The 141,745-nt window shown below is 37.9% G+C and overlaps 12 protein-coding genes, 1 long non-coding RNA gene and 2 pseudogenes across 32 annotated transcripts; 4 read left to right on the top strand and 11 right to left on the bottom strand.

Moving 5' to 3' along the window:
• Nucleotides 1–1,219: 1,219 nt before the first annotated feature.
• On the bottom strand, nt 1,220–2,485 carry LOC126600392 (F-box/LRR-repeat/kelch-repeat protein At2g27520-like). The gene has a single exon (XM_050266973.1). The coding sequence runs from the start codon at nt 2,483–2,485 to the stop codon at nt 1,220–1,222; it is 1,266 nt and encodes a 421-aa protein (XP_050122930.1).
• Nucleotides 2,486–18,969: 16,484 nt separating this feature from the next.
• LOC126600522 (putative F-box/FBD/LRR-repeat protein At4g03220) lies at nt 18,970–21,477 on the bottom strand. Its single transcript, XM_050267095.1, has 4 exons — nt 21,282–21,477; nt 19,913–21,026; nt 19,591–19,779; nt 18,970–19,483 (listed from the first exon to the last, which is right to left on the bottom strand). Exons 2-4 carry the CDS (start codon nt 20,951–20,953, stop codon nt 19,145–19,147), a joined length of 1,569 nt encoding a protein of 522 aa, XP_050123052.1. The 5' UTR covers nt 20,954–21,026; nt 21,282–21,477; the 3' UTR covers nt 18,970–19,144.
• A 12,343-nt stretch (nt 21,478–33,820) lies between these two features.
• Nucleotides 33,821–36,556, bottom strand: LOC126598324 (putative F-box/FBD/LRR-repeat protein At1g66300). Of its 2 annotated transcripts, XM_050264681.1 has the most exons (4): nt 36,324–36,556; nt 35,102–36,233; nt 34,505–34,690; nt 33,821–34,340 (listed from the first exon to the last, which is right to left on the bottom strand). In XM_050264681.1, exons 2-4 carry the CDS (start codon nt 36,083–36,085, stop codon nt 34,080–34,082), a joined length of 1,431 nt encoding a protein of 476 aa, XP_050120638.1. In that variant the 5' UTR covers nt 36,086–36,233; nt 36,324–36,556; the 3' UTR covers nt 33,821–34,079. The 2 variants fall into 2 exon arrangements, with proteins under 2 accessions (XP_050120638.1, XP_050120637.1); XM_050264680.1 differs by having other exon boundaries at nt 35,102–36,556.
• Nucleotides 36,557–37,241: 685 nt separating this feature from the next.
• LOC126598323 (pentatricopeptide repeat-containing protein At1g08070, chloroplastic-like) lies at nt 37,242–40,606 on the bottom strand. The gene is made up of 2 exons (XM_050264679.1): nt 40,068–40,606; nt 37,242–39,900 (listed from the first exon to the last, which is right to left on the bottom strand). Exon 2 carries the CDS (start codon nt 39,597–39,599, stop codon nt 37,770–37,772), a length of 1,830 nt encoding a protein of 609 aa, XP_050120636.1. The 5' UTR covers nt 39,600–39,900; nt 40,068–40,606; the 3' UTR covers nt 37,242–37,769.
• A 5,196-nt stretch (nt 40,607–45,802) lies between these two features.
• Nucleotides 45,803–54,386, bottom strand: LOC126599965 (putative F-box/FBD/LRR-repeat protein At5g44950). 8 transcript variants are annotated; one of them, XM_050266456.1, is made up of 5 exons: nt 54,120–54,385; nt 52,557–53,661; nt 52,116–52,292; nt 51,836–52,027; nt 45,803–46,164 (listed from the first exon to the last, which is right to left on the bottom strand). In XM_050266456.1, the coding sequence occupies exons 2-5, from the start codon at nt 53,604–53,606 to the stop codon at nt 46,096–46,098; spliced, it is 1,488 nt and encodes a 495-aa protein (XP_050122413.1). In that variant the 5' UTR covers nt 53,607–53,661; nt 54,120–54,385; the 3' UTR covers nt 45,803–46,095. The 8 variants fall into 8 exon arrangements, with proteins under 8 accessions (XP_050122413.1, XP_050122411.1, XP_050122409.1 ...); XM_050266458.1 differs by lacking the exon at nt 45,803–46,164 and having other exon boundaries at nt 51,613–52,027; nt 52,557–52,816; nt 52,955–53,661; XM_050266454.1 differs by lacking the exons at nt 51,836–52,027; nt 52,116–52,292; nt 52,557–53,661 and adding exons at nt 46,455–46,634; nt 46,853–47,962 and having other exon boundaries at nt 45,803–46,356; nt 54,120–54,386.
• Nucleotides 54,387–78,975: 24,589 nt separating this feature from the next.
• LOC126600389 (uncharacterized) lies at nt 78,976–79,731 on the top strand (annotated as a pseudogene).
• A 1,280-nt stretch (nt 79,732–81,011) lies between these two features.
• On the bottom strand, nt 81,012–83,761 carry LOC126600388 (uncharacterized; annotated as a pseudogene).
• LOC126599326 (putative F-box/FBD/LRR-repeat protein At4g03220) lies at nt 83,584–86,868 on the bottom strand. Of its 2 annotated transcripts, XM_050265688.1 has the most exons (4): nt 86,589–86,867; nt 84,568–85,834; nt 84,263–84,442; nt 83,584–84,143 (listed from the first exon to the last, which is right to left on the bottom strand). In XM_050265688.1, the coding sequence occupies exons 2-4, from the start codon at nt 85,534–85,536 to the stop codon at nt 83,859–83,861; spliced, it is 1,434 nt and encodes a 477-aa protein (XP_050121645.1). In that variant the 5' UTR covers nt 85,537–85,834; nt 86,589–86,867; the 3' UTR covers nt 83,584–83,858. The 2 variants fall into 2 exon arrangements, with proteins under 2 accessions (XP_050121645.1, XP_050121646.1); XM_050265689.1 differs by lacking the exon at nt 84,263–84,442 and having other exon boundaries at nt 86,589–86,868.
• Nucleotides 86,869–87,835: 967 nt separating this feature from the next.
• Nucleotides 87,836–88,423, top strand: LOC126600387 (uncharacterized). The gene has a single exon (XM_050266971.1). The coding sequence runs from the start codon at nt 87,836–87,838 to the stop codon at nt 88,421–88,423; it is 588 nt and encodes a 195-aa protein (XP_050122928.1).
• A 5,298-nt stretch (nt 88,424–93,721) lies between these two features.
• On the top strand, nt 93,722–95,816 carry LOC126599322 (uncharacterized). The gene is made up of 3 exons (XM_050265675.1): nt 93,722–94,814; nt 94,939–95,136; nt 95,249–95,816. Exons 1-3 carry the CDS (start codon nt 93,756–93,758, stop codon nt 95,516–95,518), a joined length of 1,527 nt encoding a protein of 508 aa, XP_050121632.1. The 5' UTR covers nt 93,722–93,755; the 3' UTR covers nt 95,519–95,816.
• A 3,994-nt stretch (nt 95,817–99,810) lies between these two features.
• LOC126599325 (F-box/LRR-repeat protein At4g14103-like) lies at nt 99,811–104,253 on the top strand. 5 transcript variants are annotated; one of them, XM_050265685.1, is made up of 5 exons: nt 99,814–101,210; nt 101,427–101,606; nt 101,778–101,890; nt 103,729–103,774; nt 103,891–104,253. In XM_050265685.1, the coding sequence occupies exons 1-5, from the start codon at nt 100,161–100,163 to the stop codon at nt 103,984–103,986; spliced, it is 1,485 nt and encodes a 494-aa protein (XP_050121642.1). In that variant the 5' UTR covers nt 99,814–100,160; the 3' UTR covers nt 103,987–104,253. The 5 variants fall into 5 exon arrangements, with proteins under 5 accessions (XP_050121644.1, XP_050121642.1, XP_050121640.1 ...); XM_050265683.1 differs by having other exon boundaries at nt 103,708–103,774; XM_050265687.1 differs by lacking the exon at nt 101,427–101,606 and having other exon boundaries at nt 99,811–101,210; nt 103,708–103,774.
• Nucleotides 104,254–104,299: 46 nt separating this feature from the next.
• Nucleotides 104,300–114,735, bottom strand: LOC126599324 (F-box/LRR-repeat protein At4g14103-like). 6 transcript variants are annotated; one of them, XM_050265682.1, is made up of 4 exons: nt 114,612–114,735; nt 105,142–106,537; nt 104,783–104,965; nt 104,300–104,671 (listed from the first exon to the last, which is right to left on the bottom strand). In XM_050265682.1, the coding sequence occupies exons 2-4, from the start codon at nt 106,204–106,206 to the stop codon at nt 104,408–104,410; spliced, it is 1,512 nt and encodes a 503-aa protein (XP_050121639.1). In that variant the 5' UTR covers nt 106,207–106,537; nt 114,612–114,735; the 3' UTR covers nt 104,300–104,407. The 6 variants fall into 6 exon arrangements, with proteins under 6 accessions (XP_050121639.1, XP_050121638.1, XP_050121636.1 ...); XM_050265681.1 differs by having other exon boundaries at nt 105,142–105,925; nt 114,030–114,733; XM_050265679.1 differs by having other exon boundaries at nt 105,142–105,664; nt 113,769–114,726.
• Nucleotides 114,736–115,746: 1,011 nt separating this feature from the next.
• Nucleotides 115,747–118,503, bottom strand: LOC126600384 (F-box/LRR-repeat protein At4g14103-like). The gene is made up of 4 exons (XM_050266969.1): nt 118,492–118,503; nt 117,118–118,185; nt 116,507–116,692; nt 115,747–116,335 (listed from the first exon to the last, which is right to left on the bottom strand). The coding sequence occupies exons 1-4, from the start codon at nt 118,501–118,503 to the stop codon at nt 116,075–116,077; spliced, it is 1,527 nt and encodes a 508-aa protein (XP_050122926.1). The 3' UTR covers nt 115,747–116,074.
• Nucleotides 118,504–119,696: 1,193 nt separating this feature from the next.
• LOC126599890 (F-box/FBD/LRR-repeat protein At3g52680-like) lies at nt 119,697–133,899 on the bottom strand. Of its 2 annotated transcripts, XM_050266351.1 has the most exons (4): nt 132,425–133,899; nt 132,032–132,217; nt 131,486–131,551; nt 119,697–120,225 (listed from the first exon to the last, which is right to left on the bottom strand). In XM_050266351.1, exons 1-4 carry the CDS (start codon nt 133,514–133,516, stop codon nt 120,001–120,003), a joined length of 1,569 nt encoding a protein of 522 aa, XP_050122308.1. In that variant the 5' UTR covers nt 133,517–133,899; the 3' UTR covers nt 119,697–120,000. The 2 variants fall into 2 exon arrangements, with proteins under 2 accessions (XP_050122308.1, XP_050122307.1); XM_050266350.1 differs by lacking the exon at nt 119,697–120,225 and having other exon boundaries at nt 131,070–131,551.
• Nucleotides 129,792–130,708, bottom strand: LOC126599891 (uncharacterized). The gene is made up of 2 exons (XR_007615260.1): nt 130,442–130,708; nt 129,792–130,336 (listed from the first exon to the last, which is right to left on the bottom strand). It is a non-coding gene; the product is annotated as an uncharacterized LOC126599891 (long non-coding RNA).
• Nucleotides 133,900–141,745: the final 7,846 nt, after the last annotated feature.

Raw genomic sequence — 141,745 nt, 5'->3', positions numbered from 1 at the left:
AGTTCCAAAGCACACTTGAATATCCACCAGCAGAAGCTCCATTCTTGCACTTCTAAGATCTTGATTTGTCCGACCTCTTCTCTCTTCAACACCTTTGAAAATGTCTGGCCCCTCCGACCGTCGTTTTGACTTGAACCTTGTTGGAGAGGCAGCCCCGCCTTCTCCAGACAACATATGGCGCCCATCCTTCGTCTCCCCTACTGGTCCTCTTACCGTTGGGGATTCCGTGATGAAGAATGATATGACCGCTGCGGTAGTGGCCAGGAACCTTCTCACTCCCAAAGATAACAGACTACTTTCCAAACGGTCTGATGAGTTGTCTGTTAAGGATTCTCTGGCTCTCAGTGTTCAGTGTGCAGGTTCTGTGTCTAATATGGCCCAACGCCTATTTGCTCGAACCCGCCAAGTTGAATCATTGGCGGCTGAAGTGATGAGTCTCAAACAGGAGATTAGAGGGCTCAAGCATGAGAATAAACAGTTGCACCGGCTCGCACATGACTATGCTACAAACATGAAGAGGAAGCTTGACCAGATGAAGGAATCTGATGGTCAGGTTTTACTTGATCATCAGAGATTTGTGGGTTTGTTCCAAAGGCATTTATTGCCTTCGTCTTCTGGGGCTGTACCGCGTAATGAGGCTCCAAATGATCAATCTCTGATGCCTCCTCCTTCTAGGGTTTTGTCCAGTACTGAGGCTCCGAATGATCCCCCTCCGGTGCCTTCTCTTCCTGGGGCTCTACCGACTGCTGAGACTTCTCCTAAGCAACCTTTGTGAAGGCTCCCTCTTGTTTGTTTATTTTGACTCAAGTATATGTACATATTTGTAACTTATCGGGGATATCAATAAATAAGCTTTCCTTCATTTCAACGTATTGTGTTAAATACACCAAAGCCTTCTTCGCTAAGTTCTTTGAATTTTCTTTTGTTGAAGCTTGTATGTTGAAGCTTTGTGAGTGGAGCATATAGGTTGAGGTAGTGTTCCCTTAATTTCCCGAGTGAGGAAAACTTCTCGGTTATAAGCTAATTGTACATTGCACAAGCATATATAGTACCCATCTATTATTTTAGTAGAAATTCTATTGTTAGATACACCGTTATGTAATGCTACTACATATTTCATTCCATATCTATCTTTACCCAAAGTAAATAAAATATTTCATTCTATATGACCCAAAAATACTTTAGAACAAATCAAATAAAACTAGCAGAAGATACAATTTCATGACAAATTAGTAAGTGGTGTTGGCCAACAGGGGAGCTCGAAAGGGAAGCATTCTATCCAAGGAGGAGCCGCACCCCTTCTTGCTATCTTTAATGTTCTTGTGCGGATGTTGCAGATCACAATTAGTTGTAGCATATGGAGATACACGATTTCTTCATTATTTGGGTCTAAACCTAGCACGTTGACGTACCAATATTTCCAGCTGTTTAGCCATTTAGTAATCGGTGGATCTTCTGAAACCATTTGGTCCGTGGAGACCCTCTCTATCAAACACCATTTCTCTCCCCCGTCAGCGGCCGTCTCTTCTTCTTCTTTCAACTCCCAAATACTCAGAATTAATTTTGTTGGACAACGGGGAACTAGGGGAACAAACACATGGCACATACGCAGACGCCCTTGACACATGCCTAAGCGGTAGTGTTCAGTACTAATGTGATCGTCTACACGCTTATCAAATGCCGTGAAACGAAATTTATCAATAGTGATATCACCAACACCAGTACTAGTAGTACTGTTCTTGTTGAACGGATCCATCCGAGCAACTACGCCAAGATAACCAGGCCAATACAACATTCCATTGTACGCAATTGAGTGTCCACAAAAAACAGACGCTCCATAACCTTTAATTCCTGATGAGTATGATACGACTGACTTTCTCCATTCACCAGTTTCAGAAGAGAATATCTCCACCTCGAATTTTCGGGTACTGCACGGGAGCGTGTGTAAAATTCTCACAACCACATACCTATACTCATAGGCATTAAAGATACTACTGCTGTGTTTTCTTTTATCGTCTTCCTTCTTGTTATAGTCTGCATCACACAAGAATCCTACTTCCACAAAAGCAAACTGGCATTGAGGTGCTGGAGGAAGACCAACCCATCGCTTCGTGTGTGGATTACAGATGTAGTACTCGCGTTGATGGCATCGGGTTGCACAACACAAAACTATGTCATTATGCGTCCCTACCACAACCGGACCACCATCATCGGTTTTTATTGGCTCTTGATAACAGGGGACGAAACTCAAAGAGAAACTGCGTGATTTGACACCCGAATGCTCCACAGACATGGTAAAATTTTCCGTTTCGTGTTGAAATTCGGATTGGAAAAACAAAGTACCTCTTGTCAGATTAACAAAAGAAGGATCAGAAATAAGGGCGAGCCAACGCTTCGACACGGACTTGAATCTAGTAACGGATTCGCAAGGAAGTTGAAATAGGATTTCAGCCAATAGGCTATCGGGTAGATCATCTATACTCATTGTTTTGATTATAAGAGTTGAAAGAGCTTTGCAACAGATCCTACATATGGCATGGACATATAAATACACACACGTCTATACATATATATATAGCCGGCATTAATTTTTAGGTTTTTCAATACATGCAGGTGCAAACAAAGATAAATCATAGAAATAAACTAGGAATCCTAATCCGATAAAGTTGGATAGGAGACTTACTTCTTAGTCACGTCATCTATTGGCAAAAATTTACATCATTGCTTCCTTGACATTCACGGCCACTAATTTATTTATTTTTTTAGGTTTTTATTTATTTATTTATTTATAATTTTATAAAACATGATTGCAGTTTTTATTTATGATTTATTTATGACAAGTGGCCCATCAACTTTACTCTCAGAATGTTGCCTGATATTCCTTGTGAAAAACAATTTGAGATTTATTTTCCCCCCTCCCTAGCTACTTATAACTTCTTCATAATTTACATGTAAACTATATTCTACTCTAAGACCATCTCCAAATCTGGGCTAAAAGCCAAATTACCCCCCCCCCCCAAACACTCTCCAACCCATATTAAAATTTTAGGCTAAATGCCAAATGTTATTTCCGGGCCAAATACCCCCCAGCTTTCCCCCCGGGCTAAATGCCAAATGTTTATCGGAATTTAAATTTTTTTAGATTAAAATGTTCATAAAATAAATTTACAATAATCTACATATTTATTTAAAACAAAAAAATTCATTTAAGAAAAAAATTAGCCTAAGTTCATTCTTTAATAATTCCGGGCTAAAATTTTAGGGCAGAAGGGTTGGAGCAGAAAAGATGTTTCTGGGCTAAAAGCCAAATTTTCGGGCTAAAAAATTTGGCTTTTAGCCCAAGGGTTGGAGATGGTCTAAGAGACTTTATTTTTAGGGACAGTTGCTGAAAACATTGGATAATAGGGACCTGATGATAAATATAAACATGGAAATGGTGGAGGATGCAGCAACTGCAAACGCCGATCAATTGATCAAAAATCTCGCTGAAGGGTACAACACCAACATAGTGTTGGGGCTTAAAAAGACTTCACCACTTTGGAGATATTTATCTCACAAAGAAGAATGTAATGCAGCGGAATTAATAGGCAAGAGAAAGAAATAATACTCAAAGTATTACTCAAGATTTTTATTCACTCACAAACTTAGTACAAGAGGAAACACTCAAACACTCTTAGAAGCTTTGTTGCTTCTTCTCACTTCTCACTTAGCACTCTCACTTCTCACTACTTGCTCTCTTGGTTGTTACATCACATAGCTTAGCACCTCACCTATTTATAGGCAAGGTTTGCCAACTTTGGCATTGCTAGAACTTTCTAGCTAATGCTTAACAACCACACATTGTTACAAGTTTCTAGATTTTTCTATAAAAAGCCTTAGATATTTATGCATGCATTCCACCAACTTGAACTTTGCTAGAACTCTCTAGCATGTGCATCGATCTTTCTTTGTGTATGGGCTGGATCAATTGTCTTGGGCAAAGAAAAGATTACAATTCAACACATAGGACCAAGATGCTCAAGTTTCAGTGGAGGTCAGAAGCTAAGGTGAAGCAACCCTTATCCTAACATCAATATTTAGCATGATTGCTAGGTCCCACCATGGGAAAGCAAAAACTCACGTTGCAAGGATACTCTTTCAAAATTCTTTTATGTTGATTTTAGATGAAGCCACTTCTGCTTTAGATAGCAGGTCTGAGGAATTGGTCAGAGAAGCTGTCCAACGCTTGATGGAATATCCTACGGTAAGGACGAGCACATCCTATCTGCCCAGCATGCCCTCTTGTATTTTTCAAAAATAGAAGAGTGGCAGAGAAACAACATACTGTTTTAACTTACATTAGATTTGCAAGGGTCGAGTAAAGGTAGGCTGGACTTGATATATAGGGTACGCAAATTAGGTATTCCACTAAAAAGAAAGGCCATTGCTGGGACTAGGTTATTAGCAAAGCTCACAATATTCAGACGCGACCAACGAATTTTATCAAATTGAGCTGGCATTGATCCTTCTCCTTATTGATGTGTGAGTCATAAATAAATTAGTATTGGAATATAATTTGGTTTCCTAGTTTAAAGGGATTCCTTCCTAGTTGAGGATAGACTCTTCTATTATATATATATATATATATATATATATATATATATCCTCCGTATTGGAGAGATTAATCTAAGAAAATCAAAGTTATTTTGGTATCAGAGCCGAGAGTTTTCGGTCTGGTATATTTCTCCAATTCTAAACCTATTATCTTATCGTGTGTGCTTTGTGTCCCGAGACAAGGGACTCACTTGTAGAACACACCAAATCAGAAACACAAAAAAAGGCACTCCGCTGCTGTGATAGCTGCAGAAGGAGCATTGGTCGAAGATGATGGAAGTTCACGCGGAAGGATTGAATAAGATGGGTTATCTCAATGGGAAGACTCCAATAGTGGATGAAACAGAACCTAGGTTTATGAAGTGGCACACTGAGGAAGCAATTGTTCGAGGATGGCTGTTAAAAACTATGGAACCACATCTGTTAGGGCTATTCATTGAGTTACCAACGACGCATGATATTTGGGTGAACGTCAGTAAGATATTCTATGACGGGGCAAAGAAGTCCCAATATTATGAACTCTGATGCAACAAGAACAAAGTAGAATGGACGACCAGTGAACATCTATTTTGCAGAACTTAAAATTGTATGGCAAGAGATGGGCAAACGACGTCCCAACAAGATGGTGTGTGCAGCCGACTGGAAAAGTAGGAAGGAAGATCTTCAAAAAGACAGGGTGTACGACTTTCTTGCGGACTCGATGACTCATTGGATGTGGTACGGAGCATGCTTCTTCGACTAAAACCCATCCTTGGAATAGAAGAATGCTTCAACACCATTCAGCGAGAAGCACAACGAAAAACCACTATGCTAGGCGATAAGGATGCTGACAATGATCCATCTGTGGCCATGGTTAGTAAACCATTCCCAGGTCCATCACGCTCACTGCAGGATTTGAAAAATGCTGAAAAAGACAAGCTCCGATGCAGCCATTGCAACGACACTCTTCATACAAAAGATACTTGTTTCAAAATTCATAGATACCCTAAATAGTTCCTGGAAAACAAATCAAAGGAAAATCAGGCAAATGCCCAAATCAAACAAGGAAAGTCGAACTTGATCCTGGCCTTGCTGCAATAGTAGCCCATTATGATGGGCCTGACGAGTCTACAACACAATCTACCGTGGCAGCAGCCCATTATGGGCATGGAATTAAAGATGCAGCAATGGGTCACACCACCGTGGCATAAAACCAGCCCAAGGAATCGGTGCAGGTTATGGATCAGGATGACAATGGGCAGCACCTATCCTTTTTAAATATGATATCCTCAAATGATTCCAAGGACCCAGGTAATAAAATAACTGCCTCAATTGCTTCTGTTGTTTACGATACATGTTGGATTATTGATTCAGGAGCCATCGATCACATGACTTATGATCGAACCCTCTTCAACTCTATGTACCATCACCAAGGAATAGGATTATCACGGGAGACTGGGGTATTGCGCCAGTTATAGGGGCGGGTTCTATTGCATTCACCTCTAATCTCTCTTTACAAAATTGTTTACTTGTACCCTTACTATCCAGTAATTTATTATCTGTGGGCCAAGTCACTGAGCAATTAAATTGTGTCATGCTAATGTTTCCCACTTTTTGTCTACTTTAGGATATTCGGACTTAGGAAATCATTAGGCGTGGTACTAAGAGGAGGGGGTTGAATTATGTGGATGATGTTGCATTAGGACGTGTTCATCAAGTTCAAAGTTATAGCAGTGGAAGGATGAAGATTGTTCAGCTGTGGCATCGTCGACTAGGTCATTCTTCATTTGGATATTTGAGAAAATTACTTCCGTCGTTATTTAATATTATTTCAGACTCTTCCCTGAAGTGTAATACTTGCACCTTAGCCAAAAGTCATCGTGCTTCTTTTTCTCCAAGTTTTAATAAAAGCACCATACCTTTTGAGTTGATTCATTCTGATGTATGGGGGCCATCTCCAGTTACTACTCATCATGGTATACATTGGTTTGTGACATTCATTGATGATTGTACCCGGATGACATGGTTGTATCTTATGAAAAATAAAGGTGATGTGAGTGAAACTTTCAAGACGTTATATTCCATGGTTCGCAACCAATATTCACTTCCTGTGAAGGTTTTGCGATCCGACAATGGTAGTGAATATGTTAATCAAGATCTTTCTCAATTCTTTAAAGAATACGGTATCCTTCATGAAACTACTTGTCCTCAGACTCCACAACAAAATGGAGTTGCAAAAAGAAAGAATCGTCATATCCTTGAGACTAATCGAGCACTTTTAATTGGAACGTGTGTACCTAAGACCTATTGGAACAATGCAATAACTTATGCCGTTTATCTTATGAATCGCATGCCATCTCGAGTTCTCTTTTTTCGAACTCCTTTGGCCATGTTTGCAGACCATGTTACGCTTCCCTCTACTCTTCACCTGGAACCACGAGTTTTTGGGTGTGTCACTTATGTCATTTTCCATAAGAACCAACAGAGCAAACTCAATCCATGTGTAGTTCGGTGTGTGTTTTTTTGGCTTTAATCCATAACAAAAAGGCTATCGGTGTTATCATCCGTTTACTCGGCATATGTACGTCACTATGTATGTCACTTTCTTCGAGGATGAATTGTTTTTTCCTCCCCACCATACTCCTCAGGGGGAGATAGAGACTAGTGAAGACTATGGTTGGTTTGATGTGCCTGCTGTAGCACCACATGAAGAACACCAAATTGGGTTGGTTGAAGTTGATGCACAAAAAGGCTGAGAAAACCCATTGACCAAAGGCAACCATTGACCGAGAGCCTAGAAAAAGAAAACACAATCAGCCCAGTTGAGATAGTTACTGGGCCTATTAATAAGACCACTAATAGGACCACCGAAAACTGTCATGGCCCAGCCACTGCAGCATCACTGCACAACCCAAATGGGCGTAGGCCAGCTATTGATACACTATGCCACACCCTCTCTCCTCTTGTTTCTCAAGTACCTGTCCAAGATCAACCGAATATTCCTGAGGTAAGTACTAACTCAGAAAGCATTAAACCTATTTATGTGTTGCCTTCTAGAGAAAATTGAGGAAAACCCCCTGACATGTACTATTCGGAGGGTAAGGTGCATTCAATTGCACACTATGTTTCTACTCATAGGCTCTCACCGAGTTACTGCGCATTTGTCTAACAAATGGAAGATATAAAAATACCCACAAGAGTTGAAGATGCCTTGAAGAATCCAAAATGGACAAAGGCAATGTAGGTGGAAATTGAGGCTTTACAGAAAAATAATACATGGACATTGGTGCCGCTCCCCAAAGGGAAAAAACCGATAGGGTGTAAATAGGTATTTACCATTAAACACAAGGCTGATGGAACTATTGATAGATACAAGGCAAGATTGGTGGCAAAGGGATACACACAAACTTTTGGTGTTGATTACCAGAAAACTTTTGCTTCAGTTGCGAAGATGAATACCATTAGAGTACTATTGTCTTTAGCTGCTAACTTTGATTGGCCTCTGAGATAATTTGATGTAAAAAATGTTTTCTTAGATGGGGACTTAGAGGAAGAAGTATACATAGAGTTTCCACTAGGGTACAACATTGCAAACTCCAGTGGGAAGGTGTGCAGACTTTGGAATGTGTTATATGGTCTGAAGCAGTCACATAGAGCGTGTTTCGGCAGATTCACTCAGGCAATGAAAAAGTATGGGTACCGACAGGGAAATTCTGATCACACTTTATTCATCAAGTGGAAGGATGGTAAGGTGACCTTGCTCATCATATATATGGATGATATGATTATCACAGGTAATGATACAAGGGAGATTGAAAGACTACAAAGGTACTTGTCTGCTGAATTCGAGATGAAGGACTTATGAGGACTTAAGTATTTCTTAGGAATTGAAGTGGCTCGGTCTCGTGCAGGGATTTACTTGTCACAGTGCAAGTACGTGTTAGATCTATTATCTGAGACAGGGATGTTAGCTTGTAAATCGGCAGATACTCCGATTGTGCAAAATCATCATCTGACAATCTATCAGGATCAAATTCCAACTAATAAAGAAAGGTATCAAAGGTTAGTGGGAGCTCCAGGGAAATGATACGTTTGTAGCTGGAAATCTTATGACTTAAAGTAAAAAGCAAAATGTGGTGGCGAGATCTTCAGCAGAGGCCGAGTACAAAGGAACAGCTCATGGAATTTGTGAGCTTCTATGGCTTCGCATCCTTCTCACTGAGATAGGGATCAAGCCGGAGGGGTCTATGATGTTGTATTGTGATAATCAAGTAGCAAGGGAAATAACGAACAATCCTGTGCAACATGATAAAACCAAGCATGTTGAGGTAGACATACATTTCATCAAAGAAAAGCTAGATGTGAAGCTGATTGATATTCCATACGTGAAGACAGAGGAATAGCTGGCGGATATCTTAACACATGCGGTCTCTGCCAGTAGATTTTGTGACTCACTTGACAAGTTGGGCTTAGGAGATATCTACACACCAACTTGAGAGGGAGTGTTGACATGTGAGTCATAAATAAATTAGTATTGGAATATAATTTGGTTTCCTAGTTTAAAGGGATTCCTTCCTAGTTGAGGATAGACTCTTCTATTATTATTCCTTGCATCGCAAGGTGGTGGTGATGTGTGTGTATTACCTCCTTAATGGAGAGATTAATATAAGAAAATCAAAATTATTTCTCTAAATAGAGCCTGCAATGTTATAAAGGCACCAATTGCTTCTCAATTTACTTTACAATTCAAACAAAATCTAAAAGAGAAAAATGCGAAGGATTTGCTTTACCTTAATGGTCACTTCATTTAGAGAGGGAAATTTTATCTTGCTCCTACTGTTAACATGATCAAATAAATCCTCAAAGTCATATGTTTCAAGATCCAGAAAAATCCCAACTTCTTCTAAACATTCCGGGTTTCTCAAATTTGGGTTGTTTAGAAAGGAACCGGATCCCCCCCTGAGCATAGGGTGGGGATCCTTCTGACTGGATCATCTGAGCCATTGAAATTTGATCCAACAGCTACAACAGGGGGGCCCTCTAAAAGTTATAATTATTGTAGTCGTTGGATCAAATTTCAATGGCTCAGATGATCCGGTCAAGAGGATCCCCACCCTATGCTCAGGAAAGGATCCGGTTCCGTTTAGAAAATCCCCGAACTAGTGGAACTTTTCAAGATTTGGGCCACTAATTTATTTATATTTTAGGTTATTTTATTTATTCACTTATGTTTTAAAAATTAAGATTGCAGTTTTATTTTATTTATGATTTATTTATGCTTAGGGATGGATACTTGGAATTGAAAATTGAAATGATATATAAACCAAATCGGATTGCACCAAATGGTTCAGCTTTTGCAATTTTAAAATAGTTTCGATTTAAAATTGAACCACAGTTAAGAAAAATAGTTTGCTTTCAATTTTGAACATCTAAAACCAAATCAAAATCAACCTGCACCACAAAAATTAAAAAATATTTAATTAAAAAAAATACCAGTATTATGTGTTGGCTTCCAATTGATTATATGGTCAACTCAAGTCTCGGCTCTCAACCACCGTTGCAATCCAATAAGAGTACATCAATGTCTCTTGGAGATCCAGAACAAGGGTAAAAGCATGTTTCTCCATGGGATGCAAATCTCGAGGAAGCTTCTGTGCCTACGGTTCCGTACAAACCCAATATGAGAGTAACGGACTAAGATTGTATCCCCTCCTATTTTCCATCCCTTTCTAACCCCTCTTACTTTTTCAGCTATTGATTTCTTATTAAGTTAATTTAATGTTTTAGATTATGTCACCTCACCAACAGCTCCAAAGCATTTTTAAATCCCAATTTCTTAACTTCTTTTTGCTGCCTTTCCCGCTTATAAAGCATCTTTTCTCCCACCTCTTCCATTTTCCTAAACTTCACCTACTGCCGATTCGATTTTTGGGTCAAAATCACAATAAGTTTGATCTTCTTACCTTTTGCAACTCTATCCTTATGCCATTTTACACCGCTGCATCTTCATTGGGTCTTCCCAGGTCTATTTATGTAATTTTACCTTTTGATTGGGAAGACTTGAGAAGACCTAATGAAGATGTAGCGGTGTAAAATGACATACGAATAGAGTTGCAAAAGGTAAGATCAAACTTATTGCATTTTGACCCAGAAATTGAATCGGAGACAGGTGAAGTTTAGAAAAAGTGGAAGATGAGGGAGAAAAAATGTTTAGAGGCAGGAAAGGCAGCAAAAAGGAGTCAGAAAATTGAGCTTTAAAGATGCTTTGGAGCTGTTAGTGAGGTGGTAGAATCTGGAACATTAAATTAACTTAACGTGAAATCAATGGTTTAAAAAATATGAGGGGATAAAACGGGATAAAAAATAGGAGGAGAGATAATCTTGGTCCGAGAGTAACAAGAATTTGAGTCAAACAACCGTCAGCTCTTCAATCGTCATTCTTGCATCAGTGTAAGCTTCAGCTGCTTTAACAAGCACTAATATATAGTACAAAATGAATCAGCGTACTGTCAGTAATAATATGGGAAATAATTCATTCTGCTGCTAAAAGTCAAGCTCATCAAGTGACAAGTTAAGCCAAAAAAGCTTTGTCAAATTTTATAGCCTAGGAGTGGGCACTAATAGGGATGGGAAAAATACTCATGGGTTTGGATAACTGCGGTTACCCGTCCATTTAAAGTTCACAGTTACGGTTATGGGTAACCGTTTAGACGAACAAACGGTTATGAGTATAACCGTTTATCCATGAAATTTAAATGTGCGATTATGGGTATTACCCGCGGTTATAACGAGTATCCATCGGTTATGAGTATTACACGCGGTTATAATGGGTATTCATTTACCCATTTAATTTAATATATGAAATTAAAAAACATTAAAAACCCTAAATTTTCAATCTCATCGCCAGACTCAAGAGTCTCAAACTCCCCATCCTCCGCTCATCTCTCCCTCCTCGCTGCCCTCTCTCTCATCTTCGTCGCTCATCTATCTCTCATCGCCGCCCTTTCTCTCATCTCTGTCGCGCTCTCTCTCATCTACGCAGCTTATCTCTCTCTCTCTTCGCCGCTCATCTCTCTCTCTCCTCGCCCCTCAAGGTTAAGTCCACCTCTGTTGGATTCATGCTAATTAGTGTCGATGTTCCTAAATGGGATACTAATTCAATTTATACATTTCTTTTGTAGGCCTCTTTTGGTGACAACGAGTCGATGAGACTTTGTGATTGAACGTGCTAAAGCATTAGTGTTCGAAAATGTTTAGTTTCAGAATATTTTGGAGCTTTGAATCAACTAGTATTCAAGATAATGACTACTTTTTGTTTTTAGAAGCTTTACTTTGTAATCATATGGATTATAATTAAAGACTTGCTTGAGTGTAGCAGAAAAAGATCGTTCGTAAAATATTATTTCAATTATTGGAATTGTATGAAGACTTAAATGATTAAAATAGGGAAATGCATGCTAAAATGTTCCTATAAAGGTGTTTAATTGTCAGAAAACGAAAATTATGACAAATTTTGCTTCTGTAATTTTCAAGTTGTTAAAAAGAAAAAAAACATGTGGACAGGTAAAAAAAAGGGTGAATGAGTAAAAAAAGGATAAACGGGTTCAAAAACGGGTAAATGGTTATGGTTAAATGGGTAAACGGTTATGGTTAAATGGGTACACGGTTATGGGTATGGTTAACCATTTATAAACGGTTATGGGTATAGTTAACCCTTTATAAATGGTTATGGATATGGGTATAACCGTTTATGCAATTACCCAACGGGTAAACGGTTATATGGGTATAAACATAAACGATTATGGGTAAATAACCACATTTACTCGCCCGCCATAACCATTGCTCATCCACTAACGAATGTGTTTCATCAATATATTTTTTAAAAATAGATCATCAAAATATACAAACATAATATGGCTCAATAAACAATTCACTTCTTGTGATACAGAGTTGGATCAAAAGATTAATCACTAGTTGTGTGATCTTCTGATCTTGTGATCAAAAGATTAAGTGCATAAAGCACTTTGTAAATAGTTTGAAAATGAAACCAAAACCGTTTGAAACTGAATCAAATCACACCTAAATGATTTGGTTACATTTAGGTTCAAGCTTCGAAATCACATCGAGCCAAACAACAAAAAAATCAAGTTCCAATTTTACCTAAAACCACACCGAACCAAACATGGTCACCCTTGTTTATGACAAGTGACCCATCAACACTACTCCCAGTTGCCCAATATACCTTGTGAAAAACAATTTGAGATGAGTCAACCATAATAATTAGTACCAAATTCATCCTCCAAGACGAACTTGAGATCTCTCACTTTATAAACAAAAGAGAAATACCACTAAAATGTAGTGTTGGTGGCACTTCTAAACAAAATTAAAGAAGGAAAACTATTCGTATCGTGGAATTTTTTTTTTAATCAAGGATACAATGTTCATCAAACTTCAATGATGAACAGTCGACATAACAAGTTCCCAGTTGATTATCAGAGTGTGCGATTAACAAAACTAACAAAATAAGAATATTATTAAATAAACGAGAATGCCGAAACGGCTACAAAACTCCAAGAGGCTACATTGTGAATGACTTAATCTCTCTGAATAACAAAGCTCTCTATTTATAATAAACTAACCATAGTCCCTAATAAGCAAGGAAACGAAAACCTAATTCAAATAGGCTAAGCCCAAATCCAAGCACTAAATAAATAACTATTTTCCAACACCCCCCATCAAACTCATGACAGTACACATCATGAGTTTGTCAACAAGCGGATGCGGATGCAAACTCCGTTAGGCGGACAAGACAAGGCAAGCTCCATTAGGCGGACACGACAAGGCAAGTTCTATTAGGCAGACACGACAATGCAAGCTCCTCAACGCGGACAGATAGACAGGCAGGCTTCGCAACGTGGACAGACAGACATGCAGGCTCCACAATGCGGACAGAGAGGTTCAAATACTCGAGTGGTCACATAACAATCCCAAACAGGCCAACAACTAGTGGGCCTCGGACTTTAAACCAAAAAAGACCAAACAACCCATTTTTTCTTTTGCCCGTGTGGGCTTTTAAAACCTCCAACATTTTCTCTTTCCTTTTCTTATTTTCTTCTATTTCTTCTCTTTTTTAATTCTTTTTTTTCCTCTTTTCTCCTTCTTCCTCTTTTTTTCTTTCTGTGTGTTCTTTTTTTTTTTTTTTTTGGTTTTCTCCGAACAAGTGCAACAATTCTCAGAATGCATAGGAACTCCAATATAATCGTCAAATCAACAACAAAAACAGCAAAGATAAGAATTACCAACATCAGTTGCAAACATTTCGATGGGCACAATGGACAGCATCAGCAAGCTTGGTGACTGGGTGCATGAGCAGCGGCAGTGCGCAGATGGGTTTCTCAGCAATGGTCGATAAATCAAGCGGTTTGGATTTAGTCATATGTGGCGGCAGGTACTGACATGGTGGGTTCATGCAAGCTGGGTTCAACAGGAATGCCTAAGGTAGAGACAAACTTGATCCGAGTTTGTGATTCTCGAGTCATAGCTTCATAAAAGTCGTCGTCATACAAATTCTTTTTCTACACTGTTTTCTTTACTTTTTCTGCAACTTAAGTCAACGACAACTGAGAACAGAACAACAAACAAACGGACGAGACAGACAAATTGATACTGAACAGAAGCAGATTAAATCTCGAATGATCAAACCTGCTAGTTGAATAGCAGAGTGCGTGATTAACAAAACTAACAAAGTAAGAATATTATTAAATAAACGAGAATGCCAAAACGGCTATAAAACTCTAAGAGGTTATATTGTGAATGACTTAATCTCTCTGAATGACAAAGCTCTTTATTTATAATAAACTAACCCTAGTCCCTAATAAGCAAGGAAACGAAAACCTAATTCAAATGGGTTAAGCCCAAATCCAAACACTAAATAAATAACTATTTTCCAACACCTTCAACATTGAGCAATTGACCAAAACAACTGCATCATTTGGAATCGCGAATCGCTCTTTCTTTCATTTAAATACCTTATACCATTGAATTGTTGGGGCGAACGAACAATCTCTATTTTCCCCAAGTAGCGACTCCTGAGCATTCTCGAGGTCTACGATATATCTAAAATCATTTCATCAAACACATAAGCCCTACGATTATCAAACATGTCAAAAGTTGAAAATTATACAACGCAAACAAAACAAGCAAGCAAGTCAAGAAACTCCCAGTATATAATTAGAACAAGAAAAACAAATCAAGGATTACAACGTTCATCAAAATTCAATGTGAATAGATCGAACTAGGGATGGGAAAAATACTCATGGGTTTGGATAACCGCGGTTACCCGTCCATTTAAAATTCACGGTTACTGTTATGGGTAACCGTTTAGACGAACAAATGGTTATGAGTATAACTGTTTATCCATGAAATTTAAATGGGTGGTTATGGGTATTACCCACGGTGATAACGGGTATCCGTCGGTTTTGGGTATTACACGCAATTATAACGGATATCCATTTACCTATTTAATTTAATATATGAAATTAAAAAATTAAAATTAAAAACCTTAAATTTTCAATCTCTCCGTCAGACTCGGAGTCTCAAACGCCCCGTCCCTCGCTCATTTCTTCCTCCTCGTTACCCTTTCTCTCATCTCCGCCACTCATCTATCTCTCCTCGTCGCCCTTTCTCTCATCACCGCCGCACTCTCTGTCATCTACACCGCTTATCTCTCTCTCCTCGCCGCTCATCTCTCTCTCATCGCCCCTCAAGGTTAAGTCTACCTTTGTTGGATTCATGCTAATTGGTATCGATGTTCCTAAATGAGATACTAATTCAATTTATACATTTCTTTTGTAGGCCTCTTTTGGTGACAACGAGTTGATGAGACATTGTGATTGAATGTGCTAAAGCATTAGTGTTCGAAAGTGTTTAGTTTCGGAATATTTTGGAGCTTTGAATCATCTAATATTCAAGATAATGACTACTTTTTGTTTTTAGAAGCTTTACTTTGTAATCATATGGATTATAATTAAAGACTTGCTTGGGTGTAGTAGAAAAATATTGTTCGTAAACTATTATTTCAATTATTGGAATTGTATGAGGACTTAAATGATTAAAATAGGGAAATGCATGCTAAAATGTACTTATAATGGTGTTTAATTGTCAGAAAATGAAAATTATGACAAATTTTGCTTTTGTAATATTCAAGTTGATAAAAAAAAATGTGGACGGGTGAAAAAAGGGTGAATGGGTAAAAAAAGGATAAACGGGTTCAAAAACGGGTAAATGGTTATGGTTAAATAGGTAAACGGTTATGGTTAAATGGGTACACGGTTATGGATATGGTTAACCGTTTATAAACAGTTATGGATATGGGTATAACCGTTTATGCAATTACCAACGAGGAAACGGTTATGTGGGTATGAACATAAACGATTATGGGTAAATAACCGCGGTTACTCGCCCACCATAACTGTTGCCCATCCCTAGATTGAACCACAACCAAGCGGCCAGGTGGGGAGGGGCGATCCTTGTTTTCTTGATCTTCCTGATAGACAATTGCAGCAATGGAAATGCTCTTGATTTTTAGGGGTGTATTTAATTAGGATTTTGAGAGATTTTAATTCTTTTAATGAATCTAGGGATATTAAATCAAGATTTTAAGTAATTCTTTGAAATTTAATGTGTATTCAATTATGATTTTAAATAAGTTTATAACATTCCAGATGTATTCAATTAGAATTTGATTTTAAACAATTTGAAAAAGTTGAGGAATTATAGGGAATTGAAGAGATTTGTAGTGTAATTTAAGCATCCTCAAATCTCACATCTCCCCATGAGATTTTGAGGGAATTGAATCAAAATTTTATATGAAATCTCTACAAATCAATTAAACTCCATGAAAATCCGTAGATTTATAAATTCATTAAAATCTCTCACTCCCAATTGAATACACCCCCCCCCGCTCTTCATTTAGCTTCCTTATAAAATCAGATATTTCCGACAAACAAACAATCACGTTTCTCCAAGTCCTGAGCAGTCACGACCTTTTTCAATTTCCTTATAGCCTTAGATTGCCGAGGATGATAAACTACAACCATTTTCTCCAAATTCTGAGCATACTTCAGCATATACCATGCTAACTCAAATCCATTAGATCCACCATAATGCTCTATGGTCACATCCTTAAGACATTCTCCAAACCTGGGCTATTTGCTAAATTTTCTCCCAAAATTTCCCCCCAAACACTACCCAACCCAAGCTAAGACATTGGGCTAAAAGTCAAATGCTAAAGCTGGGCCAAAATCCCCCCAAACACGTGTGGACTCGTAGCAAATTGGGCCAGTCTTGGCTCGCTCACTCACGGACGCGCCCCATGCAGGCTGCTTGCAATCACGTCCCGACAACGTCGGGGCCCACTGTCAAGGCCATGTCGGCCACTTCCCCGAGCCCAACGGCTCCTTTCTGCATCCAACGGTTCAGATTCAAATTTCATTTTAAAAAAATATGTTATTTTAAAATACATTAAATCCAACGGCTGAGATCGAATATAATTAAATCTAACGGTAAAAAAAAATCTAACTGCCCACGGCTAAAATAATTAAAAAAAAATATTTAACTCAACTAATATTGGACCTGTGTTTATAGAGGATGATTGATGAACGGTTGGTGAAAGTTGAAAGATTGGTGAAAGTTGAAGGCTTGTTTTGTGAAAAATTTAGTGATTTTTCAATTTTTATCGGAATTTAATTTTTTTTTAGATTAAAATGTTCATACAATTAATTTACGATAGTCTACATATTTATTTTTTATTTTTTTAAAATTTGATTTAAGAAAAAAAATTAGCCTAAGTTCATTCTTTAATAATCCCGGGCTAAAATTTTAGATAAAAAGGGTTGGAGCAGAAAAATTGTTTATGGGCTAAAAGCCAAATTTTCCGGGCTAAAAGCCAAATTTTCCGGGCTAAAAAATTTGGCTTTTAGCCCAAGGGTTGGAGATAGTCTAAGATGATCGAAAAAAGCAAGGTTTTGCAACTTCCAGTATCCCATATTAAACCCAGATGTCTGGAAAGGCAAGAACACAAGAAGAAAATCATTTGAAAGTTCGAAAACAAGCACACACAAAGTTTGGGCTTTCATGTGAGATTTTTGAGCCCCAATAATTACTATTTGAAAATTTTAAATTTTAATATTTATGTGGGTAAATCGCCAAAATGGTCCCTGAGATTTGTATAACTCATCACTTTGGTCCCTGAGATTCCAAATCGATAAAAGTGGTCCCTGAGATTGTCTACCATCCATCATTTTGGTCCTTCCGTTAAAAACTCCAATAAGTGTCCCGGAGCTTTTGTTCGGAAGTTTGGACAATTTTCAAAGCTTTGTAACTCAATCGTTTCTTAACCAAATTTGACCCATAATATATCAAAATGAAGATAGGAAAGTGTAGAATAAGATTATACCTATTTCAAAGCCCAATAGTTGCAAGAGATGGCCGGAAAATAGCGTCAAAGTTGACTGGTCCAAGTGAAAACTTGAAAACTCTTTGGAAACTGGGTAAACTTTAAATGTTCATAACTTCTTCAATACTCAATGAAATCAAGTGATTCAAAAATGAAAATCATACTTCTCAATGAGACGAAGATAATGGTACCTTTTTGGATGGCTAAATAACCGTGGTTTGGCCAGAAAATGGCTCGAAAGTAGCTAACTCGAGACCAAGACAGTCACTTTCGAGCTGTTTTCCGGCCAAACCACGTCGATTTAGCCATAAAAAAGGTACCATTCTCTTTTTCTCATCGATAAGTATGATTTTCGTTTTTGAATCACTTGATTTCGTTTAGTATTGAAGAAGTTATGAACGTTTAAAGTTTACCCAGTTTCCGGCGAGTTTTCAAGTTTTCACTCGGACCAGTCAACTTTGAGGCTATTTTCCCGCCATCTCCGGCAACCATTGGGCCTCAAAATAGATATAATCTTATTCTATACTTTCCTATCTTCATTTTGATATATTATGGGTCGAATTTGGTTAAGAAACGATTGAGTTACGAGACTTTGAAAATTGCCCAAACTTCTGGCCAAGAGCTCCGGGACACTTAACGGAGTTTTTAAATGAATTACCAAAATGATGGATGGTGGACAATCTCAGGGATCACTTTTATCGATTTGGATCTCAGGGACCAAAGTGATGAGTTATGCAAATCTCATGGACCATTTTGGCGATTTACCCTATTTATGTTTATCTAATATACAAATCTTGAAATCCAATTTCATCCGTCCGTAGATATACCAATCTTGAAAATTAAATTCATCCGACAATGATAAATAGGTTGATGAGTATCACCATTATTTGAAGGTGGTGAGCAAAAATATTCCCTATTTATTCATTTAGGAAGAGCAAGAATCAAATCTTATAATGCCTCAAATCGTTTTATCAAACGCAAATTATCAAACAACAAAATTAGCCAATGAACACACAACACATTTTACCCAAAACTACTAGTTCAGTTCAGCTAATACACACAGTACACAAGTACACAAAGAAGAAACAGATTAAGGATTACAATGTCCTTCAAAATTCATTGACGAATCGAGTCGATAGAACAAGGCCCCCGCAGCATTTGGGCAAACGACCAGAATGCAGGGGTACCTTGTTTTCTTGTCCCTCTTTGTCGATCTTCCTCAAAGACAAATGCGGCGTTTGAAACCCTCTTGCTTTCGTTTAACTCCCTTATAGCATTAGATTGCTCAGCAGAATGAATGATTTCCAGTTTGTTCAAGTTCTGAGCATGCTCGAGGATATACCTTGCTAGCTCAAATCCATTGGACCCACTGCAAAGCTCAATGGACACCACCTTAACCTGATTAATAAAAGCAAGTTTTTGCGATTTCCAGTATGCCATACCAAACCCAGATGACTGAAAAAGGCAACACAGCGCGTGACAAAAAAATCAGCTAAAAAGTTGCTGAAAATTAAGAAAACACAGATGGAAAAATGCATTGAGAGTGCGGACCTATTACTTACTTTATATTCAGGGGAGAAGGAGAATTGGTCAGTCTTCAGGTACAAAGTGTTCAGTTTAGGCATTCCACTTAAAAGAGAGACCATTGCCGGAACCAGATTATCGAACAAGCACTCTATATGCATTTGCAGATAACTAATCTCGGTACCAAATAGTGCTGCTAGTGCTATGGAACCTTCTTTTAACAGTGCCTGCAATGTTATAAAGGCAAAAACCAAACAGAAAGATGAAGAGAACCCAAAATTATGTAAGAAACAGTTATCTAGTTTTTGCAAAAATAGAAAACAAATAAAATCATAAGTTTGAAGAGTGTTGTGTCTTCACCATGGTGATCTTTTTGTGTAGAATGAGAACTTTAACGCCGCGCATGCTGTGAAGAACCTTATGTATGATGCCGAAATCTATTCCAGATTCAGGCTGTAAAGAAAGCTCAGCTTTCTCTAAACACATCAACTTCCCAAGATTTTGGTGAGAAAACAAAGTCCCCCACCAAGTTAAAGATTTAAGATTTGGAGCAGAAATATTTAGCGACGATTTTTGGTCAAAGAAGAGATTTCCCCAACGGATGTGTAAGCATTCAAGTTTCTGTCCTGATATGTTGAGATTGCAGCCAGCACTCAAACCGGGACACTCAAAAACAAATGATTCCAGAGAAGAGCTTTCGATGGTGATATTTGCTACCCCGTAAATATCTTGAAGACGGAATTCCTTAATGCATTTGCAGCAACATGTGATCCATGTGAAAAACTTCTCGTCCACAATACAGACTTCTCTCAGACTCAGGTATTTCAGGTTAGAGGACGAATCAAGGGGAGGTCCTTTAAGAACACACTTCATGCTCACTGATAGAGACGTCAAAGATTTACAAAGAAACATGAAAGATGATAATGCTAATGGTGTCTCCCTGGGTAGTGAAACATCAAGATCAAGTTCTTCAACATTACACCTTATTGCATTGTAGACCCACGCTATGATACGGAATCTCTCATCACACGCACAGTCTTTAGTGAAGCGGTTGTGAGTAACCCAACGAATATGAAAGCGTTTTATTTTATTATCTCCACGACGAAATAAATACCTGTCCAAGGAATATATCAACTGTAACCGCATATTGCAGGAGCATTTCTTCATCTTCTGGTTAGGGATTTCATTAATATTAATTTCCAACGACGGAGATGACAGATGAAATTTTCTGTATCTTTTGGACATGCATCCGAGTCGTGCCATGTCTTTCAAATCAAGGAAGGAAAAAATGTGCTGGGCAATTTCATCTGGAAGATTACTCAATCTGTCGATCATTTTACTCTCAATCGCACACACTCGTTGACCTCGAGAACTTGCACTAGCCACTAACTTATGCTCCATAGCAAGACCTAGTGTGTTTTTGCGTCTTACTTGTATGAGATCGGAGTTGGTTTCCAATTTATAGTACAAGAGCCTAAAAGGAAAGAGGAATTAAACCAAGCTAAAGCATCAATTATATATATATATATATATATATATATATTCATTTATACACAAATCCAAAGCGTAAGTGAGTTTAATGCAAATCCCTGTTTATTTATGGCCTTTGGATTGAACAAAAATAAAAGGATAATTGAGGAAAAAAATAAATAGGTATGCGCTAAAGGCAAAAATGTGTGCATGCAAATCATTTCTAGACCAGAGTAGTACTCTTGATACTAGAACTTACCACTTTTAGCTACTCATACTCTAGCTAGTAGGGGGGTGTGCAAGCCAAACTCGTTGGATCCTCACCATATTCCTTGGTCTTCCAGATTTTGGATCGAATTTGACTGATTCAAAGAAAAGCACAGAGAACCCTAATTTTTTGTTGGTTTACAGTTCTTGACTGGAGATCGGTGTTTAGATATGTGTGAGAGAAAAGCATCTGCAATCGATTTATGTCACTCCTCTCCCATAACATGTATTAGCACCTGGTTTCAGTGCCTTCTTATTGTTTCTTGATTTCTTGAAGTGTGGGAAAGAAACGTACCTGCAACTAATTTACGTCACCCCTCTCATCAAGTGTATTTTCACTGGCTTTTTGTGCGTGGTTCTCCTTGTTTCCTTTACACTCTGTTTGGATTTCCTTTACACTATGTTTGGATGAGGAAATTTAAGATTACCAATGAATTTTAAAATGATGAAATTTTATTTTCTAGAATTTGTGAATTTTCTTGTTTGATTTGGATGAGGAAATCTTTTTTTCACGCGGAAATTCTAAAATTCTATGTTTATAAATCCAAACAAGGGAATTGATGCATGCCAATTTATAAATTCTTGTCAAAATTTTAAGTTTAATTCCATCATCCAAACATAGTGTAAAAGGACAACATAATTTAATAGAGTATTTGTTATTTTTAAACTCTCACTCATAGAAATTGGAAAATGATACCTCTTTACGTGAAATTTAAACTTGGGAATTGGAGGTCCCAAATCCCAAGTTTTTTTTTTCCACGGGAAAATTTTAAATTATTATGTTTATAAATCCAAACAAGGGAATTAATGCATGTCAATTTATAAATTCTGACTTTCGTCAAAATTCTAAGTTTAACTCCCTCATCCAAACATAGTGTTACTCTTTTCTCGAAGTGTGGGAGTGAAACTTACATGCAACCAATTCACGTCACCCATCTCACATCATGTGTATTTGCACTGCTTTTTGTGTGTGTTTCTCGTTGTTTCCTTCACTATTTTCTCGATTTGTGGGAGTGAAACATACCTAAACTGATTACGCCACCCCTCTCTCATCACGAGAATAGACATTTAGTTTTTGTGTGTGGTTCTCGTTTCCTTTTACTGTTTTCTCGAAGTGTGGGTGTGAAACGTACCTACAACATATTTATGTCATCTCTCTCATCACTTTGGTTTTGATGCATGGTTGTCGTTGTTTCCTTTATTGTTTTCTTGAAGTATGGGCGTGAAACATAAGAAATACGTTGAATACTTCGTGACTTTATTCATCATCTAGAGTTTACAATATATAGGCACACATGCCTATTCTACAAGGAAAGTAATATGCATTACAAGGAAGGTAATCTGCAAAAGATAGGGAAACTAAATCTTAATCCTACCAAATATAAGACTCCTATAATCTTTATAGTAAATTCAACACTCCCTCTCAAGTTGGCTCGTAGATATCGCACATGCCCAACTTGATAAGTGACTCCTGAAACACTTCACTAAATACTCCATGAGTAAGAACATCAGCTAGTTGCTCCCCTGAATTCACAAACAATATAGACATAATATTCCTTTCGAGATTCTCCTTAACAAAGTGTTATCAACCTCCACATGCTTTGTTTTATCATGTTGTACCAGATCATCTATTATTTCCTTTACGGATTTATTGTCACAATATAACTTCAAAGCTTCCTTTGGTTCGAAACCAATACAAATTAAAAGTTTACATAACTAAAGAAGTTTACATATTCCTTGTGTCGTACCCTATACTGAACCTCGACAGAAGACTTTAACACTGACACGTCCCGATCCCGATATTCCTCGAACACCAGGATAGGCACGTGCTAGCCGACACTTGAGGGTGACGAAAGCCATTTATTGAATGCAAATGCTGAGAACAAGGAATAAGTAAGACTTATAAATATAAAAGAATAATGAATATGCATTTAAGGAACATATTCAGAGCACACATCTAATCTAGAACACTAAAAGAATTAATATAAAAATTGAATGAACAAAGGAGTGGGTCATACACCGAGAGAACTCGAAGATGCCAATGCAAAAGTGCTTGGACGCCGGGATTATATGCCTCGATTCTAAGTCCTGAAGGGGGTGCAAAACAAACATGAGTGGACCAAGTTAATATATATATATATATATTGTTGAAAATACTGGTGGGTAGTGAATGCCCACAGTACTTTGGCTGAAGATTTCAATGTCCATGCAAAGTGAAATGGAATTTGGAGATGCAGGATATGGTATTGTCAAAATGGATGATGTAAATTTCAAAGTGCAGTTAATGCATTAGTTCGAAGTTGCTCTATAAATAGAGCACTCCGTAATGCTTTCAAAAATACAGAGAGAATCACGGTAAAGAGAGAGAGGAAAGAAGAGGAGAGGAGATAATAGAGAGAGTTATTTTTGTATTCTTATTTTCAAATTATAATGAAAGCATCAATGCTGCCCCGAGGATGTACTCCAGTCACACTGACTGTAGAGGAACCTCGTAAATTTTGTGTCTTGTTTATTTATTCCACTGCACCCACCATCAATTTTACAACACGTTATCAGCACGAGAAGCTCTCATGTTAGTCGAAAACACAACGCCATAAATCCGGTGAAACATTACCTACCTCCCACCTTTGCTAGCCAAAAATCTCACAGAATAAAAGGTATGTCCATTTTCTGTATCTCCCACCGCGCCAGAAGCGCTCCGCCGAATTTCGGTGAGAATTGAAATTTACAATGACCTGAAGTCGTCACGAGATAAGAAAAATTGTACCTGACAACTGGTTTCCAGAGATCCAGAAGAATCTCATTAGACTTGGAAACCCAGATCGCGTCGTTTTCGACAGATCTCGAGAACTCCCATGAATACTCAGTTGTCTGAGATGGTGATGGCAAGAATGAATCCACACAGGCCTCTCTCTCTTGTGCCTCCATCAACCCCGCTGTCATCTATGTCTTTGTATGGAGGTTCTTGCTTTATAATGCCATGTTCTCTGGGCCATGCAAGAACAACGCCAGTCTCTGGTAGTCTTTTTTTAGATTGAATTGGTTTTGTGTGACCTCCACAACAACCCAGCTGGCCCTGGGTTTCAAGACTGGTAGAGACAGACAAAGAAAGAAAAAAGGGGAAGTTTATGGAATATGCATGGCACCATCTGAAAAAGTCAATAGTGCACAGCACCATTTGAAAAAGAAAGAAACAAAAAGGTTTTGGTGCCTGGTGCATCTGCACCATCTAAATAATAAAATAAAAGAAAAATGATGGTGTGTCAGACACCTTATGGAAACTAAGAAAAAAAAAACCAAAGGGTGAAGACTTTTTGGATGGTGTCGTACCATCTGAAAAGAAAGAAGAGAAAATATATATTTATTTATGTGAATTGGTGTTGGTTTAAAATCCTTTCACAAGATCTATTTACTTTAAAACAATTTATTTATCATGGACGGTTTTACCGCCTACTGCTTTAAGTTTTGATTTATAAAGCCCTTATCACAAGCTTTATTTATTTAAATGCAATTTATTTACTATGGCTGGAATTACCGCTTATTGCTTTAATTTTTTTTTATTGTACTTATCTTTTGTTACGATGAGTATAACAAGGATCCAGAGTTCCTTGATTAGATCAGAACCTGCAGTTTCTTGATCCTCATCACATAAAATGATTGGACCCGAAGTTCCATCATGCAAAAAATCAAACATGAAGTCCCTAGATCGGACATGAAGTTTCTTGATAAGTACCTTAAGTTTGAAGTGCCAAAGTGCCTCAACTTAATTGTAATAAAGGTCATAAAAGTCTCAGTCCATAGACTATTTAATAAGGACCAGAAGTTCCTTATGTCCATACTTAAAATGGTTTAGCAGAAGCATTTATTAAGCGGATGAAATTGATTACCCGTGCTTTGCTCATAAAAACGAAATTACCAGTTTTCTACATGGGGACATGTCATTTTACATGACGCATTATTAAGTTCGGTTGAGACCAGTTTCCAACCATCAATATTTCTCAGTACAACTCGTGTTTGGGAACTAGCCAAACATTATACATTTACGAGTTTTTGGTTGTGTTATCTATGTGCCTATTGCACTGCCACAACGTACTAAAATGGGCATTGATGTTGAACATCATCTATCATTCAATATTTAGAACCCTTGACTGGGGATATGTTTACCACGTGGTTTGCGGACTGTCATTTTGATAAGACAATTTTTCCCGCCGTTATGGGGAGAAAATATTGTTCCAAAAGAACGATGAGAAAATATCATTCCAGAAGAATGACGAGAAATGATCGTTCCAGAAGAATGAAGAGAATTTATCTTACTTTGATTCACGAAGCAATCAAATGAAGTAAGAATAATTGAATGATGCAATGATGTGACAATCAAATGCCAGATGCATTTAATGATGCAAAGAAAGTGATGAAATCACATATACTTGTTGCAAATGTGCTTACAAGAATTGATGTCCCTGTTTGGACAAAATAATGAGGCAGTAAATGAGTTATCTGTTGCATGCCTAAAGCGTGACAAACCCTCAGACTAAAAAAGGTTCAGTCTTTCGAAAGAAGAAGAATATTGCATTACTGAACTATTGAATTCCCGAAGCATAACTGTTGCATGCTAGAAGCATGACAGTTACCGCATGGATACACATCCCAGGAAGGATAATCCGTGGACATGGGAGTGTTGATGTCTCATGCATGAAGCATGATAGACGTATAGGTTCCAATGACTCAACTCCTGGAAGTGGAGATTAAGATCCAAGCTCTATAACGCTCAAGAAGAGGTTATAATCCGCATTCTCTAAATTACGACTATCCTGGAAGAGATAGTGTAATGCCCTTAAAAAGGCAATGGATATCCAAATAAATAAAAAGCTCTTATGCATGCGCATGCACATGAGAATATGGGATCACAAATTGATGATAACCAATGGTAATTTTGGTTTTTACAAGTAGCTACTAAAATCATCAATGAGCTGTGTTGATATTGAGTCTCGTTCTTTTCAACGAAAAACAAAGATGGAGAAAGGCAATTCCATTACAATTTTGTAAGAACATAGGAAAATGGACCTATATATTTGAATGTAATACAAATAGCCAAAAGATGTTGAACCAAGGAGGTTACATTGGGCATTTGTAATACAGTGAATTACACTCACATGATATGACACAAGGTTACTAATTAAAACCTGAAATTATACTCTTGTAAATGAGTTCATATGAATGGAGAATTATATACGAAGAGTTGTGAGTCGCCCACATCATATCTCCATAAGTAAATCCCTCAATTATACATGGGAGCAAATTGCTCTGTATAAATTCCAAAGAAAATGTGTCATGAAGTGTAGAAAATCCCTGAAGGATTCAACTTGCTTGAAGTAAGCCCCCGAAGGGTAAAGCATAAAATATGTACTCAATACCAATGGATGGTATAATTGCCTTAGTGAGTACTATCATTATGATATTGTTGCAACATACTAAAATCTCTTACAAGAATCGATGACATTAGAACTCCTGAAGAGTTGATTATATTAAATTGGGACTCCTGAAGAGTCAAGAAAGATTGTAAAGTGTTGAAGGAAATATTGTTTCGAACTGCAGATCGAACAATATGCCAACACGAATCTTATCCATGATGTTTATAAAGAACCATATGGATTGAAGATTATGAGTTAAATACTCAAATGATGTAGACACTAAGAAAGATCATTTATCTTCGTGAGGGTAAAGATAAATTGATATTTGGTCCAGAAGTACCACATCTTAGTGAAGTATATGCTTTATTGTATTTGACACAATACATTGAATGAAATAAAGCTTATCTATTGATATATCCGAGGAATTACAGACATGTACATACATATGAAAACATGAGGGAGCCTTCATAAAGGTTGTTCATGTGAAGCCTCAGTACTCGGAAGTACCCCAGAAGGGGGAGGCACCAGAGGTTGATTATTTGAAACCTCAGTACTTGGTGAAACTCCAGAAGGTTGAGATAATGGGTGTCTTTGGAATAAAGACTTAAACCCCTGATTGTCATTTTGAGTCCGACCTTCGGATTCCAGTAGCTGGTCGAGCTTTCTTTTCATGTTCGTTGAGTAATTATTTGCGAGCATGTGTAACACTCTATTCTCGTGCTTGAGCCCTCTGATCTCTTGTTTAAGACTTGCCACCTCAGCCATCAATGATTCAACTTGGCGAGTTCGAGCAAGTAGGCGTTGGCCCATGTTAGAAACGGAGCTCGCACATTGAATACCGAGAGCCAAAGAGTCTTGAACGGCAGCCTCATCAGATCGGTTTGAAAGGATTCTGTTATCCTTGGGAGTGAGAAGATTCCTAGCTACCACTGTAGCGGTTAGGTCATTCTTCATCACAGAGTCCCCAACCGTAAGAGGACCATTTGAAGATAAGAAAGACGGGTGCTATATATTATCCTGATGCGGCTCGCCTACATTAGTCCTAAGACTCAAATCTAAGCAAATGTTAGATGGGTAAGCCATTTTCAGAAATTGATGAAAGAAAAAGGTTGGATATAGTGAAATCTCATAAATACAGTAGAGACAATTTTCACAAGTGGGAAATCTTCAAAGTGTGCAAATTTGAATACAATCAATACCTGTATAAAAGAAGAGGCAACAGAGCCACTTGTTCAGAGATCGAAGATGCACAGCTCTCTGAATTTCAAAAGCCAGATTTTCCTGAATAAAAATTTTCAGACGCAATCTCAGCTTTTGGATATCACGTACAACTTTGTCAAAGATCTCTAATAAAGTTGAAAACGCGTGAATTTCACTATTCCAACTACAACACTGTTGCCGACAAGCGTGGATGACAAAGTCACGTCTACACCACTACCTGCTATTGGGGAAATCCCTATATATGTCGACTTTTATCCTCCATTGCAAGGCATACATCCAAAACTCCTAACTCTCTCTCTCATTGCCGAAGATGCATCTGCAACCAAACATATCAACATACTCAGTTTTCTTCCTCTCAGAGAATACCTCTCCAAAACAAGTCATACCAGAGCAAGAGTATCACATATCATCAGGGACGAGAACAAGAGTATCTCATATCATGCAATCTCCCTGTCCTTTCCTTTGTTCTTGTTCTTACCTGTAAAGACAAGGATAAAGAAAGCAATATGTCGGAACCTCCACTCAAACTCCCGGTAAGGAACCGACTGCCTGGAACCTTTCCTGATTGCGTACCTAGCTCTCGAGTAGTCATCTTCAACTGTTGTTGGAGCTGGGTCTCCAGTCACCAAGAAGTGATGAACCATCCAAATGCAAGGGTTGCATTCCACTCCTGCATCAGAGGGCAAATACTGCAGGAGAAGATGCCACACATGCATGGGGGAAAAGCAGGGAAAATACTACTTAAGCAAGGGGAGCAAGTAAGGAAAGTGAAAATGATACATTGAAGCATGTGGAGATAAGCGCAACAAACACGTGCTGATTCATCCCTAACAAAACCGAAGATCACTTGTCACATGAAGCTCTTCATGGTCCAATTTCATTCAAGATCAAGCCTCGAAGGTCCTTGAAGAAATCACAAGTCCGATTCAAGATCAAATGTTCACTACTCTTGAATCAAATTCCGCTTCAGATAAAATGAGTAAATTCAGACCTTTGGATCAAGTTTAGCAGAAGGTCCTCAAGAACAAGCATGTGGAAAGTTAACAACAAGTAAAGCACCTCTTTCGGCAACTCTTCTTACTAATAGACTGAAGTAGAATGATCAACGATCAACTTAAATGATTTGAAAACAGGGGGAGATACTCATCAGGGGGAGCATCCAAAACAAAGCAAGGTTTTAACGAGGCAACTGATGTTGATATGTGGGCATCCAAGGGGGAGTGTTGAAAATGCTGGTGGGTAGTGAATGCCCACAGTACTTTGGCAGAAGTTTTCAATGTCCATGCAAAGTGAAATGGAATTTGGAGATGCAGGATATGGTATTGTCAAAATGGATGATGTAAATTTCAAAGTGCAGTTAATGCATTAGTTCGAAGTTGCTCTATAAATAGAGCACTCCGTAATGCTTTCAAAAATACAGAGAGAATCACAGTAAAGAGAGAGAGGAAAGAAGAGGAGAGGAGATAATAGAGAGAGTTATTTTTGTACTCTTATTTTCAGATTATAATGAAAGCATCAATGCTGCCCCGAGGATGTACTCCAGTCACACTGACTATAGAGGAACCTCGTAAATTTTGTGTCTTGTTTATTTATTCCACTGCACCCACCATCAATTTTACAACATATATATATATATATATATATATATATATATATATATATATATATACTAAAACAGTTATCAACATACTAACCCCCTGGTTTTATGAAAACACCTATATATCATGATAAACATAGGTTTTCTGAAACCTAGCATGTTGTGCAATGTCTCAAATCATAACTTGTATATATAATAATCATTAGTGAATGTCCGATAACTCTCCAGACCCCATGCCAGCTCCCCGTCCTTGTGCTAATAGCCAGAGGAAAAACATTTCAGGCCCTATGCTAACACCATAACCGTCGTCTGAGACGAATCGGAATTTATCCCTTCGTCCCGTAGCGGAATAGAGACCACTAGGTAAGTACAAAACCATTGAACATATATATATTGAAAAACAACTTCATAGTATAAAGTCATCCATCATATATACTATAAAGAGGTGTTCTAAACATGTTCTAAATATCATATCGTCATCCATCAAATATTTTATAAGAACACGGGTTATAGGAAAAATAGTAGTAATTCAATCTAGCCTCAATAAGCATGTTATCTCATAAAACGTTTCATAAAGCATAATCATTAAATCATGCTTTTCATGTATGCATTTCTACTATTAAAACATGCATTTTAGAAGGGCTCCACTCACAGATACTTAGCCGCCAAAGAGCCACGCAAACTAGCGGAGACAAAACGCCATAATAATTGCCCCTAAGCATATAAAGGGTCCAATTAATAAAACTCTATTATAACAATTGAATTTGGGAAAATGGACGTCGGAAACAGATTCAGAACGTCGAATTACCCTAAGAAGGGTCCTGGTTAAATTTCTTAAAAGTCAACACAAAATATTTCCCATAAAAGGTATGGGCCGGTTTAAGGTTTAGGGTTTGAAGGGTTAAAGGGTTTAGTGGTTAAGTCCCTAGATTAAAAGGGTTTAGGCTTAGACTTTTAGATGGGTTAGGTTTAGGGGGTTTAGAGTCACGAGCCTAAGGCCCGACTTCCAAATGGCCTAAGGGCCTTAAGCCAACAGGGTTTTGGGGTTTTAAGAGAAAAGGGCTTAGGGCCGTAACAGACACAGCCCAAGGGCCTTGGTTTTTAAACTAAAATGGTCTAGGGCTTTAACATATAAGACCCAAAGGCCTTTAAAACCAAAAATAAATAAAACAGAAAAATAAAAAGGGTTGGGTTGGGCTCAGCAAGAATGGCCCAAAGGCCTGGGAGGTTTATTGGGCTGGGTTTCACGCTGGAGAGGAAGACCGGAGTTCGGCCGGAAATTAGACAGAATTTAAACGTTCATAACTTTGTCAATACTCAATGAAATCGAGTGATTCAAAAACGAAAATCATAGTTCTTGACGAGACGAAGAGAATGGTGCCTTGCACGATGTCTAACTCGCTGTTGTTTTGGCCAGAAAATGCCTTGAAAGCTACGGAGGTCGCCAGAAACTAGGTAAGATTCAAATGGATATAACTTCTTCAATACTCAACTAAATTGGGTGAAACAAGAAGGAAAGTTGTAGTACTCAGCGAGAGGAAGAGATTGATACCTTGGATGTCTGCCAACTCATCGTGGTTTGGCTAGAAATTGCCTCGAAAGGGGCGGTGCTCCTCGCCGGAAAACATGGAGAAACTTTTTAAGTGTTCTCTGTACCTATCTCCCCTCCAAACCACATAAAAGGGTTAAAGACATGACTAAAACCCCTAAAATGATATCACTGGAATGGTTTCGAGGCTTACTAATTGTCTGAAAGGCGAAGGACTCGCCGGAGTTCCTCTGTGCTCCACTAAGACGAAGAGAGAAAGAGAGTTAATGCGGTGATGATGGTGGTACTGCCGTCGTTGTCGCCAGGTGGGTGTATGTGGGTGCGTGTGATGATTCTCGGGGAGGGAAGAAGAGAGTTGTAGAGATGGAGGGTGAGAGAGTGTGAGGTCTGAGAGGGAGAGAGATAGAAATAAGACAAAGAGAGAGGTCGGGGAGAATGAGAGATGAGAGAGAGTGTCACGTGGCAACTAAGAAGATGGGACCGGGGACAAACAAATCAGGGGTGGGCCCCTTAGGCACACCATTTAAGACCCAAAAACCATTTTTAAAAGGAAAAAAATCCCTAAACTTAGTGAAAATACAAAAATACCCTTTTTGTTCCATAAATCCCGGGACGGGTTGTTACAGACACCACCTTCTATTTCTTACTACGCCATGTAACAAGAGACCTCCAACAAACGTAAACTATCCATGTGTACTTGTCAATAACTTTGCTAGACCAATCTGCGTCTGTAAATTCTCCAATAAACGATTGCATTACAGCATTCATGCGATCCTAATTGTGTGAGTGCATAAATTGGCTCACAACACGTACAACATGTGCAATATCATGACGAGTATGAGCTAAACAAATTAATCTCCTCACCAGTCTTTAATACCTACCCTTATCAACAAGAACATGATCATCATAAGTATCCAAGTGATGTTTCTCTACCATAGAAGTATCACCATTTTTACAGCATAAGTTACCAGCTTCTTTCAACAAATCCACAACATGTTTCCGTTGAGACAAGAAACCTTTAGTTGAATAGGCGATCTCAATTCCAAGGAAAGACTTCAACTCTCCCAAATCTTTTCTCTCAAATTCGGATGCAAGATTTACCTGTAACTTATGGATTTCTTCTGAATCATGTTCGATAATAATCATGTCATCCACATACATAATTAATTAAAGCATCAACTTGCCAAGCCTACACTTCAGGAGCAAAGTTTGATCTAAATTATTGTGGTGATACCTATATTTTCTTCATTGCTTGAGTAATCTATCAAACCAAGCAGGGGTGATTACTTGAGTTCGTATTACCCATAAAGAGACTTACACAATCGGCACACCAAAGTATTACCACTTACACCATATCTTGGTGAAAAGACCATATACACATACTCTTCCAAGTTCCCATGAAGGAATGCATTCTTCAATCAAGTAGTTTAATAGGCCAATCAAAACGTGTACCCCTTAGCCACTATCATTGCTTTGTACCTATCCACAGATTCATCGGCATTGTACTTGATTATAAACAGTCAGCAGCACCCAATCAGTTTATTCCCCATTGGTAGCTGCACTATCTCCCAGCTTTTATTGTTTTTGAAAAGTGGACATCTATTCATCCATAGCTTGTATCCACTTAGGGTCTCTTATGACTTCTTCAACCTAAGTGGAATTCTATTTGATTCAATGTGATTTACCAATGCCCTCTGTTATGGTGAACAGTTCTCACATGATATGTAATTAGCAATTGGATACTTCACATTTCTTTTTAGAAAGAACATGTCAGGTGACACACCGCGATTTTGTCTTGCTGACAATTTATACGTACTCACAACAATATTAGAATTAGTTGTATACTTACCTAATGGATATTCAGAGGAGATGGAACATGCACTACATGATCAGAGACACCAACTAATAAGGAACGATATCAAACTCTTTGTTGGAAGGTCAATATACTTAGTTCACACAAGACCATGTATTGCATATGTTGAAGTGTTATTAGTCATTTTATGCATGCTCCTAGTATTGATCATAGGAATGCTGTGGATCACATATTGAGATCTTTGAAGTCTGCACCGGATATAGGTCCTATGTTTGCCAAGTATAGATCTAAATGTTACTAGGTATATACCAATTTTGATTGAGCCGGATGCATCACTGATAGATGTTCCACTTAGGTTATTTCACCTTCGGTCGGGGTAATCTAGTTACTTGGTGAAGTAAGAAACAAAACATGTCGAAGTGTATAGTTATTTTATCAAAGAAAAATTGGAAAAAAGATTGATCTGATACCTTTTTAAATTCTGAAGATCAATTGGCATATGTTCTCACTAAAGCTATCTCAAGTCGAGTGTTTCACATAGTTCGCTTAGAAAGTTGGGCATGAGTGATATCCATTCACCAACTTGAGGGAAGTGTTGGAGTGACTAAACCTAGTGTACTCTTGTTCTCCACACTTTATGGTGTGTAGAGGCGGACTCCTATAGTGTAGTGGGGAAGCTTCGTGTAATTAATTTCTTAGGTTGTATAGTACACTAGTATGTTCATATAATCCTCCTTACGGAGAAGAAATGTAATCAGAAAATTCATACATATTCTACCAAATGCTTACAATCCTATTAATTATCGTCAAATTAGTGTAAATTTCAAGATTTGTGTAAGAGATAGATTAAGTCAAACTCATCTAACAGTAATCAATTAATTGGGTGGTGAGATTATCACTTTATGTGTTGAGCAAATATATTTCTAACAAGAAGAGCTACTGTACCAAAATAAAAGCCGCTTCAGCAACCACAAGAGCTAGAAAAGCAAAAATAAAAAAGCTATATGCCTCGTGCAAGGAATTTATAGCTCAGTTTGCTAAGATCATAACCATGATTCCCCATCCCCACCACAATATCACTTGTATCAAAACAAACTAAACCTTCATATTTTAACATATTGCATTTGCATATTTAAGCTGGTGCTCTAAAAGTATACACAAAAAACCTCTTGTGACGAGCAGCCTTCTTCCTCTTTGCTTCATCTCCCTCTTGTTAGATCTTTCTGAAAGACAATTGTCGCATTGGAGATCTTCTTGCTTTTCTTTAATGTTCTTCGCACATGCGATTGTTGGGGCGAATGAACAATCACCATTTTCCTCAAGTGCTGAGCATGCTCTAGTATATACCTCGATAACTCGATTCCATTAGACCCACTGGGAAGTTCTATAGTCACCTCCTCAAGTTCAGAAACAAAAGTAGGTTTTTCTAATTTCCAACGCTCTACATCAAACCCGGAGGACTGGAAAGGCAATGAACAACAGGCAGATTAATTGAGAATTTCTCCAAAACTGATATAACGAAAGGAAAACTAATTCATTCTTTAACCATGATCAACAAGACCAGATTCCAGACAAGTCAAATGGAGAGGTGTACGGAGAGATACGCAGATCCTTTACTACTTACTTCAGTTTTCGAATGGAGGAAGATTCTGTCAGTATTTATGTGCAAAGTACTCAAATTTGGCATTGTTTTAAACAGACAGATCATTGCCAGGACTAGGTCATCAAGCAAGCTCCCAATATCAATACGTAAATAACGAACATTATCTAAAGGTCTTGGCATAGAACCTTCCTTGGTACAAGCAAAAACCTAAATGACAAAAAAGGAAGAGAACCCTGTAAGAACAGTAATGAAAACTATATGCGATAGAATACCAAAACTGAGTGATGGAAATCATAAGTTGGCCAAAAGATAAACGCATCAGAACAGTAACAAAAATTGTATGCGAATAATCACCAATACAACATATGCAAAGTATTATCTTTAGACTGACTAGCAGTATTCAGAGAAATACGAATTTTCAATCTGGCTTCTGTGATTAGTAACGCAAAAGCAATTACATCTTTCAACTTTCAACCATTTCTGATAAATTAATCTTGTTTTTCAAACGAGGAAAGATTACAATCTAATAATAGTGGATTGCAAAGTATCTAGTTTTCACCGAAGCAAAGAGAAACAACCCAAATAGATCAATTCAGTTTTACTATAGTGTCTCTTTACCTTGAGGCTCTCTGCATTTAGAATAAGAACTTCGACCCTGCATATACTGCAGAGAAACTCGGACACAATGCCAAAGTCATATGCTCCATTCTTCAGAAAAAAAAGGTCGGCTTTCTCTAAACGAATGAATTCCCCCAGATTTTGCTGGATCAATAATCTCCCTATCCATTTCATACTTGTAAGATTTGGAGCAAGAATATTTATCGATTTTCTGTGTGGAATAGATTTAATGTCAATAACTAGGTCTACAAGTTTCTCAGCTGCAATGCTTAGTTGGCACTGCTCCGTCAAAGAGTGATTGACAAAACTAAATGATAACAAAGACGAGCTTTCGATGGTAATATTTTGCACCCCAGACACTTGTTCGAGACATAATTCCTTGATGCAATTGCAGTAACATGAAAACCACTTGAAAAACCCCTCATCTGCGATTTTAACATTTCTCAACTTCAAGCATTCAAGATTAGAGAAAGAAGCTGAGGAGGGCTCTTTAAAAACCATAAGCTTCATGTCCACCATTAGAGACCTCAAAGATCGACAAAGAAAGACGCAAGATGGAAATGGAGTCAGTGTCATCCTAAATGAACCACACTCAAGATCAAGTACTTCAACGTTACACTTTACCGCATTGTGGATCCACGTAATCACTCGAAATTTCTCCTCTTCATAGGAAAATTCCTTCACCAAAAAGTAATCAATATCCCAAACCAAACGAAACTTTTGTAACTTTTCATCCCCACGACGAACCAAGAACCTATCCAAAGAACTCAACAACATTAACCGCTTACTGGACGTTGACAGATCCCTATGACAAAGTTCATCAAAATTCAACGACGGAGTTGACAGACAGAGTTCTTTGCATCTTTTGGATGCACTGCCAAAACAGGCTAGGTCACTTATACTGAGGAAAGAGAGAATGTGATGAACAACTTCGTCCGAAAGATCGTTAAATCTGTCAACCCTAAGCCACTGTCTCCCATCCATCTTTTTCTATCTTTTTCTTCAGTATGACGCCAACTCGAACCCTAAACCCTAAACCCTAAACTACACGTTCTATCAGAAACCAAGCCCACTTACGTCTTTCTTCTATTCCCACTTTCTAATCAAACTTCCTCTTCACAATCGATCATTCCTGGCACGATGGGATAACAAAACAAAAGATCGATTTTTCTGAACCAAAATAAAGATAAGTAGTAATAGTAGTCTTGATATTAAAACGTACCATTCACGCAACCCAAGAAAATTCGAGCGTACCCTCCTCTTCCTGGCCAAACAAAGAACCCTAATTTTTGTTAATTTGGGGTTTGACCAAAAACATCAGTGCGATTGTATACGAAAGAAAAAACACAAAATTTGTTAATTTGGGGATATTCTACGGGTTTCAATTGGGTCACGTTTGAACCATAAAAAAATTGCCCTTGGGCCAACCCTCAAAGTCTCTCAACTCTTTCGGACCAAACCACCGATTATTGCTAGCCTTTCAATTTTACCGCAGGTCCAACACCAATCATGTTTATGTACCATGTGTAAGCTCGATTCCTCGAAAAAAAAAAAAAAAAAAAAAAAACAACGGACACTGATAATTATTACAGTTGAAACATTTAATTGGAATCATTGATTTTATTTGGTGCATTGATCTATAAATTGCGGTTGCCAAGAGATCAAAATCCTAAAATGAAATGATAACTAAGGATCCGATTGATAACCGTGTTATAACCAAGACCATTCGGAACCAAACCAATCAGGAGAGCTTGACAATGTCCACTTCTTGCAAATAGATATACAATAGACAATAGTGCAATTGCAAATAGTTTTCTGATAAATTATTCTAACGCCCTTAGGAGGTATCAACTCTCCTTAACAAGAGCATTTAACCAACTAATCACGCGATTAATTACATATGTGATATGATACATGGATATAATGTAAACCAGAGGAATTTTCTTTTAGTCTGGAGGTCAGGGAGGGGTTATGTGGCTTTAAGCACGAAAACGTTGATTGGAACTGATAACCTGTACTACACAATTGGAAACATAATTTTCAGGCTACTATCATCCGGCTAGATGAAAAAGACAGTGGATCAAAGATCATCTTTGGTACTAAAACCATAACAGAAGTAACAGAATAAGAAAGCCATGAATTTCAAGAAAAACGGAGTTTTTCCATTAACTTTTGAGAAACAAAAGCAATTACCATATCAATCGCCGTCAGTTGTGTGGAAGAGAGGGTGAGAGAGCAACACATTATGCATTGAAGAATAATATGGATCGGATATAACTGATCTGTGTGACAACATTTTAACTTAAACAAAAGAATTCTGTTGTAACAGCCATTCTTTCACTAGTCTCTAGGCACCCACAGTTTTTCAAAAGAAAAGAAAAACTTTACCCTGAAAATGTTTCGACTTTCGACCCATCTTCCATGAAGCCATGTTTGCCTATACCTTTTCTCTTGCTTTGACTCACGAGGTAGATGTCCTGCAGAATGTGTTTTTCTGATATTATCTTTGAGTTTGAAGTACCCAGGACCCAAAGTACCTCATCACCCTTAGCAGGTTGGGATAGAAATGCTCGGGACTTAATGGAAAACTACTGCTGATTTATCATTCCTTTCTTCTTCCCGTAGCATCAGAATAGATGTGACCATAGTGCAAAAGACCATCATATATTCATAATCCATTGGATACTGCTACCAAGTGTTCATTTAAACTACTTAAAACTCCATACAGTTCCTTTCTTTGCTCATGCCTTGTATCATAGGCTAGAAACTCATGGATCTTGTTACCCAATTGGATTGAGCTACAACCAGGAACTTTCTCTATTCCCTGCTGTCTCATTGCTAACCGATAGGTCAGCACATCTTTCCATTGTCCAATTGATGCACTCAAATTTGATATTAGAGTTAAATAGCTGGGATTCGCAGGCTCCTGCTCCATAATCCGTCTGGTTAGAGACTCTAACAGATCTCCATTTCCATGAATCTTACAGGAACCAAGTAGACTTCCCCAAATGACAGCATTTGGCTTCAAATGCATGCTTTCTAAGAACCTGACTGCTTCTTCCAACTTCCCGGCCCGACCTAAAAGATCAACCATGCAACCATAGTGCTCTATTCGGGGTTTGATATTCAACTCTTGTTCCATCTGGTTAAATATTCTTTTGCCCTCTTCCACCAACCCTCCATGAGTGCAAGCTGACAGAACAGCAATGAAAATGACATCATCTGGTTTTGTTCCTTCTAAACACATAGTATCGAAGAGAAATATGGCTTCTCTACACAACCCATTAATAGCGAGACCTGAAACCATTGTTGTCCATGTAATTATACATCTTTTAGCCATCTTTTTAAAAACTGCTTTTGCACTTTCTACATCTCCACACTTTGCAAACATGTCTATTAGTGCATTGCCCAAGGGGATAGACAAATCCAACATGTTTCTCTCAATATAGGATTCAATCCATTTTCCATGTTCTAGAGAGCCCAAGTGAGTGCATGCAGATAGTATACTGATCATAGTACTCTGATCCGGCCTGCACTTTCCGTCTATCAACATCTGGCGGAACACAAAAAGTGCTTGATCAAACATGTGGTTATGAACATAACCTGCAATCATAGCATTCCATGACACAACATTTTTAAATGGCATCTTATTGAATAAGTTCATCGCTGATTCAAGATCTCCAATAGCGGTGTACCCTGATATCATGGCCGTCCAAGAAACTACTGTTTTCTGGGGCATCTGTTCAAACAAACACTGTGCAGACTTGACATCACCTAACCGTATATACGCAGTTATCAATGAATTCCACGAAACTTCATTTCTTTCTGGCATCCTCTCAAAAACTGAATGAGCTAATTCCATATTTCCAGCTTTGGAAAGACCAGAAACAACAGAGTTCCACGTCACAATGCTCCTCTCTTGCATTGAATGAAACAATCGCATAGCAGGTTCTATCTCACCACGTGCCATGTAAGCAGCAATCATAGTATTCCATGAAATCACATCTCTTTCAGGCATTTCACCAAACACCTGGGAAGCCAAATCCAACCCCACTCCGCATTTAGCATAGAAATCCAAAAGGGTATTCTGAACAAACACACTAGAGCCAAAACCCATTTTGACAATGTCAGCATGAACCATTGTGCCATCTTCAAGGGCCACAAAAGATTCACAGCCCCTAAGAAGAGAAGTGAAAGTGAAACTGTTTGGCGCAATCCTAGACGCCTTCATTTGATTATACACTCGCAACACATCTATACGATTCTTTCCTATACAGCATTTTATCAATGTATTGTACGCGACAACATTGGGACAACAAGAACTTTGAAAAATAGAATAGGCATAATGAAGAGAACCCAGTTCTGAGGAGAGAGTGAGGAGCTTGGGAAGCAAAAAGCTAGTATGTTGGAGTCCATGGACAAAAATCTGAAGATGGGTTTGTTTCAGTTCTTTGAGAGACTTGCAGTCTTGCATGATCTTCAGCAGTATGCGGTCCATTGTGATCGTTCTTCATTCAAAAGACATTTACTCTTGTTATGCAAGCAGGGAAATCAAGAGGGAACATATTTGGTAAAATCTTCCGCTACTGTATAGTAAAGCCCTCCTCTTTTGGAGACACAGGCTTCACCAAAATAAAAAATAAAAAAAATTATCCCAGATTTCTATTTCTTTCTATCAATGATGCTTGGCCGACACCTTACATGGTGCTCAAAAACTTTCTTAATGTCTTTCTCAACCAGCAAGCTCTTGGGTGCACCAACCCCGTATGCAATCACGATCCCGCAAGCTTCAGCATCATCTGCCAAGGGAAATTGAGGTTCAAGTGTTGTGTAGTATGGCGCAAGTAAGAAGTCACATTATAAAATAGTATCAAGCTGCTCCAGAGAAGTTGAAAAAAAAAAAACGGAATTACGGACTAACACCAACATTACTATGAAAGTAAGACACAGAAGTTCTAGTGATTACCTGAAGCGACGCAACATTAGTGACGCGAAACCGTCGTTCCGGCATTTATTCAAACACTTGGTCGGCACTCAGAAACTGACGAAAGAAGGAGCTCAAGACGGTAGGAGAGCAAGTGGGTATCGGTGAAAAGAGCTTGCTGTTCGCATTTCTGAATTTCTCTGCTTTCCTCTTGTACTAGAAATTAAACTCCACTGTATCTGTGTGGATGGTTCCAGTTGAAGACTTTGTATAGCAGACTTTCTTCTGAGTTTCGCGCCTTCAAATTGTCTTATATTTTTTAACGAAAATGTTTGAAAACTTTTGACTATTAACTATAAGGATAAAATAAAGGGTAAAGTGAATAGTATCATGATTGACTTTTTAGTGTAAAAATGTGATTTTTTGTTAAAATAAACAGTACCGGAAGTTTTTCGTTAAAGCTTTTTTTTTTTTAATTCCTTCCTTTTGTTTTACAATAATAACCGTTCTTAATATTTGTAGAGAACTTGATACAAAATTTGCTTGTTGGTCGAAAAAAATTTCAGCGTGTGAATATAGTTTGGTACATTAAATGTATGAAATTTTTGTTTTTTTTCCAGCAATTTGCATAATTATACTTGTGTACGGAACTGTGTGTTCTAGCACATTGAAAATTCCTTTGTTTGGTGGGCTGATAAATAGGTTATAGTCCATTATGAGTTCAAGTTCGTTGTTTGAATGTGTTAAATTGTTTTAAAAATCCTCACCTAGCGCCGTTTAGGTCCCGTCTAAGCGTTAGACAGTTTGTTACTAACACGATTAATCTTTAGAGGTTTAAAAAATAAGAAAATAAGGCTAGACCTGACATGTGAATAACAAGAATATGTGTTATGTTTTTCTTTTCCACATGATGTTGCGTTATTATTATTGTAGACTATGGGTGTACATATTTTCCATATTTTACTTTGCTTGATACATTGAAACATGATTAAAGAGACCATGATTTGGTAATGACATCATCACGTTACAAGCAGACTTTATGTTTTTGTATGTACATATTGTTCATCTTTTATTTGGATCAATGTATCAAAACACACACCAGATTTGATTATGGTAACTTGAAAAAATGTGTCATACGAGGTGTAATTAAACATTAACACATCATTTTCGCCTGAACATTTATTAAACATATATGTATGTATAATCGAGAAGTAATTAATTGTTGGAAAAATTAGTATCCGGTCCCTAGTTTTTACTGTTCATTGACTAAGACCTTATTAGTTCTCAAATTTTGATTCAAGTCCCTAGCATTAATGTGATAATGAATTTACTTGTTTATTATATAATTTTTTAATATAAAAATTAGTAATTAATTTAGGGTTTAATACTCACACCTCTATTAAACTTCTAATTAATTTTCAATTCAAACATTTCCAAAATAATAAAAAATTAAATTAAATTAAGTTTGTACCTATTAGTTTTTTTTTTTTATATATAAAAAGATTCTCAATTTTTTAATCTTAAATGTACCCATTCATATAATTTTTCAATTTTTTTAATCTTAAATGTACCCATTCTCAAATATATCAATTTGTTATATGTAAAATGTACCCTTTTTTTAATATAAAATCCATTCAAATTTTTTAATCCATGTTTTTTTTTTTTTTTTTGGCGAACTGGAATCAATATCAACCGGGCAAAGATGCCAAAGAAACAAAGAAGCCTACCCCGAGGCAAAAGCAAGCAGCAACAACTAAGGAAAAGCAGTACAAAGAGGTAAATACGACATCGCACCAAATGCTAAAAATGTCACTCCTCATGCTGCCTGGAAGAAATTAATGGGGACAAGGGAGACCATCATTACACAGAACATGAACAAGGGATGATGGGGGTCTGTTGACCCAAATATTATCACATACCTCCCTACTTTGCCGCAACGCCAGACGATCCGCAGCCATATTGGCCGGTCTTGGTACCCAAGACCAGCGGCAGTCATAAAAAGCCTCCCCCATTCTTTTGCATCGCGCTAAAATTGGGAAAGCTTCCCAACTGCCCCTCGTATCCGAGTCTCGAATACAGGATATGGATTCCTGAGAGTCAGATTCCACAATGACAAAATTCCATCCCATACTTCTTCCAAGCTCACACCCATGCAGCACTGCCAAAGCTTCAGCCACTGCCACTGAAGAGGCCGTGACCCTCCTCCTGATCGCTGTCACAAACCTGCCCCCATCGTCCCGAGCTACCACCCCCACAAATCCTGAGGCCCCACTCCTTAACCAACTAGCATCCACATTAATTTTGATAAAACCCACACAAGGAGGAGACCACTGGACATCAATAGCCGAACCATTGACAGAAATAGGCAAACTACATACCGGAGCCTGAGTATAATCCTTGAAGGCAGCCACAGACTGGGTGATGGCTGCGATGATCTGTCGAGGAAAGATAGGTTGTTGATTGAAAAGAAAATTGCATCTTGCCTTCCATATAAACCAACAAGTTGTAGCAACATATGAAAGCATGTTGTTCCGCACAACTTATATGGGTACATTCGTTTTCGTTGATTTGAGAATGTATCCATGTTTTGGTACAATAACTTTTTTTGTTAATTTTGGTTAATGTACCCATACATATATGTATATACACACACACAATATAATAGAGAGTATAATTTATATTTTATTATTTTTAATCCCATAAATTATGGGTTTTATTTAAAATCTCATTAATATAAACAATTACAAATTTCAATTTTTAATTTTTAATTAAAAAAATATAGTAACTTACATTATTACATTAATGTCAGGGATTTCAATCAAAAACTAAAAACTAACAAGGTTTCAATCAAAGAATATTGATAGCTAGGGACCACATCTAAAGTGTCCCTTAATTATTTATTCATATATCGTGTTCTTTTTTTTCTTAATTTCCCCAGGAGGTCTCACAATCATATTTACTAAAATATCCGCACTCCCCGTGTCTCCAGTCATCAGGTCCACATCTGGGGTTATTACAATCTAATAGGCACGAACACACCAACCACGAGCACCGCCCCGTGACGTAACCACCACCGCCTCGCCGCTCTCCGTGCATTTTTTTGCATTTTTCTTTGCACAAGCGGTTGTCCTTTTCGGTGTAACAAAGACTCCAGAAAGGATGGGGACCTATACCCGTATGACACATGTCACATAATCTTCCTGCCACCCTATTTGCTGCACTCAAATTCAACCAAAAGAAATTATCAGCATTAACAATTTTAACGACATATCAAACTCATCGTACTCGTATATCATGTGAATGCTGGCGAGATTAGAATTTGAGACCTTCTTGTAACAAGTGGGAACCAAATGATATTTAACATGAAAAAGAACACGCACAAAATAAAAAGGGAGTGCTATCTACACACCTCATTTTACTTCTCACAAACCCCTTGATAATTTATGTTCATTGATCTTCTTCAATTCATCCAATCTGACAGCCGAAAATTAAAAAGGTGTGTGAAAAGTAAAATGGAATGTGTGAATATCACATTCCAAAATAAAATTTATTGATTTGTACGATGGAGTGGGATTTACAAAGATGTCCCATAAGAAACGTTGTTTTCAATTGAAACTCCTTTAAATGGTGAAGAAACTTCTCTTCTTTACCGTAGTAAAAGTTCTTTTGTTTTCATGTTTCATCTTCGCTAGTCTACAGAAACATAAATAAAAAATAAAAAACAAAATAAAAACATTGAAATGAGATAGACTTACGTGAAGTTGAGAAAAGCAACAATAAAAACACGAATCCAAAGAGTCTTGTATTCATGGCTACGTGACTATTTTGCTTCATGTTTTTACCTTCGATCCTTGGCTAGCTCTACATGCTTCTACTCTTTTCCCCCCTTTTTAAAGTAATTCTCCTCTTCAAGTGGAAGAAGTGCGTTAAATTATTATGACAAAGTGCGTTAAATTTAAGTGATTATAGTAAAAAGAGAAAAACATAATAACCATCGGTTAATTTAATGCAAACTCTAATAAAAATAAATTAACTAGCGCATGACAAATTGTAACAACTCAATTGTTAAAAGAAATATAAACTCAAGGATAAATTAATCTCCTAGTAAAAAAAAAAATTCAGTTTCCAAAATTTTTGCTATTAAGTTGTTAATGCCTTAATGGTGAAAAACAAGTGCACTAGTCCTTCCCCGTCACCACCCAAATCCCGCGCATCCACATTAATGCCATGGTGTCCACCTACATACCCATGGTGGAAGACAATGCCCTCGCTACCAAAAAGTTACTATTTGTCCGACAAACGTTTGCTCGACGAATCAAATTTTGTTTCGAAAAGTAACTTTATCCAACGGAAGAAATTAGTCAGGCAACATTGGTCAACATTTAAGGTTTGTTCAGAGTCTTTAGGCGAGGAAACCAATTCGACAGGAAAAATTAATTTCTTCAAGCAAAATTTTGGCACCGAGAAAAAATTTGGAGCGTATTATGTCACCTATTTCTCGATGAAAACTTATGTGACATTGGCCAACACGCCATTTCATTGGCTAAACTATAAGGTTCATCGGACAAAGTGCAATGATGATCTGCCAAGGAACCTACTTACACTTTATCTGCTCAACGATGTTTTTGACGTTGTGTGACAAACCATTTAGTCAGGCAACACCCTGTTCATACAAACAGGACGTGCAACATTCTCTTTCTCTTCTCCTTTCTTTCTTTCTTTCTTTCCCCCAGTGCTGCTCTCCTCTGCCCTTTGCAAAAATATTCTCTCTCTTTTATTTGCTCAACGTTGTTTTTGACATTGTCTGACATACCATTTCGTCAGTCAACATCATGTTCATACAAACAGGCTCGGCACCCTTCTCTTTCTCCTCTCCTTTCTTTCTTTCTTTCCCCCAGTGCTGCTCTCCTCTGCCCTTTGCAAAAACCTCCCTCCCTCCCTCCTCCCTCTCCCAATTACTTTGTTTTTTTATTTGTTAAATATTTTTTAATTGTGTAATTAATTAACTGGTCACCTATCTCTCCCTCTCCCTCTCCCAATTAATTTGTTTTTTTATTTGTTAAATATTTTTTAAATTGTGTAATTAATTAATTTTGTTTGTTGTAAGTTTGTGAATGAATTAGAATAAATTAACGAAAATGTATGTATTTATCTCTTAATTTAATTTTTTAGTAAAATTATTTATTTAATTGTGATATATATATATATATATATATATGTTGAGATTGTGAGTTATGTGAAATTTTGAATGTGTGTGTTATTGAAACAAATGTAGCTTAGGTGAATTTAATTTGTGCAACATTATCTTAGGAAATCTTTGTGTGAAATTTTGAGTTTGTGTGTTATTCAAAACTGTAACCAACCACTTAGCGCTTTGGCGGGGTAGTGTCGCTTGTTGAACACTTGATGCACTTACATGATTTTTTTTTAACAAACAATATTATATATACTAAGGAGGAGGGAGTGGGCTTAGCTTCACAATTGGCTAGCAATAATGTGGTTTTAATTCGTCATTGACAAGAATCAAACCTAAGACATCTCACTTGAAAGTGGAGAGGAATACCACTAGACCATAGTACTAAATGGTTAAATTTTGTTATTTAAACGAAGGCCGTCTCTCCCGATAGAAAAACTTCCGGATGTAAACTCAAGGACTTGGAGTTAACAACTGACCTTGTATATTTTGCAACAAAAGACCTCAAAGGTTCGCAAAGAAAAGACGAAAGACAGAACATCATTAAAACGACTAGATACCAAGCGCTATACGATGGGTGGACTTTGAAAGCAACAAGATGCAATACATTTGAGAGAACTTTCAAACGTCTAGATTCTTCGTCTGGCGAGCTCGCTTAAATTATGATAAACTATTGTCAACCAACCCTTCACTACTGTTCTAAGCTAATCGATAGCTTACAACAAAGTTAAAGTATCTCAGCCTTACACTTGCAAATGTTGGACTGAGTCAACCTACTAGCCGTTACAAATAAATTTAAAAAAAAAACACTGGACGTTACTTTTGTTGAATACGAGACATGTAAGCTGGAAATCAATTTACTCATCAACAATAAACTCATCTGGGTATCCTATATTCCTCAAAGACAACCGTGGCAATATTGGAAGCCATTTTGCTTTTCTTTACCTCTGCTATATCATTACGCCACCAAGGCGAATGAAAGATCTTCACCTTCTTCAAATTCTGAGCATGCTCGAGGATATATTTTGCAAACTGAATTCCGTTAGATGCAGCGCACAGCTCTATCGTCACCTCCTTGAGTTGATGAATAAAAGAAAGGTTTTGCAAACCCCAGTACCCCATGTCAAACCCAGAACCCTGCAGGAAAGGCAACAATCAACTTGCAAATCAATTGAAAACACACACACACACACATACACACACAGGAGAGACAAAGAGGCTACACTTTTACTTACATAAGCTTCAGGGTCCCATGACCAATGATCAGACTTTATCTCCAAAGTATTCAAATTATGTAGTCCTCCAAAAACGGAGACCATTCCTGGAACTAGGATATCATGGAAACGTCCAATATAAATGCACAAATGAAAAACATATCCTAATAGTCTTGCCGTCGAACCCCCATTGAACAGAGCCTACAAGTTATAAACACGATACCCAAATTATCAAAAGGTAAATTTACTTGATCAGGCAAAATAATCTAACAGCGTTCAAGAACAACAATTCAAACCGAAGTAGAAACATAAATATCAGTTTTTTCCTAACAGCCTTTCTAAGAAAGAATACAGGACCAAATTGTAAAATACTAGAATAAAAAAGATATAAAATATTTAAAAGAGAAGTGTCTCGTTACCATGGAGGTCTCATTGTTTAGAGTAAGAACTTTAACCCTGCTTATACTGCAAAGAACCTCAGACAAGAAGTTAAGGTCATCCGCTTCAGGCTTCAAAGAAAGTTCAGCTTTTTCTAAACACATTAGTTCCCCCAAATTCTGGCGCATCATCAAACCCCCAAACCACTTCAGATACTTAAGATTTGGAGCACGGATATTTAGTAATCTGCTGCCTGTAGGACGATCTCCCCAGTCAATACATATTTCTTCAAGTTTCTCACCTGAGATGTTGATGTGGCAGTCACCATCAACCGCGTCATCGAACATCTCAAAACTAAACGATTTCAAAGAGGAGCTTTCAATGGTGACATTGTTCATTCCATCAACATATTCAAGATGTAAATCCTTGATGCACTTACATGAACTTGAGATCCATTTAAAAAAACCCTCATCTTTTATACAAACACATCTCAACTTCAAGTACTCAAGATTAGAGGAAGAAGTAAGTGAGGGTGCTTTAAGAAGTATATGGCCCATGTTCAGGAAAAGAGACTTCAATGATCCACAAAGAAAGACAGACAACGGAAACAAAGGTCGTCTCTCCCGATCAATCAGCATCCGGATATCAACCTCAAGGACTTCGACGTTACAGCTTACAGCATTGTGGATCCATGTCATCAATCGAAAGGTCGCATCTTGAAGAAAATTACGTCGAAGGAAATCGTCATGGCGAAAATCATCCCAATAGATACGAAATCGTTGTATTTTATTAACGCCACGATGCATCCATAAGAACCTATCCAAAGAACTCAACAACGGCTTAAAGCAGGAAACCATATGTGCATCAGAAAATACATCAATATCCAATGAAGGGGTTGACAGATAAAGTTGTTTGCATCTTTTGGACACACAGCCAAAACGAGTGAGGTCTGTGATAGCAAGGAAGGAAAGAATGTGATGAGCAACTCCGTCGGGAAGATCACTAATTCTGTCTGTCATACTCTTAGCAAAAGCTCTAACTCCACGACGTTGATAACTTCCAGCTGCCATTAATTTACGATTTCCATCCATACTGATGCACTTACTGGGTTTTATACTTTTACAAGAAAATTGGGTCTTCCATTTTCTGCACTTTTACAAGGATGGTGGAAGAGTTCAGTTAACCAAATTAAATACAAATACTCAGTAAAGAGAAATCATCGGTTTTTCGCCATGGAAGCCCTTAATAACATCAGACTTTAGAGAAAAACATATGAAAGCTCAATTCTTTACAGAAAAAAAAATAAATAAAAATAAATAAAAAAACCCAATACACTTTGTAACACCAAAGGAAATTTCGCTTTTCTATAAAACTTATAGTTATCAGGGTGCTTTTTCTAATTTACTACTATCTTTCACCCATTAAAAGAAACAATTGATGGGGGTCGACAATTCAATCGAAAGATAATGCAATTTTTGCAGCACCAAAAACCCCGAAAGAGCCAAAAATAGAAACCCACTTTACCAATTCAACAACTAAGACAATTATTAGATTCATAACAGGACGTACCAGCAAGCATCTTCTTCCTTAAATTTGAAGGACCGATTCGGCACATTGGTGCCCATATCGCGCTCCGGAAGCGGGAGCACCTCGGTTCGTTTGAGGTACGGCTCGGAACCGGCTGGATCGGCCTGAAACGGCTTGAGATACGGCTGGATTTGTGAATATATGGTGTTTTGGCTAAAGTTGCAGAGGTCTAGAACCCTCGTTGAAGATAGCCTAATTTCGATGATGAAACAGACGGCAGCATTTGCTTTATGGGTTTAAGTTTGGACTGAAACACCATTTTTACTCTTGGCATAATTTTTTTTTGTTCTTTGATTTTTTTTAATTTATTTGTTACAATATCAGAAATTAAGAAAAATATTTAGAAAGTAAATAGGGGTGAGCGGTACAAATATGGTATCTGTAGCATTATTCTAAATTTAACCTAAGAGTCTAAAAGATTACTTATATATAAAGTCATTATGTTCTATATACATATATTTTTTTTTTGAATAAATGTTATTATTTATAGTAAGATGAATGAGGTGGGCTACCAATAATGTGGTTCAAATTCATCTTTCGCGAGAATCGAACCTAAGATCTCTAACTTACAACTAAAGAAGAATATCACTAGACCGTAGTATTAGGTGACACATATAAAACATCTTAAAATACTATATTTTTAGGAGATTAATGTTTTTAAATAATTGATCTTCTCATTCTTAAATTATCTTAAAAGCTTAAAACCTTTAAAAATAAACCTATCTTTGTTTTTTATAAGATACATGTATCTTTATCATAAAAAAACAAAAGTGAACAATACATTTTGTTCAAAAAAAAAATGAACAATACATAAATGTAGGTCTATTTTATAGAACAATTATGGAGAGGGAGAAGGGCGGCAAGAGAGAAGGAAGAATTAGTGAATTTTGTAGTGTGTTATATCACCCTTAGTGTTTTTATTTGTAGTCATTAGAGCACTTCCACCGGGGGTGGGATAGGCAGGCACACAACCAAAAAAATGGCCCAGCACCTAGGGAAGTCTCTCCAGCCCACGGGATTGCCTGGCACCCAACCCAAGCTGGTCTCCAGGCCAGCCCAAAATTGACAGACCTTGGGACCGGCCCGTATGACGCCATACTGACGTCATGGATGGAAGGAGCCACAGAGGGAGAAGGCAAATGGCCTGAAAGTGATGGCCCGAGTTTGTCGGAAAATCTGGAAAAAAATGCACCGACAGCACGTTTGCATCAACACAAAGGTTTCCAACACGATTTATATGTTAGAAACTATAAGAATAGGATTGAGAACTTACCCAAGTGAAATGCAAGAGATTCCACCGAGATTGGACCTTGAACTCGTCGGAGTTGTCCGTTTTCCTTTGTCGGAATCACATGCAGGGAATTAAGCCCTCAAATTAACCACAAAAATTGCAACACAACAGGATTTAAAGCTCAAGAACATAATACAGTGATAGAAACATCACCTGGGTTAGAGATTGAAAGCTCAAGTTCTCGGCTTCAATGGTAGGACCTCGCACCATGCATCGATGTCACATGCAAGGCCATGGTTGGGTTCCTTGAGCTCCAGGGATTACAAAAATAATATTTTGTGTTTGATTTGTTGAAGCTTTTGAAGAGGAAGGAGAAGGAGAGCTCACAGGAGGGAGCTGGAAGAGAGAGAGAGAGAGAGAGAGAGAGAGAGAGAAGAGAGAAGAGAGAGAACCGGTTGGGGATGTAGAGGGAGAGTATACAGGTTCTAGTGGGAAGGGTTCCTAACTTATCTTTTTTTTTATAATAAAATTATTATTTTTATTATTTTATAATAAATAATAATAATATTTTAATAAAATTGACTAGGTATTTTTTTTAGGGGTGGAGATGTTCTTGGCCTATTACTGTTCATTGGGGTATATCACTGTTCACTGAGTGAATAAATGCGTTGTGTGTTGGCGCAAAGTTTTTAGGGGTGGAATTGCTCTTAAGAAAGGGAGAATCCATAAGGATTTAAGACTGCAACGGTCTCAAAATTATTCATTTATAAAGATTTAACTGTATACGTATAGACGAAAATGCAGCTTTAAGTATTGTTTAGGGACCTTAGTTACAACTTACAATTAAACCTCAATTCGGTTCGCTTCTCTTTTTTACGCACGTAACAAATTCCATGAACTTCTTGAACCAAGTGACCTCTAAATGCAGTTGCAACATCATGAGATGCAGTTGGAAAGAAAAACCCCGTCTTCTAAAAGCAACAACATGCCTCAACTCCAAACATTCGAGTCAGATGTAGATCGAAAACAACGACAATTCCGAAAGCGTTTAAAATATTTTGTAACAAAGACCTCAAAGATCCACAATGAAAGACTAAAGATGGAACATCATTAAAACAACAAGATGCAATACGTTTGAGAGAACTTTCCAACGACTAGATCCTTCGTCTCGCGAGCTCGTTTAAATTCGGATTATCTATTACCAGACAACCCTTCCGCTTTCCCCAGTGCTGCTCTCCTCTGCCCTTTGCAAAAACCTCCCTCCCTCCCCTCTCTCCCAATTAATTTGTTTTTTTATTTGTTAAATATTTTTTAAATTGTGTAATTAATTAATTTTGTTTGTTGTAAGTTGGTGAATGAATTAGAATAAATTAACGAAAATGTATGTATTTATCTCTTAATTTAATTTTAATTTTTAGTAAAATTATTTATTTAATTGTGATATATATATATATATATATATGTTGAGATTGTGAGTTATGTTTAATTTTGAATATGTGTGATTGAAACAAATGTAGCTTAGGTGAATTTAATTTGTGCAACATTATCTTAGGAAATCTCGGTGTGAAATTTTGAGTTTGTGTGTTATTAAAACATAGAATCAAAATCAATGCAAGCTACTTTAGAGAAGTTGCAAAAAAAAACATTGAATATTCTATCACACTCGCAGCTCTGTTACAACAAGCCAATTCTAATCGAAATTGAAAGGGTTAGAATGAAAGCAAGGGCCTCCTAGCGTAGGCGTCTTGCGGGGCCTATGTATGGACGTAGGTAGTCTAGACGGATGCCGGCAGGCTAAGCGGTCACCTAGGTAGGTCTAGGAGCCCTTTTATTTTTTAAACCCCTAGAAATTAATCGTGACCGTAACCAACCACCTAGCGCTTTAGCAGGATAGCGGCGCTTGTCGAACACTGGATGCACTTACATGAATATTTTTTTGTTTTAACAAACGATATTATCTATACTAAGGAGGAGGGAGTGGGCTTAGCCTCACAATGAGTTAGCAATAATGTGATTTAAATTCGTCTTTGGCAAGAATCAAACATAAAACCCCTCACTTACAAGTAGAGATGAATACCACTAAACCCTACTAAGTGGCTGAATTTTGTTATTTATTTGTGATTTTCCATTAAACATAAAACCTGGGTGTCCCATATTCCTCAGAGACAACTGTGGCAATATTGGAAGCCATTTTGCTCTTCTTTACCTCTGCTATATCATTACACTGCCAAGGCGAATGAACGATCTTCACCTTCTTCAAATTCTGAGCATGCTCGAGGATATATTTTGCAAACTGAATTCCGTTAGATCCATCGCACAGCTCTATCGTCACCTCCTTAAGTTGATGAATAAAAGAAAGGTTTTGCAAACCCCAGTATCCCATGTCAAACCCAGAACACTGCAGGAAAGGCAACAATCAACTTGCGAATCAATTGAAAACACACACACACACAGAGGAGAGACAAAGAGGCTAGACTTTTACTTACACATTCAGGGTCACATGACCAGTGATCAGTCTTTATCTCCAAAGTATTCAAATTATGTAGTCCTCCAAAAACAGAGACCATTCCTGGAACTAGGATATCACCGAAGCTTCCAATAGAAATGCACAAATGAAAAACATATCCTAATAGTTTTGCCGTCAAACCCCCATTGAACAGAGCCTACAAGTTATAAACACGATACCCAAATTATCAAAAGGTAAATTTACTTGATCAGGCAAAGTAATCTAACAGCGTTCCAGAACAACAGTTCAAACCGAACTAGAAACATAAATATCAGTTTTTTCTAGCAAGTGTGATTTTAAATTTAGTTTCAAATTGATTTAACCAACTCTAACAGCCTTTCTAAGAAATAAACCAGGACCAAATTGTAAAATACTAGAATAAAAAAGATATAAAATATTTAAAAGAGAAGTGTCTCGCTACCATGGTGGTCTCATGGTTTAGAGTCAGAACTTTAACCCTGCTTATACTGCAAAGAACCTCAGACAAGAAGTTAAGGTCATCCACTTCAGGCATCAAAGAAAGTTCAGCTTTTTCTAAACACATTAGTTCCCCCAAATTTTGGCGCATCATCAAACACCCAAACCACTTCAGATACTTAAGATTTGGAGCACGGATATTTAGTAATCTGCAGCCTGTAGGAGTATGTTCCCAGCTGATACATATTTCTTCAAGTTTCTCACCTGAGATGTTGATGTGGCAGGCACCGTCAGCCGAGTCAGCGACCATCACAAAACTAAACGATTTCAAAGAGGAGCTTTCAATGGTGACATTGTTTATTCCATCAAGATATTCAAGATGTAAATCCTTGATGCACTTACATGAACTTGAGATCCATTTGAAAAAGTCCTCGTCTTTTATACAAACACATCTCAACTCCAAGTACTCGAGATTAGAGGAAGAAGTAAGTGAGGGTGCTTTAAGAAGTATACGGCCCATGTTCAGAAAAAGAGACTTCAATGATCCACAAAGAAAGACAGACAACGGAAACAAAGGTCGTCTCTCCCGACCAATCATCATCCGGATATCAACCTCAAGGACTTCGACGTTACAGCTTACAGCATTGTGGATCCATGTCATCAATCGAAAGGTCGCATCTTCAAGAAAATCAAGTCCAAGGAAATCGTCATGGCGAAAATCATCCCAATAGATACGAAATCGTTGTATTTTATTAACGCCACGATGCATCCATAAGAACCTATCCAAAGAACTCAACAACTGCTTAAAGCAGGAAACCATATGTGCATCAGAAAATACATCAATATCCAGTGAAGGGGTTGACAGATAAAGTTGTTTGCATCTTTTGGACACACAGCCGAAACGAGTGAGGTCTGTGATAGCAAGGAAGGAAAGAATGTGATGAGCAACTCCGTCGGGAAGATCACTAATTCTGTCTGTCATACTCTTAGCAAAAGCTCTAACTCCACGACGTTGATAACTTCCAGCTGCCATTAATTTACGATTTCCATCCATACTGATGCACTTACTGGGTTTTATACTTTTACAAGAAAATTGGGTCTTCCATTTTCTGCACTTTTACAAGGATGGTGGAAGAGTTCAGTTAACCAAATTAAATACAAATACTCAGTTATATTTATACACTGAACTAAAGTAAAGAGAATTCATTCCGGTTTTTCGCCATGGAAGCCCTTAATAACATCATACTTTAGAGAAAAACATATGAAAGCTCAATTCTTTACAGAAAAAAAAAACCCAATACACTTTGTAACACCAAAGGAAATTTCGAAACTAAAAGTCCAATTATGATCTTGAAGTGCTTTTCTATTAAACTTATAGTTGTCAGGGTGCTTTTTCTAGTTTACTACTATCTTTCACCCATTAAAAGAAATAATTGATGGGGTCGACAATTCAATCGAAAGATAATGCAATTTTTGCAGCACCAAAAACCCCGAAAGAGCCAAAAATAGAAACCCACTTTATCAATTCAACAACTAAGACAATTATTAGATTCATAACAGGACGTACCAGCAAGCATCTTCTTCCTTAGATTTGAAGGACCGATTCGGCACATTGGCGCCCATATCGCGCTCCGGAAGCGGGAGCACCTCGGTTCGTTTGAGGTACGGCTAGGAACCGGCTGGATCGGCCGGAAACGGCTTGAGATACGGCTGGATTTGCGAGTATATGGTGTTTTGGCTAAAGTTGCAGAGGTCTAGAACCCTCGTTGAAGATTGCCTAATTTCTTGTGAAGATGATAAAACAGACGACAGCGTTTGCTTTATGGGTTTAAGTTTGGACTGAGTCACTGACACACCATTTTCACTCTTGGCATAATTTTTGTTTTTTTTTTTTGTTTTTTGATTTTCTTTAATTTATTTGTTACAGTGTCAGAAATTAAGAAAAATATTTAGAAAGTAAACAGGGTGAGCGGTACAAATATGGTATGTCTAGTATTATTCTAATTTTAACCTAAGAGTCTAAAAAATTACTTATATATAAAGTCATCATGTTCTATATACATATATTTTTTTTAATAAATGATATTATCTACACTAAGAGGAATGAGATGGGCTAGTAATATTGTGGTTCAAATTTATCTTTAGCGAGAATCAAACCTAAGATCTCTCACTTACAACTAAAAAAGAATACCACTAGTATTAGGTGGCACATATAAAACATCTTAAAATACTGTATTTTTAGGAGATTAATGTTTTTAAATAATTGATCTTCTTATTCTTAAATTATCTTAAAAGCTTAAAACCTTTAAAAATAGGAAATTTTAACGAAAAGCTCCCGATACTATTCACTTTAACGAAAAACCATATTTTTACACTGAAAAGTCAATCATGGTACTATTCACTTTACCCTTTTATTTGTCCTTATCGTTAAAACTCAAAGTTTTCAAGCCATTTTCATTAGTTTTCCTTTAAAAATACACCTATCTTTGTGTTTTTTTTTTTATAAGATACATGTATCTTTATCATAAAAAACAAAAGTGAACAATACATTTTGTTCAAAAAAAAAAAAACGAACAATACATAAATGTAGGTCTATTTTACAGAACAATTATGGAGAGGGAGAGGGAGAACGACGGGAAGAGAGAAGGAAGAATTAGTGAATTTTGTAATGTGTGTTATCTCACCTTTAGTTTTTTTATTTGTAGTCATTAAGAAAGGGAGAATCCATAAGGATTTAGGACTGCAACGGTCTCAAAATTATTCATTTATAAAGATTTTACTATATACGTACAGACGAAAATGCAGCTTTAAGTATAGTTTAGGGACCTTAGTTACAATTAACCTCAATTCGGTTCGCTTCTGTTTTTTAAGCTCGTAACAAATTCCATGAACTTCTTGAACCATGTGACCTCTGAATGCAGTTGCAACATCATGAGATACAGTTGAATAAAAAAATAAAAATAAAAATCATCTTCTGTAGCAACATGCCTCAACTCCAAAATATTTTGCAACAAAGACCTCAAAGATCCACAAAGAAAGACTAAATATGGAGCATCATTAAAACAACAAAATGCAATACGTTTGAGAGAACTTTCAAACGACTAGATCCTTCGTCTCGCGAGCCTGTTTAAATTCGGATTATCTATTACCAGACAACCCTTCCGCTTTTCTTATATTGATATTCCTAAATTGATCAATGAATGAAGCCATATTGATCCACTTTCTTTTTCATTAAAGACAATTGTGGCAATATTGGACGCCATTTTGCTTTTCTTTAACTTGTCTACATCATAAGACTGATGAGGCGGATAAACAATCTTCATCTTCTTCAAATTCTGAGCATGCTCGAGGATATATTTTGCAAACGGAATTCCGTTAGATCCATCGCAAAGCTCTATTGTCACCTCCTTAAGATGAATAAAAGAAGGGTTCTGCAAATGCCAGTATCCCATGTCGAACCCAAAACACTGCAGGAAAGGCAACAACCAACTGCAAATCAATTGAAGAAAAAAACATAAACACACAAAGGGGAGAATGAGAGGCTAGACTTTTACTTACATCAGTTTTGTTGGAAATTCAAATAAAAACAGGTTGTCAATGGTTAAGGCTAGCTGTTAGTGCTTTCCAGGTTGTTCACCTTCAACTACAAACATCATTGCTCCCTCCATTTGTTAGCCGAAAGGTAATTACAAGACAGCAGTGTGCTGCCATGTGATAGCTGAACTTCTTTTGTGTATTGCAAGCAGGAAAGCTGTATGTGTGTGTGCATCCAAAGGCGGTGCATGTGTGAAAGGGTGTAAAGAGCATCTAGCCATGTGTGAAAGTGTTTAGCAGCTAGTGCTTCATAGTTGCCATGTTGTATTGTTTATTCATTTCTGTTTTGTATAAATAGACCATCTGAATCCCACTTCCAAAATTGAATAAGCTTGTAAGCTTTCTTATTCCATCAGTTTGTAAATTGTTTTTTAGATATATCAAAGTGTTTGCTTGTTTGTCATGCAGTTATGTGCAACACAGAAGCTTGCTTCTTCATTTACTTATTTCTTTCTTTGTCCAATTTTATTGAGAGTGCAAGTGAGATGTGTGATAGAGTTTGTAAACTTATCACCCACATATTTTAATGTGTGAAAGGGTGTAAAGATCATCCAGAAGGATGGTAGAGAAGAATACATATCTGATACCTACTACATACCAGGTATAAAGAGCAACATTCTGAGCATTGGTCAACTGCTCCATAAAGGGTACATTATACATATGGAGGATATGTTTCTCACTCTCAGGAACATTCGGTTCTTTGACATTTGAACACGTGCAATAAGCTTTCTCCTTGCATTCCTAAGAATGAGAAACATATCCTCCATATGTATAATGTACCCTTTATGGAGCAGTTGACCAATGCTCAGAATGTTGCTCTTCATACCTGGTATGTAGTAGGTATCAGATATGTATTTTTCTCTACCATCATTCTGGATGATCTTGATCTTCCCTTTGCCTTCAACTGGCAGCTTTGAGGAGTCACCAAGACTCACAGATCCATAAGCCTCATCTTTGAGTTCGGCAAAAAATTCCTTTTTTCCACACATATAGTTACTTGCACCAGAGTCCAAATACCAAACATCTTGTTGGCTACTGATATCATGGTGTGCTAGTAAGACTGTAAATTCCTTACCAGCATTTCCACTTGATTCTGCCATGTTGACATGCTCACCCCTTTTATATGAACATTCATTTACATAATGTTCATACTGCTTGCAACTATGACACTGGATATGCATATTTCCTCGAGCAGATATCCATTCATGAGACTGACCTCGATTTTGTGCATAGCCTCGACCTCTTCCTCGAGCTCGTCCTCGACTACGGTTGGATGAACTCCCACAACGTGAGTTCCACATCTCACAACCTCCATTTGGTTTGTCAATATTCAACTTTGACTCCAAAGCTTGCTCTAGCGTTGTGGGGCTTGCATTCTTCTGAATGCGTTGCTCGTGAACTAGGAAAGATCCTAGCAGCTCCTCTGCGCTCATCGTCTCCAAATCCTTAGATTCCTCAATGGCAGTCACCACATGCTCAAATTTTCATGTAATGGATCGAAGGATTCTCTCCATGACATAAACATCTTCAAGCTTCTCGCCATTCCTTTTCATTTGATTCACAATTACAAGTAGTCGAGAGTAGTAGTCTAAAATGTTTTCTCTTTCTTTCATATGAGCAGCCTCAAAATCTGCTCTTAATGATTGAAGCCAGACCCTTTTTACTCGATCTACTCCTTTGTAAATTATGCTCAGAGTGTCCCATACTTGCTTGCTAGTTGTTGCTTCTGCAACCTTCTCGAACGTTGAATCTTTTAATCCTTGATAGAAAAGATACAACGTCTTCTGGTCATTCTTTCGTAAATTCTTGAGAGTGTTTCTTTGATTTGCAGTATATGTGGCTTCTTGCTCGGCAGTGGGTACAACATGCCCACTACTGACAACTTCTCATAGCTCCTGTGATCCAAACAATGCCTTGAATGAGATGCACCATCTTTTATAATTTTCTTTCGTTAATGTGGGAACCTGAAGCTGCACTAAGTTAGATGCCATAATTGCTGCACCTGCCAGAATGGTATTCCAGCTCTGATACCAATTGTTGGTATTCGAAGTTTACTAACTCAATACCAAAATATGTGGGTGATAAGTTTACAAACTCTATCACACCTCTCACTTGCACTCTCAATAAAATTGGACAAAGAAAGAAATAAGTAAATGAAGAAGCAAGCTTCTGTGTTGCACAAAACTGCACGACAAACAAGCAAACACTTTGATATATCTAAAAAACAGTTCACAAACTGATGGAATAAGAAAGCTTATAAGCTTATTCATTGAATGTTCCCGTTGAAGTTGAACACAAAGATTGGGAGTTGCAACATCGGTGTCAAGTGGAGGATGAGTCATGGAAATGGCATCTTCCGTTTGGCCATCTTCATTTCATTGGCCTAAAATTGCTGTCAAGTGGAAGAATGGTTCATGGTCTACCCCAGATTGAAACCATACGCCAAGTATGTGAAGGTTGTGTGCTTGGCAAACAAGCACGACTATCGTTCCCTGTTGGTGATGCATGGAGAGCAAATGCACCACTACAGTTGGTGCACACGGATATATGTGGTTCATTGGATCCCATGTCTTATGGAGGTAATTGGTATTTTATTACTTTCATTGATGATTTTAGTAGAAAGACTTGGGTTTATTTTCTCAAGGAGAAGTCAGTTGCCCTAATAGTCTTCAAGGAGTTCAAGGCACTCACAGAGGCTGAAAGCAACCATAAGCTTCTAGCTGTGAGATCAGACAGAGGTAGAGAATACACCTCCAATGCTTTCCAAGCATACTGCAAGGAGCAAGGAATTAGGCATCAACTGACTGGTGCCTATACTTCACAGCAAAATGGGATAGCCGAAAAAAAGAATAGAACCATCCTTGACATGGCAAGGTCCATGCTTAAAGAGAAGAATTTGCCAAAAGAATTGTGGGCAGAAGATGTAGCTTGTTCGATTTATTTGTTGAATCGATGTCCAACAAAAAGTGTAAAGAAGATGACACCACAAGAGGCTTGGAGCGGATACAAGTCGAATGTTGCACACCTAAAAGTTTTTGGGTGTGTTGCATATGCTCAGGTTCCATAAGCCAAGAGGAGAAAGCTCGATGATCGAGGTGAGAAGTGTGTGTTTGTGGGCTATAGTGAAGAGTCCAAGGCATACAAGCTCTACAACCTACTAACCAGCAAATTAGTGGTTAGTAGAGATGTCATCTTCAGTGAGGAAGAGGCATGGAAGTGGAACAACAAAGAAGTCAGTAAAGAGAAGATTGTTTCCACTGATTTTGAAGAACCAGAAGTTGTACCACCTATTGAGCAACAATCTGCTCAATCAATCACAACAACTCCATTGCACATAACTGCAAAGAGTGGTCCTACATCCAGTGTGGAAAGCAGTTCATTAACTCTAGTAAGGCTAAGAAGTCTCACCGATATTTATGGACAACAGGAGGAAGAAGAAGAAACCAACATTTTCTGCTTGTATGCAGACAATGAGCCTCTCTCATTCAATGAAGCTCTGGAAGAAGATCGTTGGAGAATAGTCATGAAAGAAGAAATTCATGCCATCGAGAAGAATGACACTTGGGAGTTGACAAAGCTCCCACTAAATCAGAAGGCTGTTGGTGTCAAGTGGGTGTACAAGATCAAACGCACTGCAGATGGGAGTGTGGATCGATACAAATCAAGGCTTGTAGCAAACTATGATGAAGTCTATGCTCCAGTTGCAAGACTTGACACGGTAAGATTGCTAATCTCTCTTGCTACTCATCATAAATGGAAAATTTATCAACTAGATGTCAAATCAGTCTTCCTTAATGGAGTACTTGAGGAAGAAGTATACGTGGAACAACCGGAAGGCTTCCAAGTACAAGGAGAAGAAGATAAGGTGTATCGTTTGAAGAAGGCTTTATATGGCCTCAAGCAAGCACCACGAGCTTGGAATTCAAGGATTGATAACTACCTTCACCAAAATGGATTTCAGAAATGTCCATACGAGCATTCAGTTTACATGAAGAACGGTGAAAAAAGGGAGTCCTTAATTATTTGTCTCTATGTAGATGACTTGTTGTTTACAGGAAACAATGAAGCAATGTTCTGTGAGTTCAAGCAATCCATGTTCAGTGAATTCGAGATGACTGACAATGGATTAATGTCATACTTTCTTGGCATAGAGGTGAAGCAAGAAAGTGATGGTATCTACATCTCTTAACAAAAATACATGAGAGATATATTGGAGAAATTCAATATGGACAAGTGCAATATTGTCAACACTCTAGTTGCAACTGGATTGAAGTTGTCCAAGAAAGGAGAATGTGAGTTTGTAAACTCAACCGTGTACAAAAACTTGGTTGGAAACCTAAGGTACCTTACAATCACAAGACTTGATATAGTTTATGGTGTTGGACTAGTGAGTCGGTACATGGAAACACCAAGGGAGGCTCATTGGCTGGCTGCCAAGAGAATTTTGAGGTACATAAGAGGTACTCTAAACTATGGTTTGTTTTATAATTTTGGTGAAGATGCAAAATTATTTGGTTACTCAGATCGTGATTGGGGATGTGACTAAGATAAAAGGAAAAGCACAACTGGCTATGTGCTTTTTCTAGGATCAACAGCTTTCTCGTGGACTTCAAAGAAGCAATCAATTGTTGCTTTGTCATCATGTGAAGCCGAGTACGTTGCTGTAGCCTCAACCGTGTGTGAGGCAATTTGGTTAAGAAATCTGTTGAAGTTAGTGTGTCATCCACAAGTAGAATCAAATGTGATTCATGTGGATAACATTTCAGCTATCAAGCTTGCTAGGAATCCAGTCCAACATAGAAGAAGCAAGCATATTGATACCAGGTTCCATTTTCTGAGAGACCATGTGAAACAAAAGACAATCGAACTTGTTTATTGTCACACTAAGGAACAAGTGGCTGACATATTCACAAAGCCACTGCCAATTGAATCATTCCAACTGCTATGTGAAATGCTAGGAATGAAGGTGTTTTGATTTGAGAAGGTGTGTTGGAAATTCAAATAAAAACAGGTTGTCAATGGTTAAAGCTAGTTGTTAGTGCTTTCCAGGTTGTTCACCTTCAACTACAAACATCATTGTTCCCTCCATTTGTTAGCCGAAAGGTGATTACAAGACAACAGTGTGTTGTCATGTGATAGCTGAACTTCTTTTGTGTATTGCAAGCAGGAAAGTTGCATGTGTGTGTGCATCCAAAGGTGGTGCATGTGTGAAAGGGTGTAAAGATCATCCAGCCACGTGTGAAAATGTCTAGCAGCTAGTGCTTCATAGCTGCCATGTTGTATTGTCTATTCATTTATGTTTTGTATAAATAGACCATCTGAAACCCACTTCCAAAATTGAATAAGCTTGTAGGCTTTCTTATTCCATCAGTTTGTAAACTGTTTTTTAGATATATCGAAGTGTTTGCTTGTTTGTCGTGCAGTTTTGTGCAACACAGAAGCTTGCTTCTTCATTTACTTATTTCTTTCTTTGTCCAATTTTATTGATAGTGCAAGTGAGAGGTGTGATAAAGTTTGTAAACTTATCACCCACATATTTTGGTATTGAGTTAGTAAACTTTGAATACCAACAAGTTTCGGGGGCACGGAAGTCTGGATCAGACTTTATCTCCAAAGTGTGCATACTATGCAGTCCTCCTAAAAGGGAGACCATTCCTGGAACTAGGATATCAAGGAAGCTTCCGATATGAATGCACAAATAACCAACATATCCGAATAGTCCTGGCGTCAAACCTACCTTGAACAGAGCCTACAAGTTACAAACACGATATATAAATTATCAAAAAGAACCGAGAACAATATCATGTTTGTCAAATTACTTGATTAGTTAAAGTAATATATAACACGAGTTTCAGAACGACAGTTAAAACCGAACTAGAAACATAAATATCAGTTTCTTTCTAGCAAGTGTTACCAATACTAACAGAGAAGTAGTATCCAACTCCTAATTTAAAATTTAATTTCAATTTAAATTAATTAACTCTTACAGCCTCTCCAGGAAAGAATACAGGACCAAATTGTTATTAACCTTTATATATGTATTGCAGAGAAAAGAGAAGATACACTCGGAGAGAATAGAGAAAGTTTTTAGAGAGAGAAGTAAATGGAATTCTTGTATTGTCACTCACTGAATGCCAAATGGCATGTATACAATGGTTATATACCTACCATTCATATTACAACAATGACCACAATACGCTCTAACAGTTTTATTCCTAACTTACTCCATTTCCAACTAACTCCCAATTACAACTAACTCAACCTCTTACAAATTAACCACTGTCACTCTCTTGTTATATCTAATAATTGTAAAACTAGAACAAAAAAGATAAGGAATACTTAAAAGAGAAATGTCTCGTTACCATGGTGGTCTCTTTGTGTAGAATAAGAACTTTAACCCTACTTATACATGATAATACCAGATCTATTAAGTAAAGAACAAAACAAAGGGAGTCGGGCTAGATTTAACCTTGTCAGGCAAGGTTGAATCTTGTACAGCGTCACTTCTTTGTGAATACAAAGGTTTGGGAAAAAAGGGAGTGGATGGTGAGCAGGGTGAGCAAAAAGGAATCGATACTAATGTGGTTGAGAGAGTAGCAGAGCTATTAAACTAGACAAAAGATGGCTTTTGTGAGGGTTGATCCTAAAAAGGATTGAGGTTGATCCTGAAAATGATTGAGGTTGTAGGCTGACTACAGCTTCGTTGATGCAAGTCTGGCTTGAGCAGAGTTTGTATATTTGTTTGTTTGATTGATTAAGTGTCCTTGTTTCTGGGCCCTCTTCCTCTTTTTATAGCCGAATTAGCCTAACTGCTTGCAGCTTGGTTTCTGCCCGAAAACAGCTGAGGGCTAATGACTCATCAACAATTTACGTACTTTGCCATTCAGAAAGTGTTTTTGGGCTGAGTAGGTTGATTTCCATCATGTGTCACTTCTTTGTAGGCCACTTGCTCATTGCATTCATGTGGAACCGACATTTTGCCTTGGGTTGGGTGAATGGGTTCGGTGCTGGGCCTTGGGCAGAATCATGCCTTCTGGGCTTCTCTTCCTTTAGCCCAAAGTTCAAATATTAACCCAAACAGTGCCCCCTTCAATCGTTGTTAAGCCCATAAACCGAGGCGCCAAACAGTGCCCCCTTTGTCGTAATAAATGCAAACTTGAGTCCCTTGCTCTTCCTGCGCATTTTGATCATCACTTAGTTCCTTTATAAAAACCCAGCTCAATTTCCATTTCTGAGCAAGTACTTTTAAGCCGATTGATTCTTCCTCTTCCCAGAATTTCCTCAAGAGAAAAAAAACCTTCAAAGTCTTCGGGCCTCTCCTAACTTGTTCTGTGAACAACCTTAGTTTCTTCCAATCCCATCATGATACCTGAAGCTTCATGAGCCTAACTCATTCTTCCATGTTTAATGAGGGGATCACCATTATGTCTCTCTCTTTTGATAGTCTTCATCATTCTCGGGTAACCTTGCCTTCCAGATTTTCTTCTGGAGATGAGGGATTGTATCCCTCAGGATCTGCATGGGATTTGCTAACCCTCCTTTCTAATGGAAACAAAATGCCCCAGGAACAATCACTACTTTCAACAACTTCCGTCAAGTGCTCTGCTGGCTCTAAACCTGCTGAAATCTTGCAGGCTAGTTGGGTATTCACCATCATCTCTGGTACCTCCATAAGTCAGACTTCACCATCACCTTCGTGGGGATATGCTTCGGGGCCAGGTATCAAGCCCTTATTGGCCGCATAACCCGATCAGGTTTTATGAATGAAGATGCAGAAGTATCACAAGAGTTGGAACGACAATTTGAAGAGATTGAGCACAAATGGAAAAACTCCTTATTCTAGGATTTGTATTAGTATAGAGCCATTGAGCTAGATCAGATGTAACTTTCAATTTTTGCTCAAATGAATAAGATTTTCTCATATTTGCTTAATCTTGTACCTCTCTTGAAGTGTATGTATGATGAATGTAAAAACTGATCTCCTACAACTCAAGCTTTGCTTATTCTTCTTCTATGTAGCAATCTCTAACATCCCATAAGGTCGGATGATATCTTTTTAAGAATTTGACATTGATTGGATGCCTTTGTAATACTCATTCCACATCCACCAAGTAATATCCACCTTTGCCCAATACCTGACTAACAATGAAAGGGCCTTCCCAAGTCGGGCTCCATTTCCTGAAGCCCCCTAACCTGTGCTCCTAAAGGGAGGATTGCTTTCCAGACTAACTCCCCTTCTCTGAAATTCTTCAACTTCACCTTCTTATTGTATGCTCGGGCCATAGCTTCTTTTCCTTCTTGAATTTTGTTTAAAGCTTCAATTCGGGCTACATCAAGATCCTCAATTTCTTAATACATAGCTTGAACATATTTTTCACTGTGTAGCCCGAATTGATTCTGAATTTTGACCAAACTCACATTAATCTCTATGGGAATCACAGCATCTTGCTCGAAGGTCAAATCATAAGGAGTTGTTCCAGTTGCCGCTCTTTTGGACGTCCTATATGCCCACAAAGTTTCTCCCGACCTCTCATGCCACTTTTCTGGGTTCTCGGCTATCGTTCTTTTGATGATGCTCACCAAAATCTTGTTGTTGGCCTCTACTGGCCCGTTTGACTGAGGGTAATAAGGACTAGACTGGACCATCTTTATTCTAAACTTGTCAACAAACTCTTCCACTTCTTTTGAAATAAAAGATGGTCCACGATCTGTGACAATTTCTTCGGGCACCCCAAATCTGTGCAGAATCTTGGTTTCGATGAACTTCTTAATCGTGGCCGAAGTAATATTCTTGACAGCTGAAGCCTCCACCCATTTGGTGAAGTAATCTGTGGCCACAATTATGAATGTGTGTCTTTTACTAGAAGCCGGATGAACCTGCCCAACGAAGTCCATTGCCTATCCTCTAAAGGGTTATGGCTTAACCACCGGGTTCAAAGGCACTGAAGGCACATGCTGGAGTGGCCCATGTCTTTGGCATTCTTCACACCCTCGGGCATAAGCTTTGCAATCTTTTTCCATTTCGGGCTAGAAGTACCCGTATCTTCTGAGCAACCACCTCATTTTGGTTCCAGCTTGATGAGCTTCACAGATTCCCTCATGCACCTCGGCCATGACTTTCATATATTCTTCCTGGCCTAGGCATTTTAACATTAACCCATCTGGAGTCTTCCTTAGCAGATTCTCTTCCCACAAAATGTACTTAGTCCCTTGTTGTCTATCCTTCTTGCTTGCGGGGAAGGAAGGATTTTTTAAATACCGAATGACAGGTGTCATTCAGTCTTCAATCTCCACTTCTTCAATCATTACATCTATACTAAATCCCCTTTCCAAAATGGAAGGGAGATTTCTTCTCTGGACCTCTATGTCTCTTTCAAACTTCCTTTCTTGGATCTGTACTCCCAAGGCTAGTTGTGCCATCTTGTTGGCAATTGCATTTGCTTCTCTAGGGATATAGCTGGCCGATATTTCTGTGCCCCAATAGCTCAATAATTGGGTAACTGCTAAATAATAATTGGCCATAGTGATGTGTCTGCATTTATACTCCCCATTCAGCTGATTAATTACCAATTCCGAGTCACCAAACACTTCAACTTCGGTTGCCCCCAATTCTATCAAGATTTCTAGGCCAATTATCAAGGCTTCGTACTCTGCCCGATTGTTAGTGGTTTCTTGATAATCTAAGAAGAATGAATAATAATAGTGAGTACCTATAAGATCAATAATAACGATTCCTGCTCCAACTGCATTTTGGGTGCAATATCCATCAAAATATAGCTTTCACGGGGTAACCCAAAAGCTGGATATCCTTTTTATCTTCTGCTAAATCCACTTTTCTCTGCCCGAGAGGGCTTTGCTTGGTGGGATCCAAAGGTAAGCCATTTCCAGGGTTCCTGAGACGTTGATTACTTCTCCCTGGGACTCTTGATGCTCTGCTAAAAAGTCTGCAATTGCCTGCCCTTTGACTACCCTTTGGGGTACGTACTGGAAACTGAATTCGGACAATGCCAGAATCCACTTCCCAATTCTTCCTATTAACATAGGTTTTGACAGCATGTATTTGATCACGTCTGTCTTGGCAATGATATGGATGTGACAAGGTAACATGTAATGCCTTAGCTTGCAAGCAGAAAAGTACAAAGCCAAACATAGTTTCTCCACTAGGGTATATCTTGTTTCTACCTCAGTAAGGATTCTACTGAGGTAGTATACGGCTTGTTCCTTTCCACATTCGTTGTTTTGGGCTAGCAAGCTTCTAATTGATCTCTCCGAGGCAGAGATGTAAAGTTTCAATGGCTTTCCCCTTTGAGGTGGCATGAGCACTGGTGGAGAGGCTAAGTAAACTTTTATGTTGTCGAAGGCTTCTTAATGTTGTGGACCCCATTCAAAATCATCGTTGTCCTTCAGTCTCAGTAAAGGAGTTAGTGGATGAATCTTGCCCATTAAATTAGCAATAAATCTCCTTAGGAAGTTGACTTTTCCTAACAACCTTTGCAGTTGTACCATATCGATGGGTGAAGGTGATTCCATTATTGCTCGAGCCTTATTCTTATTAACCTCCACTCCTCGCCGATGAACGAGGAATCCCAAAAAGTTGCCCGACCTTACTCCAAAAACGCACTTCTTTGGATTCATCTTTAACTTGTGGATCCTCATCCTTGTTAAGGCTTATTTGAGATCAACCAAGTGCTGTTTATCGGTCTTGGATTTCACCACAATGTCGTCAATATATACTTTCATGTTATGGCCGATCAGGTCATGGAAAATGGCATTCATTGCTCTCTGATAAGTGGCACCAGCAGTTTTGAGCCCGAATGGCATTACCACATATTCATATGCTCCAACATGACCCGGACATCTAAAAGTCATTTTATGTATATCTTATTTAGCCATGTTTATCTGATTATACCCTGCATTTCCATCCATGAAAGACATAACTTTGTGTTTGGCTACTGCATCTATGGATAGGTCGGCCATTGGCATGGGATATTCATCTTTAGGCGTGGCTCCATTAATGTTTCTATAGTCAACACAACATCTAACTGCTTTTGTTATGGCATTTAATATAGGAACGATGTTGGCCAACCACTTAACATATTTAGCAGGCCTAATAAATCCGCCCTTTACCAGCCTTTCGATCTCTTCTTTAACCTTCTCCTCGATTTCTTTTGACATTCTTCGTGGTGCTTGCTTGACAGGTTTAAACCCTTCCTTAATAGGCATCATGTGTTCTACTAAGGTTGGGTCTAAACCTGGCATCTCGGTGTAATGCCAAGCAAAACAATCTTTGAATTCATGCAAAAGGTTGACCATCATTGCCCGATGTTTGGTTTCCAAGAATCCGCTAATCTGAATAAGTCTTGGATTATCCTCCGTTCCTAGATCAATGGTCTCCAAGGGATCTTGCACCTCTAGGGCCGGTTTGTCATGCTCTGCACACAAAAACTCAACAAGCTCTGAACTTTCGGGAAAATCTTCTGGCCCGTCTAAGTTATATATACACTCAGCCATTTGGATGGCCGTTTCTAGCTCTTTCCCAAAACAATCCTCTTTATTCATCTAGCTGCTTAAGGCTTCTCCGCTCGAGCCTTTTTCTTTTTCGGCTGAGCTTTCCTTTTCCTGCTTTTTCTCTCTCTTATATACCAACAGTCTTTTTATTAAGGACTTGACTACGATCACATGGTCATTCCTTTTATGTTCTGACATTTAAAGATGTTGGGGGTTTGGGACGATATAGGGTCGATCCCATTCTTCCCTTGTAAGAGCTAGCCCCTGTTCTAAAAGCTTTTGGGCCGTCACCTTGGTCAGGCAGCCGTTCTTATCAGCTCCTGAACATTAAAGAATCCCAACACTGGGATTATAGAAGTTGGCTTCTGCAACGTTGGCTGTAGGGAGAAATGGCCGTGATTCGGCCTCTATTATCTCCCAGAATCCTAGTCATGCTTCTCCTTCCTCATGGTAGATAGCCACTTGTTGGTGTAAGGTAGATGGCACAGAGAGACTTTGATGAATCGAATCTCTGCCTAGTAAAGCCCCATAAGTGGAAGTGCTGTCCACAACAAAGAAAGCCAGCATAATCTGTTTTGATCCTAAATCTACTTCCAACTGTAATATCCCATGTGTCCTAATGATAGCTCTGGAGAAACTATAAACTGTAAGATCGGTGGGAATAAGATCCCCTTCACTTCTGCATATCTTTTTCATTTGCTTGTATGGCAGCACATTAACTGCGGCCCCACCGTCGATCAAGACCCTCTTGAAGGGTATTCCCTCCAGTGTACAGTTACATATATGGGTTTGAGATGGTTGGCCATGCTTGAACTTGGGCGAGCAAAAACCATTTTGTCCGAGTATATCCTCTCAGGCTTCTTTATCAATGGTTCGGGCACTCCAGTTTAGTTGGGTTCTCCTTGTCCCGTATCCTCAACTCTAACATGCACCATCATAGGTTCTGTCGCCAGGTAATCACCTTTTATAATGGGGAGGTTGATCATGCTCGACGTGAAACATGGCTGATAAAACATATGTCATGTTTACGTGGAAGTCATTGGGTCCCGGTACCTCTCTTTCCTTGCCCCCTATGCGGTCCATAAACCCATCTAACCAGGCTTGTGCTTCTTCTGATAATATTAATTCGGGCATCACCTCCTCTTGAGTTATACAGAAGTTTTGCGCCTGCCCTATGCTCTCACAGAAAGTATTAACCAACAACGGTGAGGGTATCCCTCTCTCGGGTGAGATTGTTCCGAAACAGCTTGATCTCGGGCTCCACTTGGGTGTTGGCATCATTATTATCTCCTTCTGAGCTCTTCTTAGGATTTGGTACTTTCCTAGGTGAAGGCTTGGTGGTGCATGGTCTCCTTCGCCTTCAGTTTTGCTACCAGCTTTTTCTACCTCCTTATTGGTTCTCCAGTGGATTTGATTCTCTCCTTCATTAGGTACTTTATTTACCTCTCCATTCTTAGAGGTCTCTGAGGTGGTAGGGACTTTCAATGAGTTCATGTGGGCTTTATGTTGCCTTTGGACTCTCCTGATCATGGAAGCCCACATCTCTTTAACAGGTTTTCCATCATTTCTAACTATATAACATCTCCGCCTGAGTCGGGCAACATTCTTTTTAGTGACCGGGTTCATTGTCCTTTCTTTCATTTTGACATTATTGGCATATCTTAGTTGAGGTGGCTTTACGTCTACCCACTTTGGTATCTTGGTCTCCTTGTCCTTTACTTCTTCTAAAGCTTCATAGTTTCTGAATACTTCTGACAAGTTCTTTGGCTGAAAATCTCCTCCCAACCTCTGGAAGACGCTTCGAGAGGTTTCTTTCTTGGCTGCCTGTATGATATCTCTGCGAGATTATTGTTATTCTTTTTCTCTTCTTTTGATTAATTCCTTATCAATGATGGCTCCTGCAGCTGGCACTTCTAGCTCACACTCACATTGACATTTATTGCACAAAACTACCCCTTTGATTATTGATGTCTTAGGCAACTTGATAGCTCCCTCCGTTGGCCTATCAATTTGTCGCCTTTCAGCTCTCACTTCTCCAGTAGCTTTCCCTTTTTCCTTTTTCTGCCCACATTAAATTAATCATGCTTACGGAGGCTTGTAGAAAAGGAATGGCACCAGTTACTGCATTAGTTTGAGATTTTCCCCTCGTTTGCACTATTTCTAGCCCGTATTGCCCCCTGTTATTCAATGAGAATGACAAGGGATCAGACAACTCTGGCTTTGTGACCTTGTTCAAAGCTAACTGGCCAACTTTTGTCTCTTTCTTGTTCTTTTCCTTATTCCCTTCTTCTTCCAGTAAAGGGAACAAGGAAGCAACTGGTTCTTTCGCAGGGTTGGTCTCATTTGTTGCCCTAACATTATCATTTTCTGGAGCAGAGTGCTCCAGATCTGACCTTCTCTGCATATTCATGGGACAATCTATGTTCCTCTCTTCTTTAGTTTCCCCAAAGTTTCTCTCTATATTTAGAGAACTCCTCTCCAAGTTTCTTAAGATAGCCATCATGGCGGCTTGTAGATCTTCTTTTGTGACCTTCCCTTTTGATTTCTCAGAAGAGGTCGGGCTTCCCGACAAGATAAGTCTTTGCAAGTCTTCGGGGAGATTTGCCATGCTAGGTCTTGGTATGTAGTGAGGTGATTTCTGTTTTGATCCCCACTCGAAGGCTTGTTCCTTTTTTTGTCTTCTTAGCATACAAGATTTTGTCCCACTAGGCGTGCCAAAACTATGTTCGGGCAGGAATGTCGTCAGTGGGTGTTCCTGGCTCGAGCACACAGTTCCCCGATGAGTTGTCACTTTGGTTGATTGTCGGTCTCCTACTCGTCACAATGCTGCAAGTGGAGAACAAAGTTAGCTTTGGAAAGGTGCCTTTACAAGGCCTTAGGTGTAGGCCTGCAAGCTCACAATCAAAACTAACTTAAGTGCTTAGGTATGCCACTGCCATCTCTGTATGGCAGACGTAAAACAAGTGTATTTAAGCCGATGACTTGCGCCCCAAGTTATTATGACTTCTTGTTATCAAAGGATTGTCGTAGATGTGTTAAGTCTACATTAAGTTCTTTTTTATGCCTTAAGGTCAAGGACTTTTGTTTATCTTGTATGCTTGAAGAACGAATGTCCAGATCTGGCCGAAATGGTTTTAGCTCAATGATAATGCCCGAATGATAAGCTTTGAACCACTAAAAGACTGGAAATAACTTGAATGTACATTGAAGGATACATGATAATACCAGATCTATTAAGTAAAGAACAAAATAAAGGGAGTCGGGCTAGATTTAACCTTGTCGGGCAAGGTTGAATCTTGTACAGCATCACTTATTTGTGAATACAAAGGTTTGGGAAAGAAGGGAGTGGATGGTGAGCAGGGTGAGCAAAAAGGAATCGATACTACTGTCTATTAAACTAGACAAAAGATGGCTTTTGTGAGGGTTGATCCTAAAAAGGATTGAGGTTGATCCTGAAAAGGATTAAGGTTATAGGCTGACTACAGCTTTGTTGATGCAAGTCTGGCTTGAGCAGAGTTTGTATATTTGTTTGTTTAATTGATTGAGTGTCCTTGTTTTTTGGGCCCTCTTCCTCCTTTTATAGCCAAATTAGCCTAACTGCTTGCAGCTTGGTTTCTGCCCGAAAACAGCAGAGGGGTAGTGACTCATCAGCAATTTACGTACTCTGCCATTCAGAAAGTGCTTTTGGGCAGAGTAGGTTGATTTCCATCAAGTGTCACTTCTTTGTAGGCCACTTGCTCTTTGCACTAATGTGGAACCAGCATTTGGCCTTGGGCTAGGTGAATGGGTTCAGTGCTGGGCCTTGGGCAGAATCATGCCTTTTGGCCTTCTTTTTTGGGCTTCTCTTCCTTTAGTTCAAAGTTCAAATATTAACCCAAACAATGATGCTTTAAGAATTGTACCGCGCATGTTCAGAAGTAGAGACCTCAATGATCGACAAAGAAAGACAGACAATGGAAACAAAGATCGTATCTCCTGATCAAAAAACATCTGGATATCGACCTCAAGGACTTCGACATTACAGCTTACAGCATTGTGGATCCATGTCATCATTCGAAAGGTCGCATCTTCAAGCAAATCATATCCAAGAAAATGGTAAAGGGAATCATCATTCCAAGAAATACAAAATCGTTGTATTCTATTAAATCCACGATGCATCAATAAGAACCTATCCAAAGAACTCAGACACATGATCTGCTTAAAGTAGGAATCCACTTGTGCATCATAAAATAAATCAAAATCCAATGAAGGAGTTGACAGATAAAGTTGTCTGCATCTTTTGGACACACAGCCGAAACGAGTGAGGTATGTTATAGGAAGGAAGGCAAGAATGTGATGAGCAACTCCGTCAGGAAGATCACTAATTCTGTCTGTCATACTCACAAGAGCTCTAACTCCTTGACGTTTGATAACTTCCAGCTGCCACTAACTTACGCTTTCCATCTTTAGTGATCTACGTACTGGTTTGTCCATTTCTGCACTTTTACAAGGGTGGTTAAAGAGTTCAGTTAAACAAAATAAATACACACTGTAGTAACGAGAATTCATTCTTGGTTTTCACATGAACACTGTAGTAACGAGAATTCATTCTTGGTTTTCACATGAAATCATAACATCACACTTCAGAGGAAAAAAAAACACGTAAACTTAATACTTTAGAGAAAATCCAATTAACTCGTAACACTAGAGAAATTTCACACCTAAGACACAATTAGAGCAAAAATAGTGAACTATTTTTCAATAGAACTTACAGTTTTCGACGTGTTTATTCTAGTTTACTTTTTTTTTCTTTTTTTTTTATACAAACAATAGGATAATTTACACTAAACTCATCTAAATTATGGAGAGAGGCGGACATAGAAACTCGGGTGCAAGCAAATGATCTAAACCAAATGAGCTACAAGCCATTTGCATTTTTTTGGTTCAATAAATTCATCAAAAATAAACCAAGTAGAGCATACAAATAACACTACCTTCCACCCGTTGCATCGCAAACTAAAACCCAAAATCAATTACCAAATCAAAGATATTAACCCACAATATCAATAAAGCAACTAAGACAAGTAGCTAGTAATCTTCATAACAGGACGTACCAGCAAGCAAGCGTCTTCTTTCTTGGATTTTAAGAAAGCAGAGCACGCAGAGAGAAGACAGGAACCCTACTTTTATACTTTATTTTCTCTCTTTTTTGGCGGGGGCTTGATTTTCACGTGTCCATTAAAGTTTCTCACACACCCTTATTTATGTAGGGTGCATTCAATTGAGATTTTGAGAGATCTTAATGGATTTACAAAGTCATCGATTGTGATAGAGTTTAATTGATTGTGGAGATTTTGGAGGGTATATCCAATTGTGATTCTTAGATATTTTAATTATGAATGTATTCAATTAAGATATTAAAGAAGTTCGTAACATTTCATATTTATTCAATTAAATCTGATTGAATACGCTAGGAATTCACCTGACAACTTAAAGTTTAGGGGTGTGTTCAATTGAGATTTTGAGAGATTTCAATTCTTTTTACAAATATAGGGATATTCAATTGGGGTTTTTAGTGATTCATCGAAAGTCTAGGGGTATTCAATAAGGATTTCACAAAAAATTATAACATTTCAGGTGTATTTAATAAAAATTGATTTTAAATTTTTTTTGTTGTAGCCTATTTTATCTAACAAAGGAAAGGGGGACGGCGGCAAAGAGAGAGAGTAGGGAGAGATGTATTTGTAGAATGTAGAGGAATGTGTGTTACTTCCCCTATGTAGTGCATTTATTTATAGTAATAAGAGAGAGAATAAATCCTTCATCCCCAAAGATTACAAGTCCATATAGGAAATAATAACTATAATCAAATCTAATCTAGGATTTACACAATCACACTTAAACTAGTAAAGTTTATAACAATTTTAAAAAAGTTAGAGAATTTGATATTTTATGCATTCTCAAACCTCACCTCTCCTGCAAGAATTTGAGGAATTGAATTCACTCAAATATTACATAGAATCTGTAGAAATCATTAAACTTCATCAAAATCTATGAATTTATAAATCAATTAAAATTTCTCAAAATTTCAATTGAATACACTCTCCTCAACCTTTTTAGAACAACTTTGCTTAACCCTTCAAAGTGAGGTTGACTCTCACACCCCATTAATTGCCAATATATTAGTTTATATATTAAATTTCGTGGCTGAACTTATGCCATATCAGTGTTTCTATCTACAATAGTAATCTTTGGTTCATCTTCTTTCTCCAACATCCATCTTCTTCCACAAACCTTTTTTTTTTTTTTTTTTTGATAAAAGACGGCATATATTTTTTTGATAAATAGGCTACTCAGTACTGATGAAATTAGGGTTTTACCATAAAACTAATTGGCAATATAAGGATTAGTCCAAAATCATATAAGCACATAGCAAACATTGTCCCTCATCGATGTGGGACAACTCTCAACAAGTACAGGGATGGAATAATCCTCTTCAAGCACATTACAAATGAAAGAGGGAGTTACATCAATCCAGGTACAATCACCTCCAGAATGGAGGGCAAGACCAGCAAGCCTATGAGCTACGGAGTTGGCTTGGCGGCAAATATGGGACGCGTTAGCTTCAATGATCGATTGCAGCAGTAACTTTGCATCCTCTATGATTGGTCCGATGAGAAACACATCCGTAGAAGAACGATGTAAAGCCACAATGATCTAAAGCGAATCACTTTCCAGACAAATATTTTGAAAACCCCTTTCAATCGCCAAAGCAAGCCCCTTTCTCACTGCCAAAGCTTCAACCTGAATAGGGGAGAAGACATCATTTCGCCTCCTACTCGAAGCAGCTAAGCAACGCCCATTCGAATCTCTGATAATGATTCCCACACCATCCAAATTCAGCTCCTTGGTCCATGCACCATCTACTTTTACCTTGAAGCGACCTGGTTCCTCCACAAACCCTAAATGACACTCACCCACAAAGTCCGAAGAAAATAAAATAAAATTTCCAGTAGTTAGATGAAGATCGGAGATCGTGGGGCTACCCAAATGGTTTGTGGAGAGATTTTGATTGGAGATCGTTACTTCTGTACATTGAGTTTTCACATTGCAAAGTCATCGTTAACAACATATTGTAGTTATAGGTGAAGATTGAGTCTTTTTGGATAAGATGAGCCACTTAGTACTATGGTCTAGTGACATTCATCTCTACTTTTAAGTGAGAGATCTTAGGTTTGATTTTCAACAAAGGCGAATTGGAACCATACTATTACTAGCACATGGTGAGGCTAAGCCCACCCCCTCTTTTTAGTGTAGATAATATCATTTATTAAAATAAATAAAAAAGACCAGATGAAGAAATTAATCAATTCCAAATGATAGGCAAATTAAAAAGAAGAATGATATGACAAACTAGCAAGCACTTGGTAATTTAGTCTAGATTCTAAAGGGTTTAGAAAACGTCGCTCGTAGTGTTGAATCAAAGTAAAACAAGCATAATTAGATTTCAAATCAAAGATTTGTGGGTGTTAAAGTAGAATCATCATCTTCGGATTCTTCTCCTTAATTTATGTTTTCTTATATTTTAGGTCAACTCAATTATATATTGTAGAATCCTTCCATATATGGATTATCTCATACCCTATATATTGTAACCATACACAATTGATTAGAAAAATTAAATTTTTTACGTGGTATCGGCCTAACTAGGTCCTAGGGTTTCTTTTTTTTTTTCTCCCCACAAGTTACCTTCTTTGGTTTTTTTCCTCTTCTTCCTGCGTCTAGGTCTAGGGTTTCTCACCTTGTCCCGTGATGTCTTCGTGTTGGTGTTTTAAGGCCAATTTAGCAACAAATGTTGTGTTTTTAAAAAATTAGATAGAAATTGTGGTGAATTTAGATAGGTGGTGTGTTTAGATAGAAAAACTCTTTATTCATCGTCATTAGACTGACTGAATCAAACTTTTCCCATGTTGATCCTCCTCAAAGACAACTATGGCAATATTGGAAGCCATCTTGCTTTTCTTCAACTCTGCTACATCATTAGACTGCCAAGGTGAATGAACGATCTTCATCTTCTTCAAATTCCGAGAATGCTTGAGGATATATTTTGCAAACTGAATTAGCAGCTCCATCATCACCTCCTTAAGTAGATGAGTGAATGAAAGGTTTCGCAAACCCCAGTATCCCATTTCAAACCCAGAACACAGCAGGAAAGGCAACAATCAACATGCGAATCAATTGAAACGCACACACAGAGGGGAACAAAGAGGATAGACTTTTACTTCCATGCCAATACTTAACAATGCACTTAGAGTATTTACAAAATTTAAATTTGACAGTTTCTGTGGTGATATCTTTTAAAGTTTTGCTCTTCACCCTCTATGTCAGTTAAACTATTATTTTATTACATATTAACAAAGCATTTAGACATGTATGGAAACGAAAGTATTTACTAACTAGGGTTAAATAAATTGATCGTAGATGATATAGTTGAATTTATAGAACTAAAAAAATACATAATTGACTGTATGTACTTTATTTTTTTCAAGTTTTTTTTTGTTTTTGTTTTTTGATATATATTTTTGCCTACAAAGAATCAAATGAGAGCAATTAAGGGATGAAATCCTAGTTCAGGGAACTTAGCTACAATTTAACCTTAATTTGGTTTATATTTTTTACATCTGTAACAAATTCCATGAACTTCTTTAAGGAATTGACCTCTGATTAAAGCATTTGCAGCATCATGAAATACAGTCGAAAAAAAAAATCCCGTCGTGTGTAGCAACATGCCTCAACTCCAAGTATTTGGGACCAGATGGAAAGGGCAAAAGGAGGGCAATTCCAAAATCGAACCAAATATTTGCAACAGAAGATCTCAAAGATTCACAAAGACCAGACGAAAAACCAACGACTAGATACCAAGCGCGATGAGATGGGTGGACTTTGAAAACAACAAGAAGCAATACATTTGAGAGAACTTTCCCTTATCTGGCGAGATCGTTAAAATTATGATTATCTATTATGAAAAAACCCTCCCTCTTCTCTTATATTGATCAATATAGGAATGTCGGAATTTATGATTCGATTAGTTATACCTCCCTTCAAGACCCCCACTGTTCTAAGCTCATCAAACCCTTACACCAAGGCAAAACTATCTCATCCTTACACTTACAAATTTTTTATAAAAAAAAAAAAAAAAAAAAAAAAAATAGACGTTACTTTTGTTGAATTGCAAGAGATGTAAGCTGGAAATCATCAACAACGAAGTCATCTAGAAGACTGTATCTAGATCTACTATTTTCCTAGGTCGATCCTCCTGAAAGACTAACTGTGCAACATTGGAAGCCCTCTTGCTTTTCTTTAACTCTGCTACATCAATAGACTGCCGAGGTGAATGAACGATGTTCATCTTCTTCAAATTCTGAGCATGCTCGAGGATATATTTTGCAAACTGAATCCCGTTAGATCCATCGGATAGCCCTATCATCACCTCCTTAAGTTGATGGATAAAAGGAAGGTTTTGCAAACCCCAGTCTCCAATGTCAACCTGAGAGCACTGCAAAAAAGACAACAATCAAAATGCGAATCAATTGAAAACACACACAAGGGAATAAAGAGGCTAGACTTTTACTTGCATCGGTTTCAGGGCCATGATCAACTGATCCAAAATGGCCTGGATCTTTCAGGAATTGTCCTAACACTTTTTATTTTATTAGTGATCCAAAATGAAGCCCATAATCCATAATTTTGTGTCTATATAACCTTAAGAAGTAAACAAATATCAAACTTCTTCACCTTCAATAGATCATGTAATCAAAGAAAAAAGCTTATGTTTGGCCATATAACTAGAAGGCACGCCAACTGAATCCAAGTATATATGTTGATTTATTCTATGCATTTCATGATCTAGCGACTCTAAATATTTGCTTTAGTTGTCACTTAATACTACGATCTAATGATATTTCTCTTCATTTGTAAGTAAGAGGTCCTAGGTTCGATTCTCACCAAAGGCGAATTTGAACCATATTATTGGTAGCCTATTGTGAGGCTTAGCCCTCCCCCACCCCCTTAGTGTAGATAATGTTGTTTGTTAAAAAAAAAATATTTGCTTTAGCTAACACATTCAATAATCACTTTTTAGTTTCTTATTTGATTTTATGGTTGCAAGGGCAGATTCAAACCATTGAAGATTGAGCTGCATGAGATAGTTTGCACTATGGGCGTTTCTTTGATTTATTTTAGTTAGGTGATAAAGTTATTTTAATAGCTTAAGTGGTTTCTTGGACTTTTGGAGTTTTGATTTCTTTTAGAACATCGGTTGGTATTGACTTTGTTAGACGTAATCCTTTAGTAAGAGAAATATGTAAAGATTTATTATATTGTTGTTTTGTTATACGATGTATGATCGAAAAAGAATCCATTTGACCTAGCCGTTTACAAAAAACCAGTCGAGTTCGAATCCACCAAAAATGGACCCGCGCCCTACCGTGATGATGACTTTTCCATGGGAGGTATATTTAAACACTTTGCTTAGTCTTTGTTGCTCAAGAACCCTTGAGAACAACTCGAGCCTCCTCGAAAACAACTCGAGCCCATATTCTCTTGTATAGTAGAGAGTGTTATATTTGCTTCTTGTCATATTACTCAAGAGTTCCGATGGGAGTTTGATCAATGAACACTAGAGAAAGAGTTTGAATGCAATTAGGGATAGTTAATTCTTTTCACACGTAAAAAGGACAAGATTATAGGAATTTTAAAAGGAAGGGCAAAAGTCTTCTTAAACTCATAAAAATGACGTTTTTCCAAATTTCTCTTGATATAACGTTCATATTTGGCACCAATACGTAATTATACATTTGAAATTTATTCCATTTAGGGAGAGATTTTTCAGTGTACTTAAAACACAAAGCAAAACACTACATGTCTAGAGGAATCATGTGTCAGTTAGAACGCCCACGCGCTAGTAGACTAGAACGTTTGATTGAATCTCGCAACATGGATGATCTGAGCACGTCAAAACTTGAAGGATGTGAAACTAGGGTTTTGTTACCCGATATAGAGCAAAGATCAAGTTAACCGACTCTCTTATGTGATCGACCGACTAATTTCCCTTTCAAATACTACACCGCAATGGAGAGAAACATTCATTCCTAACAAGTATAGGAATAGGATTCGTAACAAGTATAGGAAATTAATAGAGGATTACAAATTCCCCAGTCGCAGTAGCAGAGTATTCGAACACCCAAACGAGAACGACAATATCTCATCCCCCCATTGATCCTTGATCTTCGACTCTCTCCGTTCCTCTCATCGCAGCCAAAACCAACCAACCGCAAAATTCAATGGGATTTCAATCAGTAGTCTCTAAGCCTCCTGCTGCTCCAATGCCTGTCAAATTTTCACATGATATAGCGAGACTCCAACACATTCTTAGCATACGGAAAGCCCCGCTAGGAGCTCAGATCAAGTTTGTTATAGACCTGTTGAGGGAGACGAGGCTTTCGTACACAATGGAGCAAATTAATCAAGCACGTTATGTTGATGTGAATGCTAATTAACAAAGCCGTCTTTGACAGTGTGAGGAATAACCCTAAAGTTTTTTTATGATGGCAAGAGCTTCTCTTATAATCCCAAGCATTATATCGCGGACAAAAGTCAGCTCCGGTCCCTAATAGGGGAGTTTCCAGTGGGAATACCTGTCGTTGATCTGAAGAATGCATACCCGAATGTGATGGACGATTTACAGGCCTTAAAAGCTTCGGGCGACATCTGGCTGCTTTCAAACTTTGATTCACAAGAGAACATAGCATATCCAAACGCGCCCCCCCCCCCCCCCCAAGCGGTCCTTCAAGGTTGATGATGAACTTAAGGCGCACTTTAGGGCGATTGAGTTGCCTCACGATATGATTGAGATTGAGAAAGAGCTCCAGAAGAATGGGATGAAGCCGGCCACGGATACTGCAAAAAGAAGGGCCTTGGCAGAGACTCAAGGAATTCCTAACAAATCCAGCAAACCGAAGGCGAAGAAGACCAGAAAGAGGACCAAGATTACAAACCTCCATCTGCCGGAGCTTTTCCAGGACCTAATAAAGAACTAAGTCAAGCTGTCACGTATCTTTCGATAGTTGGCATGGTGTTACAGCAAGTGCAAAAAGTGGATGATCGATCGCATTACATCACTCATGTGCTATTCATATTTTCTTTCTAACATGCTCGAGGCAACCTTTTTGTAGGAGTAGGACCTTCTAATATGTGATTGCATATATGCAAATTAGAGCTCGTTTGGGAAGAATTTTAAATAACTGAAAGTGCTTTTAGAGAAATATGGTTTTCGAAACAACCCTTATTAAAAATGCAAGTTATCCAGCATTTGAAGTGTGTGCTTCTTGCAGGATGCATTCCACGCTAAAAATAGAGACCATTTGTGGGAGTAGGGCATCAAGCGAGCTTTGAATTTCAATACACAAATGACTGACATTTTCTAACAGTGGTATAAACCTCCCTTCAACAGGGAGTAAGATTCTTTCCCCTTCTATTCTCATCCTCTTCCCTCCCCTCCTCTCACACACTCATTTTTGTCTTATTGTCTCTATATAAAAATTAATATAAGATGTTGACGTGGCTTAATCGTAACCGTTCAAATCGGAAGGGAGGGAAGGGAAGAGAGATTAGGAGGGGAGAGAATCCTCCTCCCTTCAACAGAGCCTGCATGTTATAAATACTCCTAAATAAACTAAAGAAAAAAAAAACCTGGCTTGCTAACTCTCTGCCTTGCAGAGAAAGAATAAAAGAACAAATTGATAAATACTTTTTAAAGAAAAAATATATCTTAAGAGTAGAGTCTCGTTACCATAGTCGGCACTGTGTCTGGCTCAAAGAACTTAAACCTTGCAAAGAACCTCAGACAAGAAGTTAAGGTGGTCTTCAAAATCCAAAAAAAGTTCAGCTTTTTCTAAACACAATAGTTCCCCCAGATTTTGGTAGATCAACGATTTCCCACTCCACTTCATATACTAAGATTTGGAGCAAAATATTCAATGTTTTTGTGTGCGCAGAACCAAGTTCCCAGTCAATTAATATTTCTTCAAGTTTATCACCCGAGGTCGCACTTGGTGCGATGGTAAGTGCCTTCGCCCATAAGCGGTAGGTCTCGGGTTCGAGACTTGGGAGCAGCCTCTCCATAAATGGGGGTAAGGCTAGCCGACATTCACCTCTCCCAGACCCTGCGTAAAGCGGGAGCCTTGTGCACTGGGTACGACCTTTTATCACCCGAGATGCTAAGGCGGAAGTGTGAAAACCTATCGCGTTCCGGTTCTTCAGAGCGCACAAAACTAAACAATTTCAATGGTGACATTCCTTCCACATATACAAGATGCACTTACATGAACATGAAAATAAATTTAAAAATATTCCCCTCGTCTTCTATACAAACAGAAGACAACTTCAAGTACTCGAGATTAGAGGATGAAGTAAGCGAGAGTGCTTTATGAATCTTGCAGTGCTGCATGCAAACGAATAGAGATCTCATAGATCCACAACCAATAGAGGATGAAGTAAGCGAGGGTGCTTTAAGAACCTTGGATCAAGCATCCGGATTTAACCTCAAGAACTTTCATGCTACAGTTGACAGCATTGTGGATCCATGTTATCATTCGAAAGATCACATCTTCACAGAAGCTTGAACTTTCGTCATCAAAGGTATCATCCTCCGAATAGATGCGAAATTGTTGTGTGTTATTGACTCCACACTGCACCAATAAGAACCTATCCAGAGAACTTAACAACTTTAACCGCTTATCACATGTAACCATATATGTTCACAAAAAGGCCATTAAAAATCCAATGAAGGAGTTGACAGATTAAGTAGTTGTCTGCATCTTTTGGGCACACATCCGAAACGAGTGAGGTTTGTTATACCAAGGAAAGAAAGAATGTGATCAGCAACTCCGTCTGGAAGATCACTAATTCTGTCAGACAGTTACATTTCGTTGCATACAAATGATGCATCATAAAGCTCCACGTGGTGTATGACTCATCACAAATTGACAAGTCATCAATGACATGTGTCACAAATCAAACAAAAGAAGCTCAAAAGCATTCCTAAAATTTGGCAAAGGGGAAGAAATCTCCTTAAAATCGGCAAGGGGTCCAAATTGCTCCCCAAACCGGAAATAAAGCTAAAGCATCTTCACAAAACAAGCAAGAATTGAAGATTGCTCACAAAATAGACAAGAAAGCCCTATAATTTGGCCAAGCAAGGAAAATGGTTGAAATTAAGACACAAAACATGCCTAAATTCTCCTATGGACGAATCAAGACACAAATCAAAGCCAAATTCATCCAAATGCAAGATTTGAGAAGTCTATAAATACAAGGTCCTAAGACATCAAAAAGATCTACAATTTCTACATTGAAGGGCTGAAATTTACACATCCAAAAGAACCTCTGCACAAATCTTTCAAGACTAATACGCTGCCAAAGCTCTCTTCGAAGAACGCCCAACAAAAGCAGAAGCTTTCTTTCGACCAAAGCCAAAGCATTCCCTTAAAGAATCAACAAGCACCTGTGTTGATTCCTTCAAGACTTTGTTGCAAGCTCAAAACTTGTAACGACGTTCGATTCAAGATCAAGTCGCCAGGATCCTAGAATCAACGAAATTCTACATCTAGAACATCTTTGACATAGCCCTAAACCTAAGGTGAAGACTATCCACGCATCGTTTCAAGCTCAAAACTTGAAGCAATTGTTCAATCGTTCGTTCAAGATCAAGTCATTGTGATCCTTGGATCAACAACCTACGCATCTACATCAAATTTGAAGACTAAATCAGAGGAAAATTGTAAACAGAGATTGTAACCCTACAAATTCATTAATACAAATTTACTTTGTATACGTATTCTTGTTTCATTCACTACAGAATTTTCATGTTTACAATGTCTTATCACAAGCTCTAACTCCTTGACGTTGATAACTTGTAGGTGCCATTAACTTACGCTTTGCCATTAACTTGCAGCTGCCATTAACTTCTCCCGGATGCACCTTAATTATTAAGAAAAACTAACGAAAAGTCCTCAAAAACTTTAGTTTTAATGAAAAATGACAAATAAAGGTGTAAGTGAATAGTACCATGAAAGGTAAAAATGTGATTTTTCGTTAAAAATGAATAGTACCGGGAGTGTTTCGTTAAAACTCTCTTATTATTAATAATTAAATTCGCATATATTATCTTCTTTTTTTTCGAAAATACTTCCGTTTTCTTTTTTTTTTCGAAAATACTTCTGTATTTTGTACACATTTTTTATAACTCAAAGTACCATACACGTAGGTTCATATTCTTAATATTTAATACACATTATCTTGATAAAATTTTCATTAAGAATAACGCTTTCTATACGTATTTTTAACAAATTATCAATGAAGTAAAAATAAATAAATAATTTTAATAAATAAAATATAAAAATTGCGAATTCTTCATATTATTTTTTAGCAAAGTTACTGAATAACACACATACATAATTTTGCACGCATTATGCCCGTTTCGTAATTTAGTAACTATGCCACACCCTAATTCATGAATGTTTTGCCCAATAAATGAATTTTTAAAGTTAATTGATGGGTCATTTGGAGGCAAAAAGCCCGATTAATCACTAATGAGTTTCGTCAACAACTCAACCTTGATTACGGTGAAATTTAGTTAACCACTGCACCAGTCGCCTTATTTAGCATTGACTTTGGCTTTTTAGCCAAAACAAGCTTTGAAACTAGCATAACTCATCACTTTGATCCCTAAGATTTAAAATCGATAGAACCGATTCCTGAATTTGTCCACTATCAATCATTTTGGTCATTCCGTAAAAATGAGCTAGAGGAATGACCTCAAGCACCAAACCTACTGAAATATATTAGAAAGGAAAAAAGAAGAATACAAACGAGGGAAACATGCAGGCAAATTAAGAGAACTAAAGAAATGAACGACTAACTCCGAATCTGCTTCAATACAAACATTAACCAAGCATGAAACCAAGCCAACTCAACTGATTTGACGATCGCTAAGACTCACCATGATCTAAATTTGATGCTTACATGCGCCACCCCGATCGATTTCGGGACCCTCAATTTCCGACACATCGTTCACTTAATGCTATGTACATCAACCACATTACTCAAACAGATGTACCTCTCAAAATTACTAACATTAATGTTGAATGGATAGAATAAGTGCATATTAAAGGTGGAAAGATCGACGGATGGACATTCTAAATTTATCCTCCTCAAAGACAACCGTGGCAATTTTGGAAGCTCTCTTGCTTTTCTTTAACTTTGCTATTGCCTTAGATTGCTCAAGTGAATAAACAATCTTCATCTCCTTCAAATTCCCAGCATGCTCAAGGATATACTTTGCAAACTGAACTCCATTAGATCCGTTCGACAGCTCTATGGTCACCTCCTTGAGTTGATGAATAAAAGGAAAGTTTTGCAGTCTCCAATATCCCATATTAAACCCACAACACTGCAGGAAGGTCAAAAATCAACAAGCAAATCAAACGAAAAATTCAGCGATCACAAAGATAATAAGTTAGAAAAGAACCGCAAAGAGTGAATACACAAAGAGGCAAGACTAGTACTCACATCAGTTATAGGGTGTAAAAATAGTATGTCAGACATGATGTTCAAACTACTCAAATTATTCATTCTTCCAAAAATAGAGACCATTTGTGGGAGTATAATATCAAGCCAGCTTCCAATATTAATAGACAAATGACTAACATTCTCTAATAGTCCTGGAATGAAACCTCCCTTCAACAGAGCCTGCACAAGAACAACTAAATGAATTCAACCAAACAAAACCAGTATTCATGTAAAAGTTGCATCAGTTTCTGAGAATTAAGAAAAACAAATTTACTTCAAAAACAAAAAAAGTAGTATATTGTTACCATGGTGATCTCTTTGCTTAGAATAAGTGCTTCAGCGCTGTTTATGATGCAAAGAACCTCAGACGAGAGGCTGTAGTCATCTGCTTTAGGCTTCAAAAAAAGCTCAGCTTTTTTCAGACACATTAGTTTCCCAAAATTTTGGTGAAACAACAAATTCCCTAACCACTTCAGATACTTAAGATTTGGAGCATGAATATTCAGTAATTTGCTGCAAGTGGAATCAAATCCCCAGTCGATAAGTATTTCTTCAAGTTTCTCACCTGAGATGCTGAGGTTGCAGTACCTAGATGAGTGGTTGGGATTCAAAAAACTAAACAATCTCAAAGAGGAGCTTTCAATGGTGACACTGCTTCCTGAAACATTTTCAAGATGTAATTCCTTGATGCACTTACATGAACACGAGATCCATTTGAAAATCTCCTCATCTTCTATAGTAACACTACTCAATGTCAAGCACTCGAGATTAGAGGAAGAAGTCAGCGAAGGTGATTTAAGAATATTATAGCACATTGATATCGACAAAGACCTCAAAGATCGACAAAGAAAGACAGACGAAGGTAACAAAGTTCTTGGCGGATCAATTATTATGTGGACAAAAATCTCAAGGACTTCCACGTTACAGCTTACAGCATTATGGATCCATGTCATCATCCGAAAGACCGCATCTTGACGGAAGCTTGAACTTGCATTCAAAAGGAGATCATCCCAATAGATACGAAATCGTTGTATGTTATTAACTCCACGATACATCAATAAGAACCTATCCAATGAACTCAACAACTCTAACCGCTTCTCACAGGAAACAATATGTGCATCAGGAAATCCATCAAAATTCAATGAAGGAGTTGACAGATAAAGTTGTCTGCATCTTTTGGACACACAGCCAAAACGAGTGAGGTCCGTAACAGCAAGGAAGGAAAGAATATGATAAGCAACCCAGTCTGGAAGATCAGTGATTCTGTCAGACATACTCTTAGCACGAACTCTAACTCCCTGACGTATGCTTACTGGATTTCTTCTTCTACTTTATAAGAAGTATTGGCGACTGTTCCATTTCTCCAATATTTATTGCAAGGAATGCGAAGAGTTGAAAGGCAACTCATTAATCAAGGAGACTAGAAATCCTAAATGCAAAGCTAGAGCGGACCATTCATGTTCCCGTGAAAATTCAATTATTTCTCATTTTCCTGTAAAAATGTTGTAGTTCGCTGTATACCAGTTCAATTAAATATTTGTGTGCCTTCTCCTCCAAGTTCGAATCTCTTTCCTGTAAAGGACAGTAAATTACTATATTGGAACATCGCAATCCATAAAGGAGAGTAAATTAGAACATGACAAATCTGCAATGGCGCACATGATTTTTCTGTTAGGCTAACTACATTTTACACCGTTCAAGTTTGAGGTGGTTTTCAAAATTGACTATTAGGTTTCATTTTCTCACATTGCACAATGAGATCTTAAAATTGTATTAATGTATACATTATTTAGTTGAAAATCAGTGTACACAAAACATATGAACAAATAAACGGATTACAAAACGAATAGATTATCCAACAGCTGCAAACAAGAAACATTCCCTGGTCAGCAACCAAGAAAGTCTAGAAAGACCAACATTTTATCAGCATCTCAATCTCTGATCATGCACTGAACTCACAGATATATACAGGAGCATGGAAACAAAATTCATCAACGAGAAAATAAATCAATAATTTGCAAAACTCCTAAAAGATTTCGAAAATTAATATTCCCAGTCCCCCAATCTTTTCCAAAATTAAAACCATATTTTCCTTTCACAAATTCTGAATTAAACAAATTCATCCCCTGCCCACGTAATTTGGAAAGTTGAAAGTTTGAAACCCTGGTTCCCATTCACAAATTCTGAAACCAATGATTTCATTCCCTCCCCACATAGTTTCGAAATTGGAAACCTAATTCCCATTCACAAAATCATAACCAATTCGAAAATCAAAAACCCTAAGTCATAGATTCACAACCACAAATTTCACAACTTGAAAACTTACCTTGATGTAATTGAGGGTGGAAGGAAGTGGAGTTGAGGTGATGTTTCCTCCCAAACCCGGATATTTCGTTTTGGATGTGGAGGAAGATGTTGGAGACTGAAGCTGAATAGAGGTGCGGTGGTGGTCGATTGTATTGAGGGAGTGGACGGACTAGTGGTGGCTGTTCACCGTTTTGGACGTGAGGGGAAGAGCGAGTCGCGACGGAGTGGTGGATGGTGGTGGTCTCTGGTCTGGGGTCTGGTTCGAAATCGAGAAGAGGTGGAAAGAGACTGAACTGAGTCTTCCCATCTTTTCACGCTTTTCAACAACGGTTGAGATTAATCTCAACAAATCTGACGGCTAGAATTATTTAGAATTTGACCAAAAAGTTTTCATCATCCTTGCGGTGAGCTCCCATTTTAAATCGACCCTGTACTGAAAAAATTGTTAACCGTAACCCTGTAATTATCTTATTGTCTTATTCACAATAATTAAATATCAAACTCGTTTTTCAATGCAAGTTGAGACATTGACGAAAATGTTACGGGAAACTTTTCGTTTAGTACCTTAATATATAAGTGTCTATTTTAATAAACTAGTGAAATTAAGAAATTTTCCAATCTAGTTTACTGTCTCCACAACTTTATGAATTTGAGGGACGTTGAAGTAGATTTTGGAGAAATAAGAACATATTTTTGGTTTTTTCCTTATTAAGTCCATAGTAAGACGAATGATGAAATTTTCAAGATACATGTAAATAAGGGCATGAAAAATATCAAGACAAGTTCAAAGTGAGGTTCAAGGCATATGTTTTGTTCGCCTTGCATGTAGACTGACTCTGGCTATTTAAGTAAGTCGAACTCAAAAACTCTTACTTAGAAATGACGAGATACAGACAGTAATACTAGGTACTCTTTTTTTTTTTTTGAAAATAATACTAGTTACTTCATTTTGTAATTTTAAATATATATTTTTGTATATATGTCAAAATATAATTTGTACGTAATTAAAAATAGTTCCTTATTATAATACACTCATTTCGGTTTGATCGAGACAATAATCCTTGCAACTTTAGGAAACCGCCATAAGGAAAAGGATTAATTGGAAACATCATGAAATCCTTGCCACATTTGGAATTATACTCCGATTAGGAAAATGATCTAATTGAAAACCCTATATATACATATTTACACCTTCGAATACTTACTATATTGAACTAAACCCTTGATCATCTCAAGCTTTGTTTGCCATATTCTTGTTCTCAAACCATGACCTCAAATCCTCGCCCTACAATAAATATTCGACGTGTTATGGTCGCCCTCATTGCCGGCATCCTCATCAGTATCGTCGCCGTCTACACAGACAATACGGCCCACGACCGCCGCAACACATTTAACGTAACTCGTGCCTTTCTCACCGGGTTCAAGCTCACCAGTACCACCAATGGCTTCCACGCCCTCCACTACAGTGTTGCCTTTACCGTCGCCGTCCAAAACCCCGACCGCCACTTTCGCCACGAAAACATTCAAGTCGTTGCTTATTACAAACGCCAAAAGTTTGCCACTGCAAAATTGACTTCTTTTCTCCAAGTGCCGAAGAATATAACTCTTGGGACGCTTTCGTTTGAAGGGCAAGTAAGCGGCTTCATTGCCAGCGTTGAAGAAGATGCAGGTGGAGCTTACGAAATTGACGTCGAACTCTCTCTTCGAAACAGTTACTTCTTCATGTCACCTATGGAGTTCGTGTATCCGAATACGGCGTCTAGGGTCACGTGTGACTTGAAGGAGAAACTATGTCGTGCAACCAAGAAGAAGTTATGTCCTTTTGCGAATAGGGAGTCCAACGTCCCTCATTAATATGCATGACCAATGGGATCATGGGATCGATGGAGAGGATGTTCTGTCCTTTTTTTATATAGGGTTTGATTATGTATATTGGATTTTGTTTTCTTAATTCGTAAGCAGAATGTATACATTGGATTTATTAGGAGTGAACTGACGATTAAGTTCTTAAATTATTACTCGAGTGAAAATTAAATTTATGTATTGAATTTTCGGAAAGTAAGTGCATAAACTCATTAAAAACAATCAATTTCATCTTTTGAGATTTCAAGCCTTTTCATCTAATTCTTGTAAACCATTAGAGACACTGCAGGCATAGAACCACATGTATATTACAACATGCATACGTAAAGGAAGTATGCTTACCTGAAGAAGAACTTGCCATTGCTGTAGGAAATGAGAAAGAGTTCTACACTCTTGTCAAAACATCCTTGATATCAGTCCTATTAACTGATGCTCAGGATATTCCATATTAATTAGGGTTTCGATATAATCCTACTTGGTATTGAACTCTTGTCAAAACATGATAAGGTTACTTGAATATAATTGCATGTTATTAGGGTGAATATAATTGCATGTTATTAGGGCTCCTAATCTTAGCCAAATAAAAACGTGATTTTCTCAACGTGATAACTCATAAACTGAATAACAAGTTTGTCAAGAACAAAAAATCATTCTCCTTGTCACTCACAAACTTACAATTCTCTGTGTACTTAAATTACGTGGCTTGCTGATAACATACTTTAAAGGGTAAATTACACTTTACCACTTCAGGTTTGAGATCAATTTCAATTCCTTATAATATCTTTAAAACATTTCATTTTTATTCCTCAAGTACTATTTTATTTCAATATAATACATCTGTTACATTTTCCATCAATTGATCCCTTAAGAGCTGACGTGGCTGCCATATTTGTGCCACGTGGCTGCCAAATGTGTGCCACTTGGTAAAAAAAAAATTAATTTAAAAAAAAAAAAAAAAAAAACTCAAAACACAAAACCCACCCCCCCCCACCTCCCTCGCAACCCCTCCCCACCCCTCTTCTCCCTCCCGAGCCTCCACTCTCTTCACCTCCCCTCCCATCCAAAAACCCACCCCACCCCCTTTCTCCCTTCTCTCATCTGCAACCCCACCCACCCTTAGCAAACCTAACGTCATCCAGACCACCACCAACCAAGCACCAAAAAAATTCAAAATTTGAAGGACAAAATTAAATACATACCTCGTTGTTGGAGCTGACTGACGAGCCCACTTGTTGATGCATCAGGGAGCAAGGTTCGGATGGGGGAGAAAGGTGAGTGCGAGTTGCAGAGGAGAGGAAGAAGGTGGGTGTGAGTTGCAAAGGAGAAAATGGTGGGTGGGGTTGCAGATGAGAGAAGGGAGAAAGGGGGTGGGGTTGAAGAGGAGAAAGGGCTCGGGGAAGGTGGGGGTGGGGTGGGTTTTTGGATGAGAGGGGAGGTGAAGAGAGTGGAGGCTTGGGAGGGAGAAGATGGGTGGGGAGGGGTTGCCGGGGAGGTGGGGGTGGGTTTTGCATTATCAGTTTTTTTTTTTTTTTTTTTTTTTTGTGAAGATTCATGTTTTTTGTTAAATTAAAAAATAATAATAATTGTCACGTGACACATATTTAGCAGCTATTTGGCATAAATGTGGCATCCACGTCATCTATTAATGGATCAATGAATTGAAAATGTTACGGATGTATTATATTGAAATAAAATAGTATTTAAGGTATGATAATTAAATGTTTTAAAGATGTTGTAAGGAATTGAAATCGACTTCAAATTTAAGGTGGTAAAGTGTAATTTATACCACTTTAAAGATAAAATTATCACTTCGAAGACCGTGATCTGACGCTGTTCTTTTGGGTAACTACCCTTTTCGCGAGAAAAAGGAAACACCCCACAATGACTGAAAATTTTGACTCAAAACACAGTTACAAAAACAGGTTTTAAACGCTACTAAAAGGGTTTGATATTTTTTTATGATATGTGCTATCCACACATCCTATTTTATTTCTCACACACTTTTGATAATTTTTGTTCATTGATCATCTTCAATTCAACTGATCCGACGACTGAAAATTAAAAAGACATGTAAGAAGTAAAATATGGTATGTGAATATCACACCTCTTTTTTATTGGTTCTTGACCTTGAGACATGAGTTATGTTATCGGGGATGGTGGGAAGGGGTTTTGCAAATGGGTTTGTTCTTGCTGCAGATTCTTGAAAACATTGGGGCTCAAAAATGTGATAGGGTTACATTACATCATCATTGAAAGCTCGTCTTGGGACTCATTCCGGGTTGAGTGTTCCTCTTTCTTTCAACTTCAACTATTCCATCTTAAGATCTCTAGTGAGAAACATGATGATATAAATATAATCCGGGATATTGATGAGTATCTACCGTTGATGGAAAATTCGTTGGAAATTTCTGCTCCCAACCTCAAGTATTTGGAATGGGATGGTGGTATGATGAATCATCAGCATCTGGCGAAGTTGAAGTTCAATGTGGTTACACACCTACACCATTACTTAAATAATATCTCATATTCTATTCCGTGATGGCGATATTAGCCTTCAAGTTCAAAAGGTGAAATTTTCTGCTTACCTTATTGTCCTTGTTATTTTGGTTATTTGGGCTAGTTCGAAGTAACAATGACACATTTTAGTCATTTTTTAAGTTATTCCGTCAAATTTATGTAGCGTATTCTACTAAATTGAGCTTAAACTCCTCATCTATGCATAGAGCATTTTTACCAAATTGAGCTTAAGTAAGTTCCATAGAACTTTAAAGTTCTTTGTCCAAACAAAGAATTAGAGTTTTGACATATTATATGTAGAATATTTTTTTGTTGAATTGATTGTTTTTTAATTTTGTAGGCATCTTTATTTGATAAAGGAAATTGGGAAAGCCAGAACCTTGATTTAATATCTCAGCTGAAGGGGGTAACGTTGGAACTATCTTACGGGTCAAATGAATCCGAGTTGCAATGTTTTTGCTTGAACATGCTCAGGATTTGAAGAAAATGGTTGTGGAGGAGTTCAGGAGCGAGAGAAAATCATTTGCGCACCACGACTGTCTCGTATTGCAAAGTATCAGAGTTTGTGGTTCCAATAGAGAGATTTTTCTGCTCGTCATACAAGATGATACACTACGTGTTATTACATAAATAATATGATATGTGTGCCTAATAACTTAAAAATATATAATATTTTACTACTTACATAAAAACACGTGATATCATGTACCACATCCGTTCTCGTCATAATTAAAAAATTTCCGTTCCAATGTTGAGATGTCAGGGTTTAGTCACATAATTACGCAAGCAATCGAGTGTAGATCTTGACGAAGATCTCTGCTTCTACTTCCTACTTTAGTCTGTGATGTGACTGACGGGCCTAGTTTTTCTTCTCTCACATTTGGAGAAAGATTATCTTCCCTATTTTTCTCTTATTTTTTTATTTCCCTTCTGTTTGAACATCACGATTAAACTACGCTAACATCTTATATTAATTTTTTATAAAAATAAAAATAACAATAAAAAGCATGAGAGGAAATGATAAAAATGGATGAAAAAAAAAAAGAAAATGAGAGAATCCTAGTCCAATGTAGGAGAAATTTTTAGTTATGACGGAAACACAAGTGATATACCACGTATTTTAACAGAAATGGTGTGAAATTTTATTTTTTAAATTATTAATTTTTTAGCACACATATCATATAATTTGTATATTGATATATGATGTACTATATCGTATACCGATCTCACTGAAAAATCTCTCGCGCATGGGAGATACCAATGGCGGTCCTTGTGCTATTGGGCTTATATTTCCAATGAAAATAGGTAGACCTAGCTGTAATTTGCTGTCAATTGCAACTGATTGACATACTTGTTTTCCATTTTTAAAGAAAGATACGAAGTGACTTAAAAAGTAAAATACACAAGTTGTAATTTTTTCCCATTTTTAATGAAAGTTTATTTTCTGTTTAAAGAAAAAAAAGTAAACTACACAATGGTTCTTGAATTCATACACAATTTTAAATTTGATTTCTGAACTAAATTTTTATTAATTTACATTCTTGGATTTTATTAATTTTTATTAAAAAAAAAGATAAATTAATTGGAATTGAATTCGTGCTAGGTTCACCAAACCTTACCATAATTTATAGATGGGGCATTTTGATCTAGATGCTTGGTTTTTTATTTTCTTAGACCAAATTAATTTCGAACTCACCATATATAATTATATCCTTAAATTGAGAAGGGCTGAAATTCCATAAAATATAGCAATAAATTAATTAATATTATTGATTGCATTTTTGACATAAAAATGAATTTGAAAACACATATATTTAGAATATAATTGGATTGTAGGATTTAATCAAAAGTGAAAACATTTTATTCTGAAATTGAAAGAATAAATATTTAATTTAGAAAAGTCAAAAAATGAAGCATTGATTTGATTCTAATAATTAACTCGAATTTACATCTTAGAGCAAGTCCACCGGAGGTGGAATAGCCCAGCACAAAGTACAAAAATCAGGTTGGGAGCTAGTCAATTCACTTCAGCCCACCCTTTTGCCTGGGACCCAGCCCAAGCTGGTCTCCAGGGCAGCCCAAATTTGACTGAGCAAGGAACCGGGCAATTGGGTTGGCGCGTGCCTTTCACGCGGCCTTCATGGCGAGTAGCCGACAGACGTTCAGAGGTTGGGCCTGCCTTGCAGGCGCACTCACACCCCACCCCGAGTGGGCAACGTGGCGAAATGTATGTCGTTGGATTTCCAACGGCTAGTTTTTGTAGACCGTTGGATTTCCAACGGTAAAAAAAAATTAAATTTGACTTTTAAAATAGACCGTCCGATTACAGATCAACGGTCCACGTTTTTTCCCCCAAAAAATTAAGAATTTCACTTTTAAAAACTACAGAAATTTTTTAATAAATTTAGATATTATTATTATTATTATTATTTTATTTTTTATAAATTCAGAAATTAAAAATAAAATTATTATTTTATAATAAAAAATAATAATACTTTAATAAAATGGACTAGGTTATTTTTTGTTAGGAGGAGATACTTTGGTTTATTACTGTTCACTATAGTCTATCACTGTTCACTTGAATGGATAAATACGTTGAGTGCTGGCACAAAGTCCTTAAAGTGGACTTGCTCTTAGAAAGATGTAAATTTTATTTTTAATTTTTTTCACGTCTCAAATTTATAGATTTTTACTAAAAATGGTTTTTATGAAATTAACCCACGATATAAATAGAGTCCTCGCATTTGACACTAGTTGCCTTTGATACAAACCGTTTCTCTTCCTCTTCCCTGTCGATCAAACTTCCATGGAACCCCTTGCTGAAGGTGCTTCTGCCAATCTAAATGTCACTTTGGACAGGTTCAGTGCTCTTCCACGCGAAGTTGCTCATCACATTTTGTCATTACTTCCCATATCCGACATCACTCGAGTTGGCATGTTATCCCAAAAATGCAGAGCCTTTTATCTGTCGACTCCCACATTGAACTTCACTGAATTCCCCTCGGAGTCCACTCGCACCTTCAACAGCCGTTTGGAGTTGATGGCTTCCTTGGACAAGTTCTTCATGCGTCGCCACCATAACAAGGTACAAAGCTTTTCTCTGGATTGGGTTTCTGAGTTCGAACTTGGGGAAACAGATATTGAAAGTTGCTGCTCTGTTGAAAAATCTAGGGTTTTGGGTTGGATTGAAAATGCACTGACTTGCAACGTTGAAAAGCTTGATTATTTCTTTACAACTGCGATGCCAACCCTAGACGATATTATTAGCGAGACCCAGATAGATTTTCCTTCATCTGTGTTTGTTTCTGGGTCTCTGAGGTCTCTTTCTCTAGATATGAAGTGTGCAACTCTTAAAGCTTCCACATTTTCTGCATCTTCTATCTGTAATCTGGTTTTTCTGAAGCTGAGAAGTGTTACCATGGAAGATGATGAGGGTTTTTGCAAATGGATCTGCTTCTGCTGCAGAAATATTAAGGAGTTGAGGCTCGAGTGTGTGATAGGGTTACGAAAAATCGACATTGAGAGTTCGTCTTTGGAATCATTTGGTGTTGAGTGTCCCTCTTGTTATGATCTTTGCCATGTTAAAATCTCTGGTGAGAAAGTTGAAGATGTGCATATAAATTGGAATTTTAATGCTCCATTGCCTCGGACGAATTCGTTGGAGATTTTCGCTCCAAATCTTAAGCGTTTGAATTGGGTTGGTTATATGATGAATCACCAGAATCTGGGGGAGTTGAATTGTTTGGAAGAAGTTCAGATTTCTCTCATGGCTGATGGAGTAGATGATCCTGAAAGCAAAATACATGAGTTCCTCTCTAGCATTCGCAGTGCTAAAACACTCCGTATTGATCAAGGGACTACAAAGGTAAAGAGTACGAAATTGAGAGGATAAAATCGGCTTACTGATCTAATTCTTTTTGTAGTGTTTAGGGTTTTATTATCTTTTCTATTTGATTTGATAAAATCCTTTGGCTTTAATTTTGTTGTAGAATCTGTTCAAGGATGGTTACACACCCCCAATATTACATGAACTCTGTTACTTGAATGTGACTATTTGGAGCGGTATCGATGACAAGGTTGTCCCGGCGCTGGCCTCACTTTTTAAAGGACTCCCTAATTTGACTACTTTGGAATTGACGGTATCTGATCAGTTACCCTTCTTCTTTCGCACTGCAAATGCGGCTACTGTAAGTGAAAATCTATGTTCTCTCCAACATGCGGAGTAAATTTTACCATTGACAATCTTAGTTATCATTTCTTGGGAACTTTAATTGAAATGCTTGTTTGTTAATTTTCTAGTCATCTGAATTCGATAGGCGATATTGGGAACGCCAGCACCTGGAGTTTGTTTCTCAGTTGAAGTATGCAATCATAGAGCTTACTAACGGGTCTAATGGATTCGTGCTTGCAAAGTATCTGCTTGAACGTGCTCAGAATTTGGAGGAAATGCTTGTGATTTGCCTGCCCAATCAATGGAATTTCGCAAGGAAGTTGAGGAGCAGCCGGATTATTTCTTCCAATGCTGCAGTTGGCTATCTGGAAAAAAGTGGGGGTCGTACAGGGTTCTAATCACCCAACTCTACATCCACATTTTGGGGTTTCAATGTTAAATCTAGTAGGTTTTGTTTTCCAGCTATGTGTTATTAGAACGGAACTGGGCGGTTGATCCTGTATGCTTTGTTTAAGGATATGGAGGATGGGAAGTTCGGAACTGGATGATCGATCGTATGTATTTTGTTCAAGGATATGGAAGATCCATATCTTTTTTATTAGTATTAAGTTCTTATGCAACTTTTATTTCAAAGTCTCCTTCGCTATGAACTTCACAGTGTTTTGCCTCTAAAGGAAGCAGGTCTGTCAGGTTGAATCTCTGAGATTTTTAAGGTCAAAACGGTGTGCCCAATGTGTTATGTGAATTGGTTTTTGGATTATGAAAACTTGGGAATCAAGTAACGCCTGGATCCTGAAAGTTTGTCCAATGTAAAATCTACGATCAGTGTACTACGGTGAAACCTCTCTAACGTAATACTATAAGGTGCGTTTGTTGCATCAGACTATTTCGGAATAGACTAGCTTTAGGGACTAAGCTGGATTGTCTTAGATTAGACTAAGCTGGACTAATTTAATGAAGCGTTTGGTGCAGTGTCGGATTAAAAAACTATATAAAATAACAAATTATAATATTATATTATTTAATATATATCTAATAATATTTTATTATTAATTCAACTTTGTTTTTCCCTAAAAGTTCGAACAAACACTTCTACCTCTCTCCAGAAATTTTTACTTTTGTTCCTCTTTGGTTCCGTCCCCAATTCTTGCTTTCCTCCCATCATTTTCCTGCAAAAGGCTTCAATACCAAGTTTCCTGCAAAATCGTTCCCAAAGGTATCTTCTCCTCCCTCTCTGTCTCTTAATCTCTCTTCGTCCCCAACTCTCTCCCCTTCTCTATCCATTTCTCTCCGGAATTTTCTAGAGAAAAGGGAACCTTTATGGGAATTTTCGAAAATAAGGTAGAATTTTTCTATTGAGATTGTTGATGTTATTGTTTTGTTTCTTCTTTTTTTTTTCGGATTTTGGTGGTTGGATTTTGAGATTTAGGTTGTGAGTGGGTTTGGGCTTCAAATCTGGGCAGATGGAGTTGCCCAGAAGCATAGAGACTTGCAGCTTTCATACGACATGCAGACAATTTTGAGAACAGGACTAGCAATTCCATAGTTTTTGAGGGGTTTCACGAAAACCGGCTAATCCCATGGTTAGTCGGGGCGAGTGAAGGTTAGTGCCATTAAAGTTAGTTCCAGCAGGGACCAAACATGGGACTGGACTAATCCTTAGTCCAGTCCAATCCAGTGAGAGTTAACGAGGGCAAACAAACGCCCCCTAATGGAATAATCTAAAATAATTAAAAAAAATTATGTTAGATTAGTCATCGATATGATTTAAACTTACATCATCCTGCAAAGGTTCAATATTTTTTTATTACTGTGGTAAAGGACCTATTGGCCGGAATTATTATTTTTAAAAAATATTTTGTGGTTTGGAGGAAATATATATAGGCTCAACTTCTTTAGTTTCACATAATTAAAAAAAAAAATTAACAATAACAAAATTGTTACTTAAATAGGTTTTTACCAGGCACCCACGTTGGGCTTTTTGCCTACAAATAGGAGCTTTTTTCTCACTGGGTTTTTGCTACCTAACTAGGTTTTAACGAGGCACCCACATTGGGCTGGTCATATCCTTGATGACGTCATCTAGACTTTTCTTTTGACTTTGCATTTCTCACGCATTTTTCCTTAGGCCATCTCTAACCAATGGCTGGCCAAAGGGCTCTCTCCAAAATATTAATATTTTAATGAACATTACATGACCATATTTGCCTTCATCTCCAACTGAGGGCCAAAGGGCCATAGGGCTTGTTTTAGCCCTGTCATAAAAAACCGTCTCCAACCAAGGGCCAAATGGTCAAACATAATTTTTTATTTAAATTTAAAAACTACAACTTATATTTAAAAAATATAACTTAAATTTAAAAACTACATGAATTGTTTAGGTATTTATAGGAAAAAAATTTAGAATTTTTAAGAATTAAAAAAAAGGGCCCACCAATAAATTAAAAAAAAAAAATTGAATCCAACAGTAATTGGCGTTAGTTAACCGTTGGATTCAAATTTTTGTTTAAGCATTCTTGTTGGATATAACCAACATGAATAAATTTATATTAAATATATTCTTGTTGGTTATATCCGACAGGATTGCTGGAATTTATGGCTAGTCCCGGGCTGGCTGGCTAGCTGCATGCGACTAGCCCTTTGGCCCTTTCAGATTCTGTGGGGCCCACGACCCTCAGTTGGAGACGGTTTTCAGGCTATTTTCGGCCCTCTAGACCCTTCGGTTGGAGATGGCCTTAGACTAAGGATTTTGTTCCTACTCGAGTTTTTGCCATAGCCTTAGGGTTTTTATAGTGAGACTTTCTACTTATGCAAGTTCCTACCTTATTGAGAATAAGCGTTGTTCCTTAAAATTAGTGTCAATAAGTCGACTTCCTCAACTTCTGCATGATGCTAAATTTACCTTGAGTATATACACACACAAGGGAGAGTGTTGTAAACATTCCTAGTTTAAGTGTGATTGTGTAAATCCTAAATTAGATTTGATTCTAGGTATTATTTCCTATTGTATCTTGTATTCCTTGGGGATGAAGGAATATCTTCTCTCCTTATATTACTATGAATAAATGCACAATGTAGGAGGGATAATAACACACATTCTCCTACAATTCTACAAACACATCTCTCTCTTTCTCCTCCTTGCCGCCGACCCTCTCTCTCCTTATCAGATAAAATAGACCACAACAAAAATAAAAGTTTTTATTCTTCCTCTAAACATTGAAAAAAGTAAACCGATCGAAATTCAAATTCCCCTAAAGAATGTGTTTGATTTTGATTTTTCCCCGAAATTTCTTTTAAGAAAGACTTAACATTTTTAGCTTATTTATCGCATATTGTCTATTTTCTCATCTCATTCAAATTTCCATCAAATATAATATACGCGACAACTTGACCATTCCCTATGCACCCCACCGTCTCATACCTCCTATACATGTCATCTTTTATTATTATTATTATTACTAGTAGATGAGCACACACTTTGTGTGTGTGAACAATTTCATTTTATTTTTTGTCTTCCTCTGCTGTAGGTTCGTGTTTGTTGCCACTTTCCCATTTCGCAGGTTCACGCTTGTTGTTGCTGCAGATCTCCAGTGGCCTATGGCTTTCTACTTTGGTTCGAAATCCCCGTGATGGGTGTCTCTTCTTGGTTTATGCACAATAGAGAAACAAAAGCCAAAACCAAGAAAGATAAAAAGAGTTTTAAACCAGAACATGGTATCCTTCATGTTAAGGCAGCTAATTACGATTTTACCTTATAGGCAGCATCAACGTCACTGTACGCAAAGCAAACCTTAATCGGCTGCCTCTCACGGTAGGAGCTTGGGGTCTAGACGGTACCTGTCAAATTATCGGTCTTGCTGATGTAGCGGTGTGAATGCTATCGTCGTTTGCCGGCTTTCTAACTCCCCCCACCTAAATTATTAAATTATTAAATTTCTTCATGATTATTTACAAAACCTTCCTATATGCAGTCAATAGGTACATGACAAACAATTGAAAAGAAAAAAAAATGATGTGAGAAAATAATTTTCCTAAAAACATGTTTGTACATGTTGGAGTCTTCCAAGCGACGAATATCGTAGCCGAAGGCTTTGGAATAGAAGGTTGTGGATTTGGCAACATCCTTCACGTAAATCACTGTGTAGGCAAACACTATGTTTGTCTTCGACGCCATCGCCATTTTTTGTTTTTTGATCAAGTTTTGTTTCTTTGATGTGTTTGAGCTTGTATTCAGGGGCTTTCATCAGATTTTCTTTCCTCCTCGCCATCAACCCTTTTGTGCTCCTCTCCTTTTTTTTGTTTTGTTTTTGCTTTTGCTTTCTTGCCTTGTTGCCTTTTGTTCTTCTCTGTCCCCCCCCCCCCCCCCCCCCATTTTTCGCACTTTGAAAAGGAAGTGGGGGCAGTCAGTTTCACACTTTACCAACTACCGTTAACCTCTCTTTTTAGGGATATGATTGTCTTTTTGTCAAAAGGAACAAAATTATTATTTTGCCCTCTTTATCTCAACATTGTGTATTAAAAAAATGAGAGGCAAAATTGGAAAAAGTTGGCAAAATAGTTGACAAAGAGGATTCTCTTAATAATAGTATATATTATAGTATTACTAGCATATGTTCACACACGGAAAGCCCATAAACCATTTTAGAACCCGTACCCATATTTTGATGGGTTAAAACCAATTTTCCCCTTACTTTAACCGATGCCATAGAAATTAGAAAACCCCTGCAGGAATCACACGAGAAGGACACCCCCAAATGCGCAAAATTAGGTTTAGGTTTTCGAGAGGGGAACTTGCAAATCAATCACATTTCCAGAATCTGCATCGACCCAGTCCGGCTTGCACATCCTCCTAGTCTTCCTAGTAAGCAGAATCTGGGTATGTTCTAGTTTCCGACCAAAAGAACGCATCTTTACTTTTGTTCGTTGTAGAAATGAATCAAATTGATGTTCTAGTTTCTGGATAATTCAATTTTTCTGTGAGTGAATTGAAAGAGGGGTTTTCCAGATAATTTATTTCTGAGTAATTACTGGCGCAAGTCAATGGATACTGGAAGTTGTGAGGGTGAGGGAGTTGATGGTAAGAGGAGGATGATTGACAGATTTAGTAATCTTCCTGACCATGTTGCCCACCACATACTTTCTTTCCTGACTATCTCGCACCTTGCCCGTTTCGGCTGCGTGTCCAGACGATGCAGGGAACTCTATCTGTCAGCTCCATTTTTGAACATTGATGAACTTCCTCGTTTGTCTGATGCCAAGTGTAGTAAGCTGCAAAGGTGGTTGAATTGTATGGATAGGTTCTTCTTTCTTCGTGGTAATAATAAGATACAGCGCCTTCGTGTTTGTTGGATGAGTCACTTTGTAGACGTTAGTGAGAGTGATAGTGATGGTCATGTCGATGACGATGATGAGGATGATGATGAAACACTGTGCTCCTGTGATGAGTATTTTCGAATGATGTCGTGGATACACAATGCAGTCCGGTGTAATGTTGAGGAGCTTGATCTTGATATTGGTCCTGGAGAGGCGATAGCTCCGGTGTTTCCGTCTTCTGTCTTTCTTTGTCGATCTTTGACGTCTCTGTCAGTGGACCTGGGTCCTATAGTGCTTCACGTGCCCTCTTTTGCGTTTTCCTCAAATCTCAAATACTTGAAGTTGAAAAGCGGCATAGTAGAACAGGGGTTTTCCAAATGGATCTCATGTTGGTGCAAATGCATTGAGGAGTTGACTCTTGATGGAATTCATATACGAGATACCACCATTGAAAGCTCGTCTTTGAAAAAATTTTCTTTTGTGGGGGACAATTTAACTGACACAGTTGACATCAGAGGCGATAAACTTGAAGAAATAGTTATCGACTGGCTGCTTCACTCTCCTAGAGAAAAATCGTTAAATATTAATGCCCCAAGTCTTAAATATTTGAGTTGGAAGGGGAATTTGATGGAAAGCCGAAATATCGGAAAATTAGAATTCTTAGAAGAAGCTGCTATTCTTCTGAAGCCTGAAGTAGATGGCTCTAGCGATGTACTTGAAGTTCTTTCCAGTTTATGCCGGGTTAAAGTTCTTAGCATAAATGAAGCGACAATTAAGGTACTGTGAACCAGAACTCTTTAGATCAGACTGATATATTTTTGTGTTGGCAATTTGAACTTAAATCTTTTATTTATTTCTTGTATGGGGTGATAGGGTAAGCTAATATATATTGTTCTCATGTATCAGTAGACTTTTAAGCTTGAAGACGGATATTGCTTTTTATTAGTCTTGTTGAAATGAGTCAAAGAAATTGTGAAACATTATTTATTGTAGGCTTCGTATCAGGAAGGATCCATTCCAACATCGTTTGATAATGTTTCATCTCTCCATATACATATTAAAAGCTTTGGTGATGAGTTGGTCCCAGCAGTAGTCTCTCTTTTCAAAGGAATGCCCAATCTGTGTACTTTATACATGAATTCTAAGCGCCCTCTTTATGGCGATGAATATGATGTAAGTTAAAGTCTGTTGCTACTTGCTTCCTTCTCTCTTTCCTTGTGTAAACTGTATCCTCAGGCTCATATTCATCACGGCCTTAAGATAATGCAGTTGTCCTTTCATTATATTTGGTTTAGACTCGTTAGGAGATCCCCAATTGATTCCATTATCTTTTTTCCCTTGCAGGCATGTGGGTTTAATATGGGATATTGGAAGATGCAAAACTTTGCTTTTATTCATCAGCTTAAGGAGGTTTCCATTGAGCTTTCTCACGGGACTAATGGAGTTGAGCTAATCAGGTATATACTCGAGTATGCCCAGAATTTGGAGACAATGCTCATAATTCATTTACCCCAATATTTGGACGAGCTTTTGACGAAGTTAGACAAAACCAATAACATTTCCAATGCCATGATTTCCTTTAAGGAAAGTCAGAATTGGGGATGAAGAAATCTGTCTTGGTACTTTAGGGAACTTATTTATGCTATAATATCACCACCTTATTGTGAATGTTGACAGATTCGTTATGGCACATCGAACTAAGTTTTGAGAAGTTGACTAGCAATGTTCATGCATGATTCTTTTGTTTGTTCTGTATCTACTCTCAGATCAATGGAATCAGTTTCAGTAAGCATTTCGTTTTGAAGTAAGTTTTCTTGCTGTCCTTGAGCATTACTGTATTGGTTGACTAAACATGACTGCATTTGTAGCGCCATTCACATCTCTGTCTCCTATTTCTCCGCTGTCCTAATTTCTCATCCACGGGCATCCCCAAACACGTCCAAGCCACGAAGAATTTCGTGGGTTACCAGTTGAAAATTTACATAGCTTTCGGTTGGTAACTTCTGACCTTTTAGAATGAATTCAATACTAACCTGCCAAAACACCATCCAATAGATTCTTACCAAAAAATTAAACAGTATTAGTGGAGCTCTACTATTTTAACTTCATGTTTTCGATTGTCTACTACCAAAAATTGCCTTGTGGTCATATTATGCGACTAGCAGTATGAACATCGTTAAAAATGATGCGCAATAAAAAACCCGATGACGATAAGGAATGCTTCTGCGGTGAGGATGCTTCACAGGCCCTTCGTGATCGTTTGATGAGTCGTGGTGCAGATGGTGAAGATGATTTTCTGTTTGTGTCATGCGTCCAGAGTGCATTAAGGTGTAATGTTGAAGAGCTTGATCTCGACATCGGACATGGACGTACCAAGTTTCCGTTTTCTTTATATTCCTATTGTTTTCTTGCCTTCTCCTTTGATTCATGGGAGACTGAGCAGAAAACAGCACGGGCTAATTTTTTATTCCGGCAGCAAATCGAACTAGACATGGTTTCCTGTTCTGCATTGTATTTGAGGTGCATTGGTGAAAACACTTATATCAAAACTCTCCATAAATAAATCACTAGATCGTAATATTAACTGTTACTGGCGGAAAAGTAATTCAGTGGTAGATAGAATTAGCTTGATTCATGGAAGGGGTTGATGCTTATCCTCCTGAGAGCAGAACAATGGTAGACAGAATGAGTGATCTCCCAGACCATGTTGCCCCATCACATCCTTTCCTACCTTACTATCACACACCTGCCCAGTTTCGGATGTGTCTCGAAACAATGCCAAGAGCTGCCCAGTTTCCGTCTTCTGTCTTTCTTTCTGGATCTTTGAAGTCTCTATCTGCGGATCTCAATTGTATGGTTCTTCATGTTCCCTCCTTTGAATTTTCCTCTAATCTCAAATTCTTGGAGTTGCGCGAGGGAAGAATAGAAGAGGGATTTTTCAAATGGATCTCATGTTGCTGTAAATGCATTGAGAAATTAGTACTTAAAGATCTTACTGTGGAAACTATCACCATTGAAAGCTCGTCTTTAAAAACATTGTATATTGATGGTGACGAGTCTCTTCGCATACTTAACATCTCTGGTCAGAAACTTGAAAATATACATATCTGCTGGAGAACTAGAAATCCTGAAGAAAAATCTTTAAATATTTCTGCTCCGAGTCTTAGATCCTCGGCTTGGAAGGGGAGTTTGATGAATCACCCAAGTCTGAGTAATTTGGAACTGTTAGAAGAAGCTGCAGTCTTTCTGAATCCGACTACATGTTCTTGACCAGGTGTTTTGAGTTTTTTTGCAGTTTACGTAAGGCGAAACTGCTGTTTGTCAAGGAACCGACCATTAGGGTAAATTTTCATCTCTCTTTGGCATAGGTTTGTATCACTATTGTTTAAGGCTTGAGGTTTATGCCAAGTTTTGCTGAAACAAGTAAAAGGAAAATGAGAAACATGATTTATTGCAGGTCTGTTATCGACAAGCTCTTCGAAAGGGATCCATGGCAGCAGCACTAGATGACGCTTCGTCTCTGCGTATACATATTGAAAGATTTGTTGATTGAGTTAGTCCCAGCACTGGTCTCTTTTCCAACGACTGCCAAATATTGATTTCTGGTACGGAGGAGTTGAGCTAGCATAGTATATGCTCGAAGGATGATGTCTTCGTAATCTTGTCTTTTGAAGTTAATAGATTAACTAGCCTTTGTTCTGACTAAAGTTGAGAGTACATCACTTTCATGATTTTACTTCTAACCAGTTTCGTAGTTTTGCCACTAGCACTACGATGTAATGGTATTTCTCCCGACTTAAAAGTGGGATTTTAGGTTCAACTTGACGAGTTCAATAATGCTTAAGAAAGAAGACAACAAAAACACATGAGAAAACCAACAAAATCCTGAAATGATGCTTCCCATAATCTCAGCATACAAAGGTTTCAACATTGCAACATAAAGAAATCCTGAAAACGATCGGAAGTACATTCTTCTATCTCTTGATTGGTTTTTCTTGAAAGAAGACAGCTGCGGCGGCATTGGAAATCTTGCTTTTCTCTAACTTCCTTGCAACTTTCTCCAAATCCTGGGGTAAATAAACAATGACCATTTTCTCCAAATTGGGAGCACACTCGAGCACGTACTTCGCGAACTCTATTCCATTAGACCCATTGCAAAGCTCTATGGTAACCTGCCTAAGCTGATAAACAAATGCAAGGTTTTGCAACTTCCAGTATTCGATATCAATCCCAGATGTCTGGAAAGGAAAGATGACAAGACGCAAATCAATTGACAATACCCAGAAAATATCAAGTTGAAATCATGAATATCATGCCAACAAAGAGCGGGGGAGCAGGGTTAAACTTACGTTAGATTCAGGGGCCTCAACAGGTGGATTATACTTCATTAATACTAAATTGAACAGATTCGGCATTCCCCTCAAAAGGAAGACAATTGCTGGGATCAACTCGTCAACGAAGCTTTCGATACCCATACCCAAACAAAAGGTATCATATAATTGAGCTGGCCTGGATCCACCCCTGAAATGGCCCTGCAATGTTATAGATCACGTTTCTCAGTTCAATTCCCTTCTTTTCAGAAAAACCTATAACACGGATTTGTAAAACTAAAAACAACATGAGATAGTAAGAAATATAAACTAATCCTATCATTGACATACCACAAAGAAGTAAAAGAAAAGAAGTCCGAATGACTGGTTCACTTTACCTTAATGGTCACTTCATTCAGAACAAGAACTTTAGCCCTGCAAAAACTGTCAAGAACCTCAAATACATTGTCCTTGTCATCCCCTTGAGAATTCAAGGTAAGTATAGCTTCTGCCAAGCATTCAAATTTTCCCAGATTTGGGTGTTTCACCATGTTCCCAAGCCAGTTCAAATGCTTGAGATTTGGGGCAAAGATACTTAAGGATTTGTTGCTGGCTGAGGCAAAAGACCAGCATATAAATATACCTTCTAGTTTCTCACACGAGATGTTAATATGGCAGAGGTCAACAGAAAAACCAGAAAAGCTCAGTTTTTTCAGAGACGAGCTTTTGATGGTCATAATTTCTATCCCATTAACTTCTTGAAGATTTAACTCCTCGATGCATTTGCAGCAACAGGAGATCCACTTGAAAAATCCCTCATTTTCTATAAAGATTTGTTTCAACTCCAAATACTTGAGATTAGATGGAAAAGTGAACGAGGGAGTCCTAAGAATCGTCCAATTCACATGCAGCACTAGATACCTCAAAGTTTCACATTGAAAGACACAAGACGGAAGTGGTTCATGCTCAGAATCATATAGATCCGTCTCAAGATCCAGCACTTCGACCTTACACCTAACCGCATTTTGGATCCATGTGAACATTCGGGTACTTTCGTAGCAATCACGACCACAGAAGCATGGTGGTTCTTCACCCTCGTATTCCTCAAGCTTGTATTCCTCATGCTTAAACCAACGAACACGAAAGCTCTGTATCCTACTATCCCCGCGATGGAAAAAGAACCTATCCAAATAACTCAACAACTTGAGCCGGCAATAACAAGTGGACGTATTCGCTAACGAAAACCCATCGAAGTTCAACTTAGGGGATGACAGGCAAAGCTCTCTGCATCTTTTAGACACACAACCAAAGCGAGTGAGATCGGTCACAGTAAGAAAGGAGACAATGTGATGGGAAATCTGGTCTGGAAATTTGCTAAATACATCTATTATACTCTCACCCTCACTACAAACTCCTTCGCCTCGGGGACTTGCAGTAGCTTTTAACTCACCCTCGCTTTCCATGAAAGCTAATCAAAATCCGAATTTAGGGTTTTGCAAAAGAAGATGGCTTTTCAGTTTCTACTACTAATCACGGAGAATTTAACAGTAAAGCATCAATCAAGTTATGCCTTTCTCTTTGCACAGTGAACAGAAATGAAGAAATGCCAGCACTCACTTACCCATCACGATCGTACCCACCATAAGTCCATCAGCGAGCCGGAATCGGCGGTGCGCTCCCATCATCCTCCGTCCCGAATCTGCATCTTGAAGAACCCTAAATTTGTTGATTTGGGGCTTTTGGTTGGTGTCGTTTAAGTGTTGGTGGTGTGTGAGAGAATTGAGAGTGGCTAGGCTTTTATAATTTCAGTGTTCTGTCGATTACCTCTAAATTTGTTCCCGCAAATTCGAGTCCCGATTTGCCGCGTGAAATTTTCTTTTGGCGCCGCCAAAACCTTATTTACTTTTTATTTTTTCGACATCACCCGCCGAAACCTATATTATTCAAATTTATTTTAGCTTTTTTTTTAGACAACAATATATTTACACTGAGGAAGAGTTATTTGGTAAACAGAAAAAATTATTTAAAACTTCACTCTTTGAAAATATGTAAATCTTTTTCTAGAAAATAAAAAAAGAAATGTGGCTAACTATAAGAACATATGGCTCGTTTAATACACATGATTAGATTTGTGAAATCCCGACCCCGGAATTTCACTATTCATTACGTATCTCGTTATTTAAATCCGTATTTCACGATTACGTTATTTTTATTAGTTAATTTTAATTATGTTAATTTTGGGAATTAAATCGAATAGTTTTGGGTTTGAACTTTAATAATTAGTCTTTAACTTCGTTGACCTTTCGAGGTCACAAGTAACGTTTTCAAATAGGTCTCGAAGCCAAGAGCGCATAGGCGAAAATCATTTGCAAGTCCGAATTATAATGATATAGTTACGGACGTTTGAAGTTGTGAAACTATAAATAGTAGGAATTATTTAACTTCCACTTGTGGGTAAAAGGCCCCCACACATATTTGGGTTAAGCGACCGATTAATTAGAAGGGGAAAAGGGACCAACGGGAGGTGGAAAAAGATTAGGCAACAACCAATCAAAAAGGGGAAAAAGAAAAGGAGATGGGGGGAGAGGTCTCGGCCAGTGAGGAAGGAAGGAAAAGAAGAGGGACAAATCGGAGAAGGGTGTGGACGAGTGTAGGGGGGCCTGCGGTCTTCAACCCTCTTCCTGTTTACCTACCTAAACTCAACTTCTCAAACCACTATCATTTTCGATTTGCTTTGTTTTGTTCACTCATAGGTGATAGTGATACCCCATCATTTATCAAGTCTCAGCCTTGGGTTTTTGGTTCAAAAAGAAACCAAACGAGTTCTTGATCCAGCTTCAGCAGCATGGTATCTAAAGTTTCTAGCTTTCCGAGTTCAAATTATTGGGATAAGGTATTCCACTTTGGTTTCTTGTCATCTGTTGGATTTGGAATGCTTTGGTTCTATTATTTTGTTTTTTTTTCAATGAGTTTTGTTATTTCAAATTGGCATGCTTCAGTATGGATGAGAGGTAGTTTTTGAATTAAAGAATTAGAATTCCAATAATTAAGTAAAGATTGGAAATCGTATTTCTTGAGATACTATATATCTGCAGAATTAGGATTATTAATTTATTGTGAGAACATACATTTGGTTGAAATGTTTTGGTTGATTATCATGCTATCTTGGGGAGATTAGTGAAGCAATAAGGGAGGTGCTCTCTGTTTAGTTGTCACTAGATTGCAATGTCTTTATAGATTATAGAATTTGTGAGACATGAGCTGCAGTCTTTGCACCATGTTGATGCACATATGGTAGTATTGAATTAACTCTTTTACATTATTGGGAAGTGGTTATTGATATTATCTCCATGGAGTTAGACCTCATCAAACAACTTCTCTACTTTCTTTGCATTGAGCCGTAGTGGCTGTAAATGCTTTTGTTATGTGGTAATCTAATAGTACATTAGTGCATGCTGGAAAGTCCCTTATAGCTTTAGTTTAACTATACTTCTACATTTCCAACCCTCAAAGATGTATATTGGTCTTGATTATGTTTTCCGGATGATTTCAACTATGGTACGTTTGCTAGCTATTCTATAAGTCATGTGGGATTAAAAGTGGGATCAAGTTTTATTCTCATGCTCCTTCCAAGGTTGTCTTGCTTTACTGTAATTGCTATGCAAGAATGTGCTACAAATAATATGGAATTTTTTTATGATCTGGTTGCTATTAATGAAGTCCAAACATTTATGTTTAAGAAAAATGTTGTGTAGTTGGCATGGTTTCACATCTCAGTGATAGCTCTTATGGATCACTACTCATATCATGATAAATATTGTTCCACAAAGGAACAAGATGTGTGATTACCAATAGGTGGCATTTTACCATTTATGAAGACAAACTCCGTGCACAACATTTGATTATTTCTAGTTTTGCAATATTACATAGTAGATGGTTTGATTTGATATAGGTTTATCATTTCTGTGAGTGACTTTAATATAAGTGATATTGGTGATTATCTTATTTTCGCAATTATTATCCTACGTGGATATGATTTGGTTTTATAAATATGGTTTTTAATATTTAGCTATCGATTTATTTTTATGAAATGGGATTTGACGTGTATATTTGAAATGTGGTTTGAATTGCATGATTGGTATGATGTGATAAAATGTGAGGGATAGTAGTGGACCATTAACCCAATGTCATGGGGTTTGTTGCTTCGAGACTTATTTCACATATCGTATCATTGTTCCATTTCTTGTTTCGTTGAGCTTTTGTATCTTAAGTACTTGGTTCTTGTATTGTTTCTTCAAGCCGTTGTTGTATCCCTTGGTCTTCCACTCGATTTCGTTGAGTGAAGGTCCGGAATCCCTTTGATTATGCAATTCCGTTTAGTGATGGTCCGGAATTGTATCTAGCTTGTATTCCATTGGGTGGTTTTATATGCATGGTACTCCGCGATTTCGTTGAGTGATGGTCCGGAATCGTATCCTGAGTTTGATTCTGTGGAGTGGTCCGGAATCCTTTCAGTGACTTGGTTCCTTGGATTTGATTTCAACTTTAGAGATGTAGGCTTCGGCCGAATTATGTCGTTCTAGCCCTGCATGTCAGTGTGTTGTATGGGTTATTATTTGGTGTGATTATTGGATGTAATTGTTATGATGATTAGGGGTGGGCACGGGCCGGGCCCAAATTTGGAGGGACCGGACTGGACCCGTTTAAAAATCTAACGGGACGGGGCTGGGCGGGTATAGCAATTCTGAGTTTTGGAACCGGACCTAACTCGGCCCGTTTAAAACGGCCGATTCGGGATGAATCCACGGGTCCAATTACTTTTTTTTTTCTCTTAATTTTTTTGTTGTTGAATTTTCCTCTGAAATGCAACAAAGAAAACCTTTGATGAAAAACAAATCTGGAAAGTTCTTGCCGTAGAGGAAGGAAACGAACAGGATGAAGGCAAGAAGGGTGAAGCGGTAGGGAGAGAGTCCGAGGATATCTGATTAAAATTAACAAAAAACACAGAGAAATTCATTAAGTTCGAGTCTTTTCCCGAAGAAACTTAAATCCCAAAAAATAAATTTGGAATGTTCGAGATATGATTAGAACTTTAAAAACAGAGAAACTCAAATCCCAGCAAAATACAGAACCTAAGCCAAAACGAAGTCTGTAATCCAATACCAACCATATACTTCATCCCTTGTAATACAAACATTTAACAAACAAAGGGTCAACATTATCACCTCTGCTACAACTCCTAATTCCACTCAAGAAAGGCAAAAAATCGGAGCTAACTTTCAGATCAACCCCACAAAACCAAACGGTTCAAAACACTAAATTTCACATATTTTTCATAAAACCCATTACTATAAACATAGATTTATGCAATCTTTTGCAATTCATTTTAGTAAATTTTCAATTCATAAGTCAACAAACCAAAAATTGGACAGTGAAGATGCCCAAACCGAGAGAAAAATACCACCGACAAGCATGAGGGAGAAGCTGAACTACAATGTGGCCTCCAATGAGCACCATCGATAAGCCCTTGCATAACCGTGTGAATCCAGAGAACACACCTGCGCTCTGCAACATTCGAAGTAAAAAATTCGAATTGAAACTCGCAAATCGAAAGAAAATTGAAGAAAATTTGAAAGCTTGACCCCTGAGAGTGATGGAGTGCTCATGGCGGGTGGGCGAGCGGGTTTGGCTGGTGGATTTGCAGCGGCGATGTGAGATCGGAGAATTAGACTTTGGGTAGAAGGAAGGTATGGATCGTATGGGTTGCGAATGGGCAAGAAACATAAGTGAAGGTTGTTGAAGAGGAGAGAATTGAGCCAGCGGGATGTCGTCGAGAAGGATGGGTGGTGCCGTCGTGTTGATCGCGACTACGGAGGAGAAGACGATTGAGAGTTGGGTTCGAGGGACGGACAGCGTGGAGTAAGAGTGACTGATTCTGGAATTTGGAGTGGACTCGGGAGGAAGGATGACTAGGGTAGAATCTAACGGTTAGGATTGGATGATAGTTTATCATTCAATCTTGTCCGTCCATGGCAATTACAAACGGACCTGTTCGGGTACCTGTTTTTCTATACTTCTAGAACCGGCCCGCCCCTAAAATTTCAAAGCCCCGCCCCGCCCCGTTTCTTTTTTTTTTTAAATTAGGAACCGACCCGTACCCAACCTAACATTGATTACTCGCCCCAACCCACGGTTCCTATACCCGTTTGCCCACCCCTAGTTATGATCGTGATATACCGTTGACCAATATGTCTATAGAATATTATTGCACCTCGTCGATTGTTCCTTAAGATGTTGCACGCTCTGAATTGTGCATTATGTTGAAATATGGCAGTTTATGTGATAAATATTCGAGTGTAGTGAAAAGTTAAACTACGAATGGCTTGATCCCTATTAAGGGTACGTAGGCAGTCTAACAAAGAGGTTAGATGCAGCCATAAAGTATACGCAAAATTAGTATGCATCTGGATCTTGAATTATATTTTGTACATATCCAAAAGGCGGGGTACATTGAGTTACGAGCATTTAGTGACGTCATGTGTCGATCTTGGACTTATGTCAAGATCAGGGCGTGACAAGATTACAACAAAAAACTAAATTTTAAGGTATATTCAAAGTAGAAGTGAATGATTTTTCATTTGGAGGGGAATCGGATGGAGGACATTTAAGGCTATAAGTTTTATTTTATTTTTTTAATAAAAGATATTATCTGAACTATGGGAGATGCGATGTGTTTAACCTCACAATAAGTTAACAATAATGTGGTTTAAATTCACTTTTGACGAGAATTGAACTTAAGACTTATCACTTACAAGTAAAAATGAATACTACTAGACCGTAGTATTACCGAGTCTTCCTCTAAATTTGTAATTGTTAAATCTTCCTTTTTCTTTTTTTTTTTTTTTAAAAATAAATCCCAAATTATGGAGATTTGGTTTCACGCATCAAAACATGATAATTGTTCAGCCCAGTAAGAATATAGACGGTCTACAGAAATATCATGAATCACGAATCATGAATCATGGGCTTGTCAGCTTCCCGCGCAATCTTAACCACCGCACCGGCCACCCCCTCACCACCCGCACCGGTCGCAACCATGTCGGCACACTGATTGTCAAGTGCAAGAAGAGATCATAGAACTGAAAAAAAAAGAAAAAAAAAGAAACCAACAAAACGCAAATGAAAACTAGGCATGTTTACGTGCATTGCGTGATTGCGTGTTTTACAACTTTCACAGACTAAAACGCAAATGCAGAAGCCAAAGAGAGAAGCTCATACAGGAGCAATTCCAAAAAGCCTTCAGAAGACAAACCACAGTATCTAATGCCGCAATTCTTTTCGAGGAATATTAAGGAGAATGGTGAAAACGATCTGGGTATCAGAATGTGTATACGCGCTATTGTGTTCTTCGTACTGTATGTAAAATCTCGAAGGATGATGTCTTCGTAATCTTGTCTTTTGAAGTTAATAGATCAACTAGCCTTTGTTCTAACTGAAGTTTAGAGTACATCACTTTCATGATTTTATTTCTAACCAGTTTCATAGTTTTGACACTAACACTACGATGTAATGGTATTTCTCTCGACATAAAAGTGCGATTTTAGATTCAACTTGACGAGTTCAATAATGCTTAAGAAAGAAGACAACAAAAACACTTGAGAAAACCAACAAAATCCTGAAACGATGTTTCCGATAATCTCAGCATACAAAGGTTTCAACATTGCAACATAAAGAAACCCTGAAAACGATCGGAAGTACATTATCCTATATCTTGATTGGTTTTTCTTGAAAGAAGACAGCTGCGGCGGCATTGGAAATCTTGCTTTTCTCTAACTTCCTTGCAACTTTCTCCAAATCCTGGGGTAAACAAACAATGACCATTTTCTCCAAATTGGGAGCACACTCGAGCACATACTTCGCGAACTCTATTCCATTAGACCCATTGCAAAGCTCTATGGTAACCTGCCTAAGCTGATAAACAAATGCAAGGTTTTGCAACTTCCAGTATTCGATATCAATCCCAGATGTCTGGAAAGGAAAGACGACAAGACGCAAATCAATTGACAATACCCAGAAAATAACAAGTTGAAATCATGAATATCATGCCAACAAAGAGCAGGGGAGTGGGGTTAAACTTACATTAGATTCAGAGGCCTCAACATGTGGATTATACTTCATTAATATTAAATTGAACAGATTAGGCATTCCCCTCAAAAGGAAGACAATTGCTGGGATCAACTCATCAACGAAGCTTTCGAAAGTCATACCCAAATAAAAGGTATCATATAATGGAGCTGGCCTGGATCCACCCCTGAAATGGCCCTGCAACGTTATAGATCACATTTCTCAGTTTAATTCCTTTCTTTTCAGAAAAACCTATAACACGGATTTGTAAAACTAAAAACATGAGATTGTAAGAAATATAAACTAGTTAATCCCATCATTGACATACCACTAAGAAGTAATAGAAAAAAAAGTCCGAATGACTCTGGTTCACTTTACCTTAATGGTCGCTTCATTCAGAACAAGAACTTTAACCCTGCATAAACTGTCAAGAACCTCAAATACATTGTCCTTGTCATCCCCTTGAGAATTCAAGGCAAGTTCAGCGTCCGCCAAACATTCAAATTTTCCCAGATTTGGGTGTTTCACCATGTCCCCAATCCATTTCAAATGCTTGAGATTTGGGGCAAAGATATTTAAGGATTTGTTGCTGGCTGAGTAAAAAGTCCAGCCTATATATATACCTTCAAGGTTCTCACACGAGATGTTAATATGGCAGAGGGCAATAGAAAAACCAGAAAGGTTCAGTTTTTTCAGAGACGAGCTTTTGATGGTCATAGTTTCTATCCCATGAACTTTTTGAAGATTTAATTCCTCGATGCATTTGCAGCAACAGGAGATCCACTTGAAAAATCCCTCATTTTCTATAACGATTTTTTTCAACTCCAAATACTTGAGATTAGATGAAAAAGTGAACAAGGGAGTCCTAAGAATCGTCCAATTCACATGCAGCACTAGATACCTCAAAGTTTCACATTGAAAGACACAAGATGGAAACGGTTCAAGCTCACAATCATATACATCTGTCTCAAGATCCAGCACTTCGACCTTACACCTAACCGCATTTTGGATCCATGTGAACATTCGGGTACCTTCGTAGCAATCACGAGCACAGAAGCACGGTGGTTCTTCACCCTCGTATTCCTCAAGCTTGTATTCCTCATGCTTTAACCAACGAACACGAAAGCTCTGTATCCTACTATCCCCGCGATGGAAAAAGAACCTATCCAAATAACTCAACAACTTGAGCCGGTAATAACAAGTGGACGTATTCGCTAACGAAAACCCATCGAAGTTCAACTTAGGGGATGACAGGCAAAGCTCTCTGCATCTTTTAGACACACAACCGAAGCGAGTGAGATCGGTCACAGTAAGAAAGGAGACAATGTGATGGGAAATCTGGTCTGGAAACTTGCTAAATACATCTATTGTACTCTCACTCTCACTACAAACTCCTTCGCCTCGGGGACTTGCAGTAGCTTTTAACTTACCTTCGCCTTCCATGAAAGCTAATCAAAATCCGAATTTAGGGTTTTGCAAAAGAAGATGGCTTTTCAGTTTCTACTACGAATCACGGAGAATTTAACAGTAAAGCATCAATCAAGTTATGCCTTTCTCTTTGCACAGTGAACAGAAATGAAGAAATGCCAGCACTCACTTACCCATCTCGATCGTACCCACCATCAGTCCATCAGCGAGCCGGAATCGGCGGTGCGCTCCCATCATCCTCCGTCCCGAATCTGGATCTTGAAAAACCCTAAATTTGTTGATTTGGGGCTTTTGGTAGTGGGGTGGGCGTTCTGACGGTTCCTTCCTAGGCTTTTATAAGTTTAGTATTTTTGTCGATTACCTCTAAATTTGTTCCCGCAAATTCGAGTCCCGATTTGCCGCGTGAAATTTTCTTTTGGCCCGCCAAAACCTTATTTACTTTTTACTTTTTATTTTTTCGACATCGCCCGCCGAAACCTATATTATTCAAATTTATTTTAGGTTTTTTTTTTTTTTTGACAATAATATATTTACACTGAGTGGAAGAATTATTTAGTAGGTCGTACCCAGTGCACAAGGTTCCCGCTTTACGCAGGGTCTGTGAGAGGTGAATGTCGGCTAGCCTTACCCCCATTTATGAAGAGGCTGCTCCCAAGTCTCGAACCCGAGACCTACCGCTCATGGGCGAAGACATTTGCCATCACACCAAGTGCGACCTCCAAACTATAAGAAGATATGGCTCGTTGAATACACATAAAAAGGTTAGAACAAAGAATTAAATTTTAAGGTATATTTAAGGTGGAAGTGAATGATTTTTCATTTGGAGGGGAATTAGATGAAGGACTACAAGTTATTTTATTTTTATTTTTTGGAATAAACGATATTATCTAAATTAAGAGATATGAGATGTGAGGTGTGCTTAACCTCACAATGTGTTAGTAATAATGTAGTTCAAATTTAATTTTGACGAGAATTAAACCTAATAACTCTCACTTACAAGTAAAAATGAATACTACTAGACCGTAGTACTACCGAATCTTCCTTTAAATTTGTAATTCTTATGAATCTTCCTTTTTCTTTTTCTTTTTTTAAATAAATACCAAATTATGGAGATTTGGTTTCACGCTTCAAAACATGATTATTGTTCAGCCACAGTAAGAATATAGACAGTCTACAGAAATATATGTAGACATAGTCCATGAATCACGAATCACGGGCTTGTCAGCTTCCCGCACAAGCTTAACCACCGCCGGCCACACACTCAACCCCACCACCCTCCCCCCGGCGGTGGGGCAGCCGCAACCATGTCAGCACACTGATTGTCAAAGTGCAAGAAGAGAGAGAGAACTGACCAAAAAAAAAAACCTAGCCTCTTTGGCAACATTTTTACTTGCGATTTGTACTAGAGCGAAATATATGGTAGTAATGAGAGACGGGAAAAGGGCAGGGGAGACAGAAGAAAGCCATGTATACCGAGCAAAGCATGAAATGAAAACTAGGCATGTTTACGTGCATTGCGTGATTCCGTGTTTTACAACTTTCACAGACTAAAACGCAAATGCAGAAGCCAAAGAGAGAAGCTCATACATGAGCAGTTCCAAAAGGCCTTCAGAAGACAAACCACAATAATTTTGAAAGAAAGCTTTCCTTGCTAATTTTGAAAACAAAAATTCTAGTCTCGGCTATAGCCTAATGTCTGTACACAGGTCCGGCCCTGACTACTAAGGTTTCGACATTGCAACAAAAATAAATTCTGAAAATTATCGAAACAGCTTTCTTCTACCTCTTGATCGATTTTTCCTGGAAGTCAATTGTCGCATTGGGAATCATCTTGCTTTTCTCTAACTCCCTTGTAATTTTTTCCAAGTCCTGGGAAGAATAAACTATTACCATCTTTTGCAAATTCTGAGCATACTCGATAATGTACCTTGCTAACTCCATTCCATTAGACCCGTGGCAAAGCTCTATAGCAACGTGCTTGAGCTGATAAACAAACGCGAGGTTTTGCAACTTCCAGTATTCCATGCTAATCCCCGATGCCTGGAAAGGAAAACAGGCAACATACAAATCAACCCAAATTTAAGAAAGAAATAATTGCGTTATAATATATACCAGGATGAAAAAAAGCAAGAGGAAGAGAGAGAGAGAGAAGGAGAAAGAAGTACAGAGGGGGAGCTTATACTCTTGAAGCAAGCACCGGCAAAAACTTACATTAGAGGTAGGGGCACCAGAAGGCGGATTCAACATTATGCATAAAGTACAAAGCTTAGGCATTGCTCTGAAGAGAGAGACCATTGCTGGGATCAGCTCATCAATAAAGCTTCCAATTTCGATACACAAAGAACTAGTATCACATAGTGGAGCTGGCCTAGATGATAATTCCTTCAACGGAAGAGCCTGCAATGGTATATTGTTTCTCATTTTATTTTTTATTCTTTTCAACAAAATTTAGCATTGGTATGAATTTACACGTAAAACTAATATCATCACATTGGAGCATAAGAAACATAAATTATCTAATCCTAAAGTTTCCAGATAACAAAATGAGTAAAAAAAAAAAAAAAAAAATCAAATTGCAAAAACAAACTTGTTTCGCAATATATTTTTTATTATTTTCCACAAAACTCAGAATAGAAGTGAATTTACATTCTGGTTCATGTAAGATTAATGTCATATCTCAATTTTAAAACAGCGTTGTAGCTTAAGGAACGTAAAGTAACTAATCCTATCATTGCCATATCACAAAGAAGTAAAGGAAAAAAGTTGAAAGAAGTTCAAAAAGAAAATGAAAAATCAGTTTTAGATGTTACAGTTCTGTTTACCTTAATGGTCGCTTCATTTAGCATAAAAAGTTTAGCCCTGCATAAACTGTGAAGAACCTCGACTATATTGTCCAAGATATCCAGTGTTGGCTCCAAGAAAAAAGAAGCTACTTCTAAGCGTTCTAATTTTCCCAAATTTGAGTGATTCATCAAACTCCCGAACCATTTGAAAGACTTCAGATTTGGGGCAAACATATTTAAGGATTTGTTTCTCGGTGAGTCAAATACCCAGCAAATACGTATGTACTCAAGCTTCTCACATGAGATGTTAATATGACATTTATCAATCAGAAAGAAACCAGAACAGTTTAGTATTTTCAGAGACGAGCTTTCAACAGAAATTTCTTGTGTCACACAAACGTGTTCAAGGCTTAATTCCTCAATGAATTTACAGCAACACGAGATCCATTTGAAAAATCCACCACCATCATCTATATCAACATTTTTCAACTCCAAGATCTTGAGATTAGATTGAAAAGCGAACGACGGATTCTTAAGAACTGTACAGTTCAGGTGCAGTCTTAGATGCCTCAAAGTTCCACACAAAAAGACACTAGCAGGAAACAGAAACCGTTCCTCCTCGTCCTGATAATTCATCGCCACATCAAGCACTTCAACATTACACCTTACTGCATTTTCAATCCACGTAAACAGTCTGAAACTCGCACAACAATCACAGACGCATTGTGCTTCTTCATCTTCACCCTCACATACATCATGCCTATACCAACAAAGGCGAAAGCTTTGTATCTTATTATCGCCACGGCGGAATAAGAACCTATCCAAATAGGTAAACAACTCGAGCCGCTTATAACAAGTGGACGTATTCACCGAGGAAAATTCATCCAAATTCAACTTGGGAGATGACAGGCAAAGTTCTCTGCATCTTTTGGACACACAACCGAAACGAGCGAGGTCGGTTACAGCAAGTAGGCAAAGAATGTGATGGGAAATCTGGTCTGGAAGCTTACTAAATACATCTATCATACTCTCACTTTCACGCCGACCACAAATTCCTTCACCTCGACGACTTGCAGAAGCCATTAACTTAAGCTTGCGACTCGTGAACTAATTTCTGTGGTAGGGGTTTGCAATGTAAAGCTGGAATTTCAATTTCTACTACGATGCAAAGAGAATTGAACACCAAATCATCAATGTGAATCAAAATGCAGAAAAGTGGTACTTACCCATTTCGTACCAACAGAATCCGATCATACTGTAGCTAGTAGCAGCACGTTGGAGCCAAAATTGGGGCCGATGCATTGTGCCCTTACCTCGAACTCGAAGAAAGAAGAGTACAAAGAACCCTAAGTTTATAAAATTGGGGGTGTCTTTTTACTGATTTTTGAGAATATATATATAGGAATCCTTAACAAGGGGATCCATTTTTTCTAAAAAAATTGAGACACCCTTTTAACAATTAGATTTGACTTTAATGAAATTGTGTGCCATGTAATTTAGTCTCAACTATACAATTTCATTTAAATCAATCCAACGATCAAAATGGTGTTCCTGTAAAAAAAAATAGGGATCCTTCTTGTTAAAGGGCCTGTATATATGCCCTTTGTGCAAAGAGATTCTCATTTTTTTTTTTCAAAAAATGGGGATTATGTGTGGGCTCACTTCACATCGAACTTCAGCGATCCGAACTGTCTATTTTGTAAGTCTCGTTTTATAGACCAAACAAAAATTCAATTCAATCCGAAACTATTTGCCTATATAATTATTAAGATAAAATTTCATTTTTTTTCTTATATAACAAAGTATTCGTTAATTTCTTTGAATTCAATTAGATGTCTTAAACATTTCTGATTTGGCTAATACTTTGCAAGGATAATCTATAAGGTGCAACTTGAAATATAAACGGTTTAGATCGTTAAAGTTTGATGTTGGTGTGAATTCCACAACTAATCTCCATTTTTATAAAAACAAAAAATGAGAATCCATTTCCTTAAGGTTTCCTATAGGCTTATTATACAAAATGGTCCCTGAGATTTGCATGATCAATATAAATGGTCCCTGAGATTTAAAATCACTAGAAATGGTCTATGAGATTGTTCACCATCCATGATTTTGGTCATTCCGTTAAAAATTATTTGGGCAATTTTCAAAGCTTTGTAACTCAATCGTTTCTTAATCAAATTCGACCCATAATATATTAAAATGAAGATAGAAAAGTGTAGAATAAATTGAGTTACAGAACTTTAAAAATTGCCCAAAGAGTTTTAGGAATGACCAAAATCATGAATGGTTGACAATCTCAAAGACAATTTCTATTGATTTTAATCTCAGGACCATTTTTATTGATTATGCAAATCTCAGAAACTATTTTGTATAATAAGTCTTTCCTATATATATATATATATGAAGCACTCATATGAAAAAGTTGTTTTTGTAAGCGACCATTTACCACACTTGTATTCATATGTAGTTAAATCAATAAAAAAACGACATTAGCTTTGATTAGTAGTGTGTTAACTCTCTCTCTCCCTCTCTCCCCCTAGCGAAATATAGCAAAGCGATGCAAAATCGAGTTTGAAAGTGCAAAGTGACGCAAAATTGAGTTCGAGAGTGCAAGGTGATGCAAACGAAGTTTCAGAAGTCAAACTGAAATTGAAGTAAAATTATAAGGGACATACCAAAAAATAAGCCTTTAACGAACTGATTTAAGATCTGCTTGGTCGTGGATTCTTTTTCTCCTACATTTCGACTTTCCCTAATTCGAGAACTTTTTTCCATTCAACGATAAATTTTAACAACGCTATATCAACATGTGCATTAAGGTTTCGATATGATAGCAAAACACAACTTCTGAAGAACATCAAATTTGCTTTCTTTGTTTATCTCGTTTAGTATTCCTCGAATGCTTCTTCGAAGTTTTCCTTAGTCTTCCTCCCAGTCGAAATCAAACCGTGGCCTACTGCGGTAGCCTGCCTCAAAGATAACTGTGGCCTTGGACATCGTCTTGCTATCATTTAGCTTCAGTATAGCATCATCAGACAGATCCAAAAAATATTGTATGCACATTTGCTCCAGGTTCTTGGCATGCTCGAGTATATACCGTGCAAACTCAATCCCGTTATTAGACCCATCCAGCTCTACGGTAACCTCCTTAATCTGATCAATCAAACCCAGATACCTGCAACAGCAACAAGTCAACAAGCAACCAATTTGAAATTTTCCCCAAAATAAGAAACCAAATGAAATACCCTAAAAAGCAATTCTACTAATATAAGCAGCATTTCAATTTCCAAAATACAGTATCAAATGCCCGAAGTTTCATCACAAGAAGTTATAAGCATGCTTAAGAATTTAGTAACAGCTTGGCTTCACCAACAAGGTGTCCATGTTGATGAGTTATTATGTATTCGCAAGCTCAATGACGTGACAAAAACACTAAAAAATAAATTATTCTCGACAATTTTTACTATGTGTCGACAAGTTTATCTTAAAACGGGACCAAAATAAACATTGGGACACTGCGTACTTTGGAGAATTATTTGATTTCATCTTCAAACTTAAAATGTAACACTTCATATTTTGGTTGTTTTGACAACTTTTACAATGTGGAGACAAGTCTCTTAAAACAGATGTAAAGAAATTATTACGTATTTATGACATGGAGGTTAATAATATTTATAACTAGCTCAAGTTGGGATCATTCTTTCTCATGAGTAGATGGAGGTTTTATGATATTAAGAAAGTAAATCATAGACTTAACTTACGTTGGGTTGAGGGTCCATAGAACTTGGGACAGCAAAACAAGTTCCGTATAAAGTACACAAATTATGCAATCCTCTTAATAGAGAGACCACTGCAGGAAAGATATCATCAGAAAAGCTTCATAGATTCAATTCCAAATAAAAAAGACGATCCAATTGAGCATGCGTGTATCCTTCCCTGAACAAAGCCTGCAATGTCATAAAGGCAAAACCTATATCATGTTTCCCATTTTGTTACAACATGTGAGACCATTTTAATGTAAAAGCATCTTTATCCTGTTTAAACTGAAATGTAAAGAGAAAACAAAATAAATAAATTATTTCGGATGACAAAATATCTAGTTTTTTTCACCGGAGGTTGTGGTTCTCATTACCTGAAAGGTTGCTGCATTTAAAACAAGATGTTCAACCCTGTGTAAACTGTAAAAATGCTTAATCAGTTTGTCAGAGTCGTCTGCTTTAGGCTCCAGGCAAATAACAGCTTTTTCTAAACATTCTAGCTCTCCCAGGTTTGCCTGATTCACCAGGCTCCCCCTCCAACATAAATCTTTGAGTCTCGGAGCAAAAATATTTAACGACTTGTCATCAGGTGAATTAAACCTCCAGGTAATATTTATGACTTCTAGTTTCTCACCTGAGATGTTAAGATGGCTCAGTGTAAAGCTGCCACCGTCCACATATCCAAAATCGCGCTAAAGCTAGGGCGTCACCCGTAAGTGGCGCGCTGTGTGGCCCGAGCACAGTGATAAGTGAGTAAGGGTCGCTGTATCTCCATCGGCACCCGGATGCAGTGTTAAATGAGCAAGGGGGCCATAGAAACTTCTTTTCGAACGACTCCACTCAAAGTTGTTTGGGAGCATATGCTCCTATCAACTTTACCCGGGACACACAAAAGAAGTACTTTGATCCTATTAGACGGGGGAGGGTGAAGAAGCTAGGACAGAAGGGTAGAGTTCAAGAGAGCAAAATGCGTTTAGGAACGTGGAATATAGGAACCTTAACGGGAAAATCTATGGAAGTAGTGGAAGTTATGGTGAGGAGAAGGATAAATATTATGTGCCTACAAGAAACTAAGTGGGTTGGTAGTAAGGCAAAGGATCTAGAAAACTCAGGGTATAAACTTTGGTATTCGGGCACAAATAGAACGAGAAACGGTGTTGGCATCATCGTGGACAAGACCTTGGTACAAGATGTTGTAGATGTCAAGAGGGTAGGAGATAGAATCATGGCAATCAAGATTGTAATAGGACAAGAACTTATCAATGTGATTAGTGCGTACGCACCTCAAGTAGGGTTGGATACGAGTTCGAAGGAGAAATTTTGGGAAGATCTTGGAGACTTAGTGCAAGGAATTGCTCAGACGGAGAAGTTATTTATAGGAGGAGATTTAAATGGACACGTGGGCAGGGAGACAGGCAACTATGGAGGTTTTCATGGTGGCCATGGTTTTGGGGAGAGAAACGAGGATGGGGAAGCTATCTTGGATTTTGCAATGGCATATGATCTCTTCTTAGCCAACACCTTCTTTAAGAAGAGAGAAGAACATGTGATCACCTACAAGAGTGGGTCGTCAAAAACACAAATAGATTTTCTTCTAATGAGGAAAGGGGATCGTATAACTTGTAAGGATTGCAAAGTTATACCAGGAGAGAGCGTGGCTAATCAACATCGTTTGTTGGTGATGGATGTACACATCAAAAGAGTAAGACAAAAGAACAAGACTTGGAAGTGCCCAAAGACTAGATGGTGGAATCTAAAAGAAGAAAAACAAGCCATTTTCAAAGAGAAGGTAATCACCCAATGTGTGTGGGATAAAGAGGGGGAAGCTAGCCAAATGTGGGATTCCATGGCTAGTTGTATCCGAAAAGTAGCAAAAGAGGTATTAGAAGAGTCCAAGGGCTTTGCCCCACACCAAAAGGAATCTTGGTGGTGGAATGAGGAGGTACAAACAAAGGTGAAGGCTAAGAAGGAATGTTGTAAAGCCTTATACAAGGAGAGGACCGATGAAAATGGTGAAAGGTATAGAAAAGCGAAGCAAGAGGCGAAGAAAGCTGTCAGAGAAGCTAAGTTAGCGGCTTACGACGATATGTATAAACGACTAGATACCAAAGAATGAGAGTTGGATATCTATAAACTATCTAGAGCAAGAGAAAAAAAGACAAGGGACCTAAACCAAGTGAGGTGCATCAAGGATGAGGATGGAAAGGTTCTTGCTACAGAGAACGCGGTTAAAGACAGATGGAGAGGTTATTTTCATAATCTTTTCAATGAAGGACATGAAAGGAGTGCTTCTTTAGGGGAGTTGAGTAACTCAGAAGAGTGTAGAAACTACTCTTTTTATCATCGAATCCGGAAGGAAGAAGTGGTTGTAGCTTTGAAGAAGATGAAGCATAAAAAAGCAATAGGCCCAGACGATATACCAATCGAAGTGTGGAAACTTTTGGGAGAGACAGGTATAACATGGCTCACTGACATTTTCAATAGGATTTTGAAAACGAAGAAGATGCCAAATGAGTGGCGAACGAGCACTTTGGTGCCTATCTACAAGAATAAGGGCGACGTACAAAATTGCATGAACTATAGGGGTATTAAGCTAATGAGTCATACAATGAAGCTCTGGGAGAGAGTCATTGAGCATAGATTGAGGCAAGAGACACGGGTTTCAGACAACCAATTCGGGTTCATGCCAGGGCGCTCAACCATGGAGGCAATCTATCTCTTACGAAGATTGATGGAAAGATATAGAGATGGGAAAAAGGATTTACACATGGTCTTTATAGATTTGGAAAAAGCGTATGATAGGGTCCCAAGAGACATTCTTTGGAGGATTTTAGAGAAGAAAGGAGTACGAGTAGCATATATCCAAGCTATAAAGGATATGTATGAAGGAGCAAAGACTGCCGTAAGAACTCATGAAGGACAAACCGAAAGCTTTCCTATAACTGTAGGATTACATCAAGGCTCATCCTTAAGTCCTTACCTTTTTGCGTTGGTAATGGATGAGTTAACAGGACATATTCAAGATGATATTCCTTGGTGTATGCTTTTCGCAGACGATATAGTGTTGATAGATGAAACTCAGGAAGGGGTAAATGCAAAGCTTAACCTTTGGAGAGAAGTGTTGGAATCTAAAGGTCTTCGCCTAAGCCGATCAAAGACAGAATATATGGAGTGCAAGTTCAGTGCAAATGGAGGCCAAAATGAGTTAGGGGTGAGGATCGGAGATCAAGAAATACCAAAGAGCGACCGTTTTCGTTACCTAGGATCTATCTTGCAAAAGAACGGAGAATTAGATGGAGATCTCAACCATAGAATACAAGCTGGATGGATGAAGTGGAAGAGTGCATCCGGCGTGTTGTGTGACCGCCGTATGCCACTGAAGCTCAAGGGAAAATTTTATAGGACGGCAATAAGGCCGGCGATGCTGTATGGCACAGAATGTTGGGCGGTGAAACATCAACACGTACACAAAATGGGTGTAGCGGAGATGAGGATGCTTCGTTGGATGTGTGGGCACACGAGAAATGATAAGATTAGGAATGAGGATATCCGGGGTAAAGTAGGAGTAGCCGAAATTGAAGGAAATATGAGAGAAAATCTGTTACGGTGGTTTGGACATGTGCAAAGAAGGCCTACTGACGCTCCGATTAGAAGATGCGACTATGGGACAGAGGTTCAGGGCCGAAGGGGTAGAGGAAGACCTAAGAAAACTTTGGAAGAGACTCTAAGAAAAGACTTAGAGTACTTGGATCTAACGAAGGACATGACACAGGATCGAGCACAATGGCGTTCTAAGATTCATATAGCCGATCCCACTCAGTGACTTGGATTTTCCAAGTCTCCAACCGAGAAGTTTTCCTCACTCGGGAAATTAAGGGAACACTACCCCAACCTACATGCTCCACTCAGAAAGCTTCAACATACAAGCTTCAACAAAAGAAAATTCAAAGAACTTAGCGAATAAGGCTTTGGTGTATTTAACACAATACATTGAAATGAAAGAAAGCTTATTTATTGATATCCCCGATAAGCTACAAATATGTACATATACATGAGTCAAATAAACACACAAGAGGGAGCCTTCACAAAGGTTGCTTAGGAGAAGTCTCAGCAGTCGGTAGAGCCCCAGAAAGAGAAGGCACCGGAGGGGGATCATTTGGAGCCTCAGTACTGGACAGAACCCTAGAAGGAGGAGGCATCAGAGGTTGATCATTTGGAGCTTCATTACGCGGTACAGCCCCAGAAGACGAAGTCAATAAATGCCTTTGGAACAAACCCACAAATCTCTGATGATCAAGTAAAACCTGACCATCAGTTTCCTTCATCTGGTCAAGCTTCCTCTTCATGTTTGTAGCATAGTCATGTGCGAGCCGGTGCAACTGTTTATTCTCATGCTTGAGCCCCCTAATCTCCTGTTTGAGAGTCATCACTTCAGCCGCCAATGATTCAACTTGGCGGGTTCGAGCAAATAGGCGTTGGGCCATATTAGACACAGAACCTGCACACTGAACACTGAGAGCCAGCGAATCCTTAACAGCTAACTCATCAGACCGTTTGGAAAGTAGTCTGTTATCTTTGGGAGTGAGAAGGTTCCTGGCCACCACCGCAGCGGTCATATCATTCTTCATCACGGAATCCCCAATGGTAAGAGGACCAGTAGGGGATACGAAGGATGGGCGCCATATGTTGTCTGGAGAAGGCGGGGCTGCCTCTTCAACAAGGTTTAAGTCAAAACGACGGTCGGAGGGGCCAGACATTTTCAAAGGTGTTGAAGAGAGAAGAGGTCGGACAAATCAAGATCTTAGAAGTGCAAGAATGAAGCTTCTACTGGTGGAGATTCAAGTGTGCTTTGGAACTTAATGCCAGCCCCTATAAAAATCTGCACTCGACGGAACTTCAGAAATCGAAGAGGCGTTTGCTTTCTCAAAAGCTGGGCTACTTAGAGATCACGAGGGTTGATCTCAGAAATCGAAGAGGCGTTTGCTTTCTCAAAAGTTGGGCTCCTCAAAGACCACGAAGACCGATCTCAGAAATCGAAGAGGCACCTACTTTTCCAGCCTTGTCAGCACCTGTCACACGCACACTCAGCTTTGCGGAAATTATGGGCATTCTGTCAAAGACTTCTGGGGAAGTAGAAAACACATGAATCTTACTGTTCAATCACCCACTTCCCACACGCAACAATAGCTCATGGGTACCACAGATAACTTTGCCAAAGTTCTCTGCCAAAGTTGAGCACGTGAAGCTTGCAGCTCCCACTACATCGCTCTGACCAAGAAGGGTAAAAGAATAGCAAAGAAACAGCACTAACAAAGTTTAGACCCATAAATTTTGAAGGTCTAGCTACCATATTATTACCCACAAGGGTAAAGGAACAGTACCACTGCTGGATAATTGGAAAGTCCCTGTGTGTCAACCTCTGTGCTTCGTGGCAAGGTAGACTAGCAAACATGCCCAACCTTTACTCACATTCGAGAAAACACTCCCAATAAGATTGCTTGCTCCAAAATCGAAGAGGCACCGTCCTCCGAATCTCAAGAGCCAGACTCCCAACATGACTACTTTCTTAAAAATCGAAGAGAGGGTAAAGGAACAGTACCATTGCTGGATAATTGGAAAGTCCCTGTGTGTCAACCTCTGTGATTCGTGGCAAGGTAGACTAGCAAACATGCCCAACCTTTACTCACATTCGAGAAAACACTCCCAACAAGATTGCTTGCTCCAAAATCGAAGAGGCACCGCCCTCCGAATCTCGAGAGCCAGACTCCCAACATGATTACTTTCTCAAAAATCGAAGAGACACTGCTCCCCGAATCTCGAGAGCCAGACCCCCAGCATAATTGCTTTCTCAAAAATCGATGAGGCATCGTTCTCCGAATCAATCGAATAGGCGCTCGCTTTCTCAAAAGTTGGGCTGCTCAGAGACCACGAGGGCCGATCTCAGAATTCGAAGAGGCACCTACTTTTCTAGCCTTGTCAGCACCTGTCACACGCACACTCAGCCTTGCAGAAATTATGGGCATTCTGTCGAAGACTTCTGGTGAAGTAGAAAGCACATGAATCTTACTGTTCAATCACCCACTTCCCACACGTAACAATAGCTCATGGGTACCACAGATAACTTTGCCAAAGTTCTCTGCCAAAGTTGAGCACGTGAAGCTTGCAGCTCTCACTATATCGCTCTGACCAAGAAGGGTAAAAGAATAGCAAAGAAACAGCACTAACAAAGTTTAGACACATAAATTTTGAAGGTCTAACTACCATATTATTACCTACAAGGGTAAAGGAACAGTACCACTGCTGGATAATTGGAAAGTCCCTGTGTGTCAACCTCTGTGCTTCGTGGCAAGGTAGACTAGCAAACATGCCCAACCTTTACTCACATTCGAGAAAACACTCCCAACAAGATTGCTTGCTCCAAAATCGAAGAGGCACCGTCCTCCGAATCTCGAGAGCCAGACTCCCAACATGACTACTTTCTCAAAATCGAAGAGAGGGTAAAGGAACAGTACCATTGCTGGATAATTGGAAAGTCCCTGTGTGTCAACCTTTGTGCTTCGTGGCAAGGTAGACTAGCAAACATGCCCAACCTTTACTCACATTCGAGACAACACTCCCAACAAGATTGCTTGCTCCAAAATCGAAGAGGCACCGCCCTCCGAATCTCGAGAGCCAGACTCCCAACATGATTACTTCCTCAAAAATTGAAGAGACACTGCTCTCCGAATCTCGAGAGTCAGACCCCCAGCATGATTGCTTTCTCAAAAATCGAAGAGGCATCGTTCTCCGAATCTCGAGAGCCAGATACCACAGACCACTTTTTCAAAGTGCTCTGACAGAGTTAAAACATGTGAAACCGGCAGCTCCCACTACCGTGCTATGACCAAGCAGGGTAAAGGAATAGCATTACTACTTGTTGTTAGGGAGACTCCTATATATGTCGACCTCCATCCCCAACGGACAGGCAGACCTGCAAAAATGCTCAACCCTTCATCATATCTGAGAGGGCACTCCGAACGAAGCCTTTCGAAATATTCAGCTTTCTTTCCCCCCGATAATACCTCTGCAAACAAGTTATACTAGAGAAAGAATATCTCATATCATCAGGGTTAAAAGTAAGAGTATCCCATATCATGCTTTTTCCCTGTCTTTTCTTTTGGCCTTGTTTTTACCTGCAAGACAAGGAGAAAGAGAGCAATCAGTCAGCACTTGGAATCAAGCTTCCAGCCAGGAACTGATTGCCTGGAACCCCTTACCTGATTACTTACCTGGCATTGCTCTCGAGTACTCATCTTCAACATCTTATGTTTCCAGGGAAGATTCCGCATCTGCTTGAGGAACAGATAGGGCAAGTGCGAAGGATACAAGGAAGCATGTGGAGACAAGCGTAACAGCACACGTGCCGATACATCCATTACTCTGTCAAAAGCAAAAGTATCCCATATCAGCAGGGTGGAACGTACTCTAGATTTGATGGACTTGTTTTGACCCTCAAATTCTTCAGTCGGCCTTATACTCTGGAGGAAACCAGAAAACCCTCCAGCTCAGTTCAAGAATAAGCCTGTGGAAAGTTACTTCTTCAAAAGCAAAAGTATCTCATATCATCTCTTCTCTTTATCCTTCATGCTGCTGCAAGATGGGGAGAAGGTGAACAATCAGTCGGAGCTCTGATTGCTTACCTTGTCTGTCACCTCTTTCAGCAGACCTCCTAGCTCGGCGACTTGGGGGACTCCTACTACATGGTTTGTATCGCGCTTGACCAAGCCTGAAACTACAAGTAAGCTTCAAGTGAAATTGATACATTACCTTGTGCATCTCCACCAGTTAAAGATACCACCCCTAGATGGAGGAAGAGTACTTCCAGAGAAGATGCCACATCTACCTATGAGACAGATAAGGCAAGTCAAGACGACACCACACTCCGATACTTAGAAGTTTCGTGATTACGAGATCTTTTTCCCACAATATTTCCTAATGTCATTTGTACTAAATCATTCACTTGTACTCACTAAAGGAGAGCTTGAACCTATGTACTTGTGTAAACCCTTCACAATTAATGAGAACTCTTCTATTCGTGGACGTAGCTAATCTGGGTGAACCACGTACATCTTGTGTTTGCTTTCCTATCTCTATCCATTTATATACTTATCCACACTAATGACCGGAGCAATCTAGCGAAGATCACAAAAAGCGACCGTTTTCGCTACCTAGGATCTATCTTGCAAGAGAACGGAGAATTAGATGGAGATCTCAACCATAGAATACGAGCTGGATGGAAAGAGTGCATCCGGCGTGTTGTGTGACCGTCGTAGGCCACTGAAGCTCAAGGGAAAATTTTATAGGACGGCAATAAGGCCAGTGATGTTGTATGGCACAGAATGTTGGGTGGTGAAGCATCAACACGTACACAAAATGGGTGTAGCGGAGATGAGGATGCTTCGTGGGATGTGTGGGCACACGAGAAAGGATAAGATTGGGAATGAGGATATCCGAGGTAAAGTAGGAGTAGCTGAAATTGTAGGAAAGATGAGAGAAAATCGGCTCCGGTGATTTGGACATGTGCAAAGAAGGCCGACTGACGCTCCAGTTCGAAGATGTGACTACGGGACAGAGGTTCAGAGCCGAAGGGGTAGAGGAAGACCTAGGAAAACTTTGGAAGAGACTCTAAGAAAAGACTTAGAGTACTTGGATCTAACGGAGGACATGACACAAAACCGAGCGCAATGGCGTTCTAGGATTCATATAGCTGACCCCACTTAGTGGGAAAAGGCTTTGTTGTTGTTGTTGTTGTTGATGAGATCCATTTGAAAAACCCCTCATCTTCTATTTTAACATTTAATAACTTCAGGTATACAAGATTCGAGGAAAAGGCAACGGAAGGTGTTTTAACCATTGTAAAATCCATGTCAACCGCTAGAGAAGTCAAAGTTGCACAGAGAAAGACACAAGAAGGAAATAATGTGTACAATTCATCCTCAAAATCAACTACACGGTTCTTAACATCAAGAACTTTAACATTACACCTCAGTGCATTGTGAATCCAAGTCATTATTCGAAAATGCTCATTAACACAGAAGCATGGTGCTTCATCATTTTCTTCGTATACAGCGTGACTCTTCCACACAAGACGAAAGTGCCCTATCTTATTATCCCCGCGTTGAAGCAAGAACCTATCCAATGAGTTCACCAACTTCAACCTAACCTCACACGAGGCCTCGCAGAAACAGATAAAGTTCTCTGCATCTTTTGGACACAATGCTGAAACAAGCAACGTCCTTTATGGTAAGAAACGAAAGAATTCGATAAGCAATTCTGTCGGGGAGACCGCTGAATCTGTCTTCCTCACGACTACGACTACTTCCTTCACCCTCCAAACTTGGCTACTTGAACTAGCCAATGTCTCATGCTTCAATTCCATGAAACCTAAATTTTGTGTTTTGGGGTTTTTCAATTGAAGCCGGTTTCGATTAATACTACGGGGATTTGAAAACCAAACCCTGAAAAATCAATTAACACACTGAAGATTGAACCGAAATAAAGAAAATCAGTTGCGAGAGAGTGTACTGTGTACCATTCTTGTACCCAAATGAGTTCGAGCTTACTCTGGCAGTGCAGTTAGTAGGAGCGGGTGCGAACACAGATGGGTGAATGTGCCTCCATCTTCCTTGGCGCTACAGGTTCTGGAGTTCGATGAATTCGAAGAAGGGCGCAGTAAACCCTAGCTTTGTTAATTTGGGGGTGGCGTTGATTGACTGGTGTTTCAGACGGTAAATGGGTTTAACTCTTGAAGTCTTGATTCGGGGTGTCGATTCTCGTTTGGGTCAAAAATATCACTCTTTTCTTTGGTTCCAATGTGAAAAGTTAAATTTGATTCAACGTACATTAATTTTTTTTAACCGATAACATCAATAAGTTAAATAATTATTTATAACAAAAATAAAAAAAGTAGGTATTAAATTGGCATCATAATACATAGACATAATTATTTTTCAACAACGTGATAAAATTCTATATCAATATTGCACTCAAAATTAAGCATGATCTTAAGTTGCTAAAAATTTCAATCACATCTTATGATTCTAAAACTTCATGGTTTTGATTTGAAAGGCTTAAAATTCAAGCGACTTTGATTTCGGTTTAAAGTGATGCAAATTAAGTTTCAAGATGATGCAAAAATTGAGTTTCAAAGTGCAACGTGATGCAAATTAAGTTTCGGAATCCCACATGAGATTGAAGTAATTCTTTTTCTCCTTGATTATGGTTTTCTCTAATTCAAGAGAATTTTTTTCAGACGATAAGAATTAACGACGCTATATCAACATGTATATTAAGGTTTCCATATCATAGCAAAAAACAACCGCAAAACATCAAAACTGCTTTCTTTGTTATCTCGTTTAGTCTTCCTCAATGTCTTCTTCGAAGTTTTCCTCGGAGTCTTCCTCGTAGTCTTCATCGGAGTCTTCCTCGTAGTCTTCCTCAAAATTAACTGCTGCCCTGGACATGTCACTTTCATTTAGCTTCTGTATAGCATCATCAGGCAGATCCAATAAATGTTGTAAGTGAATTTGCTCCAGGTTCTTGGCATTCTCGAGTATATACCGTGCAAACTCAATCCCGTTACTAGACCCATCCAGCACTATGGTAACCTCCTTAATCTGATCAATAAAATCCAGATTCTGCAGCTTCCAGTATTCCTTATCAAACCCAGATAACTGCAACAGCAACAAGTCAACAAGCAACCAATTTGAAATTTTCCACAAAATAAGAAACCAAACGAAGCTAAGAGCAGCTCGGCTTCACCAAAAAGGTGTCCATGTTGACAAGTGATTATGTATTCACAAGCTCAAAGACGTGACAAGAACTCTAAAGAATAAACTATTCTTGACAATTTTTACCATGTGTAGAACAGCTTTATCTTAAACCGGGACCTAAATAAATATTGGGAGACTGCATTCTTAAGAGAATTATTTGATTTCATCTCAAAACTTAAATCGTGACACTTCATCTTTTAGGTTTTTTGACAATTTTTGCAATGTGGAGACAAGTTTTAAAACAGATGTAATGAAATTATTACGTAATACAACATGGAGGTTAATAATACTTATAACTAGCCCAAGTTGGAACCAAATTTTATTTCATAAGTAGATGGACGTTTTACGATATTAAGAAAGGAAATCATAGACTTAACTTACATTGGGTTGAGGGTCCTTAGAACTTGGGACAGCAAAACAACTTATGTATAAAGTACACAAATTATGCAATCCTCTTAATAGAGAGACCACTGCAGGAAAGATATCATCAGAAAAGCTCCTTAGATTCAATTCCAAATAAAAAAGACGATCAAATTGAGCATGCGTGTACCCTTCCCTGAACAAAGCCTGCAATGTCATAAAGGCAAAACCTATATCATGTTTCTCATTTTGTTATAGCAAGTGTGACCATTTTAATGTAAAAGTATTGTTATCCTGTTTAAACTGAAATGTAAAGAGAGAAACAAAATAATTAAATTATTTCGGATAACAAAATATCTAGTTTTTTTCCACCGAAAAGTAATATTCAGTATGAAGGGTTGTGGTTCTCATTACCTTAAAGGTCGCTGCATTTAAAACAAGACGTTCAACCCTGCGTAAACTGTAAAAATGCTTAATCAGTTTGTCAGAGTCATCTGCTTTAGGCTCCAGGCAAATAACAGCCTTTTCTAAACATTCTAGAGGTCCCAGGTTTCCCTGATTTACCCGACTCCCCCTCCAACATAAATCTTTGAGTCTTGGAGCAAAAATATTTAACGACTTGTCACCAGGTAAATTAAGCATCCAGGTAATATTTATGATTTCAAGTTTCTCGCCTGAGATGTTAAAATGGCTCGGTGTAAACCTTCCACCGTCCACATATCCAAACTTTTCCAGAGACGAGCTCTTGATGATGATATTAGCAGTTATACTAATATCACAAAGATATATTTCCTTGATGAATTTGCAGGAACATGAGATCCATTTGAAAAACCCCTCATCTTCTATATCAACATTTAATAACTTCAGGTCTACAAGATTCGAGGAAAAGGCAACAGAAGGTGTTTTAACCATTGTATGATTCATTTCAACTGCTAGAGAAGTCAAAGTTGCACAGAGAAAGACACAAGAAGGAAACAATGCGTACGGCTCAGCCTCAAAATAATCTACATCGCTCTTAACATCAAGAACTTCAACATTACACCTCAGTGCATTATGAATCCAAGTCATTATCCGGAAACGCTCATTAACACAGAAGCATGGTTCTTCATCCCTTAGGTCGTCACTGTCTTCTTCGACTACAGAGTGATTCTCCCACACAAGACGAAAGTACTCTATCTTGTTATCCCCGCGTTGAAGCAAGAACCTATCCAATGAGTTCATCAAATTCAATCTAACTTCACATGTGGCCTCGCGGAAACTCTTATACTCACCCGAGGGTGTTCTTGTAGTCCTGAATTCAAAATCCAATGACGGAGTTGACATATAAAGTTCTCTACATCTTTTGGACACAAAGCTGAAACAAGTGACGTCCTTTATGGTAAGAAACGAAAGAATGCGATATGCAACTCCGTCGGGGAGACCACTGAATCTATCTTCCTTACGACCAAGACTACTTCCTTCATCCTCACAACTTGAACTATCCAATATCTTATGCTTCTGTTCCATGAAACCTAAATTTTGTGTTTTGGGGTTTTTCAATTGAAGCCGGTTTCGATTAATACTACGGGGATTTGGAAATTAAACAGTGAAAACATCAATTAACACACTGAAGATTGAACCCAAATGAAGAAAAGCAGTTGCGAGAGAGTGCGTACCATTCTTGTACCCAAATGAATTCGAGCTTACTCTGGCAGTGTAGTTAGTAGGAGCGGGTGCGAACACAAATGGGTGAATGTGCTTTTGTCTTCCTTGGTGCTACAGATTCTGGAGTTCGATGAATTCGAAGAAGGGCGCAGTAAACCCTAATTTTGTTAATGTGGGGGGTGCCATTGATTGACTAGTGTTTCATGTGTGTGGGGTGTTAAGACGGTAAATGGGTTTAACCTTTTGATTCGAGGGGTATCGTTTCTCGTTTGGGTAAAAAAAAAAATAACTATTCATTATTTCCAATGTGAAAAGTTAAATCTGATTCAATTAAGAAAAAAGGGCTTGTCAACCTTTCATCCCATTTTCTTTTAATTTTGCTCACTTTTGAATACACACATGATGAGGGTAAAATAGTAATTTTGTATCTTTTGAACTTTTTTCCCTTCTCTTTCAATTTTGCCCTTACTTTTGAATACACAAGGTTGACATGAGAAGGGCAAAGTAGTAATTTTGTATTTTTTGAACTTTCTACCCTTTTTTTCTATTTTGCCCTCACTTTTGATAAACAATATTTACATAAGGAGGGCAAAATAGTAATTTTATATCGAAATATTGACATAAGATAAAAAATGTGCACTTATTAAAAGAAATTATCCCACCATCATTTTTTCATACACGTAAGTGAAATCATGATGTTTTTTGGATAGTTTGAATGAACTGAAGCGGTTGTGCTTGAAGAGAACGTGGGAGGAAGTGAGCGGTTGAAGATGCTTTAATTTTGTACCTTTTGACAAAATGACAATCATATCCCTATTTTTTCTATTTTACCCTCATTTTTTTTAGAAAATGACAATCATATATCTATTTTGTTCACACACACAAAGTGTGTGCTCTCTGCTAGTATTTTTTTTAAATAAATGATAAGGTTAGTGAGTTAAATATTCATTAGTTCCAATGTGAAAAGTTAAATCTGATTTAATTATATTTTTTTATATAAATGATAGGGTTAGTGAATTAAATAGGGAGGAGGATTTTCTCCCCTCCTAATCTCTCTCCCTTTCCCTCTCCTTTTATTTAAATTGTTACAGTTTAGCCACGTCAATATCTTATATTGATTTTTTTATAAAAACAATAAGACAAAAAATAATATGTGAGAGAAGGAGAGGGAAAGGGATGAGAAGGAGGGAAGATATCCTACTCCATTAAATAGATAGTTGTTGATATGAAAAAAAATCAGTGAAGATTGAAGTGCACCATGATGCATATGCATTATTTTTTATAGCACTGTTATAAAGTGTCACATGCTGATGTGATTGAATATACATTTGACTCTAATCATTTTTGGACTAGAGTGTATAGCAAATATTTGTGATTAAAGTGGTTTAGAGTAGACTAATTCATAACGGGTTACATTCAAGATCAAGAGTGTTTATTCACATAATCGAGGTCTTATTTTGGCGGGTAAACTGTCGGTTTACCCCTTGAACTTTCACCTCACTTTCGATTTCCCCCCTGAACTTTTCTATTGGAAAATTAAGGACTCAAACTAATTTTTTTAGCCAATTTGCCCCCTACCGTTAGTTTTTCATATATTCCATCCATATTTCCGTTAAGTGAGACCATGTGCATAACATGTGAGGATAGTTAAGTCATTTCAATTTAAAAATGATTAAAAACTGAAAATAAATAATAATAATAATTTTCCCTCTATTTTTTCCCGCTAATTCCTATCCTCAATTTTAATTTTCCCTCTCATTCCTATGCATGAGAAATAACATATGGTGTTATTGTCTTCATAAGTAGCTAAGTTAATCTTTTTTTTGAAGCATGTACCACCATTTTTATTTTCTCTAACAAATTAATAATTTGACAAATGCTCATGGTGTTATTGTCTCCAAAGCAGTGCATTAATATAAGAAACATGTCCATAAAAAAGACTAGGGTTTCTTATATTAATGCACTGCTTTGGAGACAATAGCACCATTAGCATTTGTCAAATTATTAATTTGTTAGAGAAAATAAAAATGGTAGACAATAACACCATATGTCATTTCTCATGCATAGGAATGAGAGGGAAAAATAAAATCGAGGATAGGAATTAGCGGGAAAAAATAGAGGGAAAGTTTTGCTTTTTTTATTATTTTCAGTTTTTTAATCATTTTTAAGAGTGAAATAACTTAACTACCCTCACATGTTGTGCACATGGTCTCACTTAACGGAAATATGGATGGAATATATGAAAAACTAACGGTAGGGGGCAAATTGGCTAAAAAAATTAGTTTGAGTCCTTAATTTTCCAATGGAAAAGTTCAGGGGGGAAATTGAAAGTGAGGTGAAAGTTCAGGGGGTAAACCGACAATTTACTCTATTTTGGCCTTCAACATGCCCAAATGTTAACCAGAAATTGAGTTTTAACGTCTACAGTGCACGTGTGAAAAAAGTAGTTTCGTGTTGTAATAGTTGAAAGTATTTTTCAACAACCAAAAAACACTTTTGATTAAAATTGACAATAAATTAAAGAGCTTCTACATCATAACTGTGTTTTATGAAGAAGCACAAAAATTCTTAATAATTGTTTTTTTTTTCAAAAGCACTTGAATTCTTAATAAAAAAAAATTAGATGAAGCCTATATACTATATGTGTGTGAATATAAAAGTTTAATATATATATATATATATATATATTTGTCACATCCCGGCCCGGGACGGATCACTTCCAGGGTTTGCTTCGCCACCATAGCACGATATTGTCCGCTTTGGGCTTATCATTCCCTCAGGATTTTGTTTTTGGAAACTCACGAGCAACTTCCTAGTGGGTCACCCATCATGGAAGTGCTATGGTCACCTTTTCGTTTAACTTCGGAGTTCCTACGGAAACCGAAGCCAGTGAGCTTCCAAAAGGCCTCATGCTGGGTAGGGATGAGAATATACATTTAAGGATCACTCCCCTGGACGATGTGGGATGTCACAATCCACCCCCCTTAGGGGGCCGACGTCCTCGTCGGCACAATTCCGATCAGGGATTGGCTCTGATACCATTCTGTTCCATCCCGGCCCGGGGCGGATCACTTCCCAGGCTCGCTCCACAACCATAGCAGATATTGTCCGTTTTGGGCTTACCATCCCTTCACGGTTTTGTTTTTGGAAACTCACGAGCAACTTCCCAGTGGGTTACCCATCATGAGAGTGCTCTGGACCCCTTTTCGCTTAACTTCGGAGTTCCTACGGAACCCGAAGCCAGTGAGCTCCCAAAAGGTCTCGTGCTAGGTAGGGATGAGAATATACATTTAAGGATCACTCTCCTGGGCGATGTGGGATGTCACAATATATATATATATATATATATGAAAAAGAAAGAAGTTGGAGAGAGATAATGTGGAATTATTTATTTTTTAAATTAAAGATGCTATAATAATATGTGGATGCTGTTGAAAATAAAACAACAAAATTTAAATTCTTCGAGATCACATCACTACCTAAGATTTTATTTTTGTGATAGAGGACCCAATTGTCTTTTTACCCTCTTTAAATCTACATAGCAATTATTTTCAAAACTAAAGTTGGATATAGTTTCTTCTAGCATAGTTGTCTTAGTTTGGCTCTTTAACTTCATCACTCCATCAAGTTGATTTGGGAAACTCAACAACATCCATGGTACAACTGAACAGTATGGTAACCTCCTTGATTTAATTGGAAGGGGATTTGCTTCGGACCTTAGTGTCCGGAGCCTCCTCATCAAATAATCTGGACAGCATAAATTAAATCCAACGATCTCTATTAATTCATTTTCCTGGTCCACTACACACAACTGACGGCCTTGAGTTGACTTGCACACCAATCAACGACCTAGATTGCTTGATGAGGAGGTTTCGGACACTAAGGTCCGGAGCGGATCCTTTTCCTGAGAGATAGAATAAAAGAAGTTGCAACTTCCAATGCTCCATATTAAACCCTCAAGGGCCTTTGCGAACTCAACAACATTTTCTCACTCAATTTCTCTTTTCTCTTTGCATTTTCCTCACCAACGTAACTATGGTGTGTTCCCATCATACACTTCATCATCTAACACATGTCTTTTCAACTAATTATAGTTAACTTTAATATTAAACGTTTTTTTCTTTCTAATTTTGAATAAAAATAACTATGTTAAGTGAAATGATACGTGTCAAATGACAAAGTACATGATGAGCATATACCATAATTCATTGTGAGGAACATAAATGCACCCAAACGAATCTTCAAACAATCTCAACTTATGAACAGCCCCTGATGTTTTAATAACTTCAATAAAAAGATTCGGGTTTTGATTTAAGTTTTATTTCCAATACTGCATTCGAAATTAGACATGATCTTAAGTTGCTAAATATTTTAATCGCATGTTAGATTCTAAAACTTCATGTTTTTTATTTGGAGGATTTAAAATTCAATTTATTTTTGAAGATGTTACTTTTAAGTAGAATTTATGATTTCAATGCATTAATTATGTTATTTAATTTACTAGTGGAATACACATATCAAGTGGTGAGTGAGGAAGATACATAGAGAGAGGCAAATGGAGAATGTAAGTAGCATTCCTCTTCTTTGTCATATTAAATTTTGTATACTTGGCATAAAACAAATAAAAGAAAATTTGGAGTTATTAGGCATTATAAACAAATCAAAATTTGATAACTAGTCATGCTCCTGTATTTATTTAATATATTTACCATTTAATGAAATTGCACAGAGATTTGGAATTAAAAGAGGAAGTTTTTTTTATCCAAAATTATTTATGAGATTGACATAACTCCTTACTTTCATTCCTGATATTTAAAATTGATATAAATTGTCCTAAGATTGCCCACCGTTCCATGATAAATCTTTGTTAAATTGAGGATATTTTTGTCAAATCAACTCCTCATCTTGAGCTGGTAGTTTCTTTAATTTAACAAATATTTTTTACTAAAATACCAAAATGATTGACGGTAGACAATCTCAAATATCACTTTTATCGATTTTAAATCTCAAAGATTAAAATAAGAAGTTATAATAAGTTCATAGACCATTTTAGCTGAAAAACCAAAGAGGAATAACATGTCATTGACACTAAAAAATGAAATGTCAAAATACACTTCCATAAATAAATCGAATATAGGCTGTTTTTCACTTTTCACCACTATAAGAAAAATTATTAATGTTGGTATGAAAAGACAATGTTTAATATTATTATTCTCCACTTTAAGCACCTAATTATTCCCTCTGCTAAGAAAACAAAAAGTGAATGACAATTAGTCACAAACTTTTGAGCAATGTCAATTATATACGAATACCTTATATGTATCGTGTTTATCGTCGAAGTTATAGTCTAATAACGTATTATCATGTGTAAGTTTTTTATTTATATATCAATAAATTTTTAAACTGAAACGCGACGGTAGCATTGAACTCCTTTCATATAACACCTAACCTCAAATCTAGTTGGATCTTGTTCTCTAGCAAAAATATATTTCCTTTTCCATATTAATGAGGGTGTGTGGAAATTTAAAATTTATAAAAAAAAAAAAAAAAACTGACGAAAACACTAGGAAAGAGCAGCATATTACATTCTTTACACATATCTTCTCCTTGACCTCATATTGATTCCTTGTCAAGTCAGATAGGCACATCCCCGGAAAACAATACTGCCAACACAAAAATATATTTAAATTTAAATTTTTGTTTTTAATTAAACCAGAAAGAGCAAAATGTTGAGGTGAAAAGTAGGGTTGAATAAGCAATCATGGAACCTATCCATTTTTACGAAGTTTTATTTTTTTAATTTTTTTGGTTGTAGATGGCTGGGTACTGAGGTGAGCATACAAGTAAATATATAAGAAGCTGAAGCTTGCTAGGAAATCGATGGGGTCGAAAATTCCAAGTCCTCCACCCATTCTACAAGTTAGCTGCACTCAGGTTGACTAGACTTTGATCTAATTCTCTTTCTCGCATCGTTTTTCACAAATGAACGGTTGAAATTTGACCAAACAAAATTTAATTAAATCTCTACCTTTGCTTTTTGTGTTTTGGGCAATTTTTCTAGTTAATACTAAAATTTCAATCCCTTAAAGACACATTAGTCAATTGAAGAATTTATCAATATACAAATCTACAACTTGGGTAACGGTGTGACGTTATATATGTAAATATGTACATGTTGAGGCATGAAATGAATATTCCATTTTTTATTAGAATTTATGTCTGATTAATAGGTATTTAGGGTCTAACGGTGTGAAGTAATTTTTAGTGGAAATATTAGAAGTTATAACGAGTGATGAGCAAGGTTTTACTGACAAATTCAAGCAGGCAGAACCAATGATGGAGTCAGGATTTTATAATAATGGGGTCATACTAAATAAGCTTTTGATGAGTCTAGAATAAAAAAAAAAATCAACTGATTGAATGAATTAAGATTATAAGTAAAAATATATTTGGTCAGTGGCTACGAATTTTAGAAGAAGAAGATTGCCTTAGTAGAAGCCTAGAAGAATTTCAGAAGGTTAACACTATAGCATTTTCAACACTCAATGCCCAATTACCAGTTCAATCAATTGAAAAGAACACTAAAACTTCATCATTAATGGAGAAACAATTTATGATATTATAAGTTATGATGAAAGTACCAAGACACAAACACATTTTTGATAAAAACTTGATAAGAAGATAGTTGCTTAAAATAATTCATGAGAGACGTAATTAAGTTACGAATTCTAATATATTATATAATTGGGCAAGTGACATATGAACATATTTAATGCCCAAAGTGACCAAACAAAGACCAACCCAAATGAATGAGAAAGTAAAGTTTGTATGAAAATTGATAAAGACAAATTCCAATTGGATGATCTCAAATATGTTCAAAACTATCTGCCACCGCTCCAACCGCACCATCAAATTAAGCGCTCTTTGCATTGGTTATATAGGGGTCAAGAAGGAAAATGCAAAGAGAAATCACTAGGTTATTGGGGTTGTGAACACCTATTGCTCCTAGTGTAGCTCCGCTAATGGGCGGAACTATTTAACTTTGTGAATGGTAACTAGCTAAATTAACAGAGAAAGTTGAACTTCTGATAAACATTGAAACTATAAATTGCATTGTTTATGGGCCCCAAGCGAAGAAAAAGGGTTTGAGTTGTTAAATTTAGAAAATAAATAATTTTAGAATATCTTAATTTAAGCTAAAATAGCTAGCTAGAATTGTCAAAAATGGTGGCTAGCTGAATTAACGTTTGGGTCATTTAGCTAGCTACAAGTAATCCACATAGTTCAAGAATTTGGAGACTACTCTTGTGAAGAATTTGGACACTGAAGTTCTGTCTAGACTGTAAGGAGGCCAGGAAGGTGGTGGAGTGTACCCTCCAAGTGGTGGTGGAGGCCGCATGCAGTGGGCACCCAATGATCTTCGTTGATTTCCGGAAGCCGATTTTGATCCCTATAGGTCAGGCTGGCCATGGCCACCAGGTGCTTGTTAGATGTTTCCTGGGTTTGAGTCTAATCGGATTCTGCCGAGGTTGGGGGAGGCGGGAGGAGTGGGGAGGCACTCATCCAGATCTCCGGTGTTTTGGGAGTGGCTTGGATTTCATTTAGATATATGTTATACAAGACATGTTCCTATGTAAACTTTTTACATTGTAATTTAGGGAGAGGGTTTTTATACAAGTATCCAATATGTTGTTTGTAAATCCACATTTTTGTTTTGTTTGAATAGGTAATTAAGTCCTTGAATGCAACTTTTGCTAGAACATTATTATTTTTATACGCATCGAATTTGAATTTCGAACTTCCGACAAACAATTGAAGTTAAATCTTAATCACAACGGACAACTGAAGTACTTAAAATAGAACACATCGTGTCCAAGTACACATTATAAAGATCGATAGAAAACATCACGCATAATAAGAATACTATATGAGTTCAGTACATTTTTTCGAATCAAATTTTTCTTTGCAACCGGGCCACTTTCATTGGTGGTAAAGCAACATGCATTCGGGATCCAATGATCCTCGTTGGTTTTCGGGAGCCAATTGTATTCCCTATAGGCTAGGCCGGCTATGGCCAACAGGTGTTCCACC

The sequence above is a fragment of the Malus sylvestris genome, chromosome 14 (assembly GCF_916048215.2).
Source record: "Malus sylvestris chromosome 14, drMalSylv7.2, whole genome shotgun sequence".
Classification (NCBI taxonomy): domain Eukaryota; kingdom Viridiplantae; phylum Streptophyta; class Magnoliopsida; order Rosales; family Rosaceae; genus Malus; species Malus sylvestris.
The sequence above is the reverse complement of the archived record's forward strand: the minus strand, read 5'-3'. Positions and strand labels throughout refer to the sequence as shown.

Excerpts from the sequence above, each read along its gene's own strand:
- LOC126600387 (XM_050266971.1), top strand. The coding sequence starts at position 87,836 with ATGACCTCAAATCCTCGCCCTACAATAAATATTCGACGTGTTATGGTC.
- LOC126600392 (XM_050266973.1), bottom strand. The coding sequence starts at position 2,485 with ATGAGTATAGATGATCTACCCGATAGCCTATTGGCTGAAATCCTATTT.
- LOC126599324 (XM_050265682.1), bottom strand. The coding sequence starts at position 106,206 with ATGGAAAGCGAGGGTGAGTTAAAAGCTACTGCAAGTCCCCGAGGCGAA. Across the intron at positions 104,966-105,141 it reads TGAATGAAGTGACCATTAAG|GGCCATTTCAGGGGTGGATC; the intron begins GTAAAGTGAACC and ends ATAACATTGCAG. Across the intron at positions 104,672-104,782 it reads TTGAGGCCCCTGAATCTAAC|ACATCTGGGATTGATATCGA; the intron begins GTAAGTTTAACC and ends TTTCCTTTCCAG.
- LOC126598323 (XM_050264679.1), bottom strand. The coding sequence starts at position 39,599 with ATGGACCGCATACTGCTGAAGATCATGCAAGACTGCAAGTCTCTCAAA.
- LOC126599325 (XM_050265683.1), top strand. The coding sequence starts at position 100,161 with ATGGATACTGGAAGTTGTGAGGGTGAGGGAGTTGATGGTAAGAGGAGG. Across the intron at positions 101,891-103,707 it reads AATGGAGTTGAGCTAATCAG|GTGTTTTGAGTTTTTTTGCA; the intron begins GTATATACTCGA and ends GTTCTTGACCAG. Across the intron at positions 103,775-103,890 it reads TCAAGGAACCGACCATTAGG|GTCTGTTATCGACAAGCTCT; the intron begins GTAAATTTTCAT and ends GATTTATTGCAG.
- LOC126600522 (XM_050267095.1), bottom strand. The coding sequence starts at position 20,953 with ATGGAGCATAAGTTAGTGGCTAGTGCAAGTTCTCGAGGTCAACGAGTG. Across the intron at positions 19,780-19,912 it reads TACACAAAAAGATCACCATG|GCACTGTTAAAAGAAGGTTC; the intron begins GTGAAGACACAA and ends ATAACATTGCAG. Across the intron at positions 19,484-19,590 it reads CCTTCTCCCCTGAATATAAA|TCATCTGGGTTTGGTATGGC; the intron begins GTAAGTAATAGG and ends TGCCTTTTTCAG.
- LOC126599322 (XM_050265675.1), top strand. The coding sequence starts at position 93,756 with ATGGAACCCCTTGCTGAAGGTGCTTCTGCCAATCTAAATGTCACTTTG. Across the intron at positions 94,815-94,938 it reads TTGATCAAGGGACTACAAAG|AATCTGTTCAAGGATGGTTA; the intron begins GTAAAGAGTACG and ends ATTTTGTTGTAG. Across the intron at positions 95,137-95,248 it reads GCACTGCAAATGCGGCTACT|TCATCTGAATTCGATAGGCG; the intron begins GTAAGTGAAAAT and ends TTAATTTTCTAG.
- LOC126599890 (XM_050266350.1), bottom strand. The coding sequence starts at position 133,516 with ATGGAACAGAAGCATAAGATATTGGATAGTTCAAGTTGTGAGGATGAA. Across the intron at positions 132,218-132,424 it reads TAAATGCAGCGACCTTTAAG|GCTTTGTTCAGGGAAGGGTA; the intron begins GTAATGAGAACC and ends ATGACATTGCAG. Across the intron at positions 131,552-132,031 it reads CTAAGGACCCTCAACCCAAT|TTATCTGGGTTTGATAAGGA; the intron begins GTAAGTTAAGTC and ends TTGCTGTTGCAG.
- LOC126598324 (XM_050264680.1), bottom strand. The coding sequence starts at position 36,085 with ATGGATGGGAGACAGTGGCTTAGGGTTGACAGATTTAACGATCTTTCG. Across the intron at positions 34,691-35,101 it reads TAAATGCAGAGAGCCTCAAG|GTTTTTGCTTGTACCAAGGA; the intron begins GTAAAGAGACAC and ends TTTGTCATTTAG. Across the intron at positions 34,341-34,504 it reads TCCTCCATTCGAAAACTGAA|TCCTCCGGGTTTGATGTAGA; the intron begins GTAAGTAGTAAA and ends TTGCCTTTCCAG.
- LOC126600384 (XM_050266969.1), bottom strand. Across the intron at positions 116,693-117,117 it reads TAAATGAAGCGACCATTAAG|GCTCTTCCGTTGAAGGAATT; the intron begins GTAAACAGAACT and ends ATACCATTGCAG. Across the intron at positions 116,336-116,506 it reads CTGGTGCCCCTACCTCTAAT|GCATCGGGGATTAGCATGGA; the intron begins GTAAGTTTTTGC and ends TTTCCTTTCCAG.
- LOC126599326 (XM_050265688.1), bottom strand. The coding sequence starts at position 85,536 with ATGTCTGACAGAATCACTGATCTTCCAGACTGGGTTGCTTATCATATT. Across the intron at positions 84,443-84,567 it reads TAAGCAAAGAGATCACCATG|GCTCTGTTGAAGGGAGGTTT; the intron begins GTAACAATATAC and ends GTTCTTGTGCAG. Across the intron at positions 84,144-84,262 it reads TTTTACACCCTATAACTGAT|TGTTGTGGGTTTAATATGGG; the intron begins GTGAGTACTAGT and ends ACCTTCCTGCAG.
- LOC126599965 (XM_050266451.1), bottom strand. The coding sequence starts at position 53,606 with ATGGATGGAAATCGTAAATTAATGGCAGCTGGAAGTTATCAACGTCGT. Across the intron at positions 52,293-52,556 it reads TAAACCATGAGACCACCATG|GCTCTGTTCAATGGGGGTTT; the intron begins GTAGCGAGACAC and ends TATAACTTGTAG. Across the intron at positions 52,028-52,115 it reads GGTCATGTGACCCTGAATGT|TGTTCTGGGTTTGACATGGG; the intron begins GTAAGTAAAAGT and ends CCTTTCCTGCAG.